The 144,179-nt window shown below is 45.8% G+C and overlaps 2 protein-coding genes across 4 annotated transcripts; one reads left to right on the top strand and one right to left on the bottom strand.

The window, feature by feature from the left end:
* The first annotated feature begins 28,282 nt into the window (after positions 1-28,282).
* DNAJC10 (DnaJ heat shock protein family (Hsp40) member C10) lies at positions 28,283-70,420 on the top strand. 2 transcript variants are annotated; one of them, XM_077319534.1, is made up of 23 exons: positions 28,283-28,417; positions 32,150-32,457; positions 34,080-34,245; positions 35,925-35,975; positions 38,668-38,750; positions 39,942-40,073; positions 40,966-41,059; positions 41,279-41,356; positions 43,087-43,130; positions 44,027-44,164; positions 50,453-50,542; positions 51,995-52,108; positions 52,873-52,987; positions 53,759-53,886; positions 55,641-55,757; positions 56,671-56,772; positions 58,959-59,114; positions 59,851-59,984; positions 61,325-61,378; positions 62,721-62,868; positions 63,819-63,938; positions 65,769-65,882; positions 67,900-70,420. In XM_077319534.1, the coding sequence occupies exons 2-23, from the start codon at positions 32,224-32,226 to the stop codon at positions 67,909-67,911; spliced, it is 2,424 nt and encodes an 807-aa protein (XP_077175649.1). In that variant the 5' UTR covers positions 28,283-28,417; positions 32,150-32,223; the 3' UTR covers positions 67,912-70,420. The 2 variants fall into 2 exon arrangements, with proteins under 2 accessions (XP_077175649.1, XP_077175650.1); XM_077319535.1 differs by lacking the exons at positions 65,769-65,882; positions 67,900-70,420 and having other exon boundaries at positions 63,823-63,938.
* Positions 70,421-81,819: 11,399 nt separating this feature from the next.
* On the bottom strand, positions 81,820-140,089 carry FRZB (frizzled related protein). 2 transcript variants are annotated; one of them, XM_077319532.1, is made up of 6 exons: positions 139,131-140,088; positions 119,185-119,232; positions 101,885-101,950; positions 98,047-98,251; positions 96,090-96,153; positions 81,820-83,834 (listed from the first exon to the last, which is right to left on the bottom strand). In XM_077319532.1, exons 1-6 carry the CDS (start codon positions 139,591-139,593, stop codon positions 83,724-83,726), a joined length of 957 nt encoding a protein of 318 aa, XP_077175647.1. In that variant the 5' UTR covers positions 139,594-140,088; the 3' UTR covers positions 81,820-83,723. The 2 variants fall into 2 exon arrangements, with proteins under 2 accessions (XP_077175647.1, XP_077175648.1); XM_077319533.1 differs by lacking the exon at positions 119,185-119,232 and having other exon boundaries at positions 139,131-140,089.
* Positions 140,090-144,179: the final 4,090 nt, after the last annotated feature.

Here is a 144,179-nt window from a genome sequence, read left to right as displayed (position 1 = left end):
TGAGTAGGGGGTGGGACTAGATGGCCTGTGTGATGCTTTCCAACTGTACGATCCCATGGAAAGGTTTATTTTAATTTTATTTTTTATTTAAAAGTTAAAATGTTTTGTGACTATGCGTATTTATTCCATATGCACAATGGAAAAACTTTAAAAACATAAATCCATTGAGGTCATATGCTTGAATAATTGGATAATGGTTTATAAGCCCTTGCTTAATCCAGCTATCTCATTTAGCAAACAAAGAACTAGGATGGAGTGGGAGAAAAAACATTGTATGAATGCATGGAGGGACAGGTTGAGTTAATATCTCTACTGCGTAGCAACAAAATGAGTCTGTAACTAAGAGTGGAATAATAGCAATCACAGAATATTACAAAACCAGCCACAGTCATCCAGAACACTGTACTTTAAAGTGCATTTAAGAAACAGGCAAACTTTCCCACATTAGCCATATAAATAAACTGGCCATTTGATTGTACATTTAGCAAACAAACAAAATTTTCCCACATTTACTGCATGACAAGCTGGTTGCCTATATCTCCCCATATTCTGCAGAAAATCTATTCGTTAAAGCCAAGTCAAACAAGAAAAGAAGTTCTCTGAAGGAGAAATTTTCCTGTTCTGACCTGAATGGTCATGAACAGAAGATAGAAGATGAAATGAGAAAAGAAATCATTCTCCTTTTTTAGTCCACACAGCAGCAAATCTCAGGTACAAGATTTTTCTGGCTATCATTTAAGTGCCATTATTAACATGGCACCAGTTTACACAATCCATGAGGAGGGTTTTCAGGGGTGGATGGAAAGCATATCAGTGCAGTGCTGGTCCGTGACTTCCGTTCTGCTGAAAACCCTTCATGTCATTGTGAGATCAAGAGAAGACATTCTAGGAAAAACTCTATGGTTTAAACCACAGAGCACAGAGTGAATCCTAGCGCAACAATTATGACATCATGATGTCACTTCTGGCCCAATACCAGCAGGCACTCTCCATTTCCCATGATTTTCTCCCTGCTGCCTTTCTAAGCATCAGCAGGGAAGAGGGGGAATTATCAGGTGGTCTCCCCCTTATTTCACGTTACAAAATCATCAAGCCCTGCCATGGGCACTATAGAAGTTGTGAGTTCCACTGTGCACAGGCATGGGGGGTGGTTTGTCATGGATGGGTGGTTTGTCATGGATGGGGAGTATAACACATGGGGTGAGAGGGATTGAAGCCTTCCCCCCATGCCATTCTCCTGATCTGAAATGGCTTCTGGAAGTCCATTTGGGCAAACTGGGTGTAGTGATGAGTTCCATGTAAGTCTTTCCCCATGATTTAAATAGTGGTTCTTTGGGACGAGCGAAATCACATTCCAAAACGGTCCAATTCCACATATGCTGCGGTCCTAATCCAGATTAGGTTTCCACACATGTGGAAATTAAGTTCCAAACCAGATCATCTCTGTCAAGAGGAGAGTAAAGGGCAAATGAGGAAATGTGAGGACAAGACCTGAATTCAGTAATGAATTCACTGTTATTTCTTATTCAACATGCCACCTCCAGTTTGGATATGACTAATTATCCTTATTTTGTAAAAGTACTTATGATGTAAGGATAAGAGTCCAACAAGCAATTATAGCAATCTTGCCTTCTTCCCTCCCTTGCTCACAGGATTTTCCCTTTTTTTCTTTTTTCTCTCTTGCTATCTATTTTCTTATTAGTTGGTCCATGGCTGCCCCATCCTGTCATGTTGTTATATTTATTGTGATGCTAGACCAGCCTAGGGACTGGAATGAAGAGATAAAATTACCTTCTTATATTTGACTCCTATAATGGAATATAAGAGACTTTTGGAAGTTCAAAATATAAACAATATTTTAGTTAACTTGGAGGGGTGAAAGGGTCAGGGGGGAATCAGGGGTAGGATATATCAGGTGAACCAATAATGAATCTGAGGTAACTTTTGTAACCACACTAAATCCAGATCATTTGTTGCCAACAAGTAAATGTTTCAGTTATTCAAAAGGGTCTTTTAAAATTTTGAGGAGGGCTATCAGTTTCCGCTTAACATTCAAGCATAGGTTTCTGAGTTTCATAAATTGTTAAAGTCTAGAAGGCAAGAAAATACAAACAAGGTATAAAGGTAAAGGTATCCCCGGTCATGTCTGACCCTTGGGGTGACGCCCTCCAGCGTTTTCATGGCAGAGTCAATATGGGGTGGTTTGCCAGTGCCTTCCCCAGTCATTACGGTTTACCCACCAGCAAGCGGGGTACTCATTTTACCAACCTCGGAAGGATGGAAGGCTGAGTCAACCTTGAGCCGGCTGCTGGGATTAAACTTCCAGCCTCATGGGCAGACAGCTTCAGACAGCATTTCTGCTGCCTTACCACCCTGCGCCACAAGAGGTATGAGGTATGAGGGGTACTAATTAGTGGGGTTTTATTAAATTTGCAGATGACACTAATCTGGGAGGGGTAGTAAATGCACCAGAAGGCAGAATCAGAATACAAGATGATCTTGAAGGCCAGAAAATTGGGCTAAAATGAATTAAATGAATTTCAATACTGATAAATGTAAAGTTCTTCATTGAGGTAGGAAAAATCATATGCATCACTATAGGATGGGCGAGACTTGTCTTGGTAGTAGTCCGTAGCAGTGTAACTTGGTGGCTAAAAAGGCAAATGGAATTTGGGAGTGTATTAAAAGAAGTAGTGTCCAGATCATGTGAAGTAATGCTGTCGCTTTACTCCGCTCTGGTGAGATGCTTGGAGTCCTGTGTTCAGTTTTGGCCACCACAACTGAAGAAAGATGTAGAGAAACTGGAGCATGTCCGGAGGAAGGCTACAAAAATGGTGAAAGGTTTGGAGACCAAGTCTTATGAGGAAAGGTTGAGGGAGCTTGGTCTGTCTAGCCTGGAGAGAAAATGACTAAGAGGTGATATAACCATCTTCAGAAATTTGAAGGGCTGTCTTATGTAAGATGGAGCAGAATTGTTTTCTGTTGCCCCATACTAGAAACCCCTTAAAGACCCAGAGCATCTTGGATTCTCAAAGTCATTTTATACAAGACGGTCACTGTGCAGTAATTAAGCAATACGGTCCCCATTTGATTACTGTAAAGGATCAAGGAAGAATACAGTCGCCTCAGTTTTAGCCTTTTGAGCGGGAAATTGTCATTACAGCTAGAGCTCGTTTGATAATGATAAAACTCCCATTCCAACAGCCCTCCTACTTGAACCATCCGCCAGCTTGAAATTTACTGTGGAAATCACATTTCGTTTCAATTAAATGCAGGATGTCAACAGACTCTGCTTTCTGAACATTAGAAACAGAGCACATCAATTTCCAGGATTAAATGCTGAATTTTTTGCCGTGTAAGTGAGAGACTTCTTTAAAAAAAAATCAATTTCATTACATTTCCTGATTGATTCATTGCGGCCATATGCTAGGACTTCAAAAAATATATATATTCTAAGGCACAGCTTCAATTCATTTAAGCTCCAACTAGCAGACAGTTCAAAAGGCTTCCTATAAAATCAGCAGGAACACAAGGTTACAAGGGATGAGCCTGTTCCTGAGGAAAATGTGTTCTGGCACTCACATATTATTTATTGTCTCTCTCTGTCTTCTCTGACAAACTCAGAAGCAACTTCTGTCTATGTAGTTGCCCGTTGGTCTTCTGCTCTCCTGCCCCGCCCCCCATGGCATTCTTACATTGCAGAAGATGGCCTTATCGGCCACATTTGTTAAAGAAACAAGCAGTTAACAGCATGGCGGAGTCGTTAAGAGTAGAAGGTTCTAATCTACATGAAGCATGCTGGGTGAATCATAGAATTGGGAGGAACCTCCAGCGTCAGCAAGCCCAACGCGCTGCAGATTGCAGGAAATTCACAACTACTTGCCCACCCATAGTGACCCCAATTCCATGCCCAGATGACCCTGGCCAGTCTGGCCTGGAGGAGATTCGCTTCCTGACCCCAAAGTGGCAATCGGGTGACTTTGGATCAGTCTCGGTTCTCTCAGAACTCTCTCTCAACCCCACCTGCCTCACAAGATGCCCATTGTGGGAAGAGGAAGGATAGGTCATTGTAAGCCACTTTGAGACTCCTTAGTTTAGAGTAGCGATCCCCAACCTGTGGGCCGCGGACCACATGTGGTCCTTCGACTAATTGGAGGTGGGTCCCAAGGACGCCTTCTCCCCCACCCCCGCGGACCTTTACTTCATCCCCCCCAGCCCTTTACAACACACTTCATTGTTGTGGCGTGTCTGTATCTTATTTTGAAGGGATGTTTAAACATTACCATAGCAATCAAAGAACGCTAGGGCAGTGGTTGAGAGTAGAGGAGTAAACTACCCCCCCACCGGGCCTCAGTAAAAGGCGTTGAGTGGTCCCCGGTGAGTGGTCTCCGGCGTTGAGTGGTCCCCGGTGATAAAAAGGTTGGGGACCACTGGTTTAGAGAAAAGCAGGATATAAAAAAAACCTGATGATGAGTGGAAGCATCTCATCTGGAGAACTGGGTTTGATTCCCCACTCCTCTCCATGAAGCCTGCTGGGTGACCTTGGGCCACTGAGTTCTCTCAGAATTCTCTCAGACTCACCTGCCTCACAAGGTGCCTGTTGTGAGGAGAGGAAGGCTGCGGGATTGTAAGCTGCTTTGAAACTCCTTAAGGAAGAAAAAAGTGGGGTATAAAAAACAGCTCTTCTTCAAGAAAAATATGAACATTAAAGGTAATATCATTAAACTGGCCATAAGACCTCCTCCTCCTCCTCCTCCCTTTTTTTGAAAAAAGAAATGTTGCTCTGGCTGCTGTCACTATAGAAAAGTTGCTTAGCAAACTTGGCTCTTTGAACTTCTTGTCCCCATAAAATTCACCCTACACTTTCAGCACATTTCATTTTGTGCCAATGTTTTTTAAGCATGCTGGAGCTCGGGAGGGCCGAATTAGATGCAGTGTTGGGGATTCAGGGAAAGAGCTGCCAATGCTCTCCCCACCCTTTTCCAAATGAAGCCTGAACTCCCCAGAAGTTAAAATGACTGCAATGAGGTCATCATACCTTGGTCACATTATAAGACGACAAGAATCACTGGAAACGGCTAGGAAAAGTCAAAGGTGGCAGGAAAGGAGGAACATCCCGCATTAGATGGATTGACTCATTAAAGGAATCCACAGCCTTCCATTGGCAAGACCTGAGCAAGACTGTTAACATTAGGATGTTTTGGGAGGTCGTTCATGCATAGGGTTGCTATAAGTTAGAATGGACTTGGTGGTATTTCACACCCACATAATTCAGACACCCAGGGGCCTGATTCAAAGTGGGAACACAAGCAGGGGGAAGAAGATTAAGCTTTCCCCAGCACTGTTTAACCACCTGAAATGCAAACGTTTTCATTTGTTTTCCCATCACCTATTTGCCCCATTAAGGCTGATTCTGCACGGGCGGAAAAGGCCGAAAGAGCACTCATATGGAAGTGGGGCTAATCCCTGCTTCCACGTGATGCAGCCTCTGGGCCGGCCCCCTCCAGGGCATGCCACATTTGCCCCGGGCTAAGGGAACACGGGAGAATCCGTGTTCCCTTAGCCCACTGCAGGGGCCAATGGAGCCTGTCCTGCAGCAGGCCAGTGTGGACAGGGAAGAGCTGGGCCTGGAAGTTCCCCCCAATTCCACCTTGCTGGGGGGAAAAAGGAAAAACCCATGCTACCCCTCACCCATCCTGCACAGAGGAACCTATCTGCCAGCACTGTGTTTCTAGCGGGACACATTTCAGTGCCAGAGCAGATCCAGCACTGAAATGTGTCCCTCGTGGGGACACAGAAAGCTGCGGAGTATAAAACTTCACAGCACTGCACTGCCAGCCACCTAATACCGTACAATCCATCCTCCAAAGCAGCCATGATATCCTGGGGGGACTAAGCTCTGAAATCTGAAGACCTGTTGTAATGCCAGGAGAACGACAGATCTCACCTGCAAGCTGCCAACCCTAGTTTGAACACATGAAGCTGCTTATAGTGAGTCCTTTTCATGGGTCTATTTAGGTTTTTACTGTCTACTCCAGGCTTTCTCAACCAGGTTTTCATAAAAACCCTGGGGTATCTTGACCGAAGGGTCTTCCGAATGGATGGGAGTTAATTAATTTTAATATATTTTTTAATGTGTTGAACATTTATTGGGTGATATGACCATATACGGTCATGTTGACTCGCCTCCCCTCAGTGGCCAATGATAGGCCTGGAAGCAGTGGGAAGGGGAAGGGGAAGGGGAAGGGGAAGGGGAAGGGGAAGGGGAAGGGGAAGGGGAAGGGGAAGGGGAAGGGGAAGGGGAAGGGGAAGGGGAAGGGGAAGGGGAAGGGGAAGGGGAAGGGGAAGGGGAAGGGGAAGGGGAAGGGGAAGGGGAAGGGGCCCCAGGTTAGCATGTACACAGCTATACTTCTCAGCCATATTCTGCACAATCATACCACATGGTCTACTCCCAGTGGTAGTGTTTCTCCAGGGTCTTTAATGTTATCTATGAATTGATTCTTTTAACTGGAGATGCTGAGGAGTGAACCTTCTGAATGCACATCAGATACTCTGCCACTGTGCGACGATCCCTGCCTCCCTTTGTTGGCCTTCCAAGAGAACTGATTGCGATAAATGTGGATTTATAAAATCTTAATATCAGTGGTATTGGACACCATCTAAACAGAGACTTATCTGCAATACAATATCAGATATTTCCCAGAATTCAGGGGCTGACCTGCTCCATAACTTTTGGCAATGCCCTCTTTTAAATAATTCTGGAAATAATTTTTGCTACAATTGCCAGATACAATATTTACATCGTTCCATGGGAGAGGTATAAATAAACAGTAAGGGATGTGGGGGGAGGGCTTGGTCCAGGATGTGGAGGGGAAGCCTTTGGCCCCTTGACCCCGAAGAGTTGCACCTCCCGACCTGCTCACCCCCCAACTGGGGCTGCCTTTGGCCAACAGCCACCATTACGCGGCTGTCCACCAACAAGGCAGGTAGGGAGGCAGCCAGCCGGCCTAATCTACCGTGCGGCCCTCGGGGGGGGGGAGGCTTCTGTGCAGCCCCGGAGTCGGCCGGGAAGCAGAAGGGCTTCGGGGCGGGCCAACTCAGCTGCGTCGCAGACACCCCGGGCCTGCTCCTTTGCCCATCCCAAAAGCGCGGGGTTGCCCAGGAAGGGGGCGGGGAGGAAAGGCACCTCTCCCCACCCGCCCAGTGGACCCTTCACCTCCCCCAACCCTCCTTCCCCCCTACCCCGTCCTCTTTCCTTTTGCCTTCCTACCTTCCTTCCTCTTTCTCCTTCCCTTCTCTCTCTCTCTCTCTGCCCCGCTGCTCCCCCCCAAACACCCACCCACCCGCCCATCTCTACCCCGAACTCTTCCCCCACTGCCCCCCTCACAACCCACCCCCCTCACGGACCCAGCGGACCCTTCCACTCCCCTTCCCCGCCTGCACTCCCCTCCTCCCCCTGCCCCATCCCCTTTCATTGCACCTTCCTTCCTTTCTCTCTCCTTTCTGACTCTCTCTCTCTGCCACTTTCTCTCCCTCTCGCTTGCTCTCTCTCCCTCTCGCTTGCTCTCTTTCTGCCTTCCTTTCTTCTATCCATCCATCTACCCATCCCTTTATCTCCTTTCTTGTTCCCATCCATCCATTTCTCTTCTGCCTTTCTTTCTTCCATCACTTACTCTCCTTTCTCCCCTTCTCTCTCTCTCATTTTCTCTCCATCTTTCTCCCTTTCTCTAAGCCTGCCTGCCTGCCTTCCTTTCCTCCCGGGAGGGAGGGAGGGGCCTGGCCGGAGGGGGCCTCCCGCACCCACCGCTCCCTAGCGCCCACTGTATTTTTTATACAGCGGGCTTAATCTCTAGTTAGGATATAATATACCACTTCGTCTTAAGGAACTTCTGTTGTCATGTCTATAGAAGTGCATTGTATGGAATGTGAAACTGGATGGAAATCTCATATTGCTGAAATTGCCCTCCCTTCTTAAAATTAAAGATCACAATTGTTTGTGAAGCAGAAGCCAGAAGAACTTTCATTGTGGAAACAAAGAGCTATGTATTCGACAGCGATAATAATTAAATTTACCCTTCCTTTCTTTTTTCTTCTTCTTTGTGCTTGAGAACCGTTCACTAAATCACTGCTGCTTACTCATGTACTTAATATTTGTTAGTATGAGTATGGTTATAGCTGTTCTGTCTGATATTTTGATTTGTACAATAAAACATTTTTAAACACTCTGTCTTTTTAATGTACTTCTTTTGTTTAATTTCTTAAGTGACTCATTGTCTTTTCATGGAACCAAGATGTATTTTGGTTTCGTTGAAGGGCTGTGTCTATTTTTCATGGTAATCTATGCAGCCAGGGCTAGCGAGCTAGGCCTCAGAGTCTTAAAGCCATTAGTGAATTGGCTATGGGATGAATCACGGCAAGCAGTGGAATCAATTAAAGGAACCTTTTCACAATATATGAAGCAGAGCAATGAAAAGGTCTTCAGATAGTTATCATTTAATTGCATTATGGCTCTGGCAGCGCATGGCCAAATCAAAGCCAGTCCGATCTTATTTCTGTTTGATGCATTCCAGTTGCTGAGTCTGTCTTATCTAATGTCTTTTAATTGCAACCTTGTGTGTCTGTGACCACTTTATCCCCACGGCTGTCACAGAACACCTGGGATTTTTAAATTTGTTTTTAACAACTCACATGCCTGCAAGCATTTTGGATTAATCTGTTATGTCTTTCAGAAATAGTTGAAAAGACTTATCTGTTTTGTCACCGTAAACGGACAGGGTGCATATGACAGTTTTGACTTCTCAGCAAGAATTTCATGTACAAAATAATGCCTGTTTGTCAAGTATCGTTCTTACGATCTTTTTTGTTTAAAGGAGGTATGCAAGATAGGATCACTCAGAAGCCACTGATAAGTTCCCTAAGAAAGTTTCTGCCTTATTTTCTTACAGAGTAACCTGTACAGAATAACCTGAGTCTGCTTGCATGCAGAGGTATGAAAATACATTCTTTTGTTGCAGAAGCAGAAACAGCAAGGTATCATGCCGTAGAAGAGATGTGGAAGCAGGCAGAAACGTGTCTGCTCTGAGTGATGTCAGAAGACAGAACCAAAGAGACAAATAGTCAATCATTTGTTGCAAGAACAAGTGGAAATGAAAAGCAGGATCTTGACAGCCATGGATTTGGGAACCAGTCCTCAGACAGTGATGGCAAGAGGGTGCCAGTCTGGCACCCAGTTCATCAACAGGGGGGAAATACTGGGGGTGGGGCCAGTGGGGATCAAATGCTAGACCATCACCCTACTCAGGGACTCCTGAAAGTGACATCACTGTGTCACTGGTGACATCATAGAATAGAATCATAGAGTTGGAAGGGGCCATACAGGCCATCTAGTCCCACCCTCTGCTTAATGCAGGATCAGCCTAAAGCATCTCTGGGTGTCATCACAAGTCAAGGGGACATGTTTTTTTTTTTTTTTATGCATGGTCCACCTTTCTGACTGGGACATAGAGTAAGTCAATTCAATGAACAGGGTGGGACACCCAATGGGACCTGGATTGTGGCAAGCCAGAACTAACCAGAAATCTGAAAACGGAACTGAAGCAAAGAATAAACATGAATGTGACGCATTAAACCAGGGGTAGTCAAACTGTGGCCCTCCAGATGTCCATGGACTACAATTCCCAGAAGCCCCTGAGCTTCTGGGAATTGTGGTCCATGGACATCTGGAGGGCCACAGTTTGACTACCCCTGCATTAAATGATGCAAAAATTGCACAGTAGGATCCTACTTACAGCAACAGGCAGCAAGAAGTATACAAGAAGTACAGACCATAGTCCATAATCCTTTAGTAAAATACCTATCTGAACCTTTTTGTTACAGTGCACCCTATTACTTATGTAGGAAATCCCTCTTGAATGTTTCAATTTTGCCCAGTTTGCAGAGATCCAAGAGAGTCTTCTGAACCTCATCAGGCAGATCATTCAGTAAGGTGGGAGCCACAGCAGAGAATACATGTGCACAGGGAGCTGTCAATTCTGCAATTAGTACCTGCAGAAGTCCTCCTCAGATGAGCAAAGCTGCTATGGCAGAACATAAGAGGTGGTCTGTGACAGACAGCCATTAGAAAATTTAACTACCTACTTACGTATCTACCTACCTACCTAGATTTCTATACTGCCCATTTCTTTGCAGCTCTGGGCGGTTTACACTGAACATTATATAACTTACATGGAACATTATACAGACTATAACATCAAAACAACTTTCAATAAAGCATCAAAAGATTACAAAACCACATTTATAATATGAATAACTAACAGTAACATTGGGAGAGTCATGGGCGGGCATCTGGGGGGACCAGCAGGTGTTCTGAGTCGGTCGGCCTCAAGCAAATGCCTGGTGGAAGAGCTCCCTTTTGCAGGCCCTGCAGAACTGTGGAAGTTCGGGCAGGGCTCTGATCTCCTCAGGGAGCTCGTTCCACCAGGTGGGGGCCAGGACCAAGAAGGCTCTGGCCCTTGTTGAGGTATGACACGCTTCTCTGGGGTTCTGTGTTAAACAGCAACAGTCTGTGAAGGGTTAAACATCCCCCCCCTACGAAAAAAGAGTCAGGGCTACAGGCTGCTCTGAGCCCTGTGACTGACCAGCCACAGCTGAGTGGGAGCTGATATACCAGCTGTGGGCTGATTGAGGGTTGAGTTTGACACTGGTCTGAGAGAGAGCTGTGATTCTGATCAAACTTAGCTGAAACACCCCTCTGGGGAGAAACCCAAATGAGAATATGAAGTTTCCTATTGAGCTAAACCACACAGTGTCTGGACAACTAGAGCAGTTATTCGGCAGTGAGAATTTGTGTAGTCAGGTGTCCATTGACTACATTTTCCATCCTATTGTCAGAGTACCAAAAAGCAGACTCTTTGGTACAAAGAAACTTATTTATTCAAAGGAAATAGCATACAGGAGCAAAGAATTCCTTGCTGAAACTGATTAGCTAACTAGCTAGCATGCCTCCTTGGACCCTTGGCATTGAAAATACAATGCCCAGTGCAAGACTTCCTCAAGCTGCATCCCTATATTTGCAAAAGCTTCAATAGACAGTACACATCCCGGAATCACTACATCAGGCCACCAAAGTCAGGCCGCAAGAGATATTCTTAGAGAGAGATCTGTGGAAATTTACGCCACCATTAAGCAGGGTCAAAAGAGCATCACAAGACAGAACCAAAGAGACAAATAGTCAATCATTCGTTGCAAGAACAAGTGGACATGAAAGCAGGATCTTGACAGCTATGGATTTGAGAACTGGTCCTCAGACAGAAATGTAAGAAGGTTGATAAAAATGTAGCCAAAGTCAGCTCGCCTTCTGCATTCCCCATCCTTTGGATCACAGTCCTAATAATAAACAGAATACACACCAAACTCAACAAATAGCCAGTGATCGCTGGAAATGCCAGCTGGTAATGCTGGGCTCAATAAAAAGTCAGCAAGATATAATACAGATATTATCCCAATAACCAAAAGAAATTTGTAAGAGTTCTACTAAATTAATTGTTCATGGGAATGCAGCCTCAATATATGACAAGTTGGACATGCAGCTTTCTTAAGATTTCCTATTTTGGTTTTTGATTGACATAAGAACAAAAAAACCCTCTTATCTCAGTCAACATATGGCACAATTATTTTTTTTAATTCTTTGGTAGAATATGTTAATATATTAATTTGTTACCTAGGAACTGGTGGCAGAGTTTAAGCATGCAAGAGAGGAGTGCCAAACTGCTTAAGAGGATAATATAGCTTTATTTAGAAGGGAAATAAAACTTTGTACAGAAAGAGGAGAGAAAAGATTAGTCCTAACTTGTCTGTTCTATTCATTCTTTTTGTTCTGGAAGTATATAAGAAGGAAGTCTGCCAGTCAGGACACAGGAAGTGACTATTTGAAAAATATCAGGAAGTTCCTATTGTAGCTATGCTAAATACATATCTCCTCTGATGCCCTCTGTAGGATATTCTTCATATCCTTTTTGAATTATGCATACTGGGCAATGATATGGAAGATATTATGACAAGGAGTCAGTGACAGACCTTGCCTTCTCTCACATCATATATATGTATTTCTTCCATTCTCTGGTGTTTCGTTTCTCTTGCTGAATCACATTGATAAAGAAGTGTATTGCTCACAAAAACATGCTTATCTAAATCCTTTGTAGTTGGGAAAGTTTAAGGAAGCTTTGGAGTTGGCTAGGATTCACTTGCTCTAATCTCTACTAATGAGATGAGAGCCCAGGTGTGATTTTATAATTGGGAAAATTCACATGCTCTCATCTCTTCTAATAAGAGTCCTGGGATGATACATCCCCTGGCATGAGAAGTGAGAGACAGGTGTCATCTCCCAACCTTGTTTACCACCTAAGCTTGGGTATAAAAATGGGAGTTATTAGCTTGGTACTGGGAGCTCACTACAGATATAATCATAAAATCATAGAGTTGGAAGGGATCTCCTGGGTCATCTAATCCAACCCCTTGCACTATGCAGGACACTCACAACCCTACTGCTCATCCACTGTAACCTGCCACCCCCTTGAGCCTTCACAGAATCAGCCTTTCCGTCAGTTGGCTATACAGCCTCTGTTTAAAAATTTCCAAAGATGGGGAACCCACCACCTCCTGAGGAAGCCTGTTCTACTGAGAAACCACTCTGACCATCAGGAACTTCTTCCGGAGGTTTAGACGGAATTTCTTTTGAATTAATTTCATCCCATTAGTTCTGGCCCCCTCCGGGGCAAGAGAGAACAACTCTGCTCCATCCTCTATATTAGCGATCCCCAACCTGTGGGCCGCGGACCACATGTGGTCCTTCGACTAATTGGAGGTGGAAGGATGCCTTCTCTCCCCCCCAGCCCTTTACAACACACTTCATTGTTGTGGCGTGTCTGTATCTTATTTTGAAGGGATGTTTAAACATTACCATAGCAATCAGAGAGCGCTAGGGCAGTGGTTGAGAGTAGAGGAGTAAACTGCCCTCCCCCACCACCGGGCCTCAGTAAAAGGCGTTGAGTGGTCCCCGGTGATAAAAAGGTTGGGGACCACTGCTCTATATGGCAGCCTTTTTAATATTTGAAGATGGTTATCAGATCCCCTCTCAGTCATCTCCTCTCCAGGCTAAACAGACCAAGCTCCCCCAACCTTTCCTCATATGTCTTGGTCTTCAAACCCCTGACTATCTTTGCTGACCTCCTCTGGACATGCTCCAGCTTGTCTACATCCTTGTTCAACTGTGGTGCCCAAAACTGAACACGAACCAGAGTATAGTAAAGCGGTACCATAACCTCCCATGATCTGGACACGATACTCCGTTTGATACAGCCCAAAATCCCATTTGCCTTGTTGGCCACCGAGTCACACTGTTGACTCATGTTCAATGTTTGGTCTACTAAGACTCCTAGATCCTTTTCCCATATACTACTGCCAAGACAAGTCTCCCCCATCCTATATTGGTGTTCACCTTGTGGCTGAAGGGTCCATATCTCTGCTACCGTCCGAGGGGCTCCTGGCAGCTGATTAGAGATTGGAGATGTCTTGTTTGGTATGTATGAATGCTGCTATATTGTAACATCTATATTACAATTGCCTGCTAACTATAAGTAATAAAATACAAGTCTACCTCTTCCCTGGTGTGCTTATTGTTTCCAAATCTTAATAAGAGAACCATTACCAAGTTGAGTGGCAAAACAATTATACACACTTGTGATTCCAGCAGAAATAAATCCAACTGAGGTTAAGCCTAACTTCAAGATCTTGAATCTTTTTTTTTCATTCCACAACTGATTTTGTATGTGCTAAAAAGCACTTAGCCAGAAAAAAAGGGGGGGGGGGAGCATTTGACTGCCAAAGAAGGAATAAAATGTAATTTGTTCTGAAAACAGAGTCATCTCAATATACGTGAAAAACCATAATTCATAGAAAAGACATATTCTGTGCAGCAGAACCCAGTGGGTAGACCATGCAGTAATTTGGCCTTATTGTTCTGTGTGGTGATAAACATTGTCTCATTTTGTGTACAAAGCAACTACAGGGGTCTTTCAGCATGGAGAAGATCCATAATACAAAAACATTTCCCAAATCATATTGTGCCATAAAAACAAACCCTCCAATGAAAAACACTGCACAGTCAGGTAATGCTATTCACTGCCTCTCCAATATCCCTGGGTAAGTGAGAAATACAGCTTGGGATCTTTGCATTCTCAGTGATATATGTGTGGGTCAGTTCCAGCCATTCTGATCCCTTGACAGTCCACCTGGCCAGAATGACACATGAGAGCCTGGTATCAACAGTAATATCCAGTGCTTTAGCCCAGGCCATGGATGTACAAAGTCCTGCCTCCTCCCTCTAGAAGAAGGGGTAGGGGTTGGGGGTAGAGGCGGGTTTTCCGCCATGTTGTTAGATAGTTGGTCTACTGTATTTGTATTTTTGTCCATTTTAATAGGGTTTTAATGGGAGTTTTATTTATTTATTTGTTTGTTTATTTAATGCCCTCCCCGGAGGCTCACGGCAGTTTACATATAGCAAAAGAACAATATATGAAACAATCTATATTAATAACCGTACAATAATATTAATAACAATGGCTGTGACAGTATAACAATATAACAGTATAATGGTAACTGGACATCTGTAACCCGCCACGAGCCTACTTGGGAGTGCTGGTGGATGATAATAATAATAATAATAATAATAATAATAATAATAAATGTTTTTAAAGTCCAAGGTTATCTGTGATGTGTATCATTGTTTCCATAAAAGAGATGATTCAGTTGACAGACCTCCTGTACAGTAAATTTCATTAAATACTTCACCAGGTGCCCATACACTATAGCAGTGGTCCCCAACCTTTTTATAACCGAGGACTGGTCAACGTTTGACAATTTTACTGAGGGTTGTCTTTTGCTGAGGGATGTCGCCGCCTGAGCCCCTGCTCCGCTTGCCTTCCCATCGGCGCCCCTGACTTTCCGCCGCCCGCTGGGAGGCGCTGCCAGCACAGTGCCATTCCAAGAGGGAGCCCCAGCCATGGCGGCCGCCGGAGAACACCAAAGGTGAGCCGGTGGCAGATTGGCAGGGCAGCCCCCGAGGCAGCAACTGGGGAGGAGGGTGAAGAGGATCGGCAGCCCCGTGCTGAATGATCCACGGACTGGTACCGGTCCCTGGACTGGGGTTTGGCGACAGCTGCACTATAGCACTGAACTCTCACAGACTGGTTCCACACTATCTGACTTTGGGCCCGTCACAGCACTGATGGAGCTGTTCTCTCAGAGCAGTAACATCAGGGCTCTCTCAACCTCACCTACTTCACAGGGTGTCTGTTGTGGGGAGAGGAAAGGGAAGGCGATTGTAACCATATTCTGCACAACCATGCCACTTCCGGGGTTTCTTGAAACCTGAAGAATGTTCTAGGGGGTTCTGAATGGTTAAAAAGTTGAGAAAGGTTGAGTTGGTGGTCCCTCAAGTCCCTCCCTGTCTTGTATGGCCACCAAGGGCCTTTAAAATGAATACATTAATCTGAAGAAAATTTCCCATGTTGCTCTCCTCTAGTCTGAAGAAATCTCCCTAGCTTTGATGCATAAGTGTTTAAGACTGCTTTCCCCCAGATTATCTTTTTTTAAAAAATCTGCCCATACCATTTGTACAATATCAACAAATTATATCCATTTCATCATTTATTCCTCCCGCAAAACACTTTTTCTTTTACCTGAACAGAAAATGCTAGGTGTTGTTGCTTTTACTATGCCAAAAAGTGTCAGCTCAAGCTGAAGCTATTATATGTAATCTTTGTAATGTCAAGAGGAAATCAGCAACCAAACTGAGAATGTTAATAGCAAGCTTGTCAGCCATTAGCTGACAAAGAAATGCACAGCACACGTTCAAAAGAAACAAAGCTAAATAAAACAAAAAATGTACATCTACACAACAAGGAACAAACAGTTCTTAGAAGCTCTCAACAGGAAACCTGAAAATTCTACTGCTATACAATCATATGTTTTAGTCTTTAGCATGACTTCTGTGAGATACAGCAAATAATAACAATAATAACAATATTTTTTGTATTTCTACCACCCCCTTTTCCTTGTTAGCTCAGAGTGGGTAACCACCATCTTCAAAATAATCATACAAAACAATAAAAACATTGAACAACTGAACCGCCTCCTCCTAATGCATACCTTTCTGAGGTTGCTCAAAGCTTGGAAGAACCATTGGTTGTTGAATTGGTTCTCAGGCAGGGAGCCTCCTGTGGCAGTGCCACCACTGGGGGGGGGGTATTCCACTAGCCCGCTTTGCAGCCTAAAAGGAGCTGCGGCCACCTTTTCACACCCTCCTGCCTGCTGCCCCTTTCAAAGCCCATTTTTAAAATGGGCTTTGATACTAGTTTCATACGTTTTTGTGAACTACATCTGCATTTGAGGGGTCTGATTGGCTGGTTTAGCAAAGAATTATCATATGGCTGCATTTGGACGCTGTGACACAGTTTAGTAATGTAACAGGATTAACGTTTGCTTATATATTCCCCACTGTCATGAGAAGTGGGAGAGGTAAGGCAATCCACAGTCTGAGGAAGAGTGCTTGCACTCAAAAGCTCACGCCTTGAATAAACCTTTGTTGGTCTTAATGGTGACACTGGACTCAGATTTTATTGTATAGGGAAGAGTTCACCAGACATTAACTAATATTGACAAGAGAATGGGCTGTTAAAATATACACCCTCCCTCCTTTCAAATATCTAGTGACAATTACAAGTTAAAAAGTCAATCTGGAGAAAACTGTTCTTATGATTCAAGAGGTTTTATGATAGATCTCAAAATACAATTTATACACCCAGAGACTAAACATGGAGGACAGCTCAAAGATAAATTTCTTTTGCTATAAATCACTCTTGAATGGAAACGCGACAGAAACAAATCACTATGCCCTAAGTGAATAAACACTGCATTTGAAATTGTCAAAACAATGGAGATTTCTACTGGCCTCCATTAGCCTGTGCTGAAAACATGTCTGTCTCCCTAGTGCTCATAAAGGTCATAAGATCTGGCAAATTGGACAGAGAACTCTGTGTGTTTTCCAGACACCTTTGCTGTGGTACATGCCTCATTAGTAGGACTACTCTAAATATTTCTCCGTTTTTACCATCTTTGACGAATAAGGTATGATGTGCCCCCCCATGTCCTCCTTTTTGTTCATGTCACAACTGACTTGATGCTTATTCTTCATTTTAATTATTGACATGTGTCATGCTTGGCCCATTCCAGTTTGAATGTTTCTCCTGTCCAGTTAGATTTGGACTGGCCTTCCCTAGGCCCATTAGAAACAACCATTTGTTCACCTTTTGCTTTTCACTTCAGAAAGGCTCTGTAGACTCCTATCTTAATTAGCCCTTGCTACATGTTACAATGTTAATCCAAAGTGTTTGCAAACGTACATGTAATTACTTAAGAGTAAGGTCTAGTGAACTCAATTATATGTGCTTCCAAGGAGACCTGCTTACTTTACTCCCTCCCAGTATGACCCTAAGTGAAGTTACACTCTTCGAAGCCTATTGATATCAAGTTAAATAAAACAAAAAATGTGGAAAAGATGGGAGTCCATTTAGGACTGCACTATTAAATCTCCTCATACTATACAAACATTAGCTAGGCCAGTTAGTGTTACCTTATTACAAGGAGAGGGCAGGATGAGCCCCACTTATCAATAAATATCCAGTTCTTTTACATCTCTGATGCTGCCAATGGTACCTCATGAAAATGGGTTTCCATCTTTGTTGAAAACAGCATGTGTGGAGCTCCCTCTTGTGTCTCACCAACAATATCTTTTAACACAGAAAGCAACACTTTCTATTTTCCTGAGGTAGTCTTTAAGTCTACTTCACAAATCACTTTGTGACACCAAGCAACTTGGCTTGATCTGCAGGGACATATCATTTATTACAGCTGTGAACTACCTTAGCATAAACTGGAGGATCCTCACCCATTACAGAAGCTGATTAGTTTAACAGTCTCTGTATTTTTTTTCCTTTTTGAATTATATCTAATTATATTTTTTGTCCCAGATATCCTGCATTTAAGGATCTGGGAGTTTTTATTTCCTTTTAAGATGCTATGGAAGTCCTGCTATCTGCACACACACAAAAAACAGCTCCTCTCCTTTTTTCTTTTCCCCTGCAATACTGTCATATCTTTGACGTCTTGCCCCTGCCCTCCAAGAAAGATGCAGAATCCCAACTAAGAGACAACAGGGGAGATTGATTTATATTGATTTATTGATGCAAACTATTCCAGCACAACACAAATTTATTTTGATTGATTGGCCACTCTTCTACAAATGGTCCCTGGGCAGCTCACAACAACTGGTTAAAAACTCATACAGTTAAACATTTAAATTATATCAAAATCCTGACATTCATCATTGCTCCATAAAACTGTCCCTATTGTGCCTGGAAGTTAAATGGTTACAAGTTATTATAAGGCATAAGTGGAAGGTGGGGGGAGGCTGGCCATGGGGCCCATTCTGATGGTAGTGGTGGTCCTTGGCCTCAACCAAATGCTTGGAGGAAGAGCGCCATCTTGCAAGCCCTCTGTAACTTTGAGAGCTCCATTGCATACCATATAGGAGGGCTACAAACAGGACGTTCACCCAGACCTCTATTTTGGCAACAACTTAGGACACTTCTTTATTAACCTCTAGCAGTGGTGCAGCATGGGTGAATCCTGCCATCTTGTGGTCAGCTGATCACAAGGAAGCCCTGATCTCAGTGGGGCAAACCCAAGCTGCCAAGACACTCTGCCTGCCTGGAGCATGGCTACTCCTACCAGCTGGAACTCCCATGCAGTGAGAGAACCCTGCAGGTGTGGACCTCTACCTGGTTCACCTGTTGCCACCCAGAAATGTGAGCTAGCCAGCCTCCCAAGCAGGGTTGGTGCTGCGGCTCAACATCCACACAGCCTCTTACGGAGGCCCCCAGGATGGTGAGTCCAGCGCACAGACTTGGACTGCCCCTAAACAGATCCGTCCCATGCACAAAACTGCCAGAAGCAACAAAATAACAGATCTATAGCAGGAATAGTTTATGTAAATATAATAATAATAAATTTAATAAATGTTTAATTAAAAATAATAAATGCATAACAAATCACATCCTTGCTGACCTTCTCATAAGACCAAACGCGTTTCAACCCTACTGGGTCTTCCTCAGTGGTCAGAACTGTGATAATACACTCTGTATAAAATATCTAAACTCATTATAAAGTGTAGCTGAGTGGTTGAAAGGGATCTGTAAATTATGGCTCCAACCAATATATGTAAATTTTAGACCTTTTGGAGACCACCTCCTATGGCGTATGCCTAAACTCACTACTCTTCGCTATTATATATTTCTGTGTTGAGAGTGTATCTCATGTGCGTCAGAAAAAAAGTTGCCCGAGTTGGCTGCAGAGGGGAACGAGGCTGGGCATTGAGGCACATCCCCTTTTATGGGCATGCAGACCACGGCCCTCCCCCCCTCATGTCGTGCCAGCCACATAAGGCGCACGGCACCCGTGGCCAGCTCTGCTAGTCCAAATGCCTCTCTGCCCTCTTTTGTGGCCTCATCTCCTCCACAGGAAAAGTCAAAAGTAGCAGAAAAAGAGGTAGATCCGACATGAGATGGATTGACTCAATCAAGGAAACCACAGTCCTCAATTTGGACCTGAGCAAGGGCTTATAACAATAGGATATTTTGGAGATCATTAATTCATAGGGTTGCGATACATCAGAGTGACTTGATGGGACCGAAAACACACCCAAAGATACACAGCAAGAAGACGACACTCCCAAAGCCATGTGATTCACAAAAGTCACCCAAGAATTTCTCAGAAAGTCTATCTCAACTTTACTGTTATCTAGACCAATATATTCCATTTTTTTCCAGTACAGAAAACTAAAGTTAGGAATTTCCAGAAATTGCTGTTTTTCAGCATTTTTCACTTTGTTCAGTACTGGCTGTTCATGTCAGGGGAAAGACTATGATGGATAACATTATTGTTTCATGCTTACGGGTAAGTCTGTGATCACATTCCTGAGTCTGTAATCACATTCCTACAGTACTACCTCTCAGGGCAAGGAAGAGCAAAATGCAATAACTGCATTTCTCAAAGCCCTCATATCTCCCACCCAATATATATAATTTCATCCTATTTTACTGTTGAGAAACCCCTGAAACATTCTTCAGGCTTCAAGAAACCCCAAAGGTGGCACAATTATGCAGAATATGGTGGAAAGCATAACTGTGTACATTCCCACCTGGGGCCCCTCCAGCCCAGGACAATCATTAGCCATTTTGATAGGGGGGGTGGAAGGTCCATATAACCATATATGGTCATAAGGTAAAGGTACCCCCTGTGCAAGCACTGAGTCATGTCTGACCCTTGGGGTGATGCTTGCTAGCATTTTCATGGCAGACTCAATACGGGGTGGTTTGCCAGTGCCTTCCCCAGTCATGACCGTTTACCCCCCAGCAGAAAGCTGGGTACTCATTTTACTGACCTCGGAAGGATGGAAGGCTGAGTCAACCTTGACCCGGCTGCTGGGATTGAACTCCCAGCCTCTATATATATAGTTGAGCTGAGGCTCCTTGTAGTTCCACCATTCCTTAATGTTAATCTTATTGTTGTTATTCACCTTGTTGTCCTAGAAATGATGTTACCTGTATCGTTTTCTTGTTCCATGTCAACCTCCCTGAGCCTTCTGACAGACAGACGGACTAATTTCTGCCCATTCAGGAAACCTTTCGAGGACCCTCAAGAAACCCCAAGGTTTCAAGAAACCCTGGTTGAGAAAGACTGCTGTACACTGAAGAAAACATCTCACATGCAGGTATGGTGGTAAGCAGAAATTGCTGCAAGTCTGGATCGGAGTGGATATCTTTCTCTTCTGGGATAGGCTTGGGAAAGACATAGTGGGCTCTACGAGAGACAGCATAGTGGGGTGGTTCGTATACAAGACTAGGAACTAGGAAACCCCTGTCTGAACCCCATTCTGCCATGAAAGCTTTCTGGGTGTTGTTGGGCTAGCCCCTCTTGCTCAGCTTAACCTACTAAGTCTTCTTAGATAAAATGGAGGAGGTGGAAACAATGTTGTAAGTCACTTCAGGGCCTAGTCTGCACACATAGGATAATGCACTTTCAATGTGCTTTGGCAGCTGCATTTTCCTGTGCAGAACAGGAAAATCTACTTCTAAAGCGCATTAAAGGTGCATTATCTATTGTGTGCAGACTAGGCCCTGGTTCCCACCATGGAGGCTAAAAATACCCAAATAAAAATCTCAGGGCTCTGCATGCTTTTTTTTCTCCCTCATATGCAACATAACTCACAGGAAAGAGGGGAAATGATGCATGATGAGCTTGTGCTGCCCTTATGGGTAAGAGGAAATTGATCTAAGTTCGGATTGTGTGCCTGGAACGATATGTCTTTGTGTTCCCAGAGAAGCAAACATTTTATGGGCAGGAAAAAATTATATGCCGGTATTCAAGATAGCAGAAATTGCTGAACATTTGGAACTGGAGCCTGGGGAAAAAATGTAGCTCTTCGCTGTAGGCACAGCCAGATTTCTAAAAGCCCAGCCTCCCTTAGCTGGATCCTGAAGGAGAAAGGGGAGTTGGTTGGTGGGCCAGTCCCTCCTTACTCTCCTCCAGGGCTCTCTGCACCCCCATGATAACGCTCAAGGACATGTCACTTAGGTCCCCAAAGTTCACCCTGAGGGAAAGATCAGGCGGCTCCTCGTGGGAGAACCGTGCCTCGGTGACAACGGCAGCCACAGGAGGTTCTGACTGATCAGCAGGCCCTGCAGCAGTGGCAGCACCCACACCTACCTGCACCTTTGAAGGGGGCACCCAGCGGCCGCCTCAATAAAGAGAGCCTTGCAGGTCGACCCTAGAAAGTCAACCTCCACCTCACAGGTGGGGGGGGGGGAGGACGTGACCATCCCCCTCTCATTCTCCCTCCCCTCCACCCCTTTAGTCTTCTTTGTGGCCTTGCCCCCGGGGCCCCTCTGACCTTCCTACCTGCCACTCATCACTGCAACCCTTGGGCAAACGCTAACTTTGCAAACAGGGAAATTAGAGGCCCTGACCTAACTGCACTGACACCCGTGTCTAAAAAAAAAAAACCCCAAATCTTATGACACCTGCCCCCAGCTATTGTTTTGCTTGGTTAGAAAACCCTAACCTGACAAAACTTCTAAGAAGATTTTTGCACCTGTCTTCTGTTGGGGATTTTAAACAACTGCAGGCACCTGATGCTAAGCCTGGCTAGCTTTAGATGACCCTAGCTAACCTTGAGCAGGAAAGAATGAAGGAAAACCTTTTTAGAAAGTACATGTGAGGTTTGTAAAAACTGACTGGGACACCTGATTAGCAAAAAGTACTAGGAGGAAGGCCACAGAGAAACTGGTGACCTTGAGCTTAAGTCCTCTCTACCAGAAAAGCTGACCTTCAATGTAGAAGAGGAGCAGCCCCTCAGGTGGTTTTTTAACACTATTTAACTGTAATGAAGAGGTGATGCCTTTTCTCTTATAATTCCTGAGCTGGCTAATTACGAAAGGAACTAAAGGTCTATCCTAAAATATTAGTAGGTGGGACTTTACAATATTTCCTAAACTACTCTCTTTTACTGCCCATTTAGAGAGGGAATCCTAATTGGGCACCCCAAGAAGAACCTAACAGTGCTCCTCAGGACACAACCAGAGCACAACGAAGGCCACCCAGGAAACTGTACCCAAAGTTGGCAACCAACAAAAACAAGAACAACAACTGCAATGAACTATTAAGCCTTGAGCTGTGAAAACAGAACCACTACCAAGCAACAAATACTAATCCCCAGACCACAACACCACTGGCCTAGAACAATATAAATGGACTTAAACAACCAGCTTTAAAAACACAAGAACCCCCCCCCCCACAAGACAAACAAACTCTGCCCTGCCCCCAAACCAGAAACTGCAACAAGAAATAACAATTTAAATAACCTTCCTTAAGAGCAGCACCCAAAAAAAACCAGCCACATGCCCTGCCCCTGACCCCCAAACAACAGCAGCAACAACACATTCAACAATGAAAATGAACCCCAAATACACACCCGAACCCCACCCACAGAAACCCAAAGAGAATAGTTTTTCTGGGGAAGAGAAGTTGATGGAGAAGAGGAAGAGGAAAAAAATAAAGCTAGAGGAGAGAGTCCCTTGGTCAAACCATGAGATGTCTTCTCCAGCAATGATCCTCCAGAGTTCAGTGCACCAAAGCAGCCAACCACCAAGGCAGGACCAGCAGTCTGGGACTCAGGTTCAAAGAACCTGTATTTCTACCAGAGCTCCAGGTGACCTCAGCAGCAGCCAATCCAGGAACAGAACAGAGCAGGTAAGAGACCCCCTATCTTTAAATAGTCTCTTGGCCAGGCAGAGATTTTCAAACAGGAAAAAAACTTCTGATTGGCCAAGAAATTCCCCCCAAAAAACCTGCCTCCCTATTTGCTAACTTCCCACACACCCCGCCTCCTCACCCACACCTACCTGTTTTTTTTGGTTCCAGCAAGCAAGCTTCTACAAGCTGCAAGACCCAGCATTGCAACTGCATTTACAGAAGCAAATGCATTGCAATGATTGGCTGGCCTCCCCCTCCCTTTTGCCCTGGATGGGCCCGGGCAAAGGTTGAGAAGACAGAGCAGGAATGGCCAGGGCCTGGGAAGAGAAGTCCCTTCAAATTTTAAAAGGCTGCCAGGGAGGGTGAGGGGGCTTGCTTGCCACAACACAGCAAAGCCTTGGAGGGCCGCAAAAGCAGCCCCCAAGGCTTCACCGGGCCACAGCAGGCCTCTGACAGTGGGGCTGGAGGGGAAGAGGGCCTTGCCTGCTGCAGCCTGAAGCCTCAGAGGGTCACACAAGTGCCCCCCCCCCATGGCTTCAACAGGTGATGGCAGGACATTGACAGTGGGGGAAGCGGAGCCCAGGCCAGGAAGCTCACCAGCTGCCTCACTGCAAGGCGACTGCAGCCCTTCCCGGCCCAAGGGGGAAGGGAAGCCATCCCTTCCTCCTTTCTAGCACCCATATATCAGTTACAATGGGCTTTATTTCTAGTATATTATATATACAGTGCATATTTATTTGAAACTAAGTCCCAGACTGTTTCCACTATTATTTGCTGGCATGTTCTTGCCACATGTTCTCTGGAAGCTGACCAGAATTTTTTGCCTGGCATTCTGCATTTGTGGTTTTCTCTGGTACCGTCCAAGCGTCCGTTTGTGGCCTGCATTTTGCACGTCCGTCGGGAGCGTCAGCACTTCTGATCTCACCTTGCCTCCCTTACTTTTAAAAAATATCATCCTCATCGCCATCCCCCTCCCCCCTCCCCCCTCCCCCCTCCCCCCTCCCCCCTCCCTTCCTCCCCCTTCTGGGGGGAAGGTTTCCATATGCTATGTGGCTCGTCCTATGTGGCTCATTCCATATGCTATGTGGCTCAGCCTTCTGGGGAGAAATGCAAATTCAAAGATAGCTTGGAAAAATGGTGCCTACTTGCACATTTGTTTTAATGGTGCCACTTCAGTTAAGCATTCTGGGCCATCAACTGCCTCCCCCCATATAGTGCATTTTATTTTTTATTAAAAAAAAATACCCTGTTATTAGGTTAGAACACTCCTACATTGTAACACAAAAACACCTCTTTTTGTACTTGGAGAATGCTGGGGGAGACTGCTGGATGAAATTCAAAACATTCCTTGTTTTGCATGAAATTGACCAAGGCTCCATTTCCCTACATGAAACTGTCAAAGAGTGTTCTGTTGAAAGTTTAATCTTAATCTGTATGTTGTGCTTGTGCTACTTCAAAACTGAACCAAGGCAGACCTGAACCAATGGGTTGAAATTAATTCAAAAGAAATTTCAGCTAAACATCTGGAAGTTCCTGACATCTAGAGTGGTTCCTCAGTGGAACAGGCTTCCTCAGAGGATGGTGGGTTCTCCTTCTTTGGAAGTTTTGACGCAGAGGCTAGTCGTCTGACTGAAATGCTGATTTTATGAACTTAGGAAGATTTTGTGGGCAGGTAGGGATTGTGTCAGTGTTGGTCTCTTGTGGCCCTTCCTTGCATACCCAGGGAACTGCTGGTCACCACTGTAGAATGCTAGGTGAATTTAATCCAGGCCAGGCTGGATTCTGCTGATTTTGGGTGGAGGGATCACTTGAGGTCAGTGTGGGTGGGCAGGTAGTTGTAAGTTTCTGCATTGTGCAGGAGGTTGGACTAGATGACTCTAGAGGTACCTTCCAACTATATGATTCTATGATTCATTACCTTGCCTTATATATATGTGAGACTGATTTCTAGAACATTCAACCAAGAGTGCATTCATTTTGTTTTGGTTGAATGCATTAATTCGTGCACAAAGGAACAGGTGGCATAATTTTCTTTTCCTTGATGGTTGAACTTTCTAGCACCTAATGACATCATATGTGGCAAAAAGGGTATTGCATAGATTCAGCTACCAGGGCCACCCATAAACCCTTTGGGCTCCCTTTCACTTGTTTTTCGGTCTGTGGCCCCCTTCAAATGTGCCACTGAGAATGGCTGCCCGAAAGCCTACGAGAAAGCCCATGGAGGATGAAAGTATGCCCACCCCAACCCCAAGTATCAAAAGCCTTTACAGTCCTGCTGGATAAAATGATCTAACCAGCACACAGTGGCCAACCAATTTCCCTAGAGGGCCTTCGAACAGGGCCAACAGGGCCTGATGCTGCCTCCTAGCGCCATTATTCAGGTTTACTACCTCTGCATATGGAGGGTCTGTTTAGTCACCAAGGTTTAAACCTGCTGAAGAACTTCTCCAGGAATCTGTCCAATCTTCTTTGAAAGCCAAATCCCTAAAGTTCTGGGGAGCATATCCTGAGCAAGCTCCCTACCTCACCTCTGGCAGAAGCTGTTCTTCTCCCCAAACTCTGTCTTGCAAAGCCATGCCTAATTTTAAGACTCTGAGTTGAGGACGTGAAAGTTAAAATCAAGTAACCCTACCAGCTTCGCTTCTTGGAGAGCTAGGTTGGTGTAGTGGTTAGGAGTGCGGACTTCTAATCTGGCAAGCCGGGTTCGATTCTGCACTCCCCCACATGCGGCCAGCTGGGTGACCTTGGGCTCCCCACAGCACTGATAAAGCTGTTCTGACTGAGCAGTGATACCAGGGCTCTCTCAGCCTCACTCACCTCACAGAGTGTCTGTTGTGGGGAGAGGAAAGGGAAGGTGACTGTAAACTGCGTTGAGACTCCTTTGGGTAGAAAAAAGCAGCATATAAGAACCGACTCTTCTTCTTCTTCGGGGGAGGCAAGGGATGCAATGAGAAGCGTGGGATGTGTACAAAGCTAGCAAAAAGGACCAGCATTCTCCATCTCTCCCACGCTCCTCAAACCTGACAGATTTTAGATTTTAAATTGATGGCTATTCCATGTGTGTGCATGAGAGAGAGAGAGAGGCTTAAAATCAGACACAAGCTACAGGGACTTCAAAAAGGAAGGTAAGAAGAAATGGCCATAATGCCTGGGATGCACATGCTCTTTTAATAGAATACATCCGCTTTTTCCAAGCTGAGAGCACTGAAACAAAAACTGCTGGCAGGTAATGTTTAGGAAGAGGCTGTGGTAGCCAAACAGGCCAGTTGCCTGATGTGCCAATGTCCAATGAAGATGACCACCCATGAGATCCCAGAAGCAGGCAGAAGAACTTCATTGCAATAAAGGAGGCTTCAAAACCTGAAGACTCCACCCAAGCAGCAGCGAAATTAACTTTTTAATGTGGGTTGAGCTCTGGGTTGAGAAATACGTGGAGACATGTAGGCCCTGTGAAAACTCCACAGCTTGGTCAGCTGCGTAGGGCCTGTAAGGAGCTCTTCCGCCAGGCTTATGGTTGAGGCCTGCTTGGACAATTGTGGGTATCAGTGTTAAGGGCCTCCCACGCTGCAATCCAGATGTATTCCTTGCCTCCTTCCTACTAAGACCACTTTGAGATTCCTTCAGGTAGAGAAAAGCAGCATATAAGTACCAACTCTTCTTCTTCAGTAATCTCAGGGCTCTCTCGGCCTCACCCACCTCACAGAGTGTCTGTTGTGGGGAGAGGAAAGGGAAGGCGAACGTAAACCGCTTTGAGACGCTTTCGGGTAGAGAAAAGCGGCATATAAGAACCAACTCTTCAGTAATCTCAGGGCTCTCTCAGCCTCACCCACCTCACAGGGTGTCTGTTGTGGGGAGAGGAAAGGAAAGGGAATTGTAAACCGCTTTGAGACGCTTTCGGGTAGAGAAAAGCGGCATATAAGAAAACTCTTCAGTAATCTGAGGGCTCTCTCAGCCTCACCCACCTCACAGGGCGTCTGTTGTGGGGAGAGGAAAGGGAAGGTGATTGTGAGCCACTTTGAGAGTCCTTCGGGTAGAGAAAAGGGGCATATAAGAACCAACTCTTCTTCTTCTCTCCATAAAGGAGACATCTTCAACTGACCAACCATGGGCTTGTTAACGTGTCAATGCTGTTCAACCAGTTACTGAGCATACTAGAACGAACATTATGTTATCATTGCTATTACTGTTATTTATTTTGACTTCCTTACTGAGTTACACTTAATGGTTCCACGTTCTCCCATGTTCCATGTAAACCGCCCTGAGCCACAGGGGAAGGTGGTACATAACTATATAATAAATAAATACACTTCCTTCAGATCTACACTGCTAGAGCGTCTCACCACCATTTCAAGAGGGCCGAAGTCTTGTCTATGAGCTGCAACCTGAGGGGGGAAATTCCCCACCCAATGGATAAAATGTGCTCTTGCTGCTCTATTCTCCCCTGAGCGACAGGAAAAGATACCCACTGAACGCGCCTTATCCAACCTGCGCGGAAGGCGCCGCTCCTGTCAGAAAAACCAGCGCATCCCACTCTCTCAACACTCTTTTGCGCACTCTTCCCGCCCGCCCGCCCGCCATTTATCCGCGCAGCCCAAATCAATGGCACGATGGGACCCAAACGCGGGACCCCCTCCCGTCGGCTGCCCACGCCAAGGCACCTGGCGCGCTGCGCCCTTGGGCCTGGGAGGGCCGCTTTGGCCGGGGCCACGCTGCAATGGAGAGCAGCTCAGCGCCAAGGAAGGGCGGCCTGCCTTCCGAGGAAGCCCCCGAGACTGGGCGGCAGCAGCGGCGGCCACGTCAGTCTTGGCCCCTTGCCGCCGCCGCCTCCGGCTCAGACCCGGATCCGCGGCGCGCCTTTTGCCCAGCTTGCTCCGCGCGCGCGCCTCCGCCCCCTGCCCCGCCTCCGCCCTCGCTGCCTCCGCCCCGGCCCAGCCAAGCCGGCTCGGGAGGGCCCCACGCAAGACGCTGCTGCGCCCGCCGCCGCCACCGGGTAAGAGGCCGCTGCTAGTTGCTGCTCCTTCGCCGTGCAAGCCCGGCCGGCCCGGGGAGGAAACGCAGAGCCTGCCAGGCAGCGTCAAGGGGGCTGGAAAGTCCCCGCCGCCGCCTCTTCTCCAGCCTTCCGGGCCGCCTTCGGGCTTCTCGGCCGGCTCCAGCGCTCCCTCCCCGGACATCCTTTTGTTAGCAGAAAGAAAGTCTCTCGCCCGGGGGAAGCCACCGGTTGAATCTCGGGGGGGGGGGTTTGAAAGGGGGGCGGCGGTAGCACTCCCACCCCGTCTCCCGCGCCCCCGGGCTCGTTCCGACGCTTTATCGCGTGTTAGTCTCTTGCTTATTCCGCATGCGTTGCCTAATGCGGTGCTTTTGCAAAGGGTTTTTTTGAAAATGTATTAGCCAATGTGCAGTTCCAGCCCTGCTCTCATCTTGCCCAAAGGTTTCAGTAGCTCAGCCATCTCCGCAGTCTCCCCTCCCTCTTCTGTGCAGTTATAAAGCGTGATTCCGACTCCTGTTATTTTTTTCTTTCTACTCTCTTCAGTTTTCGTTCATGGGGCTTGCCTTGCCCTGTTCTTCTGCTTCTTTCCCCTCCATTGATGTGTTTTCCTCCCTCCCCACAGTGTCTTCCTGCAACACCATCTCACCCAAATCTGCTGCTTTTGGCATAGACATAGGCCGTTTTGGAAAGAGTGACAAAATGTCAATCTAGTAGTTTAGTTTTATGGCCTTAGTGCCTTGCTGTGTACAGAAAAGGTGCTGTTGGGTGTTTAGTGGGGGTACTAAAATAATGTGCAGGAGATGCCATCTTAAAAGGGTACGTTTCTCAAGAAATTAATACGTGGATCAAAGGAACAAGGTGCTGTTCTGTCGGTCAGATTTCTTCCTCCCATTCTGCACACTTTGTATAATGCACTTTCAGTGTGCTTTGCACCTGTGCAAAACAGGAGTGTCTGCTTCTAAAAGGCCTTAGAAGTGCAGTATCCAATGTGTGCAGAATTGCTGTTGGGAACAAATCCCTTGCCAACCTCCCAGTGGGCCTAGGAGAAAATGCCAGCTTTGCGGGGGGGGGGGGCACCATTTGGTATTATACTCCTCTGAGAGCCCTCCCTGAGCACCACCCTCAAATCTCCAGAAATTGGCAACCCTATTTGCAACTGAAACACCTGGGAAGAAAGTAGTACTATGCATGCCATGATTAACTACTTCATTCTTGTGCTATTACTAATGAACCCAGTTATGAATAGCTCTGATTCTTACGCTGTTAACTTCTTAAGCCAATTATCAGCAAACCCATCCAACCTCCTCCAGTTTGGCCTGTTCCACATCTGTCTGCCATGTATTCCTCCCCCATTTTCTGTGGTTCTCATCCCTGCATCTATAGGGTCTTGGAAGATACAAATCTGTGCTAACCGCGTTAATGTTTAATCCCTCTGCCAGTGCTTACAATTGGACCATTCTTTTCCTTGACATAATGGGCATGGTGTGCCAAGATAAACTCTATGTATACTACTCTTGCCTATGCCCTAGCAAAAATATGAAAAGTAGATTACTAAAACCAACATTTGAAAGGAGGATTTTAAAAATAGGACACACCTACTTCAGACAAATCATGTGTACATGCACTTAGACAAGGAGGACTGCAATTCCTATGTACATTTCCTTAAGCAGGGGTAGTCAAACTGTAGCCCTCCAGATGTCCATGGACTACAATTCCCATGAGCCCCTGCCAGCAAATGCTGGCAGGGGCTCATGGGAATTGTAGTCCATGGACATCTGGAGGGTCACAGTTTGACTACCCCTGCTTAAGGAACAACTATCAAATTCTCCCGTTTATTTGGAAATAAGTTGCAGCGAATTTGATAGTTCCTTAAGGAAACATACCTAAGAACAGCAGCCCTCCTTGCCTAAATACATGCACACATCCTTTTCCTGTGGATGACCAGGCCTTCGTTCCAGTCCTGGGTTTGTATGTCTACCTGCAGACTAGTGGGTGTATCATGTCAACCGATGGGGGTGTTTGAATGGCCGGTAAACACATCTCAAACTTACTTGCCACCGCAGGGATTGGATGTCATCAGCACTTTACACCAATGTTTTGGGGTTTTTTTAAACAAGGAATTTAGTTAAAAAAGAAGAGCACTGTTCACAGCTGAATCGCATTACTAAATTCACTACCTGATAGCTACACCGCTGAACTTCTCTGGGAAGTGAAATTTCACAAGAGCAATCCTGTATTAACTAAAGCATAATGATTGGCATAATAGACTACTCTCTCTCCTTGGACAGAGGGGAAGAACCCATTTGTGGAGAGGGAATAATGATTTACACTAAACTCATACAGGGAAATGAAAGCTGTAGTGAATTCCCATTTTATTGCCTTTTGCATTAAAGCAAATGTTTGTCTTTGAGAAGACGTTTACTATGTTCCGCATTTTTGCGTGCGTGTTGTCACTTCCTATCTATGGCAACCCTCTAAATTAACATTGTCTCAGGTGTCCACTCATTCAGATGCTGCCAACTGAGGGCCGTGGATTCCTTGGTTGAGTCCATCCATCTCAGGTTGGAGCGCCCTCTTTTCCCAGCTGCCTTCAACTGTTCCCATCATTACAGACTTTTCGCAGTGACTCTTGTCTTCTCATACTATGGCCAAAGTATGGTAGCCTCAGTTGAGTCATTTTAACTTCTACAGCAGGCTGTCTGAACTGGGGTTTTGTGACGGCTCTGGAAGAGTTTCATCGACTGTGTGGAAGTTATGTCTGGGATTTCTCACAGCCTGAGACCTGCCGGACCACCTTTTTCCTTATGATCCCTCAAGAACGTTATGATCGTCCGGGATCTGCTCAAGGTCCCCGGCCCAAGAGAGGTGAAACTGTCCCGGACCCTGGCCTCAGCCTGTTGGAATGAGCTCTTGAGAGAGATCAGAGCCCCACGGGACCTTAATCAGTTTCACAGGGCCTAGAAGACAGAGCTGTTCCACTGGGCCTGTGATCTAGGCCCACAATAACATCCACTGAAATCCTGGCCAGGAGGAGGAGGAGGAGGAAATAGAAGGTTGGTTGCCTCCTAGAGAACACCCCTGTCTAGGTATTTTCTAGGTATTTTCGATGAGCTGATTGTCCAGAGTGATTGCTTTACAGTTTTTTATATTGTATGTGCATTTTATGGATGTTACCCACCCTGAGCGTCTGGAAGGTTGCAAATAAATTATCATTGTTATCATTATTTTAAGAATGTTTCAGGGGTTTCTCAGTAGTAAAAAATTTGAGCAAGGCTGAGAGAGCCAGCTTGGTGTAGTGGCTAGGAGTGCAGACTTCTAATCTGGTAAGCCGGGTTTGATTCCCGATCCTCTTCCACGTGCAAGCAGCTGGGTGACCTTGGGCTCGCCACAGCACTGATAAAGCTGTTCTGACCGAGCAGGAATATTAGGACTCTCTCAGCCTCACATCCCTCACAGGGTGTCTGTTGTGGGGAGAGGAAAGGGAAGGTGAATGTAAGCTGCTTTGAGACTCCTTCTGGTAGAGAAAAGCGGCATATAAGGACCAACTCTTCCTCTTCTTCTTCTACAGAGAGTTCAGGCTTGATTCAATCTAGAACCCACTTATTTTTCTTTGGTAAGCCATTCTATCTGTAGAACGCAAAACACCACATTTCAAAGGAATCGGCTTTCCTGTAGCTTCCTTCATTGTCCAGTGTTATATTGGAGACACCCTGAAACCTTTTGTTTTTCTTACAGGTGGTGCTTCTTTGAGAATTCGTTGAACATCAGTGGATTATGACAGTGAAAAATTCCAAAGAGAGGCTTTTCAGATGCAGATTAAAGATACCCAGACGCTCATAATGGAGTATTTCTTAACCAAAGGAAAACGCACCAGAGACTTTAAAAGCATATTCTTGTTTTTGCTTTTACTATGTCTGATTACCTCTGTTTGTCCCGATAAAGACTATTACAGTTTACTTGGAATATCTAGAGAAGCAACAAGTAGAGAGATACGGCAGGCTTTCAAGAAGTTGGCGTTAAAGCTGCATCCAGATAAGAATCAGGTGGGTTTTCTTACCAAGAAGCCAGTTTGGTGTAGTGGTTAGGAGTGCGGACTTCTAATCTGGCATGCCGGGTTCGATTCTGCACTCCCCCACATGCAGCCAGCTGGGTGACCTTGGGCTCGCCACGGCACTGATAAAGCTGTTCTGACCGGGCAGTGATATCAGCGCTCTCTCAGCCTCACCCACCCCACAGGGTGTCTGTTGTGGGGAGAGGAAAGGGAAGGCGACTGTAAGCCGCTTTGAGCCTCCTTCGGGTAGGGAAAAGCGGCATATAAGAACCAACTCTTCTTCTTCTTCTTCAAGGAAATGTTTTCCGTATGGCAGATGCTCCAGGTTAAACCTACTGAGGAGTACCAAAATTATAGTGACTATGAATGGGGTTGTATCCAACCAGCTTTTTCACTGGTGAAAAATGGAGGGAGAGGTCCTCTTTGACTACCCAAAAAAGCTGTGTTGGGGATTATGGCACTTGCATGGCAAAAAGACATTTGGTACAGACATGGTAGTAAGAAAACGGTACTCTGTGAGATTGAATTTTTAAAAAGCTGGCTGGATCCAACCCATGATAAAGTTGTTTGGAAAATAGCAGTTGATGGCCAGTGATTCTTAAATTAGGACCCCAATGGGGGTTGGCTGTTTGGAAAATAGCAGTTGATGGCCAGTGATTCTTAAATTAGGACCCCAATGGGGGTTGGCTGTTTGGAAAATAGCAGTTGATGGCCAGTGATTCTCAAATTAGGACCCCAAAGGGGGTCGGCTACTGTCTCCCAAGTAGGTTTTGAATGAAGAAAGGGAGAAGAAGGAGTAGGGTGCACTGCAAGAAGGAACTCAATGACAAATCTGGGTTTGCCTCTGTGTAATGTCTGAAATGGCCATGAAATGCTGTTATTGGCTCAGAAAGGCTATATATTTATTAATGTCCAGTGTGAAAAGTTAAATATAAACCTTTTCAGTGTTGATTGCTGTGGTTTCTTGCACAGGGGGGAGGGCACAGCGGCCGTGACATCGCCCGACCTGATTGAAGCAGTGTTGCCTTTGGTGAGGCAGCCAGCAGGCGTGCAGGACAGTGGGCGGCCAGAGCGACAGGCTTTGCTGGCCACAGCGGTCCCGGTCTCCTGGACAACTGGGCAGGGTGGAGCAGGACACACTGGCCGCCGCCACCTGCCTGCGGCGATGGTGGCATGGGTGAGGTTGGGGCCAGGCATCCAGAGTGGCCGTCTGGTCAGGGTACCGCAGGTCTGCCACCTTCCACAGCCAAAGGGGCATCTGGCTGCGAGGGGCAGGCACCGTAGAGGCTGTCCTGGCCACACCCAGAGTGGCCTGCTCAGCCGGAAGCCAGACGTGTCCCGGACACTGGCCCGGAGAGCACTGCCTTTTCTCAAACATTAAAGGCACTAACGGTTACAGATTTTTATTTCTAGGCCACCCCTCTCTTACAATAGTCTCAGAGGAGCTTCCGACACGAAGTCAATGGGATGGGTTGGGTAAGGTCTGATAACGCCTTTTATAATGGATCTGGCAACGAAGAACCTAGTGTGCAAACAATTAAAGGGCGTGGTGGCCTCTTAAAACACTGGGCTACATTGTTTTTGCATACCAGTGACGACTTTACTCTTTTACAGAACGACCCTGCAGCACATGAAAACTTCTTGAAGATCAACCGAGCTTACGAAGTGTTAAAAGATGAAGATCTGCGGAAGAAGTATGATAAATACGGCGAGAAGGGCCTAGAAGATCACCAGCAAGGAGGCGGATACGAGAGCTGGCACTTCTATCGCTACGATTTTGGTAAGAGGGTTGTTTTGTACCTCGCAAGCCGTTAAGAATTATTACATCCCGTTTTCCTCATAGAGGACTAATGCATCTTTCTAGTAAACAAGAGTGGGCAAAATTCGGCAAAGATGCAACTCGGCTTGAGCTCACTCGCTTCAGTAAGCTTTAGTGTTCTTACCGTTACGTTGGATCGGGACCAATGAACAGCACAGTATTCGTTGTGTACTTGGCTTTCTTAGTTATTCCAGTTCTTGGGAACAGGACATTCTTCGTCCCCAGTATGTTTAAATGACTTTCTGCTTTCAGCATGACAGTCCTAGGACTTGCTTCTGTTATCTGTTTAATAGAGTCACCTGGGGAAGCCATCTTCTAAAATGATCTTTACTTAATATTTTGGTGCATGGATGGCCAAGCTGGCAACACATGGTATGCACCTGACCACCAAGAAAGCCAGCTTAGTGTAGTGGTTAGATGTGTGGACTTCTAATCTGGTGAGCCGGGTTTGATCCCATGCTCCTCCCCCACATGCAGCCAGCTGGGTGACCTTGGACTGGCCACAGCACTGATAAATCTGTTCTGACTGAGCAGGAATATCAGGGCTCTCTCAGCCTCACCTCCCTCACAGGGTGTCTGTCGTGGGGAGAGGAAAGGAAAGGGAAGGCAACTCTAAGCCACTTTGAGATTCCTTTGGGTAGAGAAAAGCAGCATAAAAGAACCAACTTTTCTTCTCCAGTAATATCGGGCTCCCTCAGCCTCCCCTCCCTCATAGGGTGTCTGTGGTGGGTAAAGGGAAGGTGAATGTAAGCCGCTTTGAGACTCCTTCAGGTAGAGAAAAGCGGCATATAAGAACCAACTCTTTTTCTTCTTCAGTAATATCAGGACTCTCTCAGCCTCACCTTCCTCATAGGGCGTCTGTTGTGGGGAGAGGAAAGGGAAGGAGAGAAAAGCGGCATATAAGAACCAACTCTTTTTCTTCTTCAGTAATATCAGGACTCTCTCAGCCTCACCTTCCTCATAGGGTGTCTGTTGTGGGGAGAGGAAAGGGAAGGAGAGAAAAGCGGCATATAAGAACCAACTCTTTTTCTTCTTCAGTAATATCAGGACTCTCTCAGCCTCACCTTCCTCATAGGGCGTCTGTTGTGGGGAGAGGAAAGGGAAGGAGAGAAAAGCGGCATATAAGAACCAACTCTTCTTCTTATTTTGTCTGGACAGTGAAAATGCTTCTGCAGCATTGCTTTGTTTACCTGTTTGAACACCTTACCTCTCCCATTTTCTGCTGATTTTTGAGGGGATTCACAATTAGCCTTTCTACCCTTACTCTTACTCTTAAAGGGAGCATTCACAGGCCAAAGATTCATGGCAGAATTCACACCAAATCTCTCTGCCTTTTCTCCTTCACACATACATATAATATCTCCACAGTTCTGATGGTAGTTCATTAGCCTGACGAAGGGTGCTTGCACTCAAAAGCTCATGCCTTGAATAAAACTTTGTTGGGCTTAAAGGAGCTATGGGACTCAATTTTTGTTGTGCTACTTCAGACCAACACTGCTACCCACTTGCATCTCTCTGAATAATGATGTTTCATCTTAAACTCATGCCACAAAGCAGTAATTGATTATTTGACTCAAATGTTATCAGCAGAGTTTTTAAAAAAAATTTAAATACTGATCTGAGTTGTTTTGTTTTACTAGGTATTTACGATGATGATCCTGAAATCATAACACTGGACAAAGGAGAATTTGGTAAGTGATTGAAGTCAAGCACCTGCAATTTTACTTACAGGTTTCCCAAGTAGAGTCCTGTGGCTTTCAAGCTATACTCAGAAGTAGACACGGAAGACACTGCAAAATGTCAGCCAGAACTGCATACGCATTTAGTGTTTAGAAATAACACCAGGCTGCCTTTGACTCAATTTAGCTGTACAGATTTGTTGAGCTAAGCAACTGTTTCAACCTGAATTTCAAAACTGCTGACCACATTCCCACGAAGAAAAGACTTATCTGCCTCCTAGTTCTCTTTATCGGCAGTGATGAGTCCTGGCCTAGTCACAAAAAGCCACCCCCTGTTAGAAGGATTCATTCAAAAACTGTTATTATGATACAATCATAGGGTTTTCTCCTAGTTGATGGTATGAGTCCTGGTCTAAAATTGCCATCCTGAAATAGTCTTTTGATTCTCCCTCAAAGCCAGATTCCTTAGTTTTCCTCCTAGGGAAGCAATTTGCAGGCACTAAGTCACTGGTATTGTGTTTGCACATTCCCTTTCATATTTGACCAGGTTATTTGCAAACTTTCATGTGTGTGCTTAGTAAGATAAGAACCTGCCTGTGCATATAGCAAAGATCCTCCCCTTTTGGCATTTGGACCATGGGGAGGATATATGCTTTCCTTTCCCACTATGGCATTTTAGATTCACCCAATGCAACCTCCAATCTTGCATCGATAATACCGTTCAGTCGGTAGCAAAGAAAAGTAGCCACAGGACAGCTGACTAACAAAGAGTTTGATGCAACTCTTTGCTGTGTTAAACTATTTGAGGGTGATTTTCCATTTGTTTCACTGTAGCTTGTCCGATCTTCTACTGACGATTCGGGGGCTTGAATCAAGTCTTGCTCCGCTGCGCCACAAAACGCGTGTGTCAAAACAGCAGCATAATGCCACGTCTTTCCCGTCCCTTCCTCCACTTATACATTTCAAATAAGATATAAAATTGCGTTAAGATATGCACATCTACACATTTGGAAGATGTGAGCAAATTGGTATGAAAATAATGTGGGCGTTTGGATGCAGAGCCAGTCTCTGTTGCTGGGCAACAAGACACTAAGAAGGCGTTTTCGTTCCCTGTGCGCTCCCGAGGAAGGCTTCTGGCTCTAGGAAATTATAGCTGTAAGGACCAGGGTACCCCCATGCTTCCAAATTCCCTTCACTCCTCTGCAAAGCCAGCCTCATTAGTCTGTTGATCAAATGCACTGGGAGTCTTTATTCGGATAGCTTTTCCTTTGAAACACTGGGTGTTCTTGCCTTGCTGGTGATGCTGATTTTACTCACAGCACTTAACCCAGCAGTGTTAGTAAGGTTGTGAAACTCCAGGGTAGGGAAATTCCTGGGGATTTGGGGGCAGAGCCTGGAGAAGGTGGTGCTTCAGGTGGAGAGGGACTTCAGCAGTATCCAGATGGGTATTTCACACTCCAAAGCAGCTGTTTTCTCCAGGGGAGATGATCTCTGTCGTCTGGAGAGGAGCTGTCATTCCGGGGGAATCTCTAAGTCCCAGCTGGTGGCTGGCCATCCCTCAACATCTGTAGGGTACAGTGCTATGGAGTCTACCCTTCAAAGCAGCTGTTTGCTCTCTAGTCAGGAGACCAGCTGTAGTTCAGGGAGATCTCCAGACCCCATTTATTTGTTGGTATAGTATAGCAAAGTACAAGCTTCTTTAAAGTCCAGGAAACTTGGTAAACCAGCGTCTGGGTCAGCCAGGATGGCTTGCAGGGTTGGTGGGTGGGGAGAAGAAGAGCTGTTTCTTTGTGCCCTGTTTTTTATAGCCCCAAAGAGTCTCAAAGTGGCTTACAATAACCTTCCTTTCCCCTCAACAGACACCCTGTGAGGTAGGTGGGGCTGAGACAGCTCTGTGAGAACTTTGACTGTTCACCCAGCTGCCTGCATGTGGAGGAGTGGGGAATCAAACCCGGTTCTCCAGATTAGAGGCTGCCGTTCTTAACCACTACTCCACGCTGGCAGCGAGCCACTGTGGCTGGAAGAGTGAAGCTGTGCAGGCGAAGGGGCATTTGGGACATAAAGGGTTAGAGGGGGAGGAAGGGAGCCCAAAGCAGTCAGCCACCGGAAGAATGAAGCTCCTGTGGAACATGAAGGAGGAAGACAGAAGCAGCTGGTAGGAATCCTCAAAACACCTCAATAACTATTTCAGGTGTCCCATAATTCAAGGAAAGAGTTGAGGTGTTTTAAGGAGTCCTGCGAGTTGTTTCTGCCTCTTTCCCCTTCATGCCTCCACAGGAGCATCACTCTTCCAGTCATAAACTGGAATAGGCCCAATATCTCTCAGACGTAGGCCCAGTATCTCTCAGAAGGACAGTAGGAGTAGGCCCAATATCTTTCAGAAGTAGGCCCAATATATCTCAGAAGTAGGCCCAATATATCTCATAAGTTGGCCCAGTATCTCTCAGAAGGACAGTAGGAGTAGGCCCAATATCTTTCAGAAGTAGGCCCAGTATCTCTCAGAAGTAGGCCCAATATCTCTCAGAAGGACAGTAGGAGTAGGCCCAATATCTCTCAGAAGGACAAGAACATCTCTGTGCTGCCATTTATTTATGGAACTCACTACGAGATATGCTGAGGGTTAACGAATCTGTAGCTTTTAAAATAAAATAATTTTATCCTGTCCTACCTCAATAACATAACTTGGATCCTTCATTTTCAATAGATGCTGCTGTAAAGTCTGGAGAACTGTGGTTTATCAACTTCTATTCCCCTCGGTGTTCACATTGCCACGATTTGGCACCAACGGTACGTATAGTCCAGTCATGTAAGAACGTATGGTATTCCCTCCAGTGTGGTAGAGAGTCCTGTGGGAACTTCTTTGGATGGGAAGGACTTGAATGTAGGAACACCTTCTTAAGGGACATTTTGGTACGAAAGGGTCTCCTTTCGGTATACAGCCTTGGGAAATCTGTCATCTTGTCCTCCTCTATGAAATCTACAAGAAGTTGAACCAGAGATCCAGCTTCCGTCATCTTAAAAACATGATGGCAAATAATGTCATCCAATCCCTTTGCTGGGCCATGACAAATTTATCGTTCCATAAATACAACATGGAATTTTTATTCACTAGCCCAGGGGTAGTCAAACTGTGGCCTTCTAGATTGTCCATGGACTACAATTCCCATGAGCCTGGCAGGAGCTCATGGGAACTGTAGTCCATGGACATCTGGAGGGCCGCAGTTTGACTACCCCTGCACTAGCCATTCATCTTGAGTCTGCACTTTGAGTTGGATTCATCAAAAGTTTCCATTGGTTTGAGGGAAGGGCATTTGTTCTAATTATCACTTCCTGCAGCACACCTCCAAGCTCCCCCTCTCCTGCTGATCCAGGGGGGGGGTCTTCTGTCTCCCAAGAGCAGCAGTTGGAGGGGGGCCTTTTGAGACTGCAGTGGGAGAAGGAAGCAGTGAAATCACGCTTGGTTTACAGAAACCTGTTTCATCAGTAGAGATATTGTGCAGAAGCCAACTTTTTGAGAGTTTCTTTTAAAATTGTAAATCAGCTAATACTCTCTTTGTCTCACTCACACACACACACACATACGGTCAGGGCTGTCTTAACAGCATTACAGGCCCCTGGGCAAAGCAGTCCACTGGGATCCTACCTCACAGGGCCACTCGCAGGAATGAAAACAAAAATTATCAATAAAATTAAATCTTTTGCTAATTAGTACCTCCAACAATATCAGGGTTTAAACATTAAAAAAACAAGGGCTAAACAACTTTCACATCTTATGGCAACAGCTTGTCCATTCACATATCACAAATTAACAATACATAACATAGATTAGCATGGGTCCCCATGTTTTGCACACAGTGCCAAATTTGCATGCTGGGGGAAAAGAGAATTGTGTAACTCTTTGCAGCGTGTGTGTGTTTTTTTAAGCAAGCATTCACTCATTTAAAAAATCTTCCAATTCTCATTCTTTTTCTTTTCAAGTGGAGAGAATTTGCTAAAGAAATGGATGGATTAATACGCATTGGAGCTGTCAACTGCGGTGATAACAGAATGCTTTGCCGACTCAAAGGGGTCAATAGCTACCCAAGCCTGTATGTTTTTAAAACTGGAATGGTAAGCAAGCAAATGGTAGCCCTAATCTAGCTTCGCTTTCTACAGGAGAAAGAGTCTGCACAGTCTTCTTACTGCCAGCTTGGTGTAGTGGTTAGGAGTGCGGACTTCTAATCTGGCAAGCCGGGTTTGATTCTCCGCTCCCCCACATGCAGCCAGATGGGTGACCTTGGGCTCGCCACATGAGGGCTCTCTCAGCCTCACCTACCTCGCAGGGTGTCTGTTGTGGGGAGAGGAAAGGGAAGGCGATTGTAAGCCCCTTTGAGACTCTTTTGGGTAGAGAAAAGCGGCATATAAGAACCAACTCTTCTTCTTCTTCAGTAATATCAGGGCTCTCTTGGCCTCACCTCCCTCACAGGGTGTCTCTTGTGGAGAGAGGAAAGGGAAGGCAAATGTAAGCCGCTTTGAGACTCCTTCAGATAGAGAAAAGGGCATGTAAGAACCAACTCTTCGTCTTCTTCATTCATTCATTCATTCATTTGAGGCATAGTGTTCTTTCTTCAGCATAGCATAATTATACGGGGATTTCCAAGGCAAAGTAGCATTATTGGCAACTTCTGATCTGTATAAAATATTAGTAATAAAAATGAAAATGCTTTACAAATACTGCAGTTTCTTAAGATTTTCATTGCCTTTTTAATTCCAAATTTTGCACTGGAGAACAGTGTTGCAAGATTAATGTTTTATATGCTTAGGAAGATAAATACCAGACTTCCTTGAAATTGATTACGAATGCTGTTTGCATTTAAAACTAACATTTCGGATCATCTGAACAGACAGATCTACGTATATAGATAACAGACAAATCTGTGTACATATAAATAATATAAATCAGTTTGCTTTGAATCGGATGGCACATTACTTTATAATTGGAATTTTTCTGCCTCCCTTGTAGAATCCAGCGAAATACTTCGGAGACAGGTCAAAGGAGAGTTTAATGAATTTTGCCATGCAGTTCGTTACGAGCACAGTGACAGAATTATGGGCAGGTAAGCTTTTATCAAGCTATTTTTTTATCAATAGTCTGGAATGAAACAGGGGGAGAATGTATGAACAAACCCCACCTGTTCCCCTCTAATCTTCATTAAAATGGAGATAGAACTGCAGAGCTGTGATGTCAAAGCAGCGTAAGAAATAGTTTATTAAAAGCTGAGTTTTGGAATGAAGAGAGGATTGTAAGTATAGCCTGTATGTTTGCTTTCTTCCAGGAAATTTTGTGAACGCTGTAGAGACTGCATTTGCTTCTGGTATCGGCTGGCTAATCACTTTTTGCAGCGATCACGGAGGTAAATATACACGCTTTTGTTCCTTGTGTGTACTTAATATTGCAGACGGAACTTAGTTACTCTGACATCCGAGTGTCAAACCTGAGGCACTCACAGTGGAAAATAGGACAGGAAGGATATTAATGCATCGCTTTTGCTAAAAGCAGCTTGAAGATAAGCATTGTCATGTTTTTTTTTCCTTCTTAATACATTAAGAATTTTAAAATGAACTGATGCCAGGATGTGATCAGCAAGTTACTTTATGAGATAAAATAGAAGAAAAAAAATTTCAAGCTGGCGACGGTGAAGTGATTTAATGTTCAAAGTATCACAGTGTTCAAAACAATTTCAAAACGGATTCCCAGGTATATTCTGTTTTTGCTTCCTTCATCAGTGAATTCTCAATATTGTAATCTCAATCTTCTCTAATCAGGTTTGTTGGAAATAACCTACTTAGTCTCTTATAATTTCTTGGGTATATAATTCAATCCCAAACTGGTTGCATAAATTCAAATTTGTAGGGGTCTACTAATATTAACAAGAGCCTCTTGTGGCGCAGAGTGGTAAGGCAGCGATATGCTGTCTGAATCTGTCTGCCCATGAGGTTGGGAGTTCAATCCCAGCAGCTGGCTCAAGGTTGACTCAGCCTTCCATCCTTCCAAGGTCGGTAAAATGAGCTTGCTGGGGGGTAAACGGTAATGACTGGGGAAGGCACTGGCAAACCACCCCGTATTGAGTCTGCCATGAAAACGCTGGAAGGCGTCACCCCAAGGGTCAGACATGACTCGGTGCTTGCACAGGGGATACCTTTACCTTTACCTTACTAATATTAACATCACTGTGTGTAAATCCTCTATGCAGTGAAGAAAGCGAAAATGGAATGTACCTGGGAATCCAATTTAAAATTGTTTTGAACATTGTGATACTTTGAACATTAAATCACTTTGCCATCGCCAGCTTGAGACTTTTTTCTTCTATTTTATCAAGGCTGACGGGTCTTGCTGTGTCACTTCATGAGAGGCAGAAGGGGCTTTTCCAAATTCTCATTTTACTTGCTGTTCAGTTCCTGTTTCTTCAGGGTATCTTTCCTTTCCACATGTGTCTTGCTCCTTCTAGTACATCGGAGCCCACTTCCTCTGTTGCTCTACAACGAATGTTTTTTGAAAGTCCAGACTGTTTTGTTATTCCAATAATAGTTTGGAGAGCACTGACAAAAATTCCTATTAAGTACACTATTTTTTTCTTATGGGATGAGTGATACATGCCAAAATAGCATTGGGAGCAGCAGTTAGCAGCTCTCCCCTTGCTTGAGTGCAATTGCAGTTCTGCTGAGATTTATCCCCTTGAGTGCAATTGCAGTGCTGCTGAGATTTATCCTTTTACATTTCCTAAGTACACCAATCAATAGAAGCTTATGTGATAAGAAAGACATGCATGATAGGAAAGCAAGTGCAGTATATATCTGAATTCCCCCCCCAATGTTTACATTTTTAAACTCTCCTGCTTTTAGTAACACCTGTACTAAACAGAATCTGTTTGTAATGAGCTTTGTGACCCAGTGAGGAAGGCAGAATATAAATGAAGGTTGTCGTCTCTTTATTTTTGTAGAAATACCCCAAACAATTGGTCAGACAGTCGTATTATCATAATGTTCACAAATATGCACGCAGGAATACTAATATACACGGCAATATTAATATAAACTTTAAGGAGGGATTGTTTCTCAGCTCTCTATTACTGTCTTTCTCTAGATTGTTTAACTTCTCGGACACGCCTTAAGTTGGCCGGCATGTTGGTAAGCAGCCTTTGATTTAAGAGCTCCTTAAATTGTGGACATAATTTTAGCTGCTGTATACTGACTACTGTGCTAAATCAGACCATTGTTCTATCAAGGTCAGTATTGTCTACTTGGACCAGCAACAGCTCTCCAAGTTCTCAGGTAGAGGCATTTCATGTCATCTACTGCCTGGTCCCTTTAACTGGAGATGCCGGGGATTGAACCGGGGACCTCCTGCATACCAAGCAGATGTTCTGCCACTGAGCCACAGCCCCTCCTCTACCAAAGCAAAGCACGCCTAAGTCCCATTGACTTCAGGGATAAAGTATAGAGTTGACCGCTACCTTTAATAGAGGCTTCATGTGTGGAAATGGGCTACTGAATCTTTGAATGATGGGGAGGTCCATAATATCACCCGGTATGAAGCTTCTATTAAAGGGCACCTGTTCAACAGCCTCAAGACACCTTTATTGGCATAACAACTTTAGTAGAGGAAGAGCGAAATTGATTTCAGTAGAACTCGGAAGGGCTTTTTGACTCTGGTTGGAGGAGGTCTGCCTCTTTGACATATTTTTGAGGAAAGGGTTACCTCACAGGAAATTTAAAGCATAAATGGTGGAACCGTGCTGTGATTTGTTCATAACTCTCAGCCACCAAGATGTGTGTGAGATATAAAAATTAAGGGGTGCCTGGAGATTTTGGGGTGAGGGGGACTTCAGCAGGGTATAATAATGCCATAGACTCCAACCCCCCTCCCCAATCCCCAGAGCTGCTTTTCTAGTCTGGAGATCAGTTGTATTTCTGGGAGCTTCTCGAGATTTCACACGGAGGTTGGCAGCAGTAGTCAGAATTGCCGTGTTCTCCATCTGGTTTAACATGCTTGTATTTCTTTTGCTGTCATTGTTTCAATACAGGAAGGCCTTGTTAATGTAGGCTGGATGGACTGTGCCACCCAGGGTGAGCTTTGTGATAATTTGGATATCTCATCTAGCACTACAGCATACTTTCCACCTGGAGCCACCTTAACTAATAACGAGAGAGGAAGTGTTTTGGTAGGAATTGTTTTACAGTTGGCTTGCATATACGTGCACTGATGTGATGGTGGTGGTGAAGGAAAATGCGGAATATAAACATTTCTTCTATCCTAATAGATTACGCTTTCGCTCAGCTAATTTTCATTTTGTATGAATGTACCGGGTGTTTTGTTTTTCTGCATTATCAACTCAAGTGCTGATATTTAGCGGCCCTTGGGGATACTGCTAATCACGTACGCTTACTGTAGGCCAGGGGAGGGCAGATTTTTTGCTTCTGGGAGCTGCTTAACTTTTTTCCCCCTCCAAGAGCCTTGGTCACAAAATGGCGGCTCATTGGGTAGAGCTGCCCACAAAATGGCAGCTTGTGCAAAAATTACAGTGTTTCAGAGCAGGTCTGCAGTACATAGGTGTGGAAAATCTTTTCTCTGTTGCCTTCCCAAAGCAAACCACCACAACCTCAAACTGTAGTAGCCGTTGTTGTAGTAACCTCAAACTATAAATTGCCCTGTGCATGGGAAATATACAGTTACCTATATTTATTTTTTTTATAATGATTTTTTTTTATTTTCATAAAGATAGAAATATAATCATCATTTGAGAATATACGACCCCACATTGACTCCACAGTGATATAAGCTTTTGCCCAAAACTCTAAGAGCCATGAGTCTAAGAGCCATCCACATTTCCACGACATTTACAAAAAAAAAAAAAAGGCCTGTTTAGATATACAAAAGAAAAGTTATTATTAATCAACTTACTTGAGAGATCGTAGACCTCACATTAACTGCTTGATACAATCTAAGAGCTATCCTAGCAGATATTTCTAGGTTTGAGTTAGATGCTTAACATTAAACATTTCTTATAGCACAGTATGAGTTTTGGCCCTGTATCAATACCCTGATGAAGGGAGAGGAAAGTAGGGCTTTGCCTTAAAGATGTACAAAGAAAAAAAATTACAAAAGGATTTCATAATTTCTCCTTAACCTTAATACAGATACATCTACAAACCATTTATACTTGACCCATTCTAAGAGCCATCCTGACAGGTATAAGTTGAGAGCTTTGCATTTTCTACAGATCAATATGAGCTTTGGCCCTATAACAATACACCAATAAAAAAAAATAATAATAAGGGGGGAAAGCCCCATTTTATATTTCCAACGCTAACGATTATATTACCTATATGCCTACTAAGAAAAAGAAACAAGAGAGAAAAAAGGCACTGCTTCCCCTTTTTCATAAAAATAGCAATGTAGGATACAGTATATGTTGTTAATACAGAGAATAATAAGATTTCCAGGTTTAGATTAAATGCTTAACATTAAACATAGAACAATATAAGCTTTCAGTCTTCTATAGCTTCTCCTTATCCTTGGTTCTGATACATCTACAAAACAATTTATGCTTGACCCATTCTAAGAACCATCCTGACAGATATATTTTCAGATTTAAGTTGAAAGCTTAACATTAAACATTTTCTACAAGTCAGTGTAGGCTTTAGTCCTAGGACAATACACTAATAGAAGAAAGAAAAAATAAGGGGGGAGAACCCCATTTTACATTTTCAGCACTAATGATTATATTACCTATATGCCTACAAAAGAAAAGAGACAAAAAAAAACAAGAGAGAAAGAGACACTGCTTCCCCTTTTTCATAAAAATGGAAATATAGAATACAGTATAACATTAAACATAAAACAATATGAGCTTTCGGTCTTCTTAAGGGGGTCTCATCTCGAGGCTTGCTACATCTTGTCGTTCCCGTAAAATTATATTCTGTCCCATTGGCCTTTGGCGTAGAAAGTGCAGTTGTACTCTTTCCCGCAGAATATGCATCGATAAATCTTGAGGCCGTTGCACCTCCTGGACTCCAGTATCAATACAATTTTTTCCCCAGAGAGATCCTTTAAATCGGTTACTTTCACTGCAGATCCATATTTCTTTTGATTGATTTTTGTACACTGTTGCTTTGAGATGGCTGTATGTCTTTTTAAAAAGGGTGTCCTTATCTGGGCTGCAGAACTCCGGCATCCCATTTTCCGTCTCCAGAATTTCAGATTTCTCTTCTACTGTTGGTTTTCCACCTTGTTTAGAGCTGTCATCAGCCACTGTTATTGATCCATTATTCCTGTTAAAGACGTCTTCCTTGGCATCTTGGATCTCCTTGAAGATATGAATTTCAGATTTCTCTTCTGCTGTTGGTTTTCCACCTTGTTTAAAGCTGTCATCAGTCACTGTTATTGATCCATCATTCCTATTGAAGACTTCTTCCTTGCCATCTTGGATCTCCTTGGAGATATTTTTGATCAATCCATCTAAAAATACTTTGTAATCTTGGGTTTGTATCTCTATTAGATGAGCCAATCTTTTTAACATAGACATGATTTTGACTTTAAAAAAACCCGGCCTCAAACAATTTTACAAGTGGCCAGTAGAGGTCCTCTGTTTTATCCTCTAATGTTCCGGCACAGGCATGTGACGTATTGAAGTCGGTTAAGGCAGAGATTCTCGTGCTGGCACAGAGTTCTCGTGAGATTTTCCCATTCACAGCTCTTATCTCTTATCTTCGAAAACCAAAACAATTACAATAAGAGCTTTTGCCAATTAATTCAAGTTGATTTGAGTCCTTCTTCTGCTTAGTTAGGAGAATTAGCCTGCCTCTTAACGAGGTGGCTTCGGGCAGAGCAAAGTAAGAGGAGGGGGGAAACAAAGGGCTTTGATGCAGGAAGAGAGACGGAGAAAAAAAAAGCGAGAGATACTTGCAGTAAATGATGTTTTGGAACTCAGCCGATGTCCTCCCCTCAGTTCAAAGCGTTCATTTGTGGTAAATCATCATGTAGGGTTGAAGCAGATACTTTGAGATTAAAGAAAGAAAAGAAAGTCCGAGGTAGAAAATGGCAGTCGTCCTCTGGACCTGGAACGCTGACAGCCTATAATCCAGGGAGATATACTCCCTAAAGGATTGGAGACGGCCCCAAGAACTTCCTGGGTAGAAAGGTGAGGTGGGGTTTGTGTACCCCTCCTCTTTTCTGCCGATTGCTTGCACAATTGACCCCTGTCAGGCTTCAGAGATAGCAGAGCCGATGCCCTGCCACCCTCTCAGGACGACATCTTTAGCCACACACCCCAGTTACCTATATTTATTGATTGATGCAGGAGAAAGAATTAGTCAAACTAGTTCTCCTTTCCTGTCCTCAACAAGGGTCCGTGTGGAGAGATAGATAGCAAATCGTGCTGATGTCTTCCCATCTTGACCAAAGGGTGTGAGGAAATTATAAAGAAAGTTTTACAGCAACACTGGAGGAGGGGCAGAGAGCTACTTAAACTTGCTTAGAGAGTGACTGGTCACTCCAGATGATCTTCTTCCCATCCCTAGATTAGGACAGCTGCTTCTTCTTTCACCATCCTCTTCTCCGTTTTGCTGAAATGAGTTTGTATCAGTGCCTTGCATCCCCCAAGATCTGGAAAGGGAGCTTGTTGAGTGGGACTTTCCTGCCCCCCTCCCCCCTCTACACACAAAGACCTTGAGGAGCCCCTGAAATTTTGTTCCTGGGAATCGGCAGACTCTTATAAAGAGCCCAGAGGACTACCGGCAAATCTAGTTAGCGAAGGGAGAATTGGTGGAATTCCATCCCCTGTGATGGAAGTGCTATTGGAAGCCACAGAGATTAGATATGTGGCCAGTGTCTCTTAGACCTTCAGTGCATGGTGGCGGCCACGCTGGGCCACTGCTGGTTTCTTGCGGCAGGGCAGCATGCCCTGCTGCTTCTCGTGTACCAACGGGGGAAGATTTTCCCCGCCGGACACGATCTGCCTGTACGCACACCAGCTGTGGTAGAAAAGTTACACTGTATTTTTCCCCGGCGGGGGGTCAGTTAAGTCCACAAGGGTTTGCACACAATCCCAACTTTGAGTAAGGTAAAAAAAACACCCCATTTGGTTCTACGGTGCCACAAAGCTAATAGGGTGTTTCATTCCCTGCTGGGACATTGTAGGGGGAGCTGTTCCCTGTGTGCACAGGCCTGGCCCTGCATGTCCACCAATGGCGACTGCGGCAGAAAAGGAAAGCTGACAAAATCAGCCTTCTCTTGCCGCGGAGCACCAGAGGCCCTAAAGCAGGCCAGGGCCAGGAGGGGGCCAGGCCAGCTGTGACGTCATGCATAAGTAGGGACTTGCTCCACTGCCATGCAAGCAATGGCCCAGCATTTTCTTGCCGTGCATAATCAGTCTTAAAGAAAAGTGCTTGGCCGTCTTAATACAAACACAGAAATTTATATCGGGTATGCTTCTCTTTTTTTTAAAAAAAATCTCTAAGAAGGCATGACAGCCAGAATTTCTTTCAGTTCAGTGGAAATGTAGAGGCTTGCACTCAAATTTGCCCCATCAAAACCTATGGGAATCATTCACTTTAAACTCTGTTCTTCACCATTGCTCCCCTTCCCTTATCTGACTGAATAGAATGCAGTGTCCTTATTTAATTGCCTTGATCAGATATCCTGGCTCTTATGAACATTATAAAGCACTGGCCCTTGAATGCTGTCAGAGGATGTATTTCACAGTAGTGGAGGGTGGTAAAGACTTTGAACCTAGAATCACAGAACCATAGAGTTTGACGGGGCCATACAGGCCATCTAGTCCAACCCCCTGCTCAATGCAGAATCAGCCTAAAGAGGCTTTCTCAACCAGAGTTGCAAGAAACCCTGGGGTTTCTTGACAGCCCTGAAAGGGTGTCCTGAATGGGTGGGATTTATTAATTTTAATATATATATTTTTAAATGTGTTAAACATTTATTGGGTGATATGACCACACATGGTCATATTGATCTGTCCTTTCCTCCCAGGCATATGGTTGAGGCCAGGGCAGTTCCCCGTTAGTCCATCTGAGGATCCCCTCCAATATTAAGATCTCCAGCATCAAGATTGTTATATTAGATCTATTGGACTGGCTCCCACTCTCTTTTGAATGTTACTTTTCCACCAGGCTGAACATGGGGGAAATTGACCACTGCTGCTTGTATGTTGTATGTTGTATGATGCATGATGGGGATTTTATGGGAGTTTTATTGTGTTTTAACTGTGATGTTGTAAACCGCTGTGAGACCTAAATGGGGAACGGTGATTTAAAAATTAAATAATAATAATAATATAGCCAATGATGGGCCTGTAGGGGGTGGGAAGGGCAGGGGCCCTGGGTGGGCATGTGCACAACTATGCTTCCCAACCAAATTGCGGCCCTCCAGATGTCCATGGACTACAATTCCCATGAGCGAATGCTGGCAGGGGCTCATGGGAATTGTAGTCCATGGACATCTGGAGGGCCGCAGTTTGACTACCCTTGCTTTGTGCTATCATGCCACTCCTGGGGTTTCTTGGGGCTTGGAAGAACATTTCAGGGGTTTCTCAATGGTGAAAACGTTGGGAAAGCCTGACCTAAAGCAACCATGATAAGTATCTGCTTGAAGACTGTCAGTGAGGCAAGCAGTAACTAATTTTGTGACCAACACTGGTTACGCACTCCTGTGAATTTTCATGACAGTCTTGTGTCCAGTGCATTCAGACCTGTTTACAGTAAAGACAGTCCTGAGGCTTTTTTTTGGCTAAAAGTTTTTTTTTTACTTACTTATTATAGGATTTCTATACTGCCCTACTCCCCTAAGGGCTCTGGGTGGTTTACAACATGGATTAAACTACATAAATGCAATTAGTTTATGAGTTCACCGCTCTATTGCAGAATTCAAAGAGGCTCTCTTGATTCATTTTAGCCCCTTGAGTGGCAATGCTTGTTCCTTTCTCCTTTACGGAACTGTCTTAGGGGGAGGGGGGGATGATGCAAGAAAGAGGCACATACTTCTGCCAGAATGCCTGTGACTTACATGCCCCACCCACCCACCCACCCAACATCGTTTTGGGAAGTACCTGAAATGCTCGGAAGGATGGGGAAATGACAAGACCATTTGGGGGCAGGCAGGGGGGGGGCTACTCTGTCTGGCTGGTACATTAACAAAACCAGAGTCCAGTAGCCCCTTTTAAGACCAACAAAGATTTATTCACGGCGTGAGCTTTCACCTTGAATAAATCTTGGTTGGTCTTAAAGGGGCTACTGGACTCTGTTTTTGTTGTGCTGCTTCAGACCAACACGGCTACCCCACTTGAATCTGGCTTGTACATTGTTGTCATTCGCCTTCCTGAGTTGCTCAACTGACACTATCCTCAAACACTGCAGTGGCTAATCCAGGTGGTGTATAAATAAATGTAGTATATAAACCTCAGAATGATGTATTCTATCACCTCCCCCTTCCCCCCCAGTTCCTGAACTCTTTGGATGCCCGGGAGATTTATCGCGAAGTCATGCAGCATCTCCCGGACTTTGAAGTGATCCCTGCCGCCTCGTTAAAGGTAAAGGGCATCAAAGGCATTGGTGGGGATTTGAATCCTGACTCTGAAAGCCGGAGCCCTTTCAGCTGGAATGTTTCCCATTCGCTAACTGGATCGGGGCCGCTTCTCCCTCATGGGGCATTCCGTCAACCAATGCAGGTTGCATTACAGTTATGGATTTGAATGAGATTTCGTAGTCATTATTACGTGTAAGAGGGTGAGGCCTTGTTTTATTTAGTTAGTTATCCAATTTAGATCTGGCTCCCTCTTCCCTGAAGGGGATTGGAGGCGGCTCACAGAGAATCATAGAATCAAAGAGTTGGAAGGGACGTCCTGGGTCATCTAGTCCCCAACCCCCCCTGCACTATGCAAGACACTCCCAACCCTATGGCTCATCCACTGTAGCCTGCCACCCCCTTAAGCCTTCACAGAATCATAACGCGTAAAACACATTCAATAAAAGACAGAATAAATAGAACAAAGGATGTTCCTGGGAGCTGTGTTCTGGACCACTTGCTGTTTCCAAAGCATCGTCAAAAGTAGCCCCGTAATTCAGTCTTCTCGGTTCTTCCCCTGACCCAGACATTACAGCTGGTGTAGAATGCAGCTGCCCAAATCCTGACAAGGACCCTGTGGAGAGCACACATTCGGCTCGTCCTCCAACAGCTGCTTTGGCTCTGGATCAAGTTCGAGGTGTTGGTAGTGACCATCAGAGCCCTATGTAGTCTGGGACCTGCATGTCTGAGGGACTGCCTCTCCCAATTTGTCCTCTGGAGAGCACTTTGGACATCTGGCGCAAACCTATTGGTAGTCCCTGGCCCCAGACACATGTTTGTCCACAGAGAACAAAGAATCAAGCCACACCCCCAGACACCTGATAGAGTCAACCACGCCATCAAGGCTTAGAAGTAGCCACACCAGCAGGCCAGGCTTCCCCATCCACATGATCTCTGCCTTAGATGGATTTAGCTTCCACCAGGTCTCACCCAGCCAAGGCAGGCAGGAGGCCAGGGCCAGAATTCCAACCTACGTTCACTCCTCAAATAAGAGGTGGAGCTGGGGTGTCATATGCATATTGGTGGTACCCCCCTCCAGACTTGCTGACAATCTCCACCAGAGGGCATTTGTAGATGCTAAATAACATTGAGGAAAGAAGCAACCCCTGCAGATGTCCACATGTTTGAGTCTGCGGCGATGACCTCCCTCCAGCCATAATGAGAAGTTGTATACACAATAGCAGATTCACTGTCCTGGAGATTTATGAAATGCCTTGAGAACTTTAAGTTCCGTTTTTTACTGGCTTTACGTTCTGTTTCTTTGTTGGTTAGTTTGTTCAACTTTTTGTTTGATTTCTTGGTTGAAAGATACTTGATTAGAACCCTGAGCGACAAGTTACTCTTTCTTATGGATGTGAATGAATCCCTGGACCATTCCTAGATTTGTCACATCTTGTTCCTATTCTCCTTTTGGAAGGAGCGGGTTGCCCACCATCGATGGCTGATATTTTTCCTCTTCGGTGAGAGCGGCAAGTCTAACGACCAGGACTTTAAAAAGCTAAGTTTTCTTCTTAAAGCAGAACACATTCAGGTAAGAAGGGGAGAATGTGTAGACAGTGGTGGCTTCCGGGGTTGTGTTTGTTTTCTTTTCAGTCTGCCTTGCATTGTTAAGCACAATGCTCATTTGGGGAGACAACATCAAAGCTTTGAAGACATTGATGTTGTGTCCCCACCAATTCCTCAGTGAACCAGGCTTGGCATGTCAGCAAAAGTGTTTTTTTGATCAACCAAAACAGAACTACTGATACTTCTTGTTGAAATTGATTTGTTAGGTACATACAGATTGGTGTACAATTCCACAAACAGCTAAACAGAGCTTGCTGGCGGTCCAGACTGGAATTGTTTTCATAAGCCTTTGTTTGGCTGCTGAAATAGTCTAGGTTTTTGACTAATACAGATCAGATTTTGGAATCCCTTGATAAAACACGGCTTAGTGAAGCGCATTGGGAATCATTAAAGAATACTTCTTATTAAAGAAATTACAGTTTGAAGATTGGAGACGGCTTGTTACGCTGGATTTATCGATTTTGTGTTGCCATTTAGGGATCCCATTATCCTCTGGTTTGCTTATTGATTGAGAAGGTAGCAATATTTTGACAATCTGTCATAAGGTTGCAAGAGATTAAACGGCAAAGCTGGTATTTGTCCACCCTTGATCGCTATAAGTTGTACATAATGGTTGTACTGATTGTAGCCCTCCCCCCATATGATATGTCAATAAAGGTGATGTGGATGTTATTGATTGGACTGCAGCTTTCCGTACTCGGCAGAAATTGACAGGTGCTTGTTTCGTAGGTTGGCAGGTTTGACTGCCTGACGGCACCCAACGTCTGCAACAATTTGTACGTTTATCAGCCGTGCGTAGCGGTCTTCAAAGGAAGAGGAATGAACAACTATGAAATCCATCATGGTAAGATGGAACTTCTCCCCAGGGAGAAGATGAAGATGGTTGTGCTGTGATGGCAGCTGATGCTGAAGCAACTTTTAAAAACTCTACATGTCCAGTCAGATTTACTGGGCAGGCCCATCTGGCTTCACCCACTTTCTAAAATTGGTGGGCGTGAAGAAAGATCTCAGCGGGCACCACGTTGGGGACCCCTGGCTTACTCTGTTAACCTGTTTCCCCTCTTAGAATCCTACAAACCCATGCTGCTTTCCGCCCTACCTCTAGTATACCTGCAGGACCACCTTTTCCCTTATGACCCCCCAAGAGGAGAGGACACGCAGTAATGTGTTTAAACTTCAACAATATAGGCTAGATATCAGGAAAATGTTTTTCACAGTCAGAGTAGTTCAGCAGTGGAATAGGCTGCCTAAGGAGGTGGTGAGCTCCCTTCACTGGAAGTCTTCAAGCAAAGGTTGGGTACACACTTTTCTTGGATGCTTAGGGCTAATCCTGCGTTGAGCAGGGGGTTGGACTAGATGGCCTGTATGGCCCCTTCCAACTCTATGACTCTATGATTCTAAGAGCATTGAGAACGTCACCACAAGATCTGTTCAACGTCCTCGGCCTGAAAGGTGGAGTTGGCCTGGACCAGGGCCAAAGCAGAATGCTGTGAGATAAATGAAGGATATGAATACCCAAATAAATAAATAAAGTTGCTGGCGGGAAAATAGTCAGTAACAATATCATATATCATATCCAACTTGAGCAAGGTGTTGTTGTTTTTTTCCTTTGAAGGGAAGAAGATTCTGTACGATATTTTGGCCTTTGCCAAGGAGAGCGTGGACTCTCATGTCATCACTCTGGGGCCTGAGAACTTTCCGGGCAAACAGAAGGAGCCATGGCTCGTGGACTTCTTTGCACCTGTAACTACTACGCTATTACTTTACTTCCAGTTGCTTTAAAACATTATAATGCATTGCTGCACATGTAGCTGATCGATATAACAAAGGAAGGAACAGACAGCGTAGGAGTGAAACGGAAAGAAATACTGTGTGGCAATAAATGCTAATAACAGTGAATAGTATCATCAAATACTGTATAGACTCGCATATAAGCTGAGTTTTTCAGCCCTTTTTTTTTAAGCTGAAAAAGTCTCCCTCGGCTTATATGCGGTTATTAAAAAAAACAGCTTCCCAGTCAAAACAGCTTCCAGACAAGAGACAAGTATACTTGCCTGAAGAAGCAGAGGCAGGAACAGCAGAGACGCAGCAAGCCTGGGAAAGAGCAGTCTCTGCCTCCCCACCTCCCTGCCTTAACATGGCTAGCAGGAGGGTAGCACGTGTAGCAGGAAGCTCTGAAGCCTCTGTCTCAGAAGGAGAACAGAGAGCAGAAGGAGGAAACACCCTTAGAGGAAGGAATAAAGGCAAGAGGGTCAGGGAAAGAAGAGGGAGGAGGAGAGTGGGAAGAAAAGGGGAAAAAATCCTGCCCAAAACTGGGGAGGGGAGGAAAAGAGAAAAAGCCACTATCTAAACACCACCATCGGCTTATATGTGAGTCAATAAGTTTTTCCAGCATTTTGTGGTGTAATTAGGTGCCTTGGCTTATATGCGAGTATATACGGTAATTGATAAACTTGTCACGGTTTCTTCACTGAAAGAGGATTTAACCGATAGCAGAATTCTCTGTGCTCTCTCCGTGATGTTCAGTGCAGTCATTGAGAAACCCACTGTAGGTTCTTAGCTAACCAACAGAATGAGTCAGCTGTTGTTCAGCTATACCAGAAATGATTTATATCTGTTTCTGGCAAAAAAAAATATGACTTGTCGTTCCATCAAATAGTTTGGGTCAGGGGTTGTTCAGTTTTAAAACGTGCTTTTGCACTGACTGTGGTTGGTGTGATTGTCTGAATGCAAGCCACTGCTGCCTCCATTGAGCCAGGTCTTGAAGTTCGTTTCTTAACCGCAAGCAGCCGCGGACCCCCCTCCAGAGCCCCTGGTTGAGAATCCCTGGCCTAACGTATTTCAGCAGTAGAACAAAGTTTGAGTCCAGTTGGAACCTTTAAAACCAAGGAAGTTTTATTCATGCACACAAAAGCTTATCCCCAGAACTCTGGTCCTTGTGTGACACACATCTGCCGACCCCATGGCTTTGTTAGCTCGTTTCCCCAGTCTCATGCTCCCAAACTACACAGAAGGCGATGGAGGTGATATTTGCCAAGGCAAACCAAAATCTAAGTGATTTTTAGTGATATTTATATGTTGTGTTTTACTCTGAAGAGTGGACTCTGCAAACAGAATATTTCACAAAGGAAACTATGGTTTTGTGTGACTTAAGGTGGGGGGATATATGAGACTGTTTGAGCCTGGGGCACCTTTGGAATTCTGACGTGGTTGGTGCAGCCACACTTAACATTTAGGGATGATCCTGTACTGGGGGTGGCAGCTGCCGCTCAAACAGCATTTCTGAAAACCCGCCAAGTCAAGTCTCCAATCAGAAGCCTTGCTGGGAAAAAGCCCCATGTGGCCTTGCCTTTCTTAAAAAACACTTGACAGGTGCCAGGGTGGGCATGACATTGGGCGCACCTGCAGCAATGGCAATGCAGTTTAAATCATATATGACCTGTTGTAATTAGCCAGCTACTTTCTCTCTCTCTCTCTCTCTCTCCCCCCCTTATAAGTGGTGTCCTCCTTGTCGAGCTTTACTCCCCGAATTGAGGAAAGCATCAAAGCAACTGTATGGTCAGCTGAAATTCGGGACACTAGACTGTACAGTTCACGAAGGGATTTGCAACATGGTAAGCTGCAAGTGGAATTTGTAATCTTCTCTGATTTGCTTTATTTGCGGGGAGGGGGAGTGTTCCCTCCAGGCTGTGTTGGAGGTGGTAGGACCTGCATGGGCAAAAGCTGTCTGGGACAGAAGCTGTAGTGAGAAATGTTATTAAACACAGTGGGGAAAGATGTCTGGATCCAACCTTTTAAAAAATAATTTGTATTTTTATATCCTGCCTTTCCTGAACATTCAGGGTGGGTAACAACATGAATGAACAACGAATAAAAATATAAAATCATATAGATTCCGTAAAACATTAAAACATTCTATTTCAGTGCCCCCCCCCAATTATTTAGGCTGTGGGGGGGCAAGATGTGTAAAGCAGGGGTAGTCAACCTGTGGTCCTCCAGATGTTCATGGACCACAATTCCCATCAGCTTCTGCCAGCAAATGCTGACAGGAGCTCATGGGAATTGTAGTCCATGAACATCTGGAGGACCACAGGTTGACACGGCAGATCTTCTCTCAGTTTGCAGTAGTGGGGCCAACTCTTCTTGATGGTCCATCAGGGCCTTGACCGTGGGCCTGGTGGAACAACTGTGTCTCGCAGGCCCTACGGAAGTCCAAGAGGACCCTGATCTCTCTTGGCAGAGCATTCAACCAGGCTGGGGCCAAGGCCAAAAAGGCTCTGGCCCTGGTCAAGACCACTCTTACCTCCTTTGGGCTGGGGCTCCTGAGTAGGTTCTGGTCAGATGATCTTAATGACCTTTGGGGGATGTCCCATAGGAAAGGCAGTTCCATAGATCTTGCAGCATGCATAAGTTACTGAAATAGAAACCTGTAATTTCAAAGGAAGTGGTAGAAAATGGTTGAAACTTAAAAGAAGTCTTTGCTGGGTGTTTTTAAGAAGGCTTTTTTCCATCTTGGTGATTTTGTAGCACAACATTAGAGCTTACCCTACAACGGTGGTGTTCAACCAGTCTGACACCCACGAATACGAAGGGCATCACTCCGCGGAGCAGATTTTGGAGTTTATTGAGGTAACTGTACCGGTGTTTTCTATTTACCAAAAACATTTATGTCTCTGCTTTTCTTTGCAGTTCAACAAGTCTTACAGTTCCAAATTTTAAAGTGTACAAAGCGCAATAAAACCCCAAATAACTCCCCCCCCCTAAAAATATCAGCAGCCACATACCATTAAAAGTCCTGGCAAATAAATAGCTGTGTGTTCCCTCTAAGGCACCTCTACAAATGGCAACACCCCCTCCCCCAAAAAAAGGTTTCTCAGAAAGCTCATTCTAGAAGGAGCAGGAGGAGTGGTTCTTATATGCTGTTTTTCTCTACTCAAAGGAGTCTCAGAGCAGCTTATAACCCCCTTCCCTTTCCTCTCCCCACAACAGACACTCTGTGAGGGAGGTGAGGTTGAGAGAGCCTTGATATTACTGAAGAAGAAGAAGAGTTGGTTCTTATGTGCCGCTTTTCTCTACCCGAAGGATTTTCAAAGCGGCTTACAGTCGCCTTCCCTTTCCTCTCCCCACAACAGACACCCTGTGAGGGAGGGGAGGCTGAGAGAGCCCTGAGATTACTTAAGAAGAAGAGTTGGTTCTTCTATGCCGCTTTTCTCTACCCGAAGGAGTCTCAAAGCGGCTTCCAGTCGCCTTCCCTTTCCTCTCCCCACAACAGACACCCTGTGAGGGAGGGGAGGCTGAGAGAGCCCTGAGATTACTTAAGAAGAAGAAGAAGAGTTGGTTCTTCTATGCCGCTTTTCTCTACCCGAAGTATTTTCAAAGCGGCTTCCAGTCGCCTTCCCTTTCCTCTCCCCACAACAGACACCCTGTGAGGGAGGGGAGGCTGAGAGAGCCCTGAGTTTACTTAAGAAGAAGAAGAAGAGTTGGTTCTTCTATGCCGCTTTTCTCTACCCGAAGGAGTCTCAAAGCGGCTTCCAGTCGCCTTCCCTTTCCTCTCCCCACAACAGACACCCTGTGAGGTGGGTCAGGCTGAGAGAGCCCTGAGATTACTGAAGAAGAAGAAGAGCCGATTCAGCTGGCCCTGAGGGTCCATTAGGAAAGAGACAATCCCATGCTTGAAACGTCACAATTGAAGCCTGAAACAAACCAGCAGCCAATGCAGCTGTTTTAAAGTCTTTGCCTAGCACCCTAGCAATAATTGGGCTGCTGCATTCTAAACCAGTTGCAAGTTTCCGGATTACCTTCAAAGACAATTTAGTCAGCTCACTTATGTGATTTAGGAATTGGTTCCAAATTAAGTCAAACAATAATGTTGCTGGATTTTTCTAATTTTTTTAAAAATGTGATCCCGTAAAGCAGGCTTTCTCAACCAGGATTCCAAGAAACCCTGGTCTTTCTTGATGGGACCAGGAAGGATTTCCCAAATGGATGGGAGTTATTTGTATATATTTTTTAAATTTATCAGGTGATATAGTTATAGGTGGCTGGCTGGAGTCAGTGAAGCAGTCGGTGCAAACTTAAATGGACTCCGGGGAATGGTAGAGGACAGGAAGGCCTGGAGGATCATAGTTCATGGGGTCGCGATGGGTCAGACACCTAACAACAACGGCTATATATGGTCCTGTCGACCTAGCTCCCTCTTCCCAAAATGGCCAGTAATAATTTTTTTAATTTATCAGGCGATATGACCATATATGGTCCTGGTGACCTGCCCCTCCCTCCCAAAATGGCCAGTGATGGGCCTGGAAGGGGTGGGATGAGGAAGGGGCCCCATGTGGGCATGGACACAGCTATGCTATGCTTCCCAGCCATATTCTGCACGATCGTGCCACTTCTGGGGTTTCTGAAAATCTGAAGAATGTTTCAGGGGTTTCTCAACAGTAAAAACGTTGAGAAAGGCTGCCTTAAGCTGTTAGGTTTCCTTATTAAATACTGTAAATATCCCACGTATTATGAGGTTTCTGCTTTGCCTAATTTGACTCATCCTTTTACCACTGAAGGCTCAAGGTTGACTCAGCCTTCCATCCTTCCGAGGTCGGTAAAATGAGTGCCCAGCTTGCTGGGGGGTAAACGGTAATGACTGGGGAAGGCACTGGCAAACCACCCCGTATTGAGTCTGCCATGAAAACGCTGGAGGGCGTCACCCCAAGGGTCAGACATGACCTGGTGCTTGCACAGGGGATACCTTTACCTTTACCACTGAAGTGAGTTAAGTTCACAAACGGGGCAGGTGATTCCATTTAATCTCCTATTTTCAGGACCTCATGAACCCATCAGTAGTTTTTCTAACACCGGAGACCTTTAGTGAATTAGTGAAGAACAGGAAGAGTAACGACATCTGGATGGTTGATTTCTTCGTTCCATGGTGTGGTCCCTGCCAGGCTTTAATGCCCGAATGGAAGAGGATGGCCAGGGTAAGAACTGATCATAAGCAGACTTCTTTTTATTACTGTAATTGATTTTATTGAATGCGTTTTATTGTTGTGAACCACCCTGAACCCATACGGAGAGAGGCAGTATAGAAATTGATTATTAGTATTATTAGTATTAGTATTATTTAGTTGTTGTTACTACTACTACTACTACTACTACTGTCACCTATTTTGAAATTGCACAGAAAGGAATGATAGCAATCCTAATTTTCTAAGTTTGCTCTAGAAGTGGGAATCAGGAATCACTATACTTATGGTTTCAGTTTCATTCATTGCTGTGGTCTTTTAAAATTATTTTATTTGTGTGCTGCTGCTCCTGGACCTGCCATCTCGCAGCGGCTAACAACAATACCAAACGTACAATACAAACAAACCATACAAATACAATTGCATAACTCCCACCCTACCCCTACCCCTTTGGTGCCGGATTCTCCAAGTCCCCGGGGATGCTGTTACAGATGAAAGACTCCAAACTCCAGAGGAGGGGCAAGATCTTCTGTCAGCCTGACCTCAACCCAAAGCCTGACCGAAGAGCTCTGTCTTACAGGCCCTGCAGAACTGAGTCAGCTTCGGCAGGACCCTTAGCTCCTCCGGGAGCTCATTCCACCAGGCAGGAGCCAGGGCTGAAAAGGCCACCCATTGCTATCTACATTAGGATGGCAGGAATTTAGTTTTCATATTTACAACTCAAGCCGCTTAAGTTGCTCCTTTGTTTCAGTCGCTGAATGGAATGATCTCCGTTGGCAGCGTGGACTGTCAGAAGTTCTCCTCTCTCTGCCATCAAGAGAACATTCAAGGCTATCCTGAAATAAGACTCTTCCCACAAAAGTCATCTTCTTCTCATCAGCACTAGTGAGTCAGTGTAATTCTTGGGATTGCAGTCTGGGCTTGTAATACGTTGGGTTAAAACTGCCAGAGTGTTATTAATTTGTTTAATTGATTCTTAGACGGCACCCTCCCCACAAAGTGTGCTCGGGACAGATAACATCATAAAGAGCACCCTTTTCTCTCCCCCCCCCTTCTTAGATGATTAGGATATTATTAGCATGGGGTCGTGTTGCCACCGTGTCTTATGGCTTTAGGTAGTAATCTGTTTTAATTGTTAAGGGTTTTTACTGGGTTTTTAACAGAGGTTGTAAACCATTGCAAGCCTCCGGGGAGCGGCGGGCAATAAATTCGATGATGATGATGATGAGACTGTATACACTAAGATTAAAACCATAACATCATATATTATACAACAATACATAGGATTGGTTGTAGTTAGAAGTCTAAAACGGGAGCAAGGACTCTGATAATTTATCAGTTTTGTCGTGGAGAGGAGGGAGGCCCAGATTGTTCTTTCATGTGCTTGTTTTTACCTCAGACTTCATCTTGGAGGACGAAAGAAAAGCTGTCCATGGTCATTCTAAGACCATTCTAGTGTACTGCATCCTTTAAAAAGTAGAGTGTGATGGGCTTGATTGTTAATTTTCTCAGGGCTGGTTTCAGAATTATTCCTAGAGATGACGTCAAATGTGAATGGAAAGTCCACAGGATTTCCTTCCTATGCCTGAACATAGAAGTAGGATCCCAGTATCAAGCACAGGACCATGAGCTTTCCTGGAAAAAATTCCAGAGCAAGATTAATCCTCCACATCCAGAGGCACTAAAGCCTCTGAATCCCAGAGCCAGGATATAATATCAGGGGAAAACCTCAACCTCTGTGCCCTATTGTTGGCTGTCCAGAAGAATTAGTTAACCGCTGTGTAAGACAGAATGGTCAACTAAATGCTGGGCCATTGGTCTGATCCAGCAGGGCTCTTCTTATGTTCTTAAGATCCTTATGCAGGGATTCCCAACCAGAAGTTCATGGACTTCCAGGGGTCTCTTCCATTGCCTTCCCTCCCCCTCACGTGAATTCTCCTGTGGTTTCCTTGTCAGGGAAGGGGGTGGAGCCTGCATGCCTACTACTGAATTAAACTGCCTCCTGTCTCTCCCTCCTCAGTCTTAAGCTTGATGTCACTTCCGGTGACATGTCACTTCCGGGGTTCATGGCAAGGAGTCATGGCTAGCTGACACCCCTTCCAGGGGACTGAAGCCTGGGAAATTATTTCAGGGGCTCCTCCATGCTCAGAAGGTCTAAAAAGGCTGAACTTGCATCTCACAGTCTCAGCTGCATGCTAAACTTGGTTTTTGTGTTTTTCTTACAGCAGTTACAATGGCTGGCACAGAGATGCTAACTCTCTGAAAAGATGGGCACTTGGGTGAGTCACTATATCAAGGTCTTTTGGACAAGTTCTCCACAGGCCAAGTTACTGGATTGAATCTAGTGACTTATCTGAAGGGAGACTTAGCAGAACATTAGATCCAACCCAATAATTGTATTTTTATCCTGGTGATTTGCTTAGAACAAATCTTAGAAATCTTTGTTTAGAAAAAAAAATCTATAGGTAGCAGAAATTCTGGGCAATTTTAGGTTTTTTTGGTGGCATACATACCTTTCACATCATTGTATGTGTTAAATTTGCAGTTGTCTCTGTAGCATGTCATGCTTAGATGTACTAGAGAGATTTCCTTTTACTTAAATGGGCTAAATTGTATCTGAAACTTTTCTTTAGCTTGCAGCTTAGCCAAACTGCTTTCAGGTCTTGATTAATTTTTGTACAAAGCTTGCTATTTTGCAATCCAGACAAAATGTGACAAGTGTTCACATTTTTGCATACTGTCTGTGAGAAACTACGATTTCTAAATAAGTAAACTTGTGGAATGAAAGTTTCTTTAAGAAAATGCAAGCATCTACATCGAAGGCATAGTCAGGACTGAGTTACAAAGCATAGGGCAGACAATATAGGGGTTCGCCTCTCTCCCTTGGGAACTCGAACCAGGCACAGTTCAAAGGAGTCAAAACAGAGATAAACATTTGGCCATCAAGGAACGGAAGGTCTGGGAACTACAGGACACTAAAGAAAGGGAGGGGAAGGAGTGTGGAAGGAGGGTAAGGAGGCATGAAACATAGGGGCAGGAAATCGACTTTGGGGTGTCAAACCAACATGTCTGTGTTACATCAGGGCAAACAGGCCAGGCCAGATCAACACTCTAACAGGCAACAGAATAAAGCAGAATAAAATCATGGCAGAAAACCTGGAGATTCTGACACTGTCTCCTGAGCCTTGTTTTCTGCAGAAAGGGCACCGATTTCAAAGCTGACGTGCTAAATGATTATAAGCTTGAGATCTTGAAGTATATTGAATAGCTTCAATGGAATGAGAAGCTTGCTGTTGACCCTGGGTAGATGAAAATTTTAATTGTTATTTATGAATCCCTTGATTCGGGGGTAGGGACGCTGATCTGAATTCTACAGTTTGCTGTAGTGGTTAAGAGCAGCAACCCCTAATCTGAAGAGCCAGGTTTAATTCCCCACTCCTCCCCATGCAGCCAGCTGGGTGACCTTGGGCTCGTCTCAGCCTCACCTCCCTCACTGGATATCTGTTGTGGGTAGAGGAAAGGAGTACAGTTGTAAGCTGCTTTGAGACTCCTTCAGATAGTGAAAAGTGGGGTATAAAAACCAGCTCTTCTTGTTCTTACTGTCTTGTTTTTTCCCTGCAGATTTTTGCCTCAGGTGTCTCAGGATCTGACCCCTCAGAGTTTCACTGACAAAGTCCTGGATGGGAAAGATCACTGGGTTGTTGATTTTTATGCTCCTTGGTGTGGCCCTTGCCAGAATTTTGCTCCAGAATTTGAGATCTTAGCTAGGGTAAGTATATAAACAAAAAGGAGAGTGCAACCAAGACATCCAGAGGAGACTGAAACTGGGCAGGGCTGCCATAAAAGAGCCGAAAAAGAATTTTGAGTGTAGGGGTGGGTCTCCAGTGACCAAAATCAAGTTAATCTTGATCCAGAGAGCCAGCTTGGTGTAGTGGTTAGGCGTGTGGACTTCTAATCTGGTGAGCCGGGTTTGATTCCTTGCTCCCCCACATGTAGCCAAACAGGGTGACTTTGGGCTCACCACAGCCCTGATAAAGCTGTTCTGACTGAGCAGGAATATCAGGGCTCTCTCAGCCTCACCTCCCTCACAGGGTGTCTCTTGTGGGAAGAGAAAAGGGAAGGCCGTTTTGAGATTTCTTCAGGTAGAGAAAAGCGGTATATAAGAACCAAACTTCTTCTTCTCTCCTAATTCATGCCATGGTTTTCCCCATAACTATAATCTAGAAGAGGCCACGGTCCTGCTGATCAGCACATGAAGAGGGCATGAATTTAGAGCAGCCAGGAAGGAAAGTACATGAATTCTAGAATGCCCTAGAAGAATGGGTTAGAGGCATTTGAGTCAGTGAGATTCTACAGGAAGCAGTGATGAGCATCAGAAGCTATATGACGGCAAAGATCCTTGTAGGTTCTGGTTTCCAGAATTTGAGGGTTTCACCCAGCAGATTCTTGGATAGAGGAACCAGATCTTCCTTATGCCTGGACTTTTTGAGAGTGAGGGTGGTGCAGGAAGGATTCTTTTTCATTCTCATTTCTCAGTTTTGAATCAACTCGGGAAATTGAGAGAGACTGAGATGTGAGATGGGCCTCTTTTGTGTACTTTGCTTTCCCCTATGTCCTTCTGCTCACTTCCAGGGACAAGTAACTTAAGGCCAAGTGCTCTTTCTTTTTTTAACAAATTACTTCAATGCTTGCCTACTTCTCTTTCTTTTTTTCTTAAAGACAGTCAAGGGAAAAGTGAGAGCTGGGAAAATTGACTGCCAAGCGTACGGTCAGACTTGTCAATCTGCCGGCATCCAAGCATATCCGACGGTTAAGTTCTATCCCTATCAAGGAGCCAAGGTAAGGGTGTGGGGGGAATTGTTACCAAAAGGCTCTAGTGACAAAGCATTTTTGTTGTTGTTTATTTGCTGTTTAGTTTACTGGATTCTTAGACTGCCCTCCCAGCCAGTTGGCTCAGATATAAAAATATAAAATACAGTTAGAAAAGATGAAATTAAATTCAACATTAATTTAAATAAACAGTGACAGGCTAAAACAGCAACGATACTGCCTTAATATGTCTGTTGTGAGTGCTGAATTCTCATAGAAATCAGGATAATTTGGGAGTGGATCAATGCATAGATGGACAGATGAGTGAATAGAAAAGTGATTGCCTTGCATAGATATGGCCTTGTGTAAATACTGATGCACATATTCATTGCCTTGCGTAAACATTGATACCCAGGCTAGTGCCTTTGTACCCACTTGCAAGACACAGTTTGACCTTTAAAAGTAGAACACTTTTCTGAAATGGAAGATTGCTGCCCTGCAAGCCTCACAGCAGGGGTCCCTAGCGTGGTGACTGCTGAGATCTCTCCTGACATCTGCCAAGTGTTTTTAAAATATGGTCAGGGCTAGAGGCGGCTTTTTCCCCACCAGGGCTTCCAATTGGTAGCGCAGATGAAAAGGCATCATGTTTAACACAGCTTTGTGTTAAACATGTTGCAGTGTTACTGTTCAACTTGCACAAGTGGAAATGCACGAGGACTTGCGGAGTCATTTCCCCCTCCCCATTGTTCCCTCTTTCCTTTTCCTGGAAGCCCCTCATAGTCTCTTCCTCTTTTCCTGCTTCTCTGTGGCATTCAAGTAGGCTCTTCAGCTTTAGGGCTGTGGCTCAGTGGCACAGCATCTGCTCTGCAGGAAGAAAATCTCACGTTCAATACAGAACACCTCCCGTGGTTGAAAAGATGAAGTGGGTGATTTTGATGACCTCTGAGAATTGGTACCCATACCAGAGGTTCTCAACCTTCCTAATGCCGCGACCCTTTAATACAGTTCCTCATGTGGTGGTGACCCCCAACCATCAAATTATGCAAGGGTTCCTTCACAGAAATTAAACCGAAACTGACCAATGGCATGAAGATCCATTGTTCGTGATTGGATATAAATTGGGGTTTCTCAGTTCAGTTTTGCCTCTTGTCCCGCCGAGCTGCGCCGCCACCTGGAGCGCCTGGCGGGAGACTGCGCCATGCTAGAGGCGCTGCTGGAGTGGCTGGTGACTGAGCACGGGCGCCTGCAGGAGGAGCAGCAACAGTGGCAGCACACCCCCCCCCGGCCAAGTTGCTCACCCTGCCGTGACCCCTGTGAAAGGGCCGTCTGACCCCCAAAGTGGCCCCGACCCCCAGGTTGAGAACCACTGCAGTAGATAATACAGACTCTGATCATTACAAGACAGCTCCATTAGTCAGCATGGATTGAGGTTTGTGTCAGTATTTTGCAGTACCAAACGTCTGCGTATCGTTAAATAAAAGCACATGAACAGAGCTGACTTAAAGTAGTCTTCATTGAGACAATCTCTTTAGCTGTAAGAGAAGGTATGAGACTTCGTAAGCACTAGTCCAAATGGCAGTGCTTTTGTATTTCTCTTTGCTTATATACCGTATTTGCCGGCGTATAAGACGACCCCCCAACATTTCCACTCAAAATACAGTACTATGGGCCACTATGAGCAGCTATGTGTATCCCAACTGAAGTGCACCCGGCGTATAAGACGATCCCCCCACTTGGGGACATGTTTTTCAGGGGGGAAAAGTAGTCTTATACGCCAGCAAATACTGTAAATGTGGGTTTTAAGCCAGAAATAGATCAATGTGGTGTTTTGTTTTTTTGTTTTGTTTTTGTTTTTTTAAGAAACATGCTTTTGGAGAACGCATAGACAGCCAAGATGCGAAAGTCATAGCCGATCTACTGCTGAACAAAGTGGAAGATATTAAGAACAAGAGGAAAAAGGCCTCCAGAAACAAGGTAGGCAATTTATTGTGAGAGCTGTTAATTTGGATGTCCTTAACACCTTTATCCTGTGCCGCTTGCATATACAGAATAAACATCCAAAAGAGCAGATATGCAGACTCTCATATCCATCCCGTTTATGTTTGAATTCATTGAAAAACTTTGTGATACCTTAAATACCTGGTGTAATGATAAGGCAGCGGCTGCAAAATTTTCAGATTCTGTCAAGTGGTCTGCAAGGTCATTGTGTGACAAACTGTACCTTCATAGTACGGCAGGCAGAATAATACCACAGTAATCCCAGCATCTTTAAGAAGGAAAGAGACGTTATTAGGGAAGGGCACAATCTGGCTGATGAACTAAAGTTCACAACATTTGGCCAGTTTGCAGTTTGCGAAACAATGTTTGCAAACTGAAGAACCAGCACAAACTTCCACAAATTTTGATGCAGTTTGTGGCAGTTCATTTGGTTTAAGTGGTTCAGGCCCATTTAAACCACTGCTTTCTGATTCCTGCAAAAAGTGACAGGGAGCCAAAAGCAGGGGTTTCCAAACAGCTGAGCAATGGGAACACTGCGAGCCATAAACCAGCCAAAATTCTTTTTGCATGAAGCAATAAGCAGGGCTTAAATGGTTCGGAGCCATTTAAGCCAAACAGCTGAGTGGTGGGTCCTGCAGTTCAGCTGTTTAGAAACTAGCCATGGGTGATTAAGTTTGGATAAGTAGGATCTTTCTGAGCTGAACCACCCATCCCCTGCATTTAAACAGTTTGAATCAGCAGTGGCTGAATCGAGATTTAATGATTTGGCCTGTTTAAATGTATCCCCCCAGTGCTTGAGAAGGCATGAGGAAGAGAGCGCCAGCCAAACAACTGATAATGACAGGTGCGCTGCTCCCTTTAATTCCCTTCCCTAGCATGGGGAGGGCTTTAAAGGCAGTGGTACACGTGTCATCAGCTGTTAGTCACGCCACTCTCACTTTAAATGCTTCACCAACTTATGTGGGCAACTTCGCAAAGGTCAGGGAAACATTTAAAATGAGAAATGCTGTCTAAACATCAGGAAGAACTTCCTGACAGAGCGGTTTCTCAGTGGAACAGGCTTCCTAGGGAAGTGGTGGGTTCTCCATCTTTGGAGATTTTTAAACAGAGGCTGGATAGACATCTGACAGAGAGGCTGATTCTGCGAAGACTCAAGGGGGTGGCAGGTTACAGTGGATGAGAGATAGGGTTGTGAGTGTCCTGCATAGTGCGGGGGGTTGGACTAGATGACCCAGGAGGTCCCTTCCAACTCTATGATTCTAAGGTAGTGCACCAGACAGTGCCCAAGCTTAGGGAGGAGTTTAAAGGGAGCGAAAGTCACATCTTTCATCATCAGCTGCTTTGCGGGTACTCTCTTCTCCCCCTTCTCAGCCAGTGAAGACATTTTCTGCTGCCTGGGTAGGTGGCGGGGAAGCAAGGGCACAACCCCCTTCGAAACTCTCGGATTCAGCTTAATCTGAAAAAGTGAAGGGGTATTTGTACAATTCAAATTCTCCCTGAATTGTTTCGGGCCGAATCCAAAGTGGCACAGTTTGCTTGTATGTGCACATGCCTATTAGAAACCCCTGCTTTCTGCTCCCTGTGGAAAGCCATGGGGAGCAGAAAGCAGGGATTCAAACTTTAAATGGCTTATGAACCAACATGAACCGGTTCAGATGCAAGAATGAAATGTGTGCCCATCTGTAGACATTAGCCTAATAAGAAAAAAATTGGCTTGAGGTTTGTTTGCTTGCTTGCTTTACTACTTTCCCCAAGAAACCTATGAAGCAATACTTCTATGTTTGGTATAAGCATAATGGGGCAATGCCGCGTGGGGAAAATACATTTAGTATTCTCCTTCCGCCATTGTTGGAACATGCAAAGAGTGTGATTGAATTTTTTTTTCTAGCAAGGTTTCATTTCACATACGGTCCCCTACATAAATCATTAATTCTTTCCCATAAACTCTTTCTCTCCCCCCCCCCCCCGGCTCGATGATCTCTACACCCACCAGGATGAACTCTGAGAGATGGAGCAAATTCGACACCTACCAAAGCTGTGGCAACAAGACCTTCCTAGATCATGTTCCTGGCAGAAGAAGAGGAGAGTACACCCCAGAAGGATCCATTCCTGGATGCTCAGTTTTTTTCAACAAATGCTACCAAACATGTTCTCAGACACCAAAGTGCTTGTTTTTAATGGAGGGGATAAGTTGGCTCCATACTGGCATTGCACCTGCAATGACCATGACTACATCCTACTGGACCGATGGAGGACTTAAACAATGATGTCGCCGTTCCTTTGCACTCTATCATTTTTCACATTACTTTCTCTTTTTTTCCAAAAGTGACTTGTGACTTTTGTTTTGCATTTAACACACACTTGCTACAATAGTCAAAGAGCTGCAGAGGCATTCCAGAGCAACTGTTCCTTTAAACATTTCTCAGTAACCTTCCCACCCCCAGGCTTCTTGTTCTCCTTGGTGCCGTAGAGTTCCTAAATGGATTTAGTTGCCTGGGCAGAGAAGATGTCCTTAACTATTCCTTTCCCCCTTCTCTTGGCATCGGATACGATTTAGAAATAAATAATGCTCATAATTTCACAAATACGATGTAGCAGTTGTGAAAAATAAGTAATTTTCTTGGCTGATGAGCATGCGTAGTTGTTTTTGGTTGTTTGTTTACGGCAGACATCTTTGCTCACTTACGGCCACCTAAAAGAGAATTAATGAGCAATCGCAGTTAAAGCAAGGGTACATCATAAAAGAAAGACTGCCCTGCCCAGATCAGTCATCCATTCAGGAATGCTTGGGCATCTAATTCTGAGCGTGGAAAGTGGCTGAGGGGAAGAGTTGTGGGGCAAACCCCAGTATTTGCTTCATGGAGCTAACTTTCTTGCCAACGTATTAGGATCTTGCCTTTGGTGGTGGGCATGGCCCTAGGGTGAACATGACCCTAAAGTGGCAAAAAGTTCAGTTATGGCTGCAGCTCAGTACAGTAAAGGAACCCTTCAGCGCCGGATGCGGACCTGCCCATAGACTTTGGTGGCCATTTTGATGACACACCATCTGCGTTGCCATGGAGGCTTTTTGGCTTTTGAAGACCTGGGCCATTGTGAGGACACTGTCAAAAGTCAGCCTTCTCACTCTGCTTCTCTGAAAATCAGTACTTCCTGTGCTACAAAGGGATACTTTTATCACTAGTGGATGGACTTACAGGACAGTTTGTAAACGCTAAACTGCTTTTTTTTTTTTACTGGGGGGAGAGGAGATTGGTCTGATCAACATTTTTTACCTCGATACTGCTTATTTTTGGTGAATGTTTGTTTTCTTCATGTGGGATTCATAGGTAAAGTGTTAATTAGAGGGAGCCCGATTGTCTTAACCACTGGGCTCACCTGCCCTCTAGAAAGCTGCTTCTGTTGGCTCGAAGATCCCCCTAAGTGCCCATGCTGCCTGAGATGTTCAGTGCACGGCGGCCAAAAGAAAAGCCTTGCTGTGTGGGCTCTCGGCTCACAGTGCACCAGTGGTCTGTTTCAATTTCTGGAGCATGACTGCCCTGCAAACGTCTTTAAAAACGAAATAAGGCCCAGATTTGCAGGGATACCTAAAAAACCAAAGCCAGCAGATGGCAGCACAAGTTTACTGCAGATTGGACAGGGGTGGGGTGGGGAGTATGTTTGAAACTTGACATAGAAAGTTCACTTTTATTTTACTGTTTTAAAGATTTAAAGATTGTGTTGTGTTTGTCTTTTTGAACCTTGCAAGTAGGGGCTACTGGAGTGTTTCAAGTGCCTTCTGAATTTCTAAGCATCAGTAACGATGACTTTAGCAAGAGTTTGTATTTACAAGTGACTTGATAAGGTCTCGTTAAATCTTTCTTACGGTCAAACCAAGTTATGTTTTTTTTCTTCTTTTCTCTGTTTAAGCCCAAGTTTCACCTCGTTCTTACACGTGCTTAGTGAGCTGTTCAAGACCAAATGCTTCAGAGAAACCTTTTCAGATTTTGGGTTGGATCCAGCACAATATTTCTCCTTGCCCCAGAGCTCCTACACAAGCGGAAACGCATGAGAAACTAAATCAAAGGTTGCTATTTGCAAGGTATTGTTCAACTAATATCTGGGCACCATAACAACATCAGGAGCTGAACCCAATCTTGCACAAATGGAACCGCACTAAGTCAGTTTTACTTTTCCCTTTGTGCGTTGCTGGATCCAAGCCTCCCTTAATATGGGACATGGATTGTTTTGACATGGCTGCACATGTAGCTTGGTTATAGACATCAATCTAAAGAGAAAGACCATCCATATTCTTGCTTGTAACACATTATCAACTGACCCATTGGAATTCTGGGAGTTGCTCTCTTCTGTTTACCTTGGTCAGCAGGCGGAGAACCACTGGACGAACACAATTAGGCGGTCATACTGTTTGAGGAGGCATTTTGTGCGCGTGATTGATGTGTATGTTTTGTCTCAGAGCAGTCTGCTTCGTACTTTTACAATATGGTAATAAATGGTCCTGTCCGGTTAATAACCTTTCAGCTCTCATGGTCCTATTTCTGCGGTTCAAAACTGAAGTTTTTAGCTCTCTCCTTCTAGAAAAGGCAGAACAAACAGAAGAAGAAGAGTTGGTTCTTATATGCCGCTTTTCTCTATCCAAAGGGGTCTCAAAACAGCTTACATTCGCTTTCCCTTCCTCTTCCCACAACAGTCACCCTGTGAAGGAGGTGAGGCTGAGAGAGCCCTGATTTTACTGTTCGATCAGTGCTGTGGCAAGCCAAAGGTCACCCAGCTGGCTGCATGCGGGGGAGCATGTAATCAAACCCAACTCGCTAGACTAGAAGTCCACACTCCTAACCATTACACCAAGAAAATGGGTGTCATGAACCAGGGCTACTCTCTCATAAAGGCAAGACATACATTCTTTTTAGAAAAGAGTTTACAGTTTTGCTTTATTAAATCCAGAAAGTACATCCAGAAGTATCGTAATAGAAGTCTATTACTAAGAAGAACTGGTTTGGCCAGTCTTGGGGTACATATAGACATTCCCTTTCCTCCACCAATGCACCTTTTCCCTACTGTTAGCTATTCCCGTGGCAGAAGGGCTTTCATCCTCAGCTAGGACAAAGTGAAAACTGCATTTGTACACCTAGTGGACAAAAGGCCAGAACTACTCACTAGAGCAGTGGTTCTCAGCCTGGGGGTCAGGGTGGCCGCTCCTCCTGAAGGCACCTGCCAATTTATATACAATTTATATAAAATCATGAATAATGGATCTTCATGCCTTTGGTCAGTTTTGGTTTAATTTCTGTGAAAGAACACACTGGCATAATTTTATGGTTGGGGGTCACCAAAGGGTCATGGAATCAGGAAGGGTAAGAACCACTGCACTGGAGCCGTAACATGTAGAGTAAGAGAACATCTGGAAGGACATCTGCAGCTTCCTGGGAACAGACTATAGTGTGTGTGTATGTGCACTGAGAGCCAGATGTAGGGGGAATCAGGAAAACAGGATTAGAACCCTAGTGCTCTGGTCTGCTTATCACCGGAATCCATGGCATGTATTCCAGAGCTATATGACAATGGGTTGGGTGACATCTAAATTAATCTTCAGTGTTTGGATTACATTCACTATGTCTCTAAAGGTTTATTGATGTATTGATTACGGGGACATAGGCAAGGCTATTGCTGCAGTCACTGGTCTTGTGTGCAAGACCTCAGTGGGCAAGGAAGAGATTGGAGGCTTGCTTTTGAAACCCTCTGCCATAAGCTCTTGCAGAGAAAAACATAACCAGACTGAAGTTCAGCATCTGACGGAATAATTTCATGCCTTCTCGGAAAACTGACTCATCTGATTCCTGTAAGATGGTGGTTATCCAAGAGTTGCTGGTTTGGCAGCCATGAAATGCCATAGATTGCGTCATGGTGCACGACTCCTCAAGGGTGTTACATCTATTGGGTTTCCAGAGTGCTTCATGGTGGATTGTGGAAGTAGCTTAATAACCAAGATTAGCCTCGATATCTTTATTCATTTGGATCCTTTCTCCCAAGTGGGGACCCAAAGTAGCTTACATAATTCTCCTCTCCATTTTATTCCCCGCCACCTTATGAGGTAGGTTAAGCTGAGAATCAGTGGTCCAAGGTCAGTTAATGAGCTTCCATGGCAGTAGTGGTCATTTGAAATTCTAGATACTAGTCCAGCTGTTGTAACCATTACATCTCACTGGCTCTCTAAAGAGGGTTGGTGCTTGGATGGGAGATTATCAAGGAAGAGATGGGCTGCTACAAAGAGGAAAGTAAAGGCCAACCAGCGTGAGCAGTGGGGAAAACTTTGTGACATGGTTAGGAAAGGCCATGAGATGTACAAGGATTTTTTAAAATTATTGTACATATAAAAATATAGGTATATATAGGTGGTAGGTTTCCTGTGAGCGTTAGGTGTGTGGAAGACTTTGTGACATGGTTAGAAAAGGCCATGAAATGTATAAGTACTTTTTAACACATATAAAAACAGAAGGGTTTTTATATTAAATTCTCATGTCAAAGTTAGGGTTAGCTTAGGTATGGGTCTGGTTGGGGAATTTGTAGGTTTACTGTGAGCATTAGGGCTGTGAAAGGCTTTGTGACGTAGTTAGGGAAGGCCATGGGATGTAGAAATATTTTTTGAAATTCCTGCACATGTAAAAATTGCGATATTTTTATCTTAAATTCTCAGGTTTGGGTTAGCTTAGGTATGTCTCCAATCGGGAAGTATGTAGGTAAAGTGGTAGCGTTAGAGCTGGGGGGAAATTTGTGACATGGTTAGGAAAGGCCATGGGATGTATAAGTATTTTTTGACCTTACTGTACATGTAAAAATATAGGGATTTTTATATTAGAGTAAAGGTAAAGGTATCCCATAGAGCCTCTTGTGGCACAGAGTGGTAAGGCAGCAGACATGCAGTCTTCTCCCTCCCTCCCCATGAGGCTGGGAGTTCAATCCCAGCAGCCAGCTCAAGGTTGACTCAGCCTTCCATCCTTCCGAGGTCGGTAAAATGAGTACCCAGTTTGCTGGGGGGTAAACGGTAATGACTGGGTAATGACTGGGGAAGGCACTGGCAAACCACCCCGCATTGAGTCTGCCATGGAAACGCTAGAGGGCGTCATCCCAAGGGTCAGACATGACTCGGTGCTTGCACAGGGGATACCTTTACCTTTTTTAAAAGAAGCTGCAGAGTTTTTTCTGACACACATGAAATGCACTCTTGTGAAAATGAAGAGCTGGAATGGCACAGTGGTAAAGAGCAGCAGCCTCTAATCTGGAGAACGGGGTTTGATTTGCCATTCCTCCCCATGAAGCGCAGCAGCGAAGGCCAATCAGCCATGGGCCATGAATGGAGAAAAAAGGCTGACAGGATGGCTACAAATAAATAGTCTTCTTAAATTAAAAATACATGCCAAAAGAGTTCCAGTAGAACCCTCGTTCTCCAAAGGGAAGCATTTCTCTTTAGTCACTTAATTTTCTACATAAAAAAACAAATGACAACAAAATGAACATTTTGCTCTATGATTCCTTTATAACATGATCACAAAATCCTAATAATAGGCCTAAAAATACAGAAGTTCTCATACCTTAAGTGTCAAAAGTATCTCAAGCAGTAGTTTTTCAGTCAGTCAAAAAGGATTCCAAATGTACATGAAAGAATAAACCCTCATAAGGTGCCATGCAGGGCCATAAATCATATCACATAAAGAACATGCCCTGGTCCAAACATAATACGCATTTCATCAGGACCTATGGTTCCAAACAGGTGTTTGACAGGGGATCTATGTGGCATAAGGCTACCCGAGTAATGATCCCAATTCCCAAATGACCACCCATATGTATAAATACAAAATGCGGACACTACCTCCAACAAGTTTGGCCACCTCATGAGAAGGAAGGACTCCCTGGAGAAGAGCCTAATGCTGGGAGCGATTGAGGGCAAAAGAAGAAGGGGACGACAGAGAATGAGGTGGCTGGATGGAGTCACTGAAGCAGTAGGTGCAAACTTAAATGGACTCCGGGGAATGGTGGAGGACAGGAAGGCCTGGAGGATCATTGTCCATGGGGTCGCGATGGGTCGGGCACGACTTCGCACCTAACAACAACAAACCTCTAACAGAGATTAAAAGAGTCATTACAAAACAAAAAACCAAACAAACAAAACTACGGCTTGAGATACTTTTGACAATTAACGTATGAGAACTTCTGTTGTAATTTATTTTTAAATTTAAATTAAGTAGAAAAGTCATGGTTTAGGCCTGATGTCTGGGAAGAGTGCCAAACTGCTATCCTAAGCAGAGTTACGGCCTTCTAAATACAATTGCTTTAGAAGGGAATAAATCTGCGAAGGACTGTCCTGACATTGTGTCAGGTGACACCCGGAGAACAACAGCCTCTATTATTTATTATCTCATCTTTCCTCCAAGGAGATCAGAAAAGCAGGCATTTTATTCCCACAAAACTCCTGTCATTTAGATTTAGCTGCAAAAGAAGAAATGCCCGACCTAAGACAGCTTGCTTGATGTAGTGATTAGAAGCGCTGGCTTCTAATCTGGTGAGACGGGTTTGATTCCCCGCTCCCCCACGTGCAGCCAGGGGGACCTTGGGCCATTCTCAGCACTGATAAAGCTGTTCTGACCGAGCAGTGATATCAGGGCTCTCTCAGCCTCACCCACCTCACAGGGTGTCTGTTGTGGGGAGTGGAAAGGGAAGGGAAGGTGACTCTAAGCCACTTTGAGACTCCTTTGGGTAGAGAAAAGCAGCATATAAGAACCAACTCTTCTTCTCCAGTAATATCAGGGCTCCCTCGGCTCCGTCTACCTCACAGGGTGTCTGTTGTGGGGAGAGGAAAGGGAAGGCGACTGGAAGCCACTCTGAGACTCTTTCTGGTAGAGAAAAGGGGCATATAAGAAACGCCAACTCTTCTTCTTCAGTGATATCAGGGCTCTCTCAGCCTCCCCTCCCTCACAGGGTGTCTGTTGTGGGGAGAGGAAAGGGAATGCGACTGGAAGCCGCTTTGAGTCTCCTTCGGGTAGAGAAAAGCGGCACATAAGAACCAACTCTTCTTCTTCTTCTTTTTCTAAGGCTAAAAAGCCACCAAAGCATCCAACATTTCTGCCATAACAAACCTCCTTTATACCTGGCTGAAGAAACTCAAGAACAAAAAAATATAAAAATAAAGCCTTTCATTCACTGGCAGTACAAGCGCAGAAATAACAAAACTTGACTAGCAACACTTACCAGAGTTCTGCCCAGCGTAGTTGGTGTCAGCAAGGGCTTGAGAGCAAGGAGAGGTAGGGAAGAAAGGGGAAATTATACTGAAAGCAAACCACTAGCCATAACTTCCTGACCTCCCCATCCAATCAGCATCCATGGAACTTTCCAGAGAGAGAGAGAGAGAGAGAGAGAGAGAGAGAGAGAGCACCCCCCCCCACCTTCACAGCTGAACCATATGAGTTAATTAACAGTCCTAAGGTGAAGGCAGGGATGAAGAACTGGAGGAGGAGGGTGACTAACACCTGCAAAGAACCAGAGAACCATCCATTTGGCTGGGATGGGCTCAAAGATGGCTTTTCTCTTGACACCCGCCTCTTTGTAGCTACCCTGAGCTTCTTTGGGGGTCTCCCATCCAAGTGCTAACCAGGTCTGACCGTGGATGAGATTGGCCTAGCCTGGGCTACACATAAGGTTGTCATATTTGGGTTGGAAAATTCTTGGAGCTTTTAGGAGTTCATAGGCTTTGGGGTGGGAAGGGACCTCAGTGGGGCGTAACGCCCTGCAGCCCACCTTCTAAAGCAGTTTCCATGGGACACTGATCTCTATAATCTGGAGACGCATGGTAATTATGGGAGATTGCCAGCCACCACCTGGCAATGGACTACCCCCCCCCCCCCGCTATGCAAATCAGGGCTTTCTCTTATGCTAGCTGCTCAAAAGTTTAGGCTTAGACCAGCTTAGGCTCAGCCTCCTTAATCCCACGACCTTTTAATACCGCTCCTCATGTGGCAGCGACCCCCAACCATAAAATTATGCAAGTGTTCTTTCACAGTAATTAAACAGAAACTGACCAATGGCGTGAAGCTCCATTATTCAGGATTGTATATAAATTGTTTCCCCCCCCCCCCCCGGGGTTTCTCAGTTCAGTTCTGCCTCTTGTCCCACCATGCCGATCTCCGCTGCTCCAGACAGACGAATGTTCTATCTCAATCTACCCCGCAAGGCTGTTGTGTAGATGATGCCCCCCGCCCTAGCCAAGCTGATTGCCCTGCCGCGACTCCTGTGAAAGTGTCGTTCGACCCCCAAAGGGGACCCGACCCCCAGGTTGAGAACCACTGGCTTAAGACTTTTCCAGTCACTGTCCCTTTCCTTATCAAGCTGTGCAGTAACACCACCATGTCAATCTTTGTGGGTCATCTGCTCCTAAAACCCAGTCCTGAGCAGGAGGAAGATGAGGATGCCAAATATTACATAAGCTCCGCTATTAAAATGCTAAGACTAAATGTTTTGTGTGACAAAACACCGAGGAAACAGAACTGATTTTAGACAAATGCTTTTTTTAAAGAGACTTTTAGCTGCGTTTAAAAGTGCAGATGTGCTCCAAAAACAACCGCAAGCACCAAATAAGCTGCACCTAAGTCAGGATGTGCCGGTTGAACGTAAACCTTAAATGCTGCCGCAGTCGATAAATCCTGGCTGTGCTCATGTTAGATAAATTTCACCCAAATTAACATGATTCCAAAGTTCCCGCTGGGAGGCCTTCCAATTGGTCTCAGCTGCCAGGGTTTAACATTACCCTGAGATCAACAGCTGCTTTCCTGGCTCCACAAGAGCCTAATTAGCAGTGAAACTAAATTTATTTATTTAAAGCATTTGGGGGGACAATCCCAAGCCGAAATGTCGTTTCTGCTGATGAGCCATTCTCCTCTCTCTCGCCTGCATTTCTGCTTGGATGGTTTTTGAATTAGAGACCACAATTACAATCATGACCTATGGGAAGAGGAAAGAACTTGGACACTAAGCGAAACACATTTTCGCAGTCTCCCCAAGGCCAAACAGATCCTGATTTTTAAAATAGCTTAAGTTGCAATCCAGAGCGATAGGACTTGGAGAGACTACGGGTGGTGGCTGCTTTAACGTGAATGTAGTGCGTTTCTGAATGTTCAAATCGCTTTGCATACGTTGGCCCAGTTCTCTGCTGTTCCAATCATGCTGATTGCATTTTGCGTTGTACCTTTTGCATCCCGACACAGGCGGAGTTCAAGGATGCTAAGAGGATCACAGCACCAAGCCGCTTGAGGAATAAAATAGTTTTATTATGAAGAGAGCTAACTATCTAACTGATCTTCTGGATGCAAGCCAGGGGAACGTAGGCTCGAGGGAGCATGCTGATCCTACACTGAGGAGGTTCATTGAGCAGGGAGCTGGACTACAAGGCTGGCATGGACCCTTCCAACTCTATGATTCTATAAGTCGCCAATTGAGTCAATCAGGATACTGGAGATTATCTGGAAAATATCAGGAAATTCCTGTTCTAGCTATGCTAAATACACATCTTCTCCAATGCCCCCTATAGGATATTCTCCATATGCCGGAGGTGGAGCTGAGGCTCAGAGGTAGGTCCTCTGCTTTTCATGCATCTCCCTAAAACCTCAGAAAGGTAAAGGTAAAGGTATCCCCTGTGCAAGCACCGAGGCATGTCTGACCCTTGGGGTGACGCCCTCCAGCGTTTTCATGGCAGACTCAATACAGGGTGGTTTTTTCATTTCCTTCCCCAGTCATTACCGTTTTAATCCCCAGCAAGCTGGGTACTCATTTTACCGACCTCGGAAGGATGGAAGGCTGAGTCAACCTTGAGCCGGCTGCTGGGATCGAACTCCCAGCCTCACGGTCAGACCTTCAGACAGCATGTTGGCTGCTTTACCACCCTGCGCCACAAGAGGCTATAAACCTCAGAGAACTGCTACTAATTAGAGTAAATGCTCTCAGACCATTTCCGCACAAGACATTTTCCTAGGTTCACCCTCTCTTTGTTCATGGGGTGGCTGAACCACACCGAAGTGCACAACCCTATTCCAGAGCTTAATATTTCCTAACTACACTACTGGCTCTATCTCATTGTGGGAATGGCAGAATGTGGTGGACTGCCTGTCAGAAACCCCCATGTATTTCTGCCATGATTTTGAAGAATCTGATACTACTGCTACACAAGTATATCTGATTCCCAAGCAAGCACCGTAAAGATGTTCTCCAAGCATGTAGGGAACTCTAGGCCAAATACAGTGCATGTTTATGATTTCTGAGCCTCTGGAGAAGGACAGATTATAAATGCAAAAATAAATAAATAAAATAAAGGGGCCCTGTGGGCAGGCCAAGTTGCCATTTGCATTCTGTAATAGCATTTATGCAGAGGAAAAGGTGTCCTTTAGGACCCAGTCAATTGACAGGACACCAAAAATAATCACATGCACAGAATTAATTCCAGCCATTTTGAACTCTTCATCCTCATTCTCCTTTTGACAGGCCTTTGGAGACAGTGATCTAATCTATTCCTGCTCCAACCACACAATAGGAACTCTGTTTTGTTTTGTTAGACAACTCTCCTGACTACTTAGATACCTCCTCCCAACTTATTCGAAGTCCAGATGCACTGGCTTTAGGAGAGTGGTATGTACAACAACGTCCAAGCTTGCAGTAATCCTCATGATTAGAATTCATTTTCCCCCTCCTAATAATGATGTTCTTTAAAAAAAAACACACACTGAACGCCCTTGGGACTAATTGGCTACTTTATAATGGACACAAACAGACTGTAGCAGGCATTTCCTCAAATGGATCCATTAATGAAAAGAACTAGCAAATTGCAGGGGAAGTATCCGATCTTGCAATAGTTCGCATTCTTTTTGGGTTTGGTGGGAACAAAGGACGCTCCTGTCCACAATGAAGGTAAACTTGACTCTACTAAATGATTTTTTGTTCCTACTGGGACAAAGTGAATAGCGTTCAACTTTCCGTATGTAGCACAGAAATGTGTGGGTGAATGCCGTACCTTATAAGACCCAAATCTTGCTGCACCTAGAAATTTGTTGGGCACTTTTTCTGATTTAGAAGAAGAGTCGGTTCTTATATGCCGCTTTTCTCTACCCGAAGGAGGCTCAAAGCGGCTCAGTCACCTTCCCTTTCCTCTCCCCACAACAGACACCCTGTGAGGGAAGGGAGGCTGAGAGAGCCCTGAGATTCCTGCTCGGTCAGAAGAGCTTTATCAGTGCTCTGGCAAGCCCAAGGTCACCTAGCTGGCTGCATGTAGGGGAGCGCAGATACAAACCTGACTCGCCAGATTAGAAGTCCACACTCCTATCCACTAAACCAAGCTGGCTCTCTTTAAAAATGCATTTTTACAAAAACGATTTTTTTTGGTTCAGCTCAGTTTAAGAATGGTAGATGCTACAACAGCCTTTTTCGAATTTTTGACCAAGGAATTCATTTTTCAGGTTTCAAGAAGCCCAGGAAATGAAGTCATCTGGCCACACCTCCCTGACATGCTGCCCTCCTGGAAGTGTCATCATCAGCCGTGTTAACAGGCAGGCTCGAGGAGGGCTGAAGGGGCAAGAGACAGGAGGCAGCTTAAGGCAGCATTAGCTGTGCAGGTTCTCCCCACTCCCAGGCACAGGAAACACAAGAGAACTCACTTATGCATGGGAGCAGGGGAGGGAAAGCAAAGGAAGCAGCCATTTTTCTAACTTGTTGCTAAATCTGTTAAGGCAGGAGGGGAAAGGCTGCAGGCCCCCTCTGGAGCTCCCATGTATCCCTGGGGGTCTGTGGACCCCTAGTTTGGAATCCCTGGTCTATGCATTTCCCCATGTCTCTGTTTTCTGTATCCTAGAGTACGGATTCCCTAAAACAGGGGTAGTCAAACTGCGGCCCTCCAGATGTCCATGGACTACAACTCCCAGAAGCCCCTGCCAGCATTTGCTGGCAGGGGCTTCTGGGAATTGTGGTCCATGGACATCTGGAGGGCCGCAGTTTGACTACCCCTGCCCTAAAGGGTTCTGAGGAACTCTGAGTTGATACAAGAGTCCCCAAGGGGTTTTGTGGACTTTTCCAGAACTTCGGATGGCCGCTGACTTCACTAGATGTCACTGGAGCCCACTTCCCCTGTTGCTCTACAGGCCTAGTCTCTTTCTCCACAATGGAAATGGTAATTGATTCGCTGGCTCCTTCCTCTTACTTCTACGCCCACTTCTCTGGAGGGGCCTGTCACCACTTTTGGGGTCCCTCGAAGCCTGAAAACTATGTCAGCGGTTCCTCCAGGCTGTCCTAGAGATTAGAGGATATTCCTAGAACATCACCAGGAAGTGATGTCATGACCTACTCTAGCCACACAGTGTCCTCAAGCACTGACCTCAAAATTTCCTGACATTTGCAGGGGCAGTGCTAGAAACCTTATTCCTGCCTTCCCAATACAAATAATATTAATATTGATATTGATATTAATAATAATAATAATAATAATAAATAGTTTTCTGAGGGAGAGGTGGCTCTGAGGTGTAAGGATGTCTGAGATGCCTAAGTTGGGTGACAGACTGCAGACCGAGGGAACGAATTTTCCAGATTTCGCTGTGAGTAGAATGTCAAGACCTATAATGGCAGCAATCAATTTAACTCTGTGTTTTTCCATGCACTCTTAGGTAGAGTGACTCTCATCCAATTCCACCAAAAGCTTAGAACTGGAGTTACTCTGAAGAATACAACAATGCTTCTGCAGTCCACCAAAAAGCAAATCCTGCTTCAGTGGTCTGAAAGGTTGTTTTGGTCTTACTGGACTTGCATCTGGCAACCTTCAATAGTCGAAGTCAAAGTTGATTGCACTAGTCCATAGGCCATGGCAAGATCAAATACACAGTAAAATTGTTCAATACAGTAGATTAGTTCAACCTTTTGGCTAAGATCGTGGGGGGGGGGGAACCTGTAATAATACTGGCATCCTTTTGAATGAAAACTCTTTGCCATTTTACCTGCAGGGATAGAAAAGTCTCCTTTACGCTACTCCTGCGAATTATCTGCCAAGACCATTGTTGCTCTTTTTGCTTCCTGAAATAATAAGAATTGGGAGGGGGGGTATGGTTTTCATCAGTCATCTCATGCCTCCTGTTTTCCCCCGTTGCATACACATCTCCATATGTTTGCTGCATGACAAAATATCGCCCTTTCTACCACTGAGGTTATGGTCCAAGTTGGACATCGCGTGCATTTTTGTCAGCTTATTCAGGCCATCTGTATTTGTTTGTGACTGACTAGCATGGTCTAATGCTCTTTGTGTTGTTTGGAGCAGTTTTAAATGTTATTAGTCGGGGGAGTCTTTATGAGGAATAAATATACTACTGTGTTTCCCCAGGGGGGAGGGATCCTTGTCTGAAAGAAACCTTAAAACAGAAAAAGAGCAATCAGGACAATAGCAAAGGTTAAGGAAATTCATAGTGAGAGTTATAAAAACCAAGACAACTGAAGCCTTGCTAAGCATGGGCACAGGGAATAACATATCCTGAAGCAGCCATGTTTTTTTCTTGTAGCAATGCTAAATTGCAATAGAATGTAGCAATGGCTACAGAAATAATAGGAGACAGATTCACAGAAGATAGGTCTATCAGTGGCTCACTGCGGGGAACCTCTCCATTCAAAGGCACTAAACCTCTGAATCCCAGAGACAGGAGGTAAAATGCCCAGTTGTTGGCCCTCCAGAACTAGTTGGCCCCAGTGTGAGACAGGATGTTGGACTAGAACAGATGTGCCACTGGTCTGATCCAACAGGGCTCTTCTTACGTTCTGGAATAACTGGAAACGTTTTCCATGTGCATTCATTCCTTGAACAGTATCCATCTCGGAAGCACCATAACCACTAGTGAAAATGCTTATGCCATTTGTAACATATATGTTTTATTTTCTGATAAAATATTTGTCTTTTTTTTTTTAAAGTTCGGTATTCTACTGATAGCTGTAACGAGAGAGAGAGAGGCAGAACTGCAATTTCAAACTATCGGCTTGGAAGGCACAGACGAAAAGTGCCAGGATGACCGGCTGGCGTTTCAACAGAAATATAATCATAGGCTATTAAAACGAGACCTTTCTTGGCACAGAAGAAATCTTTAAAAGCAGGGTAAAGTCTCTTGTCAATTGTTGCAGTCATATATATATATAAACCAGCCATAACCTTCTCAGTAGCTGCAAATCTTTGGTTATGTATTTCCAGAGGATGTTTCTGTTCTGTAGGCACTTAAACACACTCAATGTGACAAAACCGAAATGATAAAGTACAGGCCTGTGCCAAGAAGCAGCCGGGCCTGGTTGAAGTCTGCCTAATTTCTATGACTTCACACTCAAGGAGGGGAAAGGGAGGGGGGTGCATGTTATCAGAGGGTGAGTATAACATAACTTCTGGCAAGACTTAAAACAACTTTGTACAGCTCCCCCCCCCTTCAAGGATTAAGACATTCAAAAACAAGTTGTCTCTGTGGTATTTGTCACAGTCAACGTTTTAAAGCTAGACTTGATAAAAGTGGTTTATTCAAAGAGGAATCCACATTTTACAGACCTGCGCTGATAGGAGGCGAGCTCTCTGTATAATCTTTTGGTATACTCCCTTCTCCCATTTTAAAAGGGGCGGAGAGAGTGAATTCTTCAGAGCAACAAAGCTTCCTTCCCACGTAGGTTAATTTCCACATCTAAAATGCATGCCAGCCAATTTCGTTTTCTTTCGCCAATTGGAAAAACTCTTCTTTGTGGGGCTTCCCCCAAAAAAACTTTTTGCAAAACCCCTACATCTTTTCATTCATTCGTCTATCAGGCCCTTGTTTTGCGCAGATCGCAAAATGCAGGTTCTGAATTGACAGCTGATGCCATTGTATTCAACTACAAACTGGTTCAACTGATTCCCCTGAGAGGAGGGGAATGCATGGCGCAGGAAACAAATCACACATAGAAGAAGAAGAAGAGTTGGTTCTTATATGCCGCTTTTCCCTACCCGAAGGAGGCTCAATGCGGCTTACAGTCGCCTTCCCTTTCCTCTCCCCACAACAGACACCCTGTGAGGTGGGTGAGGCTGAGAGAGCCCTGATATCACTGCTCGGTCAGAACAGCTTTATCAGTGCCGTGGCGAGCCCAAGGTCACCCAGCTGGCTGCATGTGGGGGAGCGCAGAATCGAACCTGGCATGCCAGATTAGAAGTCCGCACTCCTAACCACTACACCAAACTGGCTCTCACATATTCCTCACTGTGTACAGGTCGAAATGATGCAATTAATTCCAAGACGTTGTATTGGCTGCCAACCATGCACACAATGGTTGTTCACGTAAGTTCCTACTGAAGATTCGTGTCTAAACTGGCCTTTGACATTGTTTAAGAAACCATTATGACCTTCCGAGATCTGGGTCCTAAAACCAGCGATTTCTTAGGCATAGAAATCCACACGCACCACTAGATACCAAGACTTCTGGACTGCATTAATTACATACAAACAATAGCCATGGTCATCCTCTAATTTCATCTCATTGGCCAATTTTTTTTTTTAAAAAGAGAGAAAACACTTTTAAGTGGGATCCGTAGATATCTGTGAGTAAAATATACAATTTTCCTGGGTGTATACCCATCTATGGAGGTCAGAAAACAACAACAACAAGAGGTAAGGTACAACTAATATAGGCTACAACATAATTTCGTAGTAAACAAAAGAATATAACGTGCAATAGTGCAATTTCTCTTTTGCGGCTCCATCAAGTCTTTAATTTATGCAAGTCCGTGGATTTTTTTAAATTGACGGTTCACTTCTAGTTTCGTCTTTGCCGTGGATTGCTGGTCCGGCCGGATTTCTGAACAGAATCGCTTTGCCCGGGTTCGTTTCGGCCTTTTCCAGGATGACGGAGTTTCTGATCCCAGCGCTGCATAATTCCAAAAGGAAAGGGTCAGTTTAACTTATGTCCAGACAATTTACCATTAGCAGCCTCGAGGATTTGAATCCGAGTAGTAAATTGCCCATCAGCCCCCCATGATGAATTTTGTGCAAAACGGTTAGAGCTGTACATCAATATCCAGGTCAAATATGGGGGGGTACCCAATCAGCCGAACTCATGTTTAAATATGCCCCCGGACTCTGTATCCATTCCCATACCCCATGTAGAAATACCAGAGGACTTCATAAATTCTGAATAACCGGGCCCATTATGCACACATTGAATGATGCATTTTCAATGCTCTAGAAGTAGATTTCCCTGTTCCGCACAAGAAAATTCATCTGCAAAAGCAGATGGAAAGTACTTATGCATTTCTCAGGATGGGAGTATCAAAACATCAGAACACGTACTACTTGAATATCTTCCCCTTGAAAGTGATCCGTGGCAGGTTTGCCGTATTTCTGAATCTGTCAGGCTTTGTCTCCATGGTTGTGGTATCCCGGACACCCTCCCCCACGTCATCTCGGCCTGCCTGGCTCTTTGCAGCCAATGCATCCTGATTCTATATAACTAAATTGGAGCTGAATTGCAGGAATAAACAGCAAATTCTTAAAGTTCTGCTTAACAAGAAGAATTGTACTCTATTGGCTAAAACTGCAAATGTACTGTATTTTGTATTTGCAAAATTGCTAGCCTGCGCGTTGGGTTTCAGTGTATACCACCTTTGTCCATCTGTGTTTGAATAAATACATTTTTTATGCCATTAAGGGTAATCTATCTACTTGAATGTCAACTGTATGATCAGATTAGAAGAGAATTTGCTGTTTCTTTCCCACAAATTAGCCTGAGATTTAAAATCATGCTGTCAGACAAAAACTTCGCACTAACTTCTGCCATTGCTAAATTTGAATGGAAGGTGACCAAATTAAGAAAGATCTGGGCAAAGCCAGAACAATCTTGGCAAAGTTGTGTTAATTACTTGCTGAAATGTATTTTAATTTCAAACTATAGCTCTGTTGATTCTTATGGATGGAATCTTTTCCCATTTTAACTTTTAGTGTATCTTATTTTATTTCCATTGCTGTTTCTGGCCCAGTACCATATTAATAAATTGTTTACTGTTTAGAACATGGAAAGTGCATTATACAATGTGTGCGGAATAGGCCCTAGTCAGTTAATGTACTTTCCATGTGCTTTTGCAGCTGGATTTTCCTATGCAGGGCTGGTTCTGCACTTATTTTGTTTTTTCCATTGTTGATCCTGCTAAATTCAGATAGATTTGAACCCAGGTCTTCCTCCTTCCTACCTCCCCCCAAATTGAAACAGAAAGTGTTCTGCACTTGATTGGGGAAGCTGAGAGGGGGGAAGAGAGGCGTGGTCACGAAGCTACTTGTTTATTTTTCTTTTCCTGAACGAGTGGGGGGGGGTTGGATGAAGTCCAGCCAGCATTAAAGAGTACTTTATTAGTCAGAGCAAGACGCAGCTGAAGCTGCTTGCTTCTTTCTTTTCATGAAGGAGGAGGGAGGGGGGAGCCAGCAGCAGCCTCACAAAGAATGAGGCAAATCTCTGCTGGAGCGCAGTCACTTTAAAAAGGGCAAAAATAAGTCTTGGGAGGGAAGTCTTGCAACCCGGAACCAGGAAGTCTGACACCCAGCCAATCAGGGACAGACTGCTTCTCTACATCAGCACTGTAGGAAGGTGGTAGGCAATGGCCAACCACCATTTGGGGTGTTTCTATTAAGTCAGCTGCAACTTGATGGCACTTTCTGCCCCCAGTCTAGGCCTTCATGCATCATTTCTTTCCTTATAAACCTTTCTATGAGTCTCATTTCAGCCGGAGAAAACCTGCTTTCAAATCCATCTTGCACAGGAGCTTGGTTGACCTGGGTCTATTCTGCACATACTCGACAATGCACTTTAGAAGTAGATTATCCAGTTCCACACAGGAAAAAGCAGCTGCAAAAGCACATGGGAAGTGCATTATCTAATGCGTGTGGAATTTTTATTTTATTATTAAATGTATATACCTCTACCTGCCTTCCTGAAAAACGGCTTGGGGCAGTTCACAACATTGAATGCATCCTGGTCTCAGTCTGCACACATTGGCTAATGCACTTTCAATGTGCTTTTGCAGCTGCATTTTCCTTCTCTGCAATTGCTCCAGAGCAGTGGGAAATCCCTCCAGCTATCAGGCCCGCCTTATGCAGGTGTCTTGGAAGAAAGTAAAAAAAAAATCTTTGGCTTTTAGATAATACCCTGACTCTTAATTATTTGCTGTCTGCTGCTCCTTCCTTTGCTTTTTTTCTATTTTTATTCGTCTTTTACTGTATTTCCTCATTGCTGTTCATCAGCTTGGAATGTTGCATAAGGCAGGCTATAAATATTTGAAAACAATATATCAAGACAATATGAATCTACATTTCCCCAACAGGAAGCAATTTGGGGGGGGGGGGTACAGAATGTTTCAATATTAGTTCATTGTATGTGCGCTAGGCAAGGATTTCCTTTTTGTAAAAGAAAGGTTTTAAGTGCTGGGTCAAAGTTAAATAGTATAGGATTTTGGATGGAAGGGAATGTAAGTCAGTTTTACTCATCTGCAGAATCTTATTCCAAGAAAATTAATTCCTGCTCTGGCTTTCGCCAGGGAACGATTCAAACAAATAAGACACACACATATGGACGTTTTGCAAGATTAGCCCCCAAGGTGTTATTAGAATGCCAGTAATGGCCCTTTTTTGGTACTCAGTTCCTAAACATTGCCTTTTCTCCTTCCAGAGAGTCTTTAATCAAGCAGTTCCCGGCCACCCTAGAGATCGTATTAACAGTGTGAATGAGCGAGCCAACACCGACACTTGATGATTCAAGCAGAAAAGTGTCCTGCGTTTAAGCTTTATTTATTTTAAAAATAAAGTCTAAGTAAAGCCACCTGTGGGCCCATTTGAGAAAACAGAACAAAAGCCGGCAGGGGGAGGAACAGTCAAGTGAGTTGAATGTAACAGCTGGGTAGGAGGAGAATCGCATATCAACCCAAGTTGGAAGGCCAAACTAGGTACTTTAGATTCTTATGGTTGTGGCCAAACCAACATGTTTCATCCCCCCCCCCCCTTCCTGTTCATTATTCTGTACCGCATTACCTGATCCTGCTGGATTTCCAAGCAGCCTCGCTTTTGCCCTGTAGTCCCTCCACCCCACCCAGAACAGCAGGCTTCCATTTTTAAACATACCCCTTCCCCAAATAATGCTTGTGCACAGCTGCATGCAAGGAATCCATTGCCCTCGGGAATAAATGAAATGCATAGTCCGATTGTGTGCATGTGTTACTAGGAAGCAAGTGGCAACGAAGCTACCCTCCTGAAAAGTGTGCATTAGATTCCAGGGTCATGCATTAGCACAATTGCCTCATTCCCTTGAAGGAAGGGCAAGATTTAAAATAAACCAAGTGAACACAGAGGGACACTAAATTGGAATTAGTTGGTCTCAGGAAATCCGGGAGTTGCTCCCGCAGGAAGTAATTTCCTTATCTTTGGCATCTGTTTACACAATTGTTCTTGGTCTTCTTTATCACTGGGTGATAAGTAGGAGCTCACATGCTGTAGGGTCTTTATTGTTTCACTGGATCTTCTATTCCTTTGTGCCCTGTAAGTGGCTTACAGCTGTCTCTTGTGGTGCCTGGTCATTTACCATAAGTATGTTAGAAAATAATGGTTCTTCTTCTTCTCTTTGCCCAGAGCAATAAATCTCTCCATTGAAGTGATGCCCAGGCCTGGGCTGATTCTGCACTTACATTACTTTTTTCCGGTGTGTATCCTGCTGAATTCAGATCTATTTGAACTCGTTCTTCCTCCCCCCCCCCCCACTGAAACAGAAAAGTGTTCTGCACTAGTTAGGGAAGCTCAAAGGGGAGGGGGGAGCCAAGCCCAAATGGAGTTCCTTCCTTCCTTCCTTCCTTCCTTCCTTCCTTCCTTCCTTCCTTCCTTCCTTCCTTCCTTCCTTCCCTCCCCCTCCCCCTCCTGAATGGAGGGGATTGAAGACAACAGAGAAGGGAGAAAAAAAACCATGAGGCAAATCTCTATCCACAGAAGTGAGGGCTTCTGCAGCTTCTACAGAAAGAAAATTATGGCTTCCTCTTTAAGAAAAGCTAATAGCCTTGGCAGGCTTGGCCAATCAGAATTGCTCTACCACGGAGTCAGATGGTCAATCAGCACTTCTCTACCATGGAGTCAGTGCTTTCTCATGCTTTCTCAATCCGATTCTTCCAATATCAAGGATTAAAAGCACTCCTGGATATCGCGAAGAAATGGTAGGGTGATTCCGGATAAATCATGTTTGTTGCAGAGGGAAACTTTAAATCGCCCAAAATCAAAACGGAAATCACATTCTGTGTAGACGGCAGGGACTGAATCAACCTGGGATCAGAATAAAAACTCCGTGCACTTTACGCCCTAGATAGCCCAGGATAGCCCAATATCACCTGATCTTGAAAACTAAGCAGGGTCAGCCCTGGTCAGTATTTGGATGGGAGACCAGCAAGAAAGTCCAGGGTTGTGACAAAGAGGTACGCAATGGCAAACCACCACTGTATTTCTCCTGCCTTGAAAACTCCACCAGGGGTCACCATAAATCAGTCCATTCTATGTTGGTCTATTATTACATGTGTAGTTAGAAATGTGATGTTTTTAAATGAAGATTATGTTTTTAATACGTTTAAAAATTATTTTTGCAGCTCAACCTTTTGGTTCCTAACTTTTCTGGTTTTGGTTTCCCTTTTTGGTTTTGCATACTAAGGAAAACGCTCTCCCGCAATGGAGGAAGTGCACTAGAACAAGTCATGGACTTCAGCTTTGTCTTCAAGGACAAAAATACAACCCACTTGTGCACTGGACAACTCAGGTTTCAGTGAGATAAACAGGCAGGTGCTGCTCATTTATTATAGAGAATCCAGATGTCTTCCCTCTAGGGTGTATTTATTTTTATTAAAATGTTGCATTTTCCCCAGTCTTAGCAAATACCTAGCAAAATCCAGCTCTTCCACTGTTAGCACATTCACTGTTATTACAACTATGAAGTATGGAATGTGGTCATTCAAAATTCATGGCCTCTATGTGACTACTAGCCTGAACCCAAATGTGGCATCCCTGGGTGCCATAGCATCTGCCAATGCATTTCCTGGAGCTCATTTGCTTTGTCTACAAAGCACCTTTTCCCTGAAGCAAAGAGCAAGTCCTGGCTTTCTTTCAGCTCACTACATAGAAGAACCCAAGAAGCATCAGCTTTGTGCCTGCTATTTACACCCGGCTGCCTTCGGAATAGCAGAAAGGTTGGCTTGCATTCTATGAACGGTTTCAGCATCCTACGGCAGCCATTTTGTGACTGAACTCCACAACATCCATTTTGCTCATTCCCCGCCCTCAAAATTCCCATGTACCCACAGACTCAATATGATTTGTGGCCCCTCTCTCCCAGTGATGCTGCCCTAAGTCTCCCCACCTCATAGCTGTACCCCATTTACAAACTTAAAAAAAAATTTTGGTAGATGAAGGCAACTTCTAATTGCTCCCCTTTCTTGTCCCCCCACCTCACCACAAACCCTAGAGAAGGCTTTCTTAACCAGAGTTTCAGGAAACCCTGGGGTTTCTTGACAACCTTGGAAGGGTTTCCCAAATGTGTGGGAGTTCATTAATTTTTAACATTTTTAAAAAATTTGTTAAACATTTATCGGGTGTTGTGACCATATATGGTCATGTTGACCCCTCCAATGGCCAATGATGGGTCTGTGGACAGTGCCGTGAGTTGTAGAGGATGGCAACCTGTTATTAATTAATTAATATATATATATACTGTCATTCTGATCGAGTCTAACGGTTTGTTGCATTGAGAGGAGTTTTTATTATGATGAACCGCCATTTTATCTGTTGCTGGGGGACTGGTTAGTTTTATTAATGGGGTTTAATTTTATATTGTGTATGTTTTTATGATATTGTTGTGAACCGCCACGAGCCAGCTTCCTGGGAGTGGTGGTATAAAAATCCCACAAATAAATGAATAAATAAATATATAGGGGGTGGGAAGGGGAGGGGGCCCCTTGTGGTCTATGCTTCTCAACCATATTCTGCATGATCACATCACTTCTGGGGTTCTGTAGAATGTTTCAGGGGTTTCTCAAAGGTAAAAAATGTAAGACTACTCTACCTAACATTTGAGACTGAAAAGTAGCAAGGTCATCCCGCCGCCAATCCCCACTCTGGCCTCTATTTGAACTTTTACTTCTACATTACTTATGTGCCCTGGCATATCCTCTCTTTTTTATCCAGATCCAATGGTAGGTCACTAATCTAAGCCATGCTTTAGAAAGATGTACACCGCTATGTGGAATGTTGCACTATTAGTCCCGGAAACAACCTCCAAACGTCTGGAGAATGTCAGAGCTTGGTAATGTAGACAACAGTGGAGCAGCTATGATAAAAGAGCGCAGGGTCGGCTATCTGCCTACCTTTAAAAACAACAACCTTAAAAATTGATCACCGTTTCCTTGTTTTTGCCGATTTATAACGTTGCGATCCAGCCTTTCTTCCCATGAAGGCAGTTTGCAATTACGCCTTTCTAAATCCACTGAAATTAACCGGTTTAGAAGAGCATAATTCTTCTCCGGATTGCTGAGTAGGCATCACCAACGCAAAATATTGAGCAATGCATCGAAATAGTCTGTTTCTCAAGTTTCTGCTCGGCCACCATACCTGGCTGGGACCAGTTTAGTGGTTCTGGTCTCGATTAGTGTGTTTACAGAGAGGTGGATAGCAATGCTGTGATTTCATTCCCCTCCCCCCAAAAATGAAAGCAAGATATACCCTATTTCTGAACTGCAGCTTAGTCACTAAGGCACAGCTCTGCTGAATAAGTGAGCGGCGGGCCTTCCTGTTTTAACAAATAAAGCCCCGTAACTAAAGGGTTCACCATCATAATTCTATCCACATTGCCAAGTAATTCAGAAGGATTTTCTTTGATTCAAAGGGACCCTTCCGTGGACACTGAAATAACAGAAAGACCTTCAAAGCCTGGCGCTTTCCCCTCTGGAATCCCAAAAGGCAGGTATTTAAAGTGCCTGACTTAATGCTCTCCAAACCCCTGTAGGGATGAACTGAGGGAGCTATTGTTCCGTGCTCTGGCAGCAGTTAAAGAAACAGGAGAACAAATGCTTTCGAGGCAGGTCGGTCGTGGGGCTCAAAGGGAAAGGACGGCTCAAAGCAACGAAAGTAAAGAGATCTTAAAGGCCCTGCAATGTGATCAAATACACCCAGTGGCAGACAAACAGCATTGATTACTTTATTTCTTCATGGACTTTGTTTCTCAGGGGTCCTAGTTTAGTGCCCACGGATTCCAGGGCACCTGTTGTTACCTTTCCTGACACCCTCAAGTGTTTTTAGAAAGCGTGTGGGTCCAGGTGTGCCCTTTTGCACATTGGGGATTCTGACTGGCTGTGCAGATTTTTTTAAACTAGTAAATAAGCCCGCTGCAGGCTTAATGCAGCGGGCGCTAGCGAGGCTGGGGAGTCTGGCAGGGCGCGGCCAGGCAGGGCCGGCTCGGGCTGGGCCCGCGAGTCTGGCGGCGTGGCCTACCTTTCCATTGGCGACGCCCGAACTGGCTGTGGGCGTTGGCAGCGAGGCAATCAGCAGCGGGGCCGGACGGGTCAGGGCACCGGGCAGGGAGGCCGCAGCAGTCTCGAGACGTCCCATCCGCCCCGGAGGGAAGAAGGCGAGCTCCCACAAAAGTCCCGGAGGCTTGCAGAAGCACTTTGCTTTTTTGGGGACCGGCAGGGCATCGAGCCGCGCCCGGCCGCGCCCGCGGGCCGCGCCCGCGCATCGAGCCGCGCCTGGCCGCGCCCGCGAGCCGCGCCCGCGCATCGAGCCGCGCCCGCGAGCCGCGCCCGCGAGCCGCGCCCGCGGATCGGGCCGCGCCCGGCCGCGCCCGCGAGCCGCACCCGCGGATCGGGCCGCGCCCGGAAGCCACGCCCGCGGGTCGGGCCGCGCCCGCGAACCACGCCCGCGGATCGGCCCGCGCCCGCGAGCCGCGCCCGCGGATCGGGCCGCGCCCGGCCGCGCCCGCGAGCCGCACCCGCGGATCGGGCCGCGCCCGGAAGCCACGCCCGCGGGTCGGGCCGCGCTCGCGAACCACGCCCGTGGATCGGGCCGCACCCGCGGGCCGCGCCTGCGGATCGGGCCGCGCGGGCGTGGCCTGCACGGGCGCAGCCCGGCCCCGATTCCTTCTCCCCGCCCTCCCGCAGTAAGTAGCTTCCCGGGCCGCAAGCTTGCGGCCTGGGAAGTTTTTTACTGCGGGGGGGGGCGGGGAGAGGGAGCTGCGGCCCGGCGCCATGGCCTTCGCGGCCTGGCACCGGGCCGCGGGCTGCAGGTTGGGGACCACTGCTCTAAGGGGCCGCCTCCAGCCTTCAGGTGAGACTCGCCATGCCTCCTTCCCTGCTTCCCTCCGGTGCGGCTTCCCTCCGGCGGCAAAGGGAGCAACTGCGAGCCGCGCTGCGCGCGGCTCGCAGTTGCTGGGGCTGGGAATCGGAGGCACCAATCGGCAGGCGCTGTGCGCCTGCCAATTGGTCCCTCCGATTGTCTGTCCGGAGGATGGGTCCAATCCGGACCCTTCCTCATCACGGACACATCCCGCCCCAGAACCCCTTACCCTTTTATTTAGTCCGTGGCGCCCGCGGCGCCACGGGCGGTGTTTAGATGTTGCTTCATTAGCAGCTGCTGCCACAGAACAGGGATTTTCACTGGGATGGGATGTGTCTGTTTTAAAAGGCACCCTCTTAAACCAGCCATTCTCGACTTTTTTTTTTACTGTTGAGAAACCCCTGAAACATTCTTCAGGCTTTGAGAGACCCCAGGAGTGGCATGATCGTGCAGGACATGGTTGGGAAGTAGAGCTGTGTACACAGCCAAGCGGGGCCCCTCCCTTACCGACCCCTCCAGGCCTATCATAGGCCATGGGGGGGGCAGGTCAACATGACCAAATATGATCATATCACAGATAAATGTTTAACAAATTAAAAATATATATTAAAAATTATTTAATTACTACCCATTGGGGTATCCCTTCCAGGGTTATAAAGAAACCCCAGGGTTTCACAAAACCTTGGTTGAGAAAGCCTGTCTTAAGCAGAGATGCTGTTAGAAATGTTGGAAAGTAGCTGTAAGAATAATCTGAGCCTCTTGTGGCGCAGAGTGGTAATGCAGCAGACATGCAGTCTGAAAGCTCTGCCCATGAGGCTAGGAGTTCAATCCCAGCAGCCGGCTCAAGGTTGACGCAGCCTTCCATCCTTCTGAGGTCGGTAAAATGAGTACCCAGCTTGCTGGGGGGTAAACGGTAATGACTGGGGAAGGCACCGGCAAACCACCCGTATTGAGTCTGCCATGAAAACGCTAGAGGGCGTCACCCCAAGGGTCAGACATGACTCAGTGCTTGCACAGGGGATACCTTTATACCTTTTACCTGACATTTTGTGGTTGGCTCCCCTGCCACAGCAGCCATTTGGGGGTTGCACCCTCAATCCTAAACTGGAATTCCCAAGGTGCCCCTGAGCTTGGAAAGATTGGGGGTCCCCTGCAATATCCGCTTTGAAGGGAATTAACCGGGGTGACAATGGCAGTTATATATAACTAGGGGCCAAGCCCGCTGCATTCAGGAATACAATGGGTGATAGATGGGTGGGTGGAAGAACTCTGTGAATGGCCTCTCCCTCCAGGGAGCCCTTCTGTGTGCTCAGGGATCTACAAATACTGCATCTTGCCCTCAGTTATAACCGGACTAGAACTAAGGACGTGTAGAATCCCAGGGGCTAGAACAGCATGCTCAGCTGTAGTACTGAGTAGCTACAGCATATCAATTTAGCTAACTTGTTCCTCCTCTCCCTCAAGATAGTGCTTTAGTCATAAAAAATAAAGCCAGAACATCACAAATGATCTATAGCGACACCTGGTGGCGGTTTCAAGGCAGAGACATTTGAAGGTGGTTTGCCACTGCCTGCCTCCATATCACAACCCTGGTATTCCTCAGAGATTGCCCATTAAATACAAGCCAGGGCTCACCCTGTTTAACTTCCGAGTCAGGGCGACAGGGAATCAAACTGCAAGAGGCCTTTGACAAACTGCAAGAGGCCTTTGAGAGCCAGTTTGGTGTAGTGGTTAGGAGTGCGGACTTGTAATCTGGCATGCCCGGTTCGATTCTGCGCTCCCCCACATGCAACCAGCTGGGTGACCTTGGGCTCGCCACGGCACTGATAAAACTGTTCTGACCGGGCAGTGATATCAGTGCTCTCTCAGCCTCACCCACCCCACAGGGTGTCTGTTGTGGGGGGAGGAATGGGAAGGCGACTGTAAGCCGCTTTGAGCCTCCTTCGGGTAGGGAAAAGCGGCATATAAGAACCAACTCTTCTTCTTCTTCTTCTTCTTCTTCTATACTATGAAATACACTCTTTCTTTAATAAGGGGATGCTGCACAGAGATGTTAACTTGTGTTACTTAGCCTCTGCATACAACAGCTTAAAGTGAGCCTCTTGTGGCGCAGAGTGGTAAGGCACCTGCCTGAAAGCTTTGCCCATGAGGTTGGGAGTTCGATCCCAGCAGCCGGCTCAAGGTTGACTCAGCCTTCCATCCTTCCGAGGTCGGTAAAATGAGTACCCAGCTTGCTGGGGGGTAAACGGTCATGACTGGGGAAGGCACTGGCAAACCACCCCGTATTGAGTCTGCCATGAAAACGCTAGAGGGCGTCACCCCAAGGGTCAGACATGACTCGGTGCTTGCACAGGGGATACCTTTACCTTTACCTTTTTACAACAGCTTAAAACTCTGATTGCATATTCTATTCTCTCCCCAATGTTATTTAACATCAACATCAGCTTTTCTCAACTTTTTTTTACCATTGGGAAAACCCTGAAACATTCTTCAGGCATTCTGATTTCTTTGCCACTTGGTTTTGGGTTATGCTTTTTTCCAGCAAGGTTAGTATGTGAGAAATCCTAAACTGGACTGCTCAGCATCTACTTAGCCAGCTTGGTGTAGTGGTCAAGAGCCTTTGATCTGGCAAGCTGGGTTTGATTCCCCGCTCCTCTACATGCAGCCAGCTGGGTGACCTTGGCCTAGTCACAGTCTTGTCATGGCAAGAGCTCGCTTAGTCCCACCTACTTCACAGGGTGTCTGTTATAGAGAGAGGAAGGGAAAGGGATTGTAAGCGTTCAGATAGTGAACAAATGGGGTATAAAAACCAATTTGTCTTCTTAGTTTTAGTGTATTGAATGGGGCTTACTCTCAAGAAAGTGTCCTTAGGGCTGCACCATCAGATAGCTGCTCTTAAGTCTTTTGTGGATTTGTTAGTGTCAGGATTACACAGAGATTCTTTTCTTTCTATTGTCTTTCTGAACTCTCCACTGATTATTCATTTGGGTGACTTGTTAATGGTTTTACTGTCTATTTCAGTTTGTTGGGAGCTTATGTGAGCAGCATTGGGAAAGTAGGATATTAATTTTTTTTTAAATTAGTATTTGTATTAAGAAAGAGCCAGCTTGGTGTAGTGGTTAGGAGTGCGGACTTCTAATCTGGCGAGCCGGGTTTGATTCCCTGCTTATCCTCCACATGAAGCCAGTTGGATCATTTTGGGCTCACCACGGCACTGATAAAGCTGTTCTGACCAAGCAGGAATCTCAGGGCTCTCTCAGCCTCACCCACCTCACAGGGTGTCTGTTGTGGGGAGAGGAAAGGAAAGGCGACTGCAAGCCGCTTTGAGACTCTTTTGGGTAGAGAAAAGTGGCATATAAGCAGCTCCTCCTCTTCCTCCTCCCCCTCCCTCCTCCTCCTCCTCCTCCTCCTCCTCCTTCTTCTTCTTCTTCTTCTTGCACTAAAAATACAGGATTGCTTGCCTTTGTACTAACTTTCATTACCAACATAGGTTTATTGGTCTGAAGCCAGGAATTTCAAGATGAATGATTGGGGATACATAGTTTGAACTTTGTTCTCAATAAATATTATGGTATTCGTTTATGTTTTAGAATTGCTGCAGATTAAGGCTCTTTGGCATGAGAAAACCATATTTTCTCAATTCAAATCGATATCCTTTATTAGGCATTTAAAGGCACATTTTCTCCGGAAATCATCTTGACTGTATTTACAAAAAAATGTCTAAGTTCAGAAACTGCTTATGGAAGAAAAAAATTACCAAAGTCAAATATGCTTAAACAATTAGTCTTACCTTTACTTTTTTACCAAGACGGTCCTTCCATTTCTCAGCTATGGAGCCTTCTACCAAGAGTAACCTACGTAGCAAAGAAGGGGGAAAGATTTGTTTTATGTAAGTGCAAAACGGATTAATTGAGGAATCAAACAGTCTATGTTCAAGAGGGAATTGGCAATTCACTAAAGAGATTACAATAAGACAGTAACTATGCTGTTTAACACAGGCTTTCTCAACCAAGGTTTTGGGAAACCCTGGGGTTTCTTGATGGTCCTGGAAGGGTTTCTCCAATTGGGTGGGAGTTAATTATTTTTTTAATTTGTTAAAAATGTATTGGGTGATATGCCCATATACGGTCATGTTGACCCCCCCCCCAATAGCCAAGCATGGCCCTGGAGTGGGAGGGAAGGGGAGGGGCCTTGAGTGGGCATGTCCACAGCTATGCTTCCCAACCATATTCTGCAAGATTGCACCACTTCTGGGGTTTCTCAAACCCTGAAGAATGTTTCAGAAGTTTCTCATTATAAAAAATATGATTTAACATATTAGAGAGGGCAGGGCTAGGATCTGAGAGAGTCAGCTTTGAATTCCTACGGCTGGGGTACAGCTTGACATCTTGTCTTTGGCAAGGAACTTGGGTGTGATTTTGAAGAAGAAGAAGAAAAAGAAGAGTTGGTTCTTATATGCCGCTTTTCTCTAACCGAAGGAGTCTCAAAGCGGCTTACATTCGCCTTCCCTTTCCTCTCCCCACCACAGACACCCTGTAAGGTGGGTAAGGCTAAGAGAGCCCTGAGTTGGTTCCTGCATAGTGCAGAGGGTTGGACTAGATGACCCCTGAGGTCCCTTCCAACTCTATGATTCTATGATATGCTGCTTTTCTCTACCCGAAGGAGTCTCAAAGTGGCTTACATTCACGGAAAACAGCAAGATCGGCATGGTGGCACAAGAGGCAGAACTGAACTGAGAAACAATTTATATACAATCATGAACAATGGACCATTGCATTGGTCAGTTTTGGTTTAATTTCTGTGAAAGAACATTTGCATCATTTTATGGTTGGGGGTCACCACAACATGAGGAACTGTATTAAAGGGTTGCGGTATTAGGAAGGTTGAGAACCCCTTGTATAATGGGTTTTATTTGGGGATTTTATGGGCGTTTTATGTTGGAAATTGACAGGATATAAGCCTAATAAATAATAATATATAATAATAATAATAATTGTGCCATGGAAGCTCACTGGGTGACCTTGAGTCAGTCCCACGCTCTCAGCCTAACCTACCTCACAAGGCTAAAACGGAGAAAAACAAAATGTTGTAATCCACTGTGGGCCCCTGTTGAAGAGATACGTGAAATAGTGATGGATTTAATAAATAACCAGTTTTTTAAAAAACCTTCTGAAAAAGGTGGTTAAATCTTGCATATGCTGTTCTGTTCTTTGACAAGGCCAGATGGAGTTGGAGGGGGGGGGGACAAACAGAAACAGCTGATAATTTAAAATTTTCAAGCTTTGAGGCACCCCCGAAGGCATATTAGCTGGCCATGCTTCTCTGCCACGCCCCCGGAAGTGACATGTTACTGGAAGTGACATCACTGCCTGCATTCACAGGCAGGCTCAAGGAGGACTGAGGGGGGAGAGGCAGGAGACGGCCTAAGGCAGGAGTAGGCGTGTAGGTTTTGCCCCCTTCCAAGCACAGAAACCTTCCAAGATAACTCACACTTGGGAGCGGTGGAGGAGAGCAGTGGAAGCAGGTGGTTCCTTAGCTTGTGGCCAAGCCCTTTGGCTCCCCTCCAGAGCTTCCATGGACCCTGATCGGGAATCCCTGCTCCAGCGTGTTGTCCTGCCGGCAGAATACATTGCTCTTGCCACTGAAAAGGATGATGCTAATAGGCTTCTGTGAACACTGCAAAATAGGTTTCTGCAGAACACTCAATGGTGTGCAAGAACGAGGAGAAAGAAAGGAAGTTCCGTTACCTGGAGCGCTCTTCATCTTCATAACCCATAATGATGTATTCCTCGTTAGCATGAAGAGGTGGGCAGAGGCAGCCCGAATTTGTGTACAGGTTAACAGTGTCTCTAGGAATGTTCACCAGGGAAGATTTTAGAATCTCCTTCACTTCAACTACTGCCGTGACGTCGTGACATTTGGTCTTCACCTCCTTTACTTTAGCCCGAATAACTAGAAGGGGGAGGGGAAGAGAGCAAAGAGAGTGCGTTCAAAGTTATAGAACCCAGGCACATATGTCATTCTGAATGTTTACATGCCTCTGAGCCCCACTTGCCTTCCTCTGGTCTGGGAAAGACTGTAAGAAAATGAAGGGTTTGATTTTTTTTATTTTATCTGCTGTCATCCATCAGACCTTCTTGCATCTGTAAACATCATCTTTGTAGAAGTGACTGGATTTACACCTATCTAGTTTGCATTTCTGGGAATCACATAAGGAGGTTGGTCCGGACTCTGCTGTTTTCTGAATGGACGCTCCTCCCTCAATATTTGGCCAGTGGTTTGGGTAAAAACATTCAGAATGATGTCCAGAGTGGTGTAGCAGTTAAGAGTGGCACCCTGTAACCTGGAGAACTGGCTTTGATTCCCTGCTCCTCCACATGCAGCCAGCTGGGTGACCTTGGGCCAGTCACAGTTCTCTTGGGGCCATTCTCGCAGAGCAGATCTCTTAGAGCTCTCACAGTCTCACCTACCTCATAGGATGTCTATTGTACGGAGCGGAAGGTAATTGTGTTTGTAAGCTGTTTTGGTGGTGAAAAGTGGGGTATATAAAAAAAGGTCCTTTTCTTCTTCTATTGGAATTTAATATTTCTGCAACTCAACGGAAGAAGAAGAAGGGTTAGATCTAATGTGCCACTTTTCTCTACGGCTTACATTCGCCTTCCCTTTCCTCTCCCCACATCAGACACCCTGTGAGGGAGGTGAGGCTGCATAATAGATCACAGAGAGGCTTTCTGCCAGGTGAAAGAAGAAGAGTTGGTTCTTATATGCTGCTTTTCCCTACCCAAAGGAGTCTCAGAGTGGCTTACAGTCGCTTTCCCTTTCCTTTCCCCACAACAGATACCCTGTGAGGTGGGTGAGGCTGAGAGAGCCCAGATATTACTGAAGAAGAAGAGTTGGTTCTTATATGCCACTTTTCTCTACCTGAAGGCATCTCAAAGCAGCTTACAGTCGCCTTTCCTCTCCCCACATCAGACACCCTGGGAGGTGGGTGAGGCTGAGAGAGCCTTGATATTCCTGCTCGGTCAGAACAGTTTTCTCAGTGCTGTGGGGAGCCCAAGGCCACTTAGCTGGCTGCATGTGGGGGAGTGCAGAATCGAACTCAGCTTGCCAGATTAGAAGTCCACACTCCTATACCGAGCTGGCTCTCCACTGCACTGAATAATACATGGTTAATTTTGAAGAACTTCAAATGGTCTCTAGCAGTTTCATGCTATTACAACTAATCTCCGGACAATCAAGGTCAATTCCCCTAGGGGGAAATGTCTGATTTAGAAGATGGATGCTAGGTTATCATACTCTACTGAGGCTCTACCTTTCCAAACCCCACACTTCCCCAGGCTCCGCCCCCCAAAATCTCCAAGGATGTCCCAACTTGGAGCTGGCAACCCTTCCATCCATCCTCGTTCCTCCAAAGGTTTGTTAGAGATACTGTTATAAGTCATGTTTGTTAATATCAAACATCTGGTTTGGTACCTAAATACAACTGCCATTGCCATTTCCTGCCCTGGACTTCCTTGGAGGTCTCCCATACTGTTTCCACATGATAGATTAGGCTCCAATTTCTATTTGTTTGCATCCATTTCCCCCCCCTCAATTCCGCATAAACTGGGCTCCTTTCAGCAAGAACCCAGGGCTATCCTGACTTGCACCCTCAGTTGGCTCACATCAAGGGTACACTTAGAAATTTGTGTTCCATTTTTTTGCCATGGGATTCAACAGGGTTTATGTCGAGGTTGGGCTATGCAGAAGCAGGAAAACTCAGGCCATCCCCAGATGGGCATTCCCCGCCATTGCTCCCCCCACCCCCTGGCAAGCATCACTTCTGTCATCTATCCTCGCAACCTTCCCTGGCCTGTTTTAATAGAAAAAACACAGCTGATCACATTACAATGCAATTCCAATATAACGAAATAGCAACCCCCCTCAAGTGTTGCCATGTTTGGTTGGCACCTTCCCTTCTTTCTCTATTTCCTTAGGATTAAAATTCATACCGAGATCATGGTTAGATGTATTGTACTGGTGCCACCCTCTTCTGAACATTATTCTCTCCACCAGGCTGAACTAAGATCAGAATTGTGACCACCGCCGCTATATGTTATGTGATATGTTATATGTAACTTTTAATTGGGGTTTTTATGGGGATTTTATTGTGTTTTAACTATTTATGTTGTAAACCGCCCTGAGACCTATTGGGAGAAGGGCGGTCTAAAAATTAAATAATAATAATAATAATACTTGATTCTAATGAGATCAGGGACAGTTTTCGTGTGTGTGTGTGTGTGTGTGTGTGAATGGCACAATTAAACAGCCCACCTTTTTGTATCCCCTTGTTTATGTTGTCACAATTTTGCGTTATAGCGCGATCGTAGTATTTTAAAAAAAAGATTCTGGACTTGGAGGGGGGGTGTTCTTAAATGCGACAGAATGGTGCTGGAAGATGATTAGCCGTTTTCGCCATGTAACAATAGTTGACAAGTGAAAAAAAATGGTGGGAAGGTTTCACTTCCTGTTCCTAGGAATGTGGACACAAGTCTGGGGGCAAATGGGGGGCGAAAAGCAGGCCGAAGTCTCCTCCATGCAGACATGGGAAAGGATCAGGAGAGCTATCCCGAGGCAAAAAAAACCAGGGGACAGCACAGCATAATGGCTGGGAGAGTCCTCCGTGCGGAAACAGTCCCATCCAAATACTAACCAGGATCAAATTGCTTTGCTTCCGAGATCTGATGAGATAGGTTAGCCTGGCCTGGGCTGTCCGAGTCAGGACAGTCTCTCAGTTAAGAGAACATATATTTGTTCTTCTCACTATTAAAAAAACCCTTCTATAGTTTGTACACATTACACGTGATTAGAGCCAAACCACACAATCTATATTTTAATGAGTCTGTTCAGTATTCACTGCACATAACAGCCTCCCAACAGGGTACATGAATACCACCCTGGGACTATTTCTGCCCAGGAAAACTGGAAGGGAGGGGAGTGCAAAGGCCTTTCTAACCCTGAGGCCACAGTCCTGATCTGAATTCCAAATTCACTTTGCATTCACTGAGGCCCATTTGTCTTCTGCCTGCCCAAATGGAATCAAGAGGCCAAAAATGTCCATCATAAATTCCACCACCCACTCCAGTAAGACTGTTCCACAGGCAGCATCCCCTGGGCATCTGAGGGGAGATGGTATGAACTGCGCATCAATGAATGCACTCCAAATACTTCTTTTGCAAACTTTAAACTGGTTGACAATATGAACATGTGGGGTCCTCAGCTGGAGAGAAAACAGGCCCTGCTGTTTTCAAACACATTGCAAGGACTACAGGATCGCTATGTAAAATGGCAGCCTGATCCTGCCTACACGTGGAAAGGAAAACAAGCAAGTTTTCAAATGCCAGAGATTTGCATTTAATTTGATAGCACTTTATCAAGGGAGAGTGAAGTCTATAAAACTTTGCTGATACATTAAATAATAGGGGGAAAATGTAACCCGGAAAGACCAGCTGCCTGATCATCTATTTCCCTCAACTCTTTGCTGCTCTCTTCGTCACTGATGTCCAGTTTGGCATTGTTATTATTCTCCCACAAAGCTATGCTTACCGTAGTTGTAATTGTTCCGAAGATACGTTTTCTGAGTGGCTCTTATAGGTTTGCACTTGCAGCGCTCTGGAAAACAGAAACTCTCGGAATTAGGGTAGAGAAACAAACGAGAATAAGCACATGCTCTGATTTGTGCACATTTCCAGTTTTAGAAAAACGCAGAATTTGCCATGGGAACCTTGGGATTCAACATGCATGCACAACTAAGGAGATGAACTGAAAAGCAAAAGTGTTCTAGTAGCAGGTGCCTTATTTTTTGGAAACCAATGTTCAGGAACTAGGCCTATCAAATGTCCCTTTTCTATACATCATGAAAGGTTTAGGGGCTTGGCTCTTCCCAGAAATTCACTCCACCAGCCTAATTTCCCTCACTGTAAGTAAATGCTTGCTCCATGATAGAGCGGTGTTTAAAGGAATGATAACCTTTTAATTGATCATACAGTTATTGGAAATTGGATTTACGGTAGTTTCATATTGGAGACCAAGAGCTGGTCTCTCTTTTTTTATTAAGAAATGCTGCTTGTTATATAAACTTTCAGTGAAATACAGAACAGCTTGAATACAGATTAGCTAAAGAATTATGCTGAAAGCATCCTTCAGGAAGCTCCGGCATATTTCAACTAAGATTCTGGGTTGCTGTAACTTTACATCCTTGATAGAACAATGTTTGGTACAGGCTGGTGCTAAAATACGCTCTGTTTAGTATAAGCTTGAAGAATGAGTCCTGACCGGGTGACCTGGGTGTAAACTGCACGGAGCTTTTATTCCAACCCCAGGTCGATTCAGTCCCTGCCGTCTATACAGAATGCGATTTTTGTTTTGATTTTGGGCGGTTTAAATTTTCCTTCTGCAGCAAGAAGGATTGATCCGGAGTGACCCTACCTTTATTGTGCGATATCTTAGAGTGCTTTTAACCCTCAATATTTAAAGGCTGTTTTGAATCTGGGCTCTCCTCCGTGGTAGAGGACCTGTGATTGGCCACAGGTTGTCATGTGACAAACTTGCCTTAAAGGAGAAGCCCCTAATTTCTCTCAATTTATTTAGGTCTTGGATTTTTTTTTCTGCCTTCTTCGATCCCCCCCTTCAAGAAAAGAAAGGATTTTTCCTCCCTCCTCTGACTTCTTCGATCCTCTTCCCCCCTTCAAGAAAACAAAGAAAGAGTCTCCATTTGCCTCCTCCCAACTCTTCTGAGCCTCCCTAACCATGTGCAGAACACTTTCCTGTTTCAATGGGGCGGGGGGGAGAAGAAGACTCGAGTTCAAATCGATCTGAATTCAACAGGATTGACAATGGAAGAAACAAAGTAAGTGCAGACTCTGCCCTGGTCACGTCAGAGGCACGAGATCAGGGCTCCAGGGCTGGCCTGGAGACTTTCGCGGTAGACCTGGAGAAGACTCTGAAGGAATGGCATTACTGCATTGCTCCAGGCCCCTGGGCCAATCCTATGAGGGGGATGTATAAAATTCTATGCAGCCCTCTATTCTGTGCACAGGTTTTGATTACCATGAATTCCCTTTGACTTTGTTTATCCTACAGCCAATATAATAATAAACATTAACAGTTTTTCCAGTCTTGTGTGTTTTTGGATAACTCACACCAGACAAGGACCCTTGGCCCATGGCCTACATCCGTGCATGTAATCCCACTGTGGGCTGAAGAGCCTAGCTTAGGTGTCATGGGGTTCCTAAATAGTTAACTGAGGCTGATGCTAATCTTAAAACCTGAATTAATCATAGGGAAATCTTTTTAGGAACATTAATGCAATTTTTTAACATTTTAAAGGCAAAAGTCACAAGCTTTCCTTCAAAATTTCAAAAGTGAGAAGCAGAATATAAGCATACGAAATGGATATTCATGGTTAGGACATGTTTGGAGAAGAGGTGAAATTATGCCAAACACAGCTGGTGGAGATATCACATAATGAATATTACTTCCAGGTCAATACCTGGAAATGACATCACCATCTTCCAATGCCCTACCCCACCAATCTTTATGGTTTCCACTTGGAAGTGGCATTATGTATTGCACAATGTCTTTAGCCCCATGCCCCAAGTATTTTAAGGGTTCCAGGCAACCCTATCCCCTAGACCAGAGGTAGTCAAACTGCGGCCCTCCAGATGTTCATGGACTACAATTCCCATGAACTCTTGCCGGCAAATGCTGGCAGGGGCTCATGGGATTTGTAGTCCATGGACATTTGGAGGGCCACATTTTGACTACCCCTGTCCTAGACAATGAAATGAGTACACAGTGTGAAAGCCAGACAACAAAGAGAAGGGAAAACACAACACTGTGAGTAGGCAAGGGAACTATATCTTAAATGCATTTTTAAAGGAATACAACACATTCAATAATTTTCTTAAACATCTATTTGGTGAGGATTTTACAGCACTTTCCTGCACTCTGCAGGGGGTGGGATTAAATGACCCTGGAGATCCCTTCCAACTCTATGATACTGTGCATTAAGAGGCATATTTTCATGAGGACAGACATCCTCTTGTTTCTGCTAAATAACAATTTAATGCTGAAGCTGCAGACAAAGAAAGCTATTTGAAATATGAAAGCTCAAAGGTGGCCGTTTCATCTAGTTTTCTTCAGTTTGTTGTCAATTTTCTTCTTAAAACAAAGCATTCCAAGCAGTCTTGTCGACTTAATGGGATTCAAGCCTTACACTTTATAACAGGAATAATCCTTCTCTTCTGCATGGTGAATGAATATCCCTATCCACTGTGCGGGTTAAAAAAACAGGAAAAAGTCAGCCATCCACTGAGGAGACCAGGGTCTATCCCAACACACTATACAGAAAACAGTGCATTGTAAATTAACTGTTAGATCTGTGGTTCAGTCAGGTTACAAACATTTCTTCTCCAACATGAGGAAAACTTTTATTAATGAGGAGAATATCTGAACAGCAACAGGGAGAGCACACCGGCTAAATGGATGGATGGATGAATGAATGGACTGATGATAGACAAAGACAGGAGAATAAAATAATGTATCACAATTAAATGTATAAAATTAATATATCAAGATGAAGGCTCTCTTGAAAGTACTTTAGCTTGAATCTTCCTGGCAGCCAACACAGGCTTTATATACATATCCAGCTGCTTCAGGCCACACCCCCTCAGACATACTATTGGTTGTTGATGCACACTTATGATTGGTTCCTAACACACTCTGCTGATTGGCTGCTTGAAACCGTCTAGTGCAGGGGTCCCCAACCTTCTGGCATATAGGGGCTGCATTAGGGTGCCCAATGCCTAAAGAGGGCCACATCATAAACCAAACTGTAACAAAATTATTAACCTACTGAGATTGACAACAGCAGACAATTAGGTTGGAGGGCCGCGTGGAAAGAGGTCGGGGGCCACATGTGGCCCACGGGCCTCGGGTTGGGGACCCCTGGTCTAATGAATCGCAATTGGGGACCAAGGAGCCAGGTCCTGACACAAGCACAGATGCATGACAGGAACATGCATATATAACATTAACCGAAAGGGAGACAAATGGAATGATGAGGTATTAATGTACTCAAAGAAACATGGCAGATTTAGTGTAGTTGAGATGCAGTGAAAGGCAAGAGGGGAACTTAACCTCCTCAGTCCCTTGAAGCTCACAGAATTATGGAGGTGGAAATAATGTAGGGCAGGGAAATTTCTATACACAGTTCCTCATAAGCTGCAGGGGCTTGCTGAGGATCCAGGAAGAATTACTTTGTTAAGAAAAATGAAAGGAAAAAAAAAAGGTCAAAACCTTGACAGAGGTAAAAGGAGGAGGAACAGAAATAGCAATTAGGAGATGGTTCAGAAACCATAGGAACTGTATTAGGCTTTGTGAAACCACAGGCCAATTTCTGGCATTAAAAAAGCCCAAAGTGAAATAAAACAGGCCCCGGTAATCTATAGGAAATGAGGGAGAAGAAAACTGCAAAAAGAACCAACAATGAAAATAGAGCATACTGAGGGAAAGTGAATAAAAAAGAAGACAAGGTGAGGGTGAAGGGGAGGGGAGAGATGCACTGATCCCCTACAGTAGCGATCCCCAACCTGTGGGCCGCGGACCACATGTGGTCCTTCGACTAATTGGAGGTGGGCCCTGAAGGACGCCTTCTCCCCCCCCCCCCGGCCCTTTACTTCATCCCCCCTGGACCTTTATAACACACTTCATTGTTATGGCGTGTCTGTATCTTATTTTGAAGGGATGTTTAAACATTACCATAGCGATCAGAGAGCGTTAGGGCAGTGGTTGAGAGTAGAGGAGTAAACTACCCCCCCCCACCGGGCCTCAGTAAAAGGCGTTGAGTGGTCCCCGGTGAGTGGTCCCCGGTGATAAAAAGGTTGGGGACCACTGCACTACAAGAAGGTCCTCAGTCTCCCACCTTTCTTTCTCTTTCCCCCAGAAGTCCCACCTAACCCTTGTAAAGTTGATTCCTAGGAGAGGGAAAGCAGCAAAATTCTACAACCCTTATGCCAGCAGATCACTGGATCTAGCCTGATCACAGCTGGAAACTTTGGGGGAAGCAGCCGTTTAAATGTCGAAATGTAGATTTAGGAAAAGAATGTGTTAGGTGTGTTGGGAAATCTCTAGTCCTAGGATACACCGGTCTGGTAACAGACTGATTTTAAAAAAAATTATTTATCTTGTATTTATAGTATGCGTTTCCACGAAAGATTTTTCAAAGGAACAAAATAACCTCGAAATAAGCAATAGGTGGCAAGATCAGGTTGTGAATGGAAGTGAAATGGAGGGAAGATTCTGTGCGGGAAATAGATGTTGACAGCCGCACCTGTATTGAATTAAACATGCAATTAAGCAGGGCAAGTACGGGAAAATTCAGTGAGAGGGATAAAAGAGAGCTTTGTATGAAAAAAAAGGATATTCACACACTGTTTCAGAAATCAACTTCACATAGCACAAACCTACAGAAAAAGCCGGCATTTCCTTCTCAGGCCCTGATATTAGTTTGATAAAGAGGGGCACATGAGTGTGTGAAAATAAACCAGGGAAGGAGAAGTGAGTCTCACAAATGTTTCCAAAATAGTTAGAAGAAATATATAAATGAAGCATATGGAGAATTTGATAACCCCGCAAAAGGTGGAAACAAAGAGCTCGGGCAGTAAGATGGGGGGTCGAATTCAGGTTAAGATACAAGTAAAATAGCATTAAAACTATGAGGGAAAACTCCTACAAATTAGGCTTAATTCTGAGATGTTTAAAATCGTGATTTCAGATAAAAATATTGAACTAACCTCTGCCGTGGCTAAATTTGCATGGGGCAACTAAAGTAAGGGATCCGGGAGAATCTGGGGCAAAGAGTGTTACTAGTTGCATTTTATTTGAATTTGAGATTAACGTACATGGTTTGGAATCGTATTCCTATTTTAATCTTTGTGTATTTAGTGTATTGGTGATGTAATCTGAATTCTGGTCTAATACTGCATTAATAAATATGAAGGGAAACTAATGGGGAAAGAGGGATTTTTTATTTATTTTTTAAATAGACTGAAGGGGAAAAGGGGTTGGCCTGCAGAGAGGAGAACAAGATAGCCTGTAATACAAAATTCCTAGATACTTGACAGTAGCTGAGATGCAAGACAGTCATACCCAGAACAAATGACTTTAAAAAATAAAGGCATTTGACATGTCCCAAAGCTCAGGCTGAGCGGACATTTGAGATGTAAACATGTAAACATGTCATACATTTTCTTCCATAAGGAAAATAAACGCTGGGGGAAAACAGGAGACTGTAAAGTACAGCTAAGCATTCGGATTGCTAAATCCCACTAGAATTAGATTTTCACACTTTCAAATATATAGATCTATGCAGACAAAGCATGCGAAGTCATTTGCTGAAAGCAAAAGATGTTGATAATGTTATTACTTTGAGCAAAAATGGTTTATGAAGGAGCACATATACATGTGTGCAAAAACTGGAAAGACATGTATCTGAAACATTCTCATTGACCAACGACCCTCTCTCTATGTGACATTTATAAGCAGATGCAGCTAAACCTCCATGTGATCCGATAACAAACCAACATTGAGCTTGGGGATTTCACCGAGCTCTGAGCCCCTAGCTACGTATTTCTACCATCTAATCATCCCACAACAGCGTAGAGCATTCCAGTTAGCTAAAAGTAATGCTCTACCTTTTGCCGAGGGGGAGCCCCAGCCATGGTGGCCGCTGGAGAGCACCAAAGGTGAGCCAGCAGCAGAGTGGCAGAGCAGCCCCCGAGGCAGCAGCTGGGGAGGAGGACGAGGAGGCGCTGAGGCCCGGTACCAACTGATCCACAGACTGGTACTAGACCCTGGACCGGGGGTTGGGGACCACTGCTGTATAGAATCAATTACACACATTTTCATCCATTTTATTCCTAAATCCAAGCTAAATTTCTTAACTCATTGCTGTGTAAAAGAGAACTGCATTCGGATGAACGTAAGATTCAGTTTCTTTTGACATCCCTGAACCCTGATATAATTGAACCGGTTGCAAAGTTTTTATATGTTGCCATGAGAGATGGTGAATGTATTTTGTCCTACTCTAAAGCATGATCTCTGCCTTTCTTTTCTCTGTATTGCAGTGGATCCTTTTGTACTTTCCCTTCTTATATAGTACTTTTAGATGCTATTAAAGGCTTGTTGTTGTAAGCAGACATAGCTTGTTTCTGTACATGTGTGTGCCTGCACTTCTACCCTCTCCTTTTCCACCTCACAGACGGTGGTTTGAAACAAACTCTAGTTCCTATCTAGCATTTAAGAGACAAAGCCAGCATTACTCTGGACTGCAGAAGGTGGGTCTCAGCTTCGACCATTCCTTTATTTTATTTTTAAAATCGCTTGCGTATAGAAAGCTAGCACAGCAGGGAGAAATCTTCTACTAATCTCCTCTTTATCCTTGCTGGCTTTTAAAACAGGGAGATGCACTCCATAGGAAGACAATCCACAATCCTACTGGTGCAGTTTGAAATAGTTCAGCTCATTCTACTGACTCGAGTCCTGGATAATTTACTGCAACGACCCTCCGGTGTACTCATGGGCAAAGACAAGGGGACTGGAGAAAACAGAAATCGAGGGAAAAGGAACAGGAGCAAACTTGGTTGGAAACCGAATGAAAAGCTGGGCAGGCACAATTCAGTCAAGTAAGATGGAACTTGTATTTATTGCAAGAAAGCCCCACGTTCTGGTGGAAATAACTTAGGCGTACTAATAATTAGAAATGCACATATGCTTTCCCCAGCAACTTTTATTTATTTATTTATTTAATTTATATACTGCTCCACCCAGCAAGCCAACTCATTTTTTAAAAATATTGCAAGACACACACAGAGCTGAAGAAAACCATGTTCTACACCTCTATGCCTATCTTACACTCCTGGACCCACTTTGCCAAATCAGGGCAAGGAAACGGGGAAGGGGGGAGAAAGAGGTCATGGGGACAGTCTATTGGATCCTGTGACCAGTTTGGTGTAGTGGTTAGGAGTGCGGACTCCTAATCTGGCATGCTGGGTTCGATTCGGCCCTCCCCCACATGCAGCCAACTGGGTGACCTTGGGCTCACCACGGCACTGATAAAACTGTTCTGACCGAGCAGGAATATCAGGGCTCTCTCAGCCTCACGCACCTCACAGGGAGTCTGTTGTGGAGAGAGGAAAGCGAATGCGGTTGTAAGCTGCTTTGAGACTCCTTCGGCCAGAGAAAAGCGGCATATAAGAAACAACTCTTCAGTAATCTCAGGGCTCTCTCAGCCTCACCCACCCCACAGGGTGTCTGTTGTGGGGAGAGGAAAGGGAAGGCGACTGTAAGCCACTTTGAGACTCCTTTGGGTAGGGAAAAGCGACATATAAGAAACACCAACTCTTCTTCTTCTTTCACCTGGCAGAAAGCCTCTCCGTGATCTATTATGCACAGCGGTGACCGCATTGGGCCACTACCAGTTTCTTGTACGCTTTCCCTGTACAAATGGGGGAAGATTTCCCCCGACGGACATAATCTGGATTTCAGCATGTACACACATCCCCAGAGCGGAAAGGGTGGGCGACTTACACAAATGAAATTCCACCTTTGTGGAAGTATAAAAAATCCTGTTCGGCCGAATGGTGCATTTTCTGTCCCCGCTGGGACACCGTAGGCGAGGGAAGAGCCAGTCCTGGAAGACCCAACTTATCCCTGTGAGCACACACCTTGCCCGGCATGGCCATTCATGGAGCCTGGAAACTATCCATGTCTCCTTAATGCAGGTCCCCAGAGGCCCTAATCTGAGCTATGGCCGGGAGGGGGCCAGGCCGCCATCAATGTTGTGAATAACCAGGAATTTGCCCCACCACCGGCCAGCCAGTAAGATGGGGCTTCTTCCCCCTGCATAATCGGTCCCACTGCCCCTTCCTTTGGGTCTGGCACAACAAAGATGTTTGCACATTGGAGGGCGCTCTAAGTGTGTATAGGTGTCATTGCCTTGAATGGGATGCCTGGGCTTTGTCTTAGCCTGGGAGCTGCCCTTTGACACCTCCTCTGTCTCTCACTTTGTCCTCTCACTTGTTCACATGGCCATCCACAGAGACAAGTCTCTCCGGTTCATAAAATGCCCTCATCCTCCTACACACATGATGCAGGACAGGCTATTTCTGATATGGAGAGTGCTTTAGATTAGGCTTCTTTCTCTTCTCTTGACTGCAGCCTGAACGTGAACTGTGTCTACGTGAACAAACCTAAGAGCTTTTTTTTTTGCAGTATGCTTCTTTGGAGATTTATTTATTGCAGTTAGTATCCTGCTTCTGCGACTGGGCAAAACTCCGCTCTACTTAGTGGTAAACTAACCTCTGCCTTTTCCTCCTACCGATCTGCAGGACACAAATGCTTCTCATTCCAAAGGTTTCCTAGCAACTGCCCAGCCTAGACCTCCGTCAAAGCCCCGAATTCCTGCCTTGGCCTGACATTAGAGGCATCAGTCACAAAACCAGCTGCCAGACAAGCACTTGCATTTGAAGGGTTAAGTGAGCACAGAAAGCCTAAATGAATTAGTCAACAGAAGGAGGAGGAGGAGGAGGAGGAGTTGGTTCTTATATGCCACTTTTCTCTACCAAGCGGAGTCTCAAAGCGGCTTCCAGTCACCTTCCCTTTCCTCTCCCCACAAGAGACACCCTGTGAGGGAGGGGAGGCTGAGAGAGCCCTGAGATTACTTAAGAAGAAGAAGAAGAGTTGGTGCTTATATGCTGCTCTTCTCTGCCCGAAGGAGTCTCTCAGTGGCTTACAATCTCCTTCCCTTTCCTCTCCCCACAACAGACATCCTGTGAGGTGGGTGAGGCTGAGAGAGCCCTGATATTACTGAAGAAGAGTTGGTTCTTATACGTCACTTTTCTCTACCTGAAGGAGTCTCAAAGTGGCTTACATTCGCCTTCCCTTTCCTCTCCCCACAACAGACACCCTGTGAGGGAGGTGAGGCCGAGAGAGCCCTGATATTCCTGCTTGGTCAGAACAGCTTTCTCAGTGCTGTGGCGATCCCAAGGTCACCCATCTGGCTGCATGTGGTGGAAAGTTGGGGAATCAAACCCAGCTCGGCAGATTAGACGTCCGCACTCCTAACCACTACACCAAGCTGGCATCATCATAATGGCATCATTATGAGATGGTGCAAATGCAAACAAATGAAAGCGAGGAGGGCAGAAATTATTTATTCATTTATCGTATAGTGTATGTAATATAACCGGGAAATCCTAGGAGTGTCTAGCAGCCAGGCAAGGGACATGGGGAGGTGGTTTGCCATTACCTGCCTCTACATCATGACCTGTGGTGTTCCTTGGAGGGACTCCATCCAAATCCTTGGAGGTCTCTCATCCAAACACTATCCAGCATTCACCCTGCTTAGCTTCCAAGATCTGACAAGATCAGGCTTCCTTGGGTTATCCAAGTCAGAGCTATCATAGGAATGAGAGTCTTGCAAGTTCATACTGTACAACGTGCAAAGAATATTAACTGGAAGCCCCACCCTCACATGAGCAGCAAGTGTCGCTAATCACATAGGTGGAAGAACAAATTTTCCTTCCAGCCACAGCCAGTTCCTCACCCCTCAAGATGTGTCACTCTGGACAGGACCGTCTTCTCAGGGTTCTCTGAATAACAGGTGCTTTTCTGAATAACAGGCACTGCAAAAGAACTTTAAAAATCCTAGCCCAAAACTGAAGCACCCATCGGTTTGCAACCTGGGCTGAATCTGCACGGAGCTTTTATTCCAATCCCAGGTCAATTCAGTCCCTGATGCCTACACTGAATGTGAGATCCATTTTCATTTAGTCTGATTTAAATTTTCCCTCTGCAACAAGCATGATTGATCTGGAGTGACTCTACATTTTCCTCGCAATATCCTGGAGTGGATATAACCCCCGGTATTTGAAAAATCGGCATGAGAAAGCATGCAGCTCTCTGCTTGCTGCTGAGCCTCCGTGGTAGAGAAGCCCTGATTGGCCATGGCATAAGTTCAAAGCCTTCCTCGTTTCCAGTTTGCAAGGCTTCCCTTAAAGGGGAAGCCCTAACTTCTCTCAGCAGAAGCTCCAGAAAGCCCTACTTTCTCTCAGCAGAGGTTTGTCTCTTGGATTTATTCCCCCTCCCCTGCTGTCTCCAATCTTCCCTCCCCCACCCATTCAAGAAAAGGAAAAAAGAGGCTCCTGCTATGCTTGGCTCCCCCCCACCTGACCTTCCCTAACCACGTGCAGAACACTTTTCTGTTTTAATGGGGGGGGGGAAGACCTGAGTTCAAATCGATCTAGCTTCAGCAGGATCCACAACGGAATAAACAAAGTAAGTGCAGATTCATTCCAGGTATGATTTCTGCATGAGACACTACAAGTTATGATGTCCCCTGTTCCCTTTCAAGACTCCCCAGCCATCTGCTAGTGGCTGAGGCCCAGGAGGGCAGTTTGCACATCCCATGTGGTCTGTGAATAGCTGCAGGCCTAGGTTTTCCCATGCCAGAGATTTAATACAATAAGGACAGTAAAAAACTAAAGTAGGCTTTGGCATACGCCTTGCTTCTGGGAATTGGTGTATACTTTGGCACAACACCTCTCCCCAGCAGACAGCTCTTTCTTCAGCTTCATGGAACCCAGCACAGAGCTGGAGCAGAAGCACAGAAAAACATTAAATGCCGAGTAGCAAAGGAAGGCAAGAGAGAAGCATTGATTCTCTCAGTGACCCGGCTCTTTGTCCTCGATAGCCTACAGCAGTGGTTCCCAACACCCAGTCTGGGGACCGGGACCAGTCTGTGGATTAATCGGTACCGGGCCGTGGCTCCTCCTCCCCAGCTGCTGCCTTGGGGGCTGCCCTGCCACTCTATCGCTGGCTCACTTTTGGTGCTCTCCGGCGGCCGCCATGGCTGGGACTCCCCCCTCGGCGTGGCACTGCACAGCTGCTGCTTGGAACCCCCTCCAGTGGGCGGCGGGAAATCAGGGGTGCCGGTGGGAAAGCAATTGGAGCAGGGGCTCAGGCGGCGGCAATGTTCCTCGGCAAAAGACTACCCCCCCCCCCCGGGTCTCAGTAAAATTTTCAAACGTTGACCGATCCCCAGTGATAAAAAGGTTGGGGACCACTGGCCTACAGGACATGAACTGCACCATATGTATTTACCATTTGTTCTGAGACTGAAACATTAATGCTGTCAAGATACAAGGGAAACTGTGAGCTACAGAAAAGTCTAGAAAAATAGCCACCGAGTTTCTGATTCTACTTGGGCATGTAGGATTTGTTTATTTGTTTGACTTCTATACCACCCTACCCAGTGAGCCAGCTCAAGGCAGTGTGCAATATAATGATTTAGTACAATAAGTTTAAAACAGAGTAAAATTTAAGTTTAAAATTAATCAAAAAGTTGTTGACACAAACAGGTTAAGATCAGCAGTGGCATTTCATTCCTCAGAGCAGGCAAGAGTCTGGCAATAATTTGGGGCATCTTCCACTCAGTAATACTAACTAGTAGGTGAATGGGTGGGGACATGGAATAGGGAGATGTTATCTAGCTTTGGCCCCAAACAAGAGCCTGGTGGAAGAGCTCTGTTTTACAAGCCCAGTGGAGCTAAGCTAGTTCCTAGAGGGCTCGGATGTATTCCAGGAGTTCATTCTGCTAGGCAGGGGCCAATACGGGACATGTGTTGCCCTGGTTGAGGCCAAATGTACCTCTTTAGGGCCAGGGACCACCAACTGGTCAGTGTTCATAGAACGGAGCATTCTTCAGAGTGTGTAGATAGAGAGGCAGTCTCTCAGATATGCAGGATCTGGACAGCAAATTTCCATATGGTGCAACTCAGCTTCATTCTCTTTCCATCCTTCAGTCATGTGCACACATGGGGATTCTCACAAGCAATGCAACTAGAGCAGTTTCTCAGTGGAACAGGCTTCCTTGGGAGGTGGTGGGTTCTCCATCTTTGGAGATTTTTAAACAGAGGCTGGATAGCCATCTGACGGAGAGGCTGATTCGGTGAAGGCAAAGGGGTGGCAGGTTGCATCGGATGAGCGATAGGGTTGTGAGTTTCCTGCATAGTGCAGGGGGTTGGACTAGACTCAGGAAGTCCCTTCCAACACTATTATTCTATGATTCTATGTGCTGGCACTGCAGATTCAACAACATCACCCATTCAGCTTCAGCCTCGTTTCCATAAGTTATGGCCAGTGATATAGTCAAATTTCCCAATCGCCATATCAGTCACTTGAATTCCTTGCGCACATATGTGACAAGGAGTATGGGGTTCTATGGAACTTCAATGGTGTCCTCCAAGCAAATATGATATTCCTAAATTCAGAAGCCTTTCCCTGGCAGCTGAGTTTTGAGGCATGCTGCCTCTGAATGGGGAGGTTCCGTTTAAGCTGGTTCTGTGAAAAATGAGAGTGGCCTAGTCACATCTGGTGGGAGCGTCTAGCTCAGGGGTAGTCGAACTGCGGCCCTCCAGATGTCCACGGACTACAATTCCCACAAGCCCCTGCCAGCATTCGCTGTCAGGGGCTTGTAGGAATTGTAGTCCGTGGACATCTGGAGGGCCTCAGTTTGACTACCCCTGGTCTAGCTGATGTCCCTTCCGGTGACATGGCTTTGTGTAGCTGGATCGCATCACTTCCAGGTACCCTGAAGCCTGAAAAATATTTCAAGGGTATCTCCGTCATCAAAAGATTGTAAAAGGATGACTAGAGTCTGGTCAGTCCCTGAACAGAGATCTCTTGTGGCTCCTCTATGTGACTTGACATGATGCCCTGATGGCAGGAAATAAACAAATTATTATGTAGGTGTTGAGGGAGCAAGTTACAAGTATGGAGGGGGGCGTCAAGGCAGAAAAGGAGAAGTCACTGAAGGGAGCAGGAGAACTTCAGGTTGTTGAAGGCGGTAGACTTAGGCGTCCCTATAAATACACAGCAAACCTTAAGACTACGGGGTCTGTTTGGTTGCCATAAAGCTCTTGGGGATTACGGTGCAACACAAATATTTATGTCTGGCAAAAATCTGCTGAAGAAAAATTTTTAATTTTTCAACTAGATAGTTGGAGCATCTTCCGAGGCTCTGTATAGATACATCTTGTGAAACTGAGAAAAATATGTCATTTCTAGGCCAACAGGAGGGGATATTTATACACAAGGCTTCGCCGGTTGACTTTGACAGGGATAAGAACTGCTCTGAGCCCACTTAGTGTACAGACAGCACTCAATAGAAATCACATGATAAAGAAATATCATGTACAGACGAAGACCAGTCGATCCCATGAAGACAGAAGCCAAAGAAGACAGACTGACTACAAGGCTGAATCAATAAATAATTTTCGCTATTCAGTGTCCATTTCTATTGAAGTCAGAAAAATTCAGGGAGCCAAGCTAAAACGAGGTTCGGATTCACTCTTATTTTCAAGCCAAGCTACTTTCATCAGTAGCTTGCTCCTCTTATTTGCTAATCTGTTCTGTAATTTCCATGTAGTAAAGATTCAAGTGGGTAGCTGTGTTGGTCTGAAGTAGCACAATAAAATCAGAGTCCAGTAGCACCTAAGTTCATCATAGCCAGCTTGGTATAGTGGTTAGGAGCCCGAACTTCTAATCTGGTGAGCCAGGTTTGATTCCCCACTCCTCTCCCACATGCAGCTGGGTGACCTTGGGCTTGCCACAGAACTGATAAAGCTGTTCTGACCGAGCAGTAATGTCAGGGCTCTCTCAGCTTCACCCCCCTCACAGGGTGTCTCTTGTGGGGAGAGGAAAGAGAAGGCGAATGTAAGCTGCTTTGAGACTCCTTCGGGTTGAGAACAGAGGCATATAAGAACCAACTCTTCTTCTATTTAAGAATATCCAATAGACTATGAGTTCAATTCTTCAATTGGAGGACCCTCTGTGTTCTAGTCACCTTGGAGGTCCTTGATTTGGCAGTGACTTGACCTCAGAGGGTCCTCCAGTTAGACCTATGGTCTACTGTGGTGGTCCCCAACCACCGGGCCGTGGCCCGGTGCCGGGCCGCGAAGGCCGTGGCACTGGGTCGCGGCTCCCTGCCTCCGCAGGGCCACGCTGGGCCGTGCATGCGCGTTTGCACCATGCGCGGCTGCAAACGCGCACGTGTGGCACTCCCGCGCATGTGTGGGTGGGTCGCGCACGTGCGTTTGCACCATGCGCAGCCCCAAACATGCATGCACGGCACTCCTAAAGGGTTTCCTAAATGGGTGGGAGTTAATTAATGTTGGTATATATTTAGACATTGATTGGGTGGCTATGGCCATATATGGTCGTGTTTACTTGCCCCCCCAATGACGAAATATGGGCCTGGATGGGGTGGGAAGGGGAGGGGCTTCCCAACCATTTTCTGCATGATCGTGCCATTTGTGGGGTTTCTTGAAGCCTGAAAAATATTTCAAGGATTTCTTAATGTTAAAAAAGTTGAGGAGGTCTATCATAGGGGATATTTAGAAAAACATAATACGCACTACATAAATGAGCTTCAACCCAAATTGGGTCTTCTTCAAATTATGAACACACATAATAATTCAGTGGAAAGTACATAAAGCAGCCAGTATAATCAACCAAGTTGTAAAACTTATTTTTTAGGATAACAAAATCAGTGGCGATGGAGACCTCCTGGGCTATCACTAGAATTTTCAAGCAGCATGATAGGAGACCATTATCTGGCAAATGGACATTTTCTATCAGTTCCATCTCTTGAAGCATTAGGTCTAAAGCTTGCTATTGTATAGTGCATATTATGTTTTTCTGCCAACAAAAGTATATCTAGTCAAGGCTATGGTCTTCCCAGTTGCAATGTATGGCTGTGAAAATTGGACCATAAGGAAGACCGAGCGTCAAAGAATTGAGGCTTCTGAACTCTGGTGCTGGAGAAGTCTCTTGCGAGTCCCTTGGACTGCAAGGCAAACAAACCAGTCAGTCCTAGAGATCATCCCTGACTGCTCCTTTGAAGGCCAGATCCTAAAGATAAAACTCAAATACTTTGGCCACCTCGTGAGAAGGAAGGACTCCCTGGAGAAGAACCTAATTAATGCTGGGAGCGATCAAGGGCAAAAGAAGAAGGGGACGACAGAGAATGAGGTGGATGGATGGAGTCACTGAAGCAGTAGGTGCAAATTTAAATGGACTCCGGGGAATGGTGGAGGACAGGAAGGCCTGGAGGATCATTGTCCATGGGGTCGCGATGGGTCGGACACAACTTCGCAACTAACAACAACAACAACAACGTGTTTTTCTAAGAATAGCCTATGGGCTTTGTGCATGTTTTTAATTGTATATGTTGTACACAATTAATTTCTTTTATAATTTTATTATTCCTATATATTGTACGGACATCCAACCTTTAGGGTTCTAATCATTTTTCAGTTAGGGTTTTTTTTGTTTTGTTGTTCTTGTCGTTTTTCTCCCCTTTGCAGCTTTCTTCCTTGGTTTTGTGAAGACCCAAATGCCACCTTTCTGCATATGTGGTAGAACTGTATCAGAGCAGAGTCTTCTGTAATCACTTATTCTTTGTGGCCTCTGAGGAAAACTTGAGAAAGTCCGTTCAGTCGGTCCTCCTTAATTATATTGTCAGAGTGACAAAACCATACAAAATGGCTGCACTTAGGCTTTATAATTCACCTCTTTTCTGTGCAGAAATTAAATTCACATGAGACAATCACAGTCTGAGTTTCTGCATAGAGCAAGAACACTATCCCCATTTGATTCATGCATTCTAGGCTGCAATTCTTACAGATGGCCACTGTAGTCAGAGAAACGTATGTGACTAACATAATGCGAATGCACCTAGCTAACCGAAGAACAAAGAATGACAGTTCTAACATGGACCATTTCTGCACTGGGAACTTTGCTGCTCTGGTTCTCATGAAGGAACAAAAATCTGGGGCGGACGAGGTGCACTCGGCCAAATGCTCCTTCCGTGAGGAAGCAGGAAGAGGCGAGGCAACCTGCCCTGGTTCAAACTCCAGCCTGCCGCCCGGCGCAAAACCTCTGGTGTGGAACGGTCATAGTGTTTCATGTCAAATGAACCGACTGAGTTAAAGGTGTTTTAATCATTTAATATTAAAGGCAACACCCTCCATCACCATCTTTGCATCCCACTGTACCACGACATCAACTCAAGAACTATGCAAGACATGACCAGGGGATCTCGACGGGAGACTTTGGAGATTACCGCTAAATTGACCATGTGATTGTACTGATTGTACTGTAATCAGAAGTATAAATGCTTTGATTTACGGAGCCTGGGTGCTCTTTGCCTTTTTGGATTACTGCTTTTTCCTGCAGGGTTTAATTAATCTATGGTTTTCCGATTGTCTGAAAGTGAGTCCCTCCACCTCAGAGTGCATTGAATCAGAAACCCCGGCATAAAGCTGATTAACCACGGTTAGTCTTAGCCATAGATTCACATGATATGCAAACTGGATACCAACCAGACCCCTGCAAGAGAGGCAGGAGTAAGAGTAAAGGTGATGAGACCAGCTTTTCCTGAAAAAAACTAGGTCTTCAATGCTTGATTAATCTTGGTGTCACAAACAAGACACAGTTATAACAAACCGTGGTTCTGCATTATGCCTGAACAAGATCGCTGCGTAAGAGTCACTTCCATATGAGAAAAGAAACCTAAATTTAACTACCGTTTAAAAATTGCTTATGAATCACTCTATAAAGTTTTCTGGGCCAAGCACAGAAATCATTGTGCCACCATCTGATCATTTCTGTACTGTTAATATTTAGCTCCAAGCAAACGGCAAAGCATTTAAGAAATATATATATATATGCATATATAAGATATACATAAGGTAAGATTAGATTTTTTTTTTAAATGTACTCACCCATGCTGGTGCCTCTACAGTTTCCATTATTAGAATCCATAGGGAAATCTGGCATGAATTGTTAAATATGTAAAGAAGTGTTAGTATTTTTAATATTGTGACAACACAGCCATATTAAAATGCTTCAGTTTTAATACACTAAATATTAGAGATTAAGACTACATTAAGGGAGAAAACAATTCTAGTAGATGTTCACGGATCAGTACTCAAACATATAAACATGGGACTGATATGAAAGAACGAATGAAGCTACATTTCAAGTCTTTCAAAGTATTTCTGGAAGCCCTCTATTTTGGAAGAACACATCCTTAAGCTATTTGACACTTAAATTAGAACCATGGTGTTTCTGCATATACTATGTATTTGGGTTGTGTTTTTTTCTTCCGTATTTACTTGCCCTACTAAAGCAACAGAGTCTTCTTAGAATTGCAGCAACATTCATAAAGAGACTCACTGAGCAGCTAGAAGGGAGTCAAGGGTTTCGTAACTGGGGCTGAGATCCAAAGAGGAGTCAGGTATGTGTGTGGAAGAGAAAGGTGAATGTTGAAGGGGCCTGGCTTCTGGTCTTATCTGGACCCACTGCCAAAGAGGCAGGTGAAGTCACACCTTTTCAGTAATGGGGACCGCTGCAATATAAAGAGAAGAGGGCAGCTACGCATGTGATTCTTTCTCACACATGTGTGTTCCTTCAGCAAATCCTCATTTTTATCTATAACAGGAACGGTTTATATCTAAAGAACGGCTTATATTGACATCAGAATTCAGAGCAAGGGGTCAGCAAGAAAGCAGTACAACGATGTCTGTTTTCAAAAGCGCGAGCACATGAAAGCTCACACCTTGAATAAAACGTTGTTGGGTCTGAAAGGTGCCATTGGACTCAAATTTTGCTTTTGGGGCTGAAAAAAATGTTAATTAAATATACGGGTGATTGACATGTTTATTAACAGTCCACCAGGTTTCTGCAATCCAAATGCTGGCTATTTCATGTTCCTTTTTTATTTTAGGAAGTGGTATAAATGAAACCTCACAATAAGGAATACACCCAGGAACATCCTGCAGTAAATGGGCATAAATCTACACAAGATTCTCACTTGGATAACTGACAGCTGCTCACCTTTACCCTTTCCCTTTCTGCAAGTCCTGCTATCCCATGAAAATGTTTGCTCACCATTCCCTTCACATCCTGGTTCTTTCGGCCTCCCAACTACCCTCCCAATAAGCACTGACTTGTCTTTTTAAAAGAGCTTTATTCATTCCAGTAGAGACACACGAGTGGGCTATAGCTTGCAGACCTTGACCTATAATCTGAATTTATAACCACCCTACAAAGAAAGATGAAACTCTGGCCACCTCATGAGAAGGAAGGATTCCCTGGAGAAGAGCCTAATGCTGGGAGCGATCGAGGGCAAAAGAAGAAGGGGACGACAGAGAATGAGGTGGCTGGATGGAGTCACTGAAGCAGTAGGTGCAAACTTAAATGGACTCCGGGGAATGGTAGAGGACAGGAAGGCCTGGAGGATCATTGTCCATGGGGTCGCAATGGGTCGGACACGACTTCGCACATAACAACACAAAGAAAGATACCAACTCTCAGCAGCATATGCAACCACATGTTACCACTTCTTCTCACAAGTTTTACTTAGGGCATCGTACATAAATTAATTTGTCATCTGAGTTCTTGATCCTCCTCATTGGAATATGTGAAATTATTCTACTGAAAACAGCATAGGGTGACCACCTACAGTGGGAAGTGCAATACCAGGGATGGCCAAACTGTGGCTCTCCAGATGTCCATGGACTACAATTGCCATGAGCTGGCAGGGGCTCATGGTAATTGTAGTCCATGGACATCTGGAGAGTCACAGTTTGGCCACAGCTGCCTGTTCACAGGTTTACGTTCTCAGCCAAAGGTGCGGTAAAGGACACAGTTCAGACAGCACAAAAACAAAACAACCATGGTTTATGTTAACTACAGTTAGTTTATGAGCTGGGTTTTCCTTGAGAAATACTGTTTCATCGCCTTTGCCCTTCCCCTGCACAATCCAGCAGGTACCCCAGCCTGCGCTGCAGCGACGCCAGTGCTAGGGAACAAGCCGCATTAACCACTCCAACACATGGTTAAGACTAACTGTGGTTAATAAGAAACCAACTTCAAACCATGGTTTCAGATTCTGATTTGATGTACCATAAATAACCATTGCCAGAGGGGTGGCCCACATTCTGATGATCACAACAAAAAGCATACAGTTTCTGCAGATGGAAGGTATTTCTGCTAGTGGGGAAGATTTGCAGCCCCAAATGCTCTCTCTCAGTGGAGCTCCTGATGGGAAACAGCATGGATGGGTGGGGGTCTGCAGTGGGAGAGGGAACCCCTTAAAAGCACCCCCACTTTCATCCTTGGAAATCCTCTTCAGCAGGGGTAGTCAACCTGTGGTCCTCCAGATGTTCATGGACTCCAATTCCCATGAGCCCCTGCCAGCAAACACTGGCAGGGGCTCATGGGAATTGGAGCCCATGAACATCTGGAGGACCACAGGTTGACTACCCCTGCTCTTCAGGATCCAACCCTGCAGTTCTGTGTCTGAACTGAACCAGTGTGATCAGGACGTATGCACAAGTGGGGGCCCCACAAGACTCACAGGCCTCCTGCTGCTCAACCTCCAGGCCCTACTTCCTACCCCTGAGACTAGCTGCCAACTTCCTCCTCCTCTGCCCAAGCCCGCAGCAGCGGCTGGTGTCCACTGCCACCAGGCCAAGAGTGGCTGCCAGCATCCACCACCATCACTGACCCGGAACAGCTCCCTAAGTATGTTGTTTGCATTTTTGCAGACAATGCAACTGTATTTGGGGTCAATGCAATTGTATTTGCATCTGATTGTTTTGTTTTTAATACATGGCCCTAATCCACGTATTTAGGTATCTGCAAATGGGAGCCACACATTGCTATTGAACATACAGATGTTCCATCCCTCAGTGGATTTCAAAGGCCAAGCAAGCTGTTCTGTTAAGGATCACATATGTAGGGTAATTTATTACACGGTCCCATTTTATCTTCACAATAATGCTATGAGACAGTGAGCTTTGGGCCTGAAAGCCAAACTGCCTAGAATACTGAACTTCCAGGATAAGAACCCTGGATTTATTATTTGGCTCTCAAAAATACAATGGCCTTGGGGGAGGGGGTGTGCATAGGTAAACTCTTCCCTACTGTCAAAATAAAGGAGTCAGTCACCCAGAGAGTTTCCAGGGCAGAGAACAGATGCGAACTTGGGTCTTTCAGAGCCCCCCTCGTTGCTCTAACCACTACACCACACTACTAGATTAATTAAAATACATATTCCACCTCAATAGTCTCTGGGTTGGCAAAAAGAAGAAAAAGCAATGGAACCCAAATGTTAAAAAACTCAAAGCAGTCCATTAAATACCATAACAGCCAATGTAGTGTAGTGGTTAAGAGTATTTGAGAGATCTGAGTTTGAAGGCTCTCACTGGCTGACCTTGGGCCAAGACACCCTCTCAGCCTAACCTACCTCAAAAGGTCGTTGTCAGGACAACATGGAAGAGAGGAGAATAATGTAAATGCCTTTGAGCCCCCACTGGGGAACAAGGAAGGTACAAAAAAATTAAATAATCAAATATTCAAACTTTCTCAATCCGAGTTTTGTGATTAGGGTTTCTTGACAGTCCTGGTAAGGTTTCCCAAATGGGTGCGAGTTAATTGTCTTCATACATACATACATACATACATACATACATACATACATACATACAAGGTAAAGGTATCCCCTGTGCAAGCACCGAGTCATGTCTGACCCTTGGGGTGACACCCTCTAGTGTTTTCATGGCAGACTCAATACAGGGTGGTTTGTCAGAGCCTTCCCCAGTCATTACCATTTACCCCCAGCAAGCTGGGTACTCATTTTACCGACCTCGGAAGGATGGAAGGCTGAGTCAACCTTGAGCCAGCTGCTGGGATCGAACTCCCAGCCTCATGGTCAGAGCTTCAGACAGCATGTCGGCTGCCTTACCACCCTGCGCCATTAGAGGCTCTTTTACATATATATATTCATACATATAAATGGTCATATCACTTGATAAATGTTTAAAAATTTATATGTACATATATACATATAATTTTTTAAACATTTATCAAGTGATATGACCATATATGAACAAGAAGAAGAGTTGGTTCTTATATGCCGCTTTCCTGTGCCTGAAGGAATCTCAAAGTGGCTTACATTTGCCTTCCCCTTCCTCTCCCCGCAACGGACACCCTGTGAGGTGGGTGAGGCTGAGAGAGCCCTGATATCACTGCTCGGTCAGAACAGCTTTATTAGTGCTGTGGTGAGCCCAAGGTCACCCAGCTGGCTGCATGTGAGGGAGTGGGGAATCAAACCCTCCCACCCATCCCAAAATGGCCAATGATGAGCCTGGAGGGGGCTGGAAGGGGTGGGGCGTGTACACAGCTATGCTTCTGAACTATATTATGCACAATCACAGCACTTCTGGGGTTTCTTGAAACCTGAAGAATGTTGCGAGGGTTTCTCAATGGAAAAGAAGTAGAGAAAGGCTACATTAAGTCTATCACAGAGTCTTCTCTATTGGCACATTGAGCCAGAACCAAAATACAGGAAAATCTTAACTTGTTTACCACAGTCCAGCCTTCTGTCGAGTAACTTGACACCACCGCCGGAAAGGGCCTGTCACGTGCTGCTACCACCTCCCGTACTTCCGGTGGTCAGCCACATGGAATGAAACCTCAGCCGAGGGCCTTGAGATAAAGGAAGGAGACCATCCTTCAAGGTTGCCTGGGCTCAGGCTGCTTGAGGCTTTAAAGTCCACAAAACAACCAGGAGCCCCTGTGCTCTAATCAAACTCCCCCTGGCAACATTTTTGTACCAGATGCTTTTCAAAGGCAAAGGCAACCCTCCACGGAAAACACCTTGCCAAAGATCAATCCACAAATGGTATGATCATGTTAAGTTACTGTTGTGATAATGTCATTACTGTTATTGCTGTTATCACCTGTTACCCTATGTTATCTGTATCTTTTCTTGTTCCCTGTAAACCGCCCCGAGCCTTTGGGGAGGGCGGCATATAAATATAAATATAAATATAAATATAAATATAAATATAAATATAAATATAAATATAAATATAAATATAAATATAAATATAAATATAAATATAAATATAAATATAAATATAAATATAAATATAAATATAAATATAAATATAAATATAAATATAAATATAAATATAAATATAAATATATGACTTAGATGTACCGTATTTGCCGGCATATAAGACGACCCCCCCCCAACATTTCCACTCAAAATACAGTACTATGGGCCATTATGGGCAGCTATGTCTATCCCAACTGAAGTGCACCCGGCGTATAGGACGACCCCCCCCCCACTTGGAGGCATGTTTTTCAGGGGGGGGAAGTAGTCTTATACGCCAGCAAATACTGTAAGTCACTGGGACCAGATCATTCTGGCCAAGGAATGGGCATGGCTGGTTTTCAAAAGGACATGCTGCCACCTCAGCAACGGAGGCTGACAAACTGTGAACCTTTGGGAAGAGACTGTAGAGGTAATGCATATCTAACTGTACTGCTGTTTGCTAAGAACTGAATTCCATGAGACAAGATCCGTTCAGAAGAGGAAGAAGAAGGAGGAGGAAGAAGAAGAGGAAGAAGAAGCCATTCAGTAGATTTATGTTTGATGTGAATACCCCATTCAGAGTCTAGTGGCCCAAGGTAGCAACTGACTGTCCTTGAAAAGAATTCCTTCTCAACGCCCAAAATAGCACAAAACTTCACATTACAATAGAGGTATTAATGCAACTGCCTCCAGCAGGTAAGCCGAAACAAAGGGACCAGGACTGAAATTCACAAGCCCCGTCCTCCCCACAACAGTTCAATACTAATAAAAAATCCATGCAGAAAAATCCGCATTTGTTTGCAATGCAGTCCTGTTAACTAAAAAGCAATACTGTCAAACTTCCCCCATCTCAGCTGTTCTTGAGTGTGAGAACTTGGCCCGGCTGTTCTCCAGCCAAAGGGCCACTTAGCTTCACCACTTCAATAAATCTATTTCACAATCCTAATCTCTCTACAGAGCCTCTTGTGGCGCAGAGTGGTAAGGCAGCCGTCTGAAAGCTTTGCCCATAAGGCTGGGAGTTCAATTTCAGCAGCCGGCTCAAGGTTGACTCAGCCTTCCATCCTTCCGAGGTCGGTAAAATGAGTACCCAGCTAGCTGGGGGGGAGGGGGGGAAACGGTACGGTAATGACTGGGGAAGGCACTGGCAAACCACCCCGTATTGAGTCTGCCATGAAAACGCTAGAGGACGTCACCCCAAGGGTCAGACATGACTCGGTGCTTGCACAGGGGAGACCTTTACCTACCTTTAATCTCTCTACACTGCTTCTGAGATGCTGGAGGCAGTAGGGGAGAGGAGGAAAAGGGTTGTTTTTTATATGCCACTTTTCACTACCTGAGTCTCAAAGCATCTTATAATCCTCTCTCCAGAGCCAGGGGGCATCCTGTTGTTGGCCATCCAGAGGAACTGAAGAAGAGTTGATGTTTATACCCCACTTTTCACTGCCCAAAGGAGTCTCAAAGCGGCTTACAATCGCCTCTTCCCACAACAGGCACCCTGTGAGGAAGGTGGGCTTGAGAGAGCTCTGACAAGAACTGCTTTGTGAGAACAGCTCTGACAGGACTGTGATGAGCCCAAGGTCACCCAGGTGGTTGCATGTAGAAGAGAATCAAACATCACTCTCCAGATTAGAAGCCATCACTCAATTACTACACCAAGATAGGTTCTTGCTACTGAACGGCGAGGTCATGCAACAAGGAGGCTGCAGGAATCTTGGTTGGCCAACGCAGGGCCCAGGCAGACCCTTAATGCAATTGATGCGCTTCCTAAGAACACCTCTCAATCAGATGAAAGCTGCCTCCTGAACTAATTTACAAGATGAGTTGTGCGCAACATGCCCTGACGTTGATTCTCTACACCAGGGGTAGTCATGCTGGCAGGGGCTCCTGGGAATTGTAGTCCATGGACATCTGGAGGGCCGCAGTTTGACTACCCCTGCTCTACACACACACACACACACACCGGTTCTGTGCAAATCTATATGATTACTCATTCTTTTGAGCTAAGTCAATTGAACCGGTCAGGAGATGTATATCATCTCCCATCATCTTAATGGCATTCTTATTGTTTGTATCAGTTGTCTATCCCTACAGGTTTTTAAAAAAATGTCTAACATTTCAGAATTAACTATTAGCCTGAGCATCAGGTCAGCATTTATGAAGCATCTGAAAATATCCTTAATACATCTTCAGAGTAGGGGGTGGATAACGGTTAATCTGGCTGTATCAGCTCGCCGGAGGTTTTTCACCTGGGCTGCGGATTTGTTTCCAAAGATAATGATCTTTGCTGCAGGGAGGCTGAATAGTTCTGGGAAGCATTGCTTCTGGTGAGCAAAAATTAAGTTCATGAAAGCATGCCCAAACCATGTGATAGCCCACTGCATCTTTCCTCAACCTTTTTACCCTTGAGAAACCCCTGAAACAGTCTTCAGGCTTTGAGAAACCCCAGAAGTGGTGCGATTGTGCAGAATCTGGTTGGGGAAGCATCGCTGTGTCCCCGCCCACCCAAGACCCCTCCCCTTTCCAACCCCCTCCAGGGCCATCATTGGCCATTTCAGGGGAGGCAGGTCAACATGACCATATATGGTCGTATCACTCGATGAATGTTTAATAATTTTTTAAATATATATATAAAAAATTAATGAACTCCCACTCATTCAGGAAGCCGTCCCAACGCCATTAAGAAAGCTACCCCGTTGGGCAAGAAATGTAGGCAACAAAGGTTCCGGGTTCCCCCTACGTTTAACTCACTGGTGGTTCTGGGCACTTGAGGCCAGACTTGTTTTCAAATGAGTTAATACCCAGAATAGAAATGTTTTGTTCTGCTTCTAGAAAGTGAATTTGTAGTCTTATGGAGGAGGGTGTGAAGAGGGAGGGGGAGAGATGATTCCTACGCAGTGACTGGAATACGGGTTTATTTTTATTTTTTAAGCTCAGCATTCAGAATGTCATCATGTTCCCACCCGGTGAAAGAAAGCGTTCATGGGTTTCGCGTTGGAGCCATTCAAAGAAACTATTGTGTGCCTTGCGGTCCTCGGTAATAGGTAACTCAGGGGCAATTCGACAGAAACGACTTCTCTTTCGGGTCGTCAATGCGGCCGCTTCTAAATGGCTGCAGGCCCTTGCCAAGCCCCGCTCAGTGCCGAACTGTTTCCCAAGGCACTTTTGGAAAGCCGGCCTGCCCTGCCAGGAGAGGCGTTTGCAAACGCTTTCAATATGGGACATTCACGGCCTCGGCTCCTAATTTGGGACTCGAAAACCACTTGCGCTGAAGCTTTCCCAGCAGGTATCGGCCCAGCACAGCTGTAACAACAGTCTGCCTCTGTCTACAGACAAACGTGGGGAGCAGCGAGGTTTGGAATGGCTGGGGCTTGAAGAGCAGATGTCAAAATACAAGGCCAAGGGGGAAGGAACGCAAGAGCTAGAATTAGCCCGAGGGAGGCTAAGAAAACGGCGCTGTTCAAGAGGGGGAGGCAGGCAAAGAAACCAGGGACGTTTTTGACAGAGGGGGACCTTTGAAAAGGGTCAGAACCAAAGATGCCGGTGCAGGACCAGTGGCAGACTTATCTGGAGCTAATCAGAATTGCTAACCCAAGAGGGAAGGGGGAGATCCGTCATCAAAAAAGCAGAGTCGCTCCGGAGTTAAGGAGACAAACGTCTTCTGCTTTGTCCTTTTTGGATAGTCTCCCGCGTAAACTATCACACAACTGCATCAATAATACCGGAATGCCTTTATTGATGGATCGGTTGGAATTTTTTGGCTGCCCCTCTCTCTCAATAGTCTCGGGACAGCTAGCAACATTAAAAAAAACACAACAATTATAAAATCCTTGACAATTAACTAATCAGCTTCAAAACCTGCTGCATCGCTATTCCCAAAGCACCTGGGATCAAGCAGATCGAAGGCTTCGGTTACCTACCCAGGCTCAGATGGTGGGAATAAGAGATGGGGGGAGGCAGTCTGATGACCTTGGCCTCAACCATGTGTCCTGTGGAAGACCGCCATTTTGCAGGCCCTTGGGAACTTTGGTAGTTCCAGAAGGAACTGGATCTCTCCTGACAGCTCATTCCATTAGCCTGCAGCCAGGGCTGGAAAGGCCTTGGCTCAGGTGGAGTCCTGGCGCACTCCTCTGGGGCCAGAGACCACCAGCAGGTTGGAGTTGGCTGAGTAAAGCAGCGGTCCCCAACTGTTTTCTGGTTGAGGAACACCTCCGGGGGTGGGGGACAGCTGGCGACCCGGGCCTAGCGAGCTTCTCGCTGCGGGGGGGGGGGGGAGAGGCAGGTGCATCTGCCAGCGGTCTGGTACTGAGGCCTTTGTGGCCTGGTACCGGGCCGCGGACCGGAGGTTGACGACCCCTGGAGTATAGTGCTCTTCAGGGGGTGTTCTCAAAGAGGCAGTCTCTCAGATATGCAGGTCCCAGATGGTGTAAAGCAGCAGTTCTCAACCTCAGGGGCATGAACCCTCGGGGGGGGGGGGTTCAATGACCCTTTTCCCCAGGGGTCACCACTGCTGCTGCACCACCACCTTCCTAATGGCACAAGGGTTGTGCAATCATGGAAGCCTGAGGCAGCCAGCGCCACGACGCGGAGGAGATAGGCACCAGTGCCGGCGGCGTACCAGCCTCTGCCCACACGCAGATACAGAGCTCTGTACCTCCGGGCATGTGCCAGCTGGCGCACCAGTGCTCCCCCTCCTCTCCATACCACTGGCTACCTTGGGCTTCCGTGAGCACCAGCGCACCAAAGCGCGCAACCCTACAACCTCCTTTGGGTCGCCGCACCATCGCCACACCACCTCGGCCTCCCAAAGGTGTCATGTCATCAGGTAGGTTGAGAACCACTGGTGTAAAGCCTTAAAGGTTAGAACCAGCACTTTAAACCTGATCAGGAATTTGACTGGCAGACAGTGCAGCTTCTAAATGACAGGTCAAATGTGGGTTCTCCACGGAGTCCTTATAAAGACCTGGGCAGTGTTCCGGACCAGTTGTGATTTCCAGATGAGGGTTAGGGGTAGGCACGTGTTAGCCTGGAGGTGACCGTGGCATGGATCATTGAAGCTAAGCTTTCTGGGGCCGCTCCTCAAACATTAAAACTTGTGTCTGCGCGATGCTCACGTGAACCCAGAGATTCGGGATGCATTTCGCCAAGAGTGGTTCCTGCATCCATGCTGGTTTTTGCCTTTTTTTTTAAATCCTAAATTGCAGCTGGCCTATGGCGACCCCATAATGGTTTCAAGGCAAGAGGCATTTGTCACTGCTTGCCTCCGTGTCCTGACCTTGCTGGTCCTCGAGGGTCTACCATGCAAGCCCTGACCAGGGCTGAATGGCTTAGCTTCCGAGACAGGATGAGAGCGGGGTAGGCCAGGCCCTCCAGGTCAGGGCTCTGCTGAATTGCAGACTGCTTAAAAAAATATCTCAGGGCCTTCCCGGACATGGTTTGGTAGACATTTTGTTCCCTTCAAAGCAGCTACCCGAGACTGCCGTTGTCTTCGGGAAAGGCTGGGGGATGGGTGGTTAAGCCTTTCCTCGAGTACTAAGGCCTCGATCCAAAACCCTTCTCTGAAATGGCTATAAACTGGGAAAGGGATTTACTATGATCTCTGCAAGCTACAAATGTTTATTGTAAACCACCCTGAGCTGTAAGGGAGAGCAATATAGATGTAATAAATAAATACATACATAGATGTACAGATGCTTCAGCCCCATCCAATCCACACATAGAAGAAGAATTGGTTTTTCTGCCCCACTTTTCACTACGAACAAGAACAAGAAGAACACGAAGAACACGAAGACGATGAAGAAGAGTTGGTTCTTATATGCCACTTTTCTCTACCCGAAGGAAGGAGTCTCAAAGCGGCTTACAATCTCCTTCCCATTCCTCTCCCCACAACAGCGCCGACTTCTAATCTGGTGAGACAGGTTCGATTCCCCATTCCTCCCCCATATGCAGCCAGCTGGGTGACCTTGGGCTCACCACAGCACCGATAAAGCTGTTCCGACCAAGCAGTGATATCAGGGCTCTCTTAGCCTTACCTCCCTCACGGGGTGTCTGTTGTGGGGAGAGGAAGAGGAAGGCGACCGTAAGCCGCTTTGAGACTCCTTCAGGTAGAGAAAAGTGGCATATAAGAACCAACTCTCCTTCTTCTTATGACTAAAAGGGGTTATTTGATCCCTGGGACTTCCAGTCCAAAGCTCTAACCACCTCATCACACTGCTTCACCTGAGGTGGCCAGTGGTTACTGCTCCTGTCCCAAGACAGGGGAGCCCTGTGGCAAAGTTCTTGGGGCGCTGGACGAGGATCTGGGAAGCCCAGGGATCAAATCCCCAAGCAGCATGGATGCACACTGGGTGACTTGAGGCCAGTTGTGCCCTCTCAGCCTAACCAACCTCAAAGAGTTGTTGCGAGGATAACACAGAGGAATGTCTGAAGCTGCTGTAGGGAGAAAGAATCGAATGAATGAATGAATGAATGAATGAATGAATGAATGAATGAATGAATGAATGAATGAATGAATGAATGAATGAATGAATGAATGAATGGAGACAGGAAGAGGAAAGGCACCCCATCAGCTACATTCTTATTAAGCCGGCACTATGGCCACCGAGGGAAAGGGGCAACCTGATTTATCCTCCTTTCTCCATCACAGCACTGCCAGGGCCAGATCACTGGCCAAGGAGTCAGGTGCGCGGCCGGATCGGAAGGAACCAGGTCCCCCAAGTTGCTGCCCAGGCTTAAACTTAATACAGAACTGTGCCTTGAGCTACCCTGGTGCTGCTCCCGGGCACACCCTCTTCTTTGCCCTACGACTCACAGTCCTTTCTCCCAAGCCACAGGGTACAACATGGCCAAAAAGGCTTTAGAAAAAACTGAAAAGACCAAAGGGTCTCTTTGCAGATGTTTTCCTTACCAGAGAACTCTGCACTGGCGGCTCAGCTCTGCATAGCATCTGGGCATCGTTTCTTTAAATGAGAGGGTGGGGGGGGTTGTTTGCAGGGGGATTACGTTTCCAGCAAGATCCTATCATTAGGAATTCCTTCCTCCCCCAAAGCCAGAATTGCCCTATGGAGAGAAGAACTTGTATAACAGGGCAATCCTAAATAGAGCTGCACCTCTCTAAATCCACCGAAATTAGCAGGTTCCAAAGAGTGTGGCTCTGTTGAGAATCACACTGTTTCTTGATCAGTGTTTTCGCAGCGCTCAAGTTATTCCCACTTACAAGTAACATGACTCTCCTGCACCCTTCTCCCATGCACCCGCTTCTTCTGGCGTTCAGAACTTTTAAATCTGAGGGTTCCGATTTCCCTACAAGAATTTTGAGATTTAGAGGAGGAGGAGATGGGGAGAATCTGGTTGCTGATTGCATTACACAATGTATAACAGTCCTCAATTTGATTCAAGTGGGTAGCTGTGTTGGTTTGAAGCAGCACAACAAAACAAAATCAGAGTCCAGTGGCGCCTTTAAGACCAACAAAGACTTATTCGTGAGCTTTCGAGTGCAAGCACTCTGAGGACTCTGATTAAGACCAAGATTTATTCGTGAGCTTTCGAGGGCAAGCACCCTTCTTCAGACTAAGAGTGCTTGCACTCGAAAGCTCACGCCTTGAATAAATCTTTGTTGGTCTTAAAGGTGCCACTGGAGTCTGGTTTTGTTTTGGAGTCCTCAATTTGGTTTGCATAACTTTTTTTCTCTCGTCTGTTTTCTTTCTTCCTAAACTAAAAAGACAAAAGACAAAAAAAGGGAACGTTTTCTCCTGCAGCAAAGCCCCTTCCTCCCTGATTTCTTCTTTCTCCCAGGGCTGCAAACCTTTCGACTTCATCCAACGATTTGAAAAAGAGAGAAATCTTTCTCCCTGCTGCTCTGCCCACCCACACTACAAAGGATAAGGGACACGGAGCTGCTGGCCTTTGGCAAGAGCACAGGTAGATTTAGGCTGGAGCCATGAACATGCAAATGTCTGACTTCTCCCCTCTCCCCACTCACCCTTTTGGACTTTAAAAAAGCAACTGGGGGAGGCCACAGAGGTGGGGAGGATTAAACTCTTTCCCTGCTTGTTTGTTGCAAACAGTTCTATGTAAACCGCCCTGAGCCTTCGGGGGATGGCGGCATATAAATATGAATAAATAAAAATAAATCAATAAATAAAATAAAATACCATGGCTTGATTCAGATGTGTAGCCATGTTGGTCTGAAGTACAAGGTGATCAAAAGATATATATATTTACAATACTATTTTTGCGTTCTATGCGTTCTATCAAAATTTTTGTTGCTCCATATAGACCAAATTTTAATCAAGAAACCCCCCCCCTGGTCAATCTGGTCACCTTACGTAGCACAATAAAATCAGAGTCCAGTGGCACCTTTAAGACCAACAAAGATTTATTCAAGGGGTGAGCTTTCGAGTGCAAGCACTCTTCCTCAGAGTAAGAACTCCACCTTTTACCATGTTACCAAATCCAGGAAATCAAATCTTCAGCTGTTTGAGCACCACAAGAGGAACGAGGGAAGCCATGCTGTATTCTGTTGCGTTTGTGGTTCTACCGAGGACCGAGCTTGAGGTCTCAGGCAGGGTCAGAGCAGGCAATATAACTAACCGATGTGTGGCCAGATCTCGCCAGCCGGATCCAGTCATTTTAAACTGAAACTGACCAATAGCACACATGGGCGGGAAGATCTTTTGTCGACTAATGTATATAAGTTGCGGTTTTGTAGGGGTTTGTTGGGTCAGTTTCAGTTCTTCTTGTACCATGCCAGGATCTTAAGAGAGCTCAGGTCACTTCCAGTGTCGGTGTCCACCCCCCTGAACCCACGGATTTAACTGCTTGGATCCCATGGGTGCAAAAAGGAAAGGGTGATTGTCAGCAACCCTCTCTCTGTTCAGAGACCTCTCATCGCTCAGTTATTCCTAGGGCATCTCCAAGATGTAGTACTGGGGAGAATGGAGGACTCCATGGGAAGGAGAAGACTTTAAAAAAAAAAACCCAAAGCATCCCATGTAAATGAATCCAGCCCCCACTACTGCCTTTTCTGGGGCAAAAAAGGGGAAGGAACATGCATGGATGTTTATCATTTCACTGGATCCTCAAACCTGGTTACGAAACGCCACCTTTGGATTCAATATGCTTTGGGATACTAAAAGAACTGCCAACCTCCAGGTAGCACCTGAAAAATTCCTGCTGCTCCAGATGACCAAGGTCAATTCCCCTGGAGAACACGGCTGCTTTGGAGGGAGGCATCTATGACGTTATACCCTGCTGAGTTCTTTCTCCAAAGGCTCCCACCCCCAAATCACCAAGTGTCTCCCAACCCAGAGCTGGCAACTCCGGATGCAAACTCTAATTCAACCTTTCTCAACTTTTTTTCCTTTGAGAAACCCCTGAAACATTCTCCAGGCTTCAAGAAACCCCAGAAGTGGCACAATCGTGCAGAATGTGGTTGGGAAGCAGAGCTGTGTTCATACCCCACCTGGGGGCCTCTCTCCTTCCCATCACCTCCAGGCCCATCACTGGCTATTTGGGGAGGGGGTAAGTGGGTCAACGTGACCATGGATGGTCCTATCATCCGCTAAATGTTTAACAAATTTAAAACATATATGGATTGCACAATAAGAATAACAATCAATAATGTTATTATTAATTATTGGTTGGTTTCATTAGACGATAGACGATAGACAGACACATATATATTAATTGATTATGTACATATTTAATTACCTCCCACCCACTCAGGAAATCCTTCCAGGACTATCAAAAGCAAACCTGTGTTTCACAAAACCCTGGTCGAGAAAGCTTGTTCTACTTGGTCAAATGCAAACAGGATCTTGCACCTAGATCCCCTATAGCGGGGGTCGTCAACTCCCGGTCAGCGGCCGGGCCACAAAGGCCTCGGTACTGGGCTGCCAGCGGACGCAAACACGCATGGGTGGCAGCTCTGCGCATGCGCGTTTGCATGGAGCTGCTACAAGTGTGCATTTGCGCCCCTTCAGTGGGGCGCAAACGAGCATGCACGGCAACTCTGCGCATGCATGCTTGCGTGGCACCGCCGTGCATGTGTGCTTGCACCTGCCCGTAGCTGGTGGTCAGGGCGGTGTGGTCAGGGCGGTGTGCACATGCGGCAGCGCTGTGCAAACGTGCATGCGCAGAACAGTCGTGCATGCATGCTTGCACCTGCCCGTAGGTGCAAACATGCATGCACGACTGTTCTGCGCATGCACGTTTGCACAGCGCTGCCGCATGTGCACACCGCCCTGACCACCAGCTCTCCCCCACCCCGGAAGCAGTCCTCAACCAGGAAAAGGTTGGGGACCGCTGCTCTATAGTGCCCTGACTTCCAATGACTTTTTCGGTGGATTTGTAGCAAGCAAAAATGAAGGGGAAACACTGGATGCGAAAGGAGAACATGAAATATGAGAGCGTTGTGGCTGAAGACTATGCTAATATCAGACTGCTAGGTTCTTAGATTCGAATGCCTCAGGCTGCTCACATTTTAGTAATGTTCTACCCATCAGGTTTTTAACCTTTCTGAGAAGCTCAGAGGAGTGTGCATGGTTCTCCCCTCCTCCCTTTCCTCTCCACAATGGCCCTGCGAGGTAGCCTAGTCTGAAAAAAAATGCCTGATGCAAATCAAACTTTGTGGCTGAATGGGGATTTGAACCCAGTTCTCTCCGGCTACGCAATATGGGCTGGTCCCAGAAACGGGGAAGGGGCTTCTGCATGAGAGGAAGTCAGCTTATAAGTCTTTCCCCTAATAATTGATGTTTCGAGTGCACAAAGGGGGGGGGGGGGACAGCATTCTCAGAACAGCATTCAATGACAGCCTCCAGTCTCAATGGGGATTGCCCCAGTCTAATTCCACCCCTTGTTTCTTTCAGTGAGGCTGAGTAAAGGCAGCAAGTAGGGAGAGATACAGCAGGCAAGGGATTTTCGTGGACTTGGCTAGCAGACAGGTACTAACAAGTCCTTAGGAAAACTTAGAGGTTTGCAACCACCAGGAAAACCAGCTGTGCCTGGTGGAAAGTATCCCATGGGGTTTTCAAGGAAAGAGATGAGCAGAAGTGGTTTGCCATTGCTCATTAACACAGGAAGCCCTACTCAATGGCCATGTGGAGCCACACAGGGTCATGGGCAGCCCAGGGCCAAATCAGAAGAAGAAAAGTTGTTTTTTATATCTTACTTTTCACTGACAGTCCCCTTCCCATCTCCTCCCCCACAACGGACACCCTGTAAGGTATATGAGGCTGAGAGAGCTCCGACAGGACTGCTTGGTCAGGACAGCACTATCAGGTCTGCGACTAGCCCAAGGTGTGCATGTGGAGGAATGGGGAATCAAACCCAGCTGGCCAGATTAGGAGCCGCCGCTCTTAATCACTTGACCACACTGGTTTTAAGGTTTTAGCAGTTATATTCTGCTCAGGATGCGAGCTGCCTCACTAAATAGCGGCATATAAGAACCAACTCTTCTTCTTCTTCAAATAGGAGGGGAGGGGAATGAGGGGGAACACTCGTGGTTAGCCATCCAAGTGCTAAACAAGGCCAATACCACTTCCAAGATCTGATGAGATTGGGCTGACCTGGGCCACACACATCAAAGCACACAGCCACTTTGAGGAGCATCCCTCCCTTTATTTAAAACCAACCAACCAAGGCTATTTTCCAAAGCATCCAATAAGAAATCTAGAGCACAAACCTTGTTAAAGAATAGATTCAGGTGGGTAGCCTGTTTGGTCTGAAGCAGCAGAACATAGTTTGAGCACAGTGGTACTTTTTAAGACCAACAAAGTTTTATTCAAGGGGTAAGCTTTTATGAGAGCACACACATCCTGAGATGCAAACAATATCGTACCCCATGAATGAAACCTTTTTTGGTCTTAAAAGGTGCCACTGGACTCAAGCTTTGTTCTTATTAAAGCATGTCGCTTATTGTTGAAACTGACAGTCCAAATTAGGTGAAGAAGAAGAGTTGGTTCTTCTATGCCGCTTTTCTCTACCCGAAGGAGTCTCAAAGCGGCTTATAGTCACCTTCCCTTTCCTCTCCCCACAGCAGACACCCTGTGGGGTGGGTGAGGCTGAGAGAGCCCTGATATTCCTGCTAGAACAGCTTTATCAGTGCTGTGGCGAGCCCAACGTCATCCACCTGGCTGCATGTGGAGGCGGAGCGGGGAATCAAACACAGCTCGCCAGATTAGAAGGCTGTATCCCTAACCACTACACCAAGCTGGTTCTTGATATAGTGCAAATTGAAGAACTTTTCTGACCAGAAACTGCCTGCCTCCCTCCCTCTTTCTTTCTTCCTCTCTCTCTCTCTCTCTCTTTCTTTCTTCCTTTCTTGCTTCCTTCCTTCCTTTCTCTCTCTCTTTCTTCCTTTCTCCCTTCCTCCCTCTCTCTCTCTCTCTCTCTCTCTCTTTCTTTCTTCCTTTCGACAGAGGGGAGGATCATCCAAGGTGAAGACCTTTCTTGGGCTTTGGAGGATGTGGGCTGGCAGCCTACTAAGATGAGACAAGATGGCGGGCAGGTGGTTCATCTGCCAAGCCAGAGAGGAATGTCTCTGGCGAAAGCTCATGCTCTGAATAAATCTTTGTTGGTCTTAAAGGTGCCACTGGACTCTGATTTTATGAGTGGCAACTTGAGGAGGGGAAGGGATGTTTATGGCAGGGAGGAAAGAGGCAGGAAGGCCCTTCTCGTGGGAGAAGCCGGCTGATCTACACAGCCGCACATGGTTCGAGTTTGCAAAGATCAGAGGGGATTAGGGGAGGGAGGGGGGAGGGATCACTGAAAACGGACAAGAGAGGCTTGGAGTTTTTGTTGAGATTGCAAATCAAGGGGGTGGTTTACGGTTTCACATGAGACCTTGGGAATGGCTTGCCCCAGCCTGATTCACATTGGCCGCAGAATGGAGTGAGAACAAAGGAGGGTTGCCAACCTCCTGGCAGGGCCTGGAGATTTCCTGGAATTAGAACTGATCTATAGACTATAGTTCCCACGGAGAAAAGCGGCTGCTCTGGAGGGTGAAGTCTATGGCGTTATACCCTGCTGAGGTCCCCAAAACTCACACCCTTCATAAGATCCACCCCCCAATCTCCAGCAGTTTCCCAACTTGGAGACCGTAACCCTGGAACAAAGTGACACAATATTGTGGTGACAGAAAGGACTATACCACATTAGATCACAGGTGAAGGATTAGGGAAGTTCATGTTTCAGTCCCATGTTAAAAATTCCCTGCAGACAGAAAACAACCCCTAAGGGGAAAAGGGGTTAGAAGTGATCTTCTCACAATGTTAATTTTCCACTGGAAGGAACATTTGGAAGGGAAATCCGTCTGCCGCCGTCCAATGTGGGACCTTCCACTTCGCAACCTCAATATTCGACCTCCTCATTCGCCAGCCTGTGCCAACCGGGACTTGCATCCAAATGAAGACCATTGGCAAAAGAAGAGAGAGCCTACTCATGGCTTTCAAGGCCTCATAGTCCAGGCTCAGAGGTTTAGTTCTTTGCTTCCAGGTCCAATTCAAGGTTCTGGTATAGACCTTTAAAGCCCAGTGCTCCCTGGAGTCAGCAGAGCTGACCGCTCAACTCTCCCATTCCATTATGAGCTTTGGAACCCCACCAACCGCCTGAGGTGTTTCCTGGCTAAACCTTCTCTCTATGCTGCCCAGTTCTTTTCTGGAACATGGTCCCAGAGCATGTGCAGAGGGCACCCTCCTTGGCCTCCTTCTGGAAAAGGCTAGCCTGTTTACGCAATTCACTAGTAGAAAATGAATTTGTGGCCATTGATACCATATTTACTTGATAGGAAGAGAACCCTTATGAATGTCGTACAGAAACACACAATGGCAACACCCTCCCCTTTTAAGAAGGACATGCTGTGGAAAGAAACATAGTCTTATATTTGAATAAATACTGTAATATGTTTCCATCAATTGTTTTGTCTATTTAACCATTGGCTGTCTATTGGCCAGCATGGTGCAGCAGTTAAGAGTGGTGGTCTCCGATCTGGAGAGTCAGGTTTGATTCCCCGCTCTTCCATGTGCAGCCAGCTAGTCACAGTCCTATTAAGAGATGTTCTCACAGAGCAGTCCTGTCAGAGCTCTTTCAGCCCCACCTACCTCACAGGGCAATGGCTGCAGGGAGGGGAAGGGAAGGTGATGGATTATAAACCGCTTTGAGACTCCATTGAATAGTGAAAAGCAGGGTATAAAAACCAACTTGTCTTCTTCAGTGTTCTGTCAGAGCTCTCTCAGCTCCACCTACCTCACAGTTCTATCAGAGCTCTCTCAGCCCCACATAACTCATAGTGTGTCTGTTGGGGGGGGGGGAAGGAAGGGAAGGCGATGGCAAGCCACTCTGAGACTCCTTCAAGCAGTGAAAAGCAGGGTATAAAACCCAACTCATCTTCCAGTCATCTGCCTCCAGTCACCCAGGGAAAGGCAGCATCTGATCTCTGTGTTATAAATGAATAAATACATTTAGGAGGGGGGGTAGATCACAGAGCTCAAGACGGTAGCATCTCTCAACCTCAATGCTTGCCTCCTACACCTGCAGGGTCGGGGACCCCAAAGTAGGTCTGGAATCGATGGGGGCGCAGGTGGGTCCCCACACCAGAATGAGGCTGGAGGGGCGTGTGGAGGCACCCTAGGAGGCGCCGGGAGTCCGGACGGCAAAAAGTTGGGTCTGCAGAGGTGGGGATGGCCGTGAGGGACCCCCTCCCAGCCCTGCCTACCCGCCGTTGCCTGCCGGAGAGGAAGGGAGGGAAGCCGCGCGGGGAAGTTTCTCGCTCGCTCGCTCACTCACCGGCGCCCTCGGCGGTGACGATGGCCTCGGGGGAGATGCAGACGCCGCGGTCGTAGACGGGCAGCTCGTCGCAGGCGAGGCTGTCGGGCCAGGCGTGGCCGTACTTGACGAGGACCGGCTCGCAGCCGGCGCGGGCCCGCTGGCACACGGCCTTGCAGGGCTTGATGGGCTCGTGCTGGAAGTCGATGGTGCAGATGGGCGCGTACATGGCGCACAGGAAGAAGAGCAGGTCGGCGCTGCAGTGCACGCCCAGCAGCGCCTCGAACTGCTCGATGGCCAGCACGGCGTTGGCCTGCGTGCTGTGGTGCAGGTGGTTGGGCATCTTGGTCATGTTCCACGGCAGCGACTGGCACAGCGGGATGCGCACCGGCTCACACGCCGCGCCCCGCGCCGGAGACGCCCCGCCGGCCAGCAGCAGCCCGGCCAGAGCCACCAGCAGCCCGGCGGGCCGCGGAGCCCCCATCGCCCCGCTCCCCGGCCGCGCCCGCGACGGGGGCGCCTCAGCGGCCCGCGCCCTCCCCGGCCAGCGCGTCGGCCCCGGAGGAGTGGGGTGAGGAGACCCCTGGTGGGGTGAGGAGACCCCTGCTCCTGCCGCCCTTCCCCGGCTCACATGGGGCGAGGCCCCGCTTTGGGGAGCTGGAGTTCGCCCCAGCGGGAAGGCGAGGCGTCGGGGGACGGCGCTCGGCCACCACAAGCGCTCTGCCGCTGACTGGACGGGCGAGACCGGCTTCCCTCTCGGGCGGCTCCCTTTTCATTCGCCCACCGCCCGGCCGAGGGGGCCGCCCCGGCTCCGCCCCCTCCGGCCACAGCAGCCGCGCCTCCTCGCTCCTGGGCACCGCGGGGGGCGCGGCAGAGGACCGGCCGCTGCTGCTGCTGTCGCCGCCCCCGGCCCTTCCCAGCCCGGCCGGCGGGGTCGAGAACCGCGGGAGAAGCCCGGCTGGGTCGCCTTTACGGCGCACGAATCCCCTGAGGGGAGCGAGCTTTGGCTCGCCCCCCGCCCTGGCCCGCCTACTCGGGGTCCTCTCCCCTCCCATAGACTTCTTTCTCCCTCCAAAGAGCCCGTGTCGCTCCCCTCACACACACACACACACAAACACACACACAGTTCGACGACAAAAGTTGCCCATTGGCTCTTCTGCACGGAAAAGACTCCCATTGTCCTGCTTCGAACGCCCCTCCGCCCCTGGGCGCGAATGAACTGGGGGCGCGAGGAAGCTCTTCCCACGTGGATCCAGATGCGGTCCGTCCGCGGCGGGAAACGGAGAGCGGAGTCTCTCCTCGCCGCGGCCTGCCCACCCCCACTCCCTTTCCTTCGCTTCCCGCTGAATCTCCCTGGCAGGGCCGACTGATCGCTGCGCGCCGAGCCGGGAGAGCAGCCGTCGGCAGCGCCGGCCGAGGAGGCCACCCCACAGGAAACCCAAACCACCTCTGCCCTCTTCCCCCCCTTGAAATGCGCCTTTGTCGGCGCCCGGATCTTTCTCTCGGCTCATCGCGCCGAAGAAACGGATTACCCACCACCACCACCACCTAAATCCCACGGAGTCCAGTGGCGTTCAAGTCCCAGGAAATACGCTCCGGAGGGAACACTGATGAAATTCCTCGTAGGCAATCTGCTCAGGATTGCACATCGGTTAAATCCCATGGGTTGCGGTGCTGTTTGCCTGCTAGTATGTGGGTCATCACGCATCAGATGAGGGGCAGTTGAAGAGTGAGTGGGGAGGTCCCTCTGGGAGAAAGTGGCCCTCTAGGTTTGTGTTAAATCCCTGGGTCTAGAAACACGGAGGCACAATGTTTCAGCGCTCTGTTGGTGAGCTCACCTCACTGAACCCTAAACCCCCTGAGAGAACCCCCCCCCAAAATATATACAATCCAGAACAAAAGCACTTCCCACAGTTGGGTGCCCAATTAGTTTAAAGTGATTGGAACCCTAGTGGATCTGGCGGCATGTCCAGTCGGGAACAGCAGTTGCCTTTGAATCTACTGGATCCTGGGCTGAATCTGCACTTACTTTGTTTATTCCATTGTGGATCCTGCTGAATCCAGATCGATTTGAACTCAGGTCTCCCCCCCCCCATTGAAACAGAAAAGTGTTTTGCATGTGGAGTTCAGAAGGGGAGGGGGGAGCCAAGCACAGCCGGAGCCTCTTTCTTTTCTTGAAGGGGGGGAGGTGAGGATTGGAGACAGCAGAGGAGGGAGAGAAAAAAAAGAGGCAAATCTCTACTGACAAAAGTTAAGTCTTTTGGGAGCTTCTGCTGAGAGAAATTAGGGGCTTCCCCTTTAAGGCCAGCTTGTCACCTGGGCTGACCTTGCCAATCAGGGCTTCTCTACCACAGAGTCAGCAACAAATTAAAAGCAGCCAGAGCTCCGCATGCTTTCTCAATCCGATTCTTCAATTATTGAGGATTAAAAGCACTCTTGATATTGCAGGAGAAAGATAGGGTCACTCCGGATCAATCATGATTGTTGCAGAGGGAAGATTTAAAACGGACAAAATCAAAATGGAAATTGCATTCAGTGGAGATGGCAGGCACTGAATCGACCTGGGATTGGAATAAAAGCTCCGTACAAACTCCACCCTGGAGAGACCAGCCAGGTGTGAGCTAATCAGCAGCACAGGATTACAATCCTGTCTCGGATCTCAAGCTCCGGTCCTCAGCATACCCACATACACAATAGTATGGCAGCCCCAAGCTGAATAGAGTTTTGAAGGTCAATAGCAGCACCTCTTTTGAGGCCAGAAGCACACAGGAAGCCAGTGTATGTGGAACAACTGGTGTGATACGGTCCCTAGAACCCACTCCAGTCAATACTCAGGCCACAATATTCTGTACCAATTGTAACTTCTATACAGTCTTCAAGGGCAGCCCCACTTAAAATGCATTAAAGTAATCTAATATAGAGGTTATTAGCACCACAATATGTTTTCTGTCCAGTAAGGGCCAAAGGTGGCTCAACAGTCAAAACTGCTGATAGACACCCTGGCCACCATTGCCACCTGTTTGTTCAACAAGTTGCCTGGGTCCCCAAGTTACAAACCTGTTTTGGGGGGATGTGGCCCTATGCAGAACAGGTGATGACCTAATTCCCAGGTCAGACCTTCCTCCCCACACACACATCCCAATAGCACCTCTGATTTGTTCAGATTAAGCTTCAGCTTGTTTGACCTCATCCACTCCAGAAATGCATCCAGACACCTGTTCATGGTTTCCAGTGTCTCCCTGGAATCTGCTGGAAGCACTGTCGGCTGCACACTGGTATCCGTCAAGCCCAAATATCCCACATCTTGACATAGATGTTATCTACTGCATAAGATGCTGAACTCTCCCAACCCAGGTAAATTCTGGCCATTGTTGGGGGAGGGGGAGAGAAAGCTTAAAAGAGTTGACTCATGCATTTCAATATGCCTCCTGTGCCACATGCCAGAAGGTGGCAACCATACCCATGAGGAAGAGCCACTCATGCAGAGGGACGCAACTGGTACTCTGCAATGTTCTAGCTGATCACCGTGAATGGTGCAAGGTCCAATGGCTCTTAATTACAACTTGTAACCTGACCGTTTGTCTCCTTTGTGGCAGAAATCATTCTGTCCCGAGGGGGAAAAGATTGCGAAACCAAACAAAATTTTGCATTTGGGAGCGCAAAATGGAGGACACCAAGTAATCTAACCTGACATATAGTCTCATCTTCTCTTCTGGACATTCCTTGGTTGTAAGGGTGATGTTGAAGAGCCTGCTGGTTTATTGATGGCCCTGGAAGGTTTTCCCAAATGGGTGGGAGTTAATCAATTTTTATATATTTTTTAAATGTATTAAACATTCATTGGGTGATATGACCATATATGGTCATCAACCTGCCCCTCCTCCCAAAATGGCCAATTATGAGCCTGGAGAGGGTAGGAAGGGGAGGGGCCTGGGTGGGCATGTACACAGCTATGCTGGCCAACCATATTCTGTACCTTCTCACCACTTCTGGGATTCCCCAAAGCCTGAAGAATGTTTCAGGGCTTTCTCAATGGTCGAAAAGCTGAGAAAGGCTGCTCTAAGGGGTCTGAAAGCATGAGTGCACACAAGTTTCTATTTGGCCCTGAAACTTGGTACCATTGGCTCACCCATTTCTCTCAGCTGAATTTACCTCACAGAATTGTTGTGAGGGTAAATTGGAGGACAGCAGAATCACATATGCTACCCTGAGTTACTTGGAGGAAGGTAGGTCAACTTATACAGATGCCAACAGACAGAGATAAAATATCCCCATGGAAAACCACTGGATTTAAGAGGTCTTCACATTAACTAGGTCCTGGCCTCAGTTTCAAGAGGTGTTTCTTTCAATGTCTAAACCACTGCTAAAAAGGAATTGTATTCCTATAATTCATACAACATCACCCACAGGGTTTACTGGGCTTATAATTAAATGTACATATATGGATCAGACGTAATAAAAGAATGGACACTTTAAATTAGGGAATTAGGGAGGGGGGGCTTATGGTAATCAAGTAGAAAAGTATTTTGATGGAGCGGAATTGCTGCCTGGTTGTGGGAGGGGTGTGTGAAGTTGGTGCATGTTTTTTCATACCGGGAAAGGGGGTCTTCCACACAGGAAGAACTTGCTCTTCCAAGGGATTCTAACAATGGCTGAATCTGCACGGAGCTTTTATTACAATCCCAGGTCGCTTCAATCCCTGCCGTCTACACTGAATGCGATTTCCATTTTGATTTTGGGCGATTTAAATTTTCCCTCTGCAATAAGCAAGATTGATCCAGAGTGATCCTACCTTTCCCCTCAGTATCCTGGAGTGGATATGACCCTCAATATTTGAAAAATCGGCATGAGTAAAGGTGCAGCTCTCTGCTTGTCCCAAACTAACTAGGTGCCTGGAGCCTGTAGAAAAGCCCTGATTGGCCAGGGCGTCAGTTCAAAGGCTTCCTCGTTCCCAGGCTGCAAAGTTTCCCTTAAAGGGGAAGCCCTAACTTCTTTCAGCAGAGGCTCCGGAAGCCCTAACTTCTCTCATCAGAGATTTTTCTCTTGGATTTATTCCCCCTCCTCTGCTGT

Source organism: Paroedura picta, chromosome 2 (genome assembly GCF_049243985.1).
Source record: "Paroedura picta isolate Pp20150507F chromosome 2, Ppicta_v3.0, whole genome shotgun sequence".
Classification (NCBI taxonomy): domain Eukaryota; kingdom Metazoa; phylum Chordata; class Lepidosauria; order Squamata; family Gekkonidae; genus Paroedura; species Paroedura picta.
This window is presented reverse-complemented; position numbering and strand designations above follow the sequence as displayed.

What these genes read in the sequence shown, in the direction of transcription:
- DNAJC10 (XM_077319534.1), top strand. Translation starts at nt 32,224, where the DNA reads ATGCAGATTAAAGATACCCAGACGCTCATAATGGAGTATTTCTTAACC. An exon ending in TGCATCCAGATAAGAATCAG is followed by an intron (nt 32,458 to 34,079) that starts GTGGGTTTTCTT and finishes ACTCTTTTACAG; the next exon opens with AACGACCCTGCAGCACATGA. An exon ending in TCTTCTTCTCATCAGCACTA is followed by an intron (nt 59,985 to 61,324) that starts GTGAGTCAGTGT and finishes TTTTTCTTACAG; the next exon opens with CAGTTACAATGGCTGGCACA.
- FRZB (XM_077319532.1), bottom strand. Translation starts at nt 139,593, where the DNA reads ATGGGGGCTCCGCGGCCCGCCGGGCTGCTGGTGGCTCTGGCCGGGCTG. An exon ending in CGTCACCGCCGAGGGCGCCG is followed by an intron (nt 119,233 to 139,130) that starts GTGAGTGAGCGA and finishes AATTCATGCCAG; the next exon opens with ATTTCCCTATGGATTCTAAT. An exon ending in CTGTAGAGGCACCAGCATGG is followed by an intron (nt 101,951 to 119,184) that starts GTGAGTACATTT and finishes TCTGTTTTCCAG; the next exon opens with AGCGCTGCAAGTGCAAACCT.